Raw genomic sequence first — 138,487 nt, 5'->3', positions numbered from 1 at the left:
GGCACTGAGCGGTTACCTAGTGAGTAAATGTCAAGGCCAGAATTCAAACTTTGGCCTCCAGCCAGGACTCTTTGTCTTTGTCTCTCCCCATCCAGCCCATTTCTAACAGTCTAGCCATGCTCCTCTCCTGCTCTAGAACCTGCCAGGGCTCCCCAGTGCCCACACAGTCACATCCTGAGGTCTGACCCTCAAGGCCTAGATGTCCCCCACTGCTCACGTCTTTGCACACTTAGTGTCCCCCTCCATCTTTCCATCACTTAGAAGCCTGAGCTCAAGGCCCCTGTGGGACCTGCTGACTTGGCTGTTCACACAATGGGCACACCCAAGGGCTCTGCGGAGGCCGGCTTCCATGGCCACTATCCTTGTCCCAGCTCTTGTCTGACTGTACTGCCCATTTGATAGGTTTTGGGAAGGGAGGCTCAGCCAAGTTATCAGGCTTCAATAATTAGCCCAAAACAAACCAAACTGGCTGCCCTCGAGTTGACTCCAACCCCCGACACCCCATGTCTGTCACAGTAGAACTGTGTTCTGCAGGGTTGTCGGTGGCAGATTTTTCAGAAGTAGATTGCCAGGCCTTTCTTCCGAGGCATCTCTGGGTGGACCCGAGCCTCCAGTCTTTCAGTTAGCAGCTAAGCCTGCGAATTGTTTGCACCACCCAGGCAGGAATCATAACAACAATATAATAATAATAGTAATAATACCATCCTCACTACAGAGTTGCCATGATTAAGTCAGTTGTTCATTCATTCATTCATTCATCCCTCTGTGTCCAGGCCCCATTTTCGGTGATGCTAGAGCCTGGCCCTGGGGGACCGTGTTTTGACGTGACCCTGTGTCCAGCACAGGGCCCTGGTGATGCAGTGGTTAACCATTTGGCTGCTAACCAAAAGTTCGGCAGTTCAAATCCACCAGGTGCTCCTTGAAAAACCCTATGTGGCAGTTCTACTCTGTCCTATAGGGTCGCTGTGAGTCAGAATCGACTCAGCAACGGGTTTTGTGTGTATGTGTGTGTCCAGCACACAGTTGGAGCCTTGGGCTGGCCTGTGACATTGGCCCTACTGTGTGTTCAAGGGATGTGATGGGGACCGACTGACAGCTACCATCCCCACCAGGCTCAGCGTGATGTCACCTCTAAGTCTGAGGGCAAAGGCTGGTACACAGTAGGTGGTCATCAATGCTTGCCACCGAGGGGGTGGAGATGGAGCTGGACACACACTCCCAGCCCTGTAGAGTCAGGGTGGAATCAGAGCAAGAGACCCCGGGGGACAGGCTTGGAGGAGGGCCTGGAACGACAAGTAAGGAGGCGTTTCTAAGTGAAGAGGGGTCAGCAGGTCCAAAAGCCCGGAGGTGTGGAGGGATGTTGTTAATCCCACTCGCTGTGAGCCTGGCCAGTGTCTCAGGCCTATTAGAACCTGGGCTCAGTCTGGAGGGTATTGGGGAGCCATGGAGGGTCTCAAGCAGGGGAGAGCCTTGCCCTGATGTGCCCTCAAGAACTGTCACTCCACTTGAGGTGGGAGTAGGTATGGGGAGCACCATCAGGAATCTGTGACTTGGTGCGTTGATGAGCACCGACTGTATACAGTGACAGCACACTGAGCCTGGAGGTGATGATAGATGACATGGACACACAGTAGGGCCAGGTCACAGCATCACACAAGCCACACTGTGTGCCAGGCACAGCGTCCTCACAAAACAGGGACCCCTGTGTCCTGGAGTCCCTGAGTAGTGCAAAAGGTTAACACACCATCGAAAGGCTGGAGGTTCGAGTACACCCAGAGGTGCCTCAGACAAAAGGCCTGTCAATCTACTTCTGAAAAATCAGCCGCTGGAAACCCCATGGAGCACAGTTCTGCTCTGACAAACAGGGGGTCACCATGAGTCGGAGTCAACTCTTTGGCAACTGGTTTGGGTTTGGGCTTCCTTTTGGCATAAATGTAGACTGCCAAGGCTTGTGCGAGCCCGTCCTGGTGCCCAGAGGGTGTGAGACAGGCCAGACCCCGCACCGCCCGTCCCTGGGGGGCGTCCCCCATGTCTGCTGGGGTCTCCTTGGCAGCCACAGAACCTCCCAGCCGCTCTGACAGCACTTACAGCAGTGGTCAGGACATTAAAGCTAACTTCCTCTTAAACAGACTTAATTAGTGTTCTCCAGCCCCACATAAATTAATCGTGGCCAGCCACGGAAGCTGAGGCTGCAGCGGCCGATCAATGGGGCGGCTCAGCACAGGAACCCTCCAGCCCATCCGTCAGGAGCCCCACCTGCTGCTCACAGCTCACGGCTGAGCTACCTGGGCAGGGACAGCTGGAGAAAGTCGGCTGGAGGGGTCTGGGCGGGTGCCGGCCCCTCTCTGAGCCTCAGTTTCTGCATCTGTAAAATGGAGGGGGGAGGTCAGAAGAAACTGAGGTTGGTGGAGTGGGGAGAGAAATAGTTAATAATAGTCACATGACAACAACCACAGAGGAAGGTCATTGGATAAGGCTGTTAGGTACCATCAGTGGGTTCTGACTCATGGCCACCCGCATGTGTGCCGACCCCATGCGTGCCGACCCCACGCGTGCCGACCCCACGCATGACCACTAGAACTGCTCCACAGGGTTTTCAAGGGTGTGACCTTTCAGGAGCGGATCGCCACACCTGTCTTCTGAGGCGCCTCTGGGTGGGTTTGAACCGCCAACCTTTCGGTTAGGAGCCCAGTGCCACCACCACCCAGGGATTTCCTGTGATGAGGCTAAGTATCATTCAATTTACCTTGCAAACGGGGGCAGTGGTGGTCCAGCAGGAGAATTCTCTCCTGCGACAAGGGAATCTTGGGTTCCACTCCCTGCCAATACGGCTCATATGCAGCCACCGCCCCGCGTGCTCCTAGGATCCCACACAGCTTTCAGCAGAGCTTCCAGCCTAAAATGGACTAGGAAGAAAGGCCTGGCGATTGGCTTCAGAAAATCAGCCAATGAAAGCCCTATGGATCACAATGGTCCAAACCACAACCGATCACAGGGACAGGGCAGGACCAGGGAAGCGTTTCGTTTCGTTGTGTGTGGGTCGCCATGAGTGGGGGCTTACCCTTGAAAGAGGACCGCGGCTCCCTCGATGCCGTTCTTTCGTTCCTTCTCCAGACGTGTTGGCTGCAGCTTGAGTGACTTGCCCAAGGTCACCCAGAGGGTAAATGGCTGAGTCAGGATTTGAACCTCGTTGTTGAGTCCCAGAGGCACCCCAGCTCCAAGGGGCTGAGATTTTGTTTGGGTAAATGATTCCCTTCTTTGGCATCAGTTATGCACCTGTTGTATGCAGGAGGAGGCCAAGAGGTGCTGAGAATCCCCCAGTAGCTCCTGCACCCCAAACCTTGCTGAGAGAGGAGAGCACTCCAAGTCCACAGGAGTCCTTGGGTTTGAACACAGTCAGGGAGGCCTCGGGAAGCGAAGGCTGAGGCAGCTCACAGATTGACCCTGTGGACAAGCCCACCCTGACCACAGGCTTATCCTCCAAAGACCTATGGATGGGTGGGCAGGGGTCTCCTGGGGCCCTCTGAGTGGGGGCCGAGACTCAATACTCCTACATGTTTCTACAACAGTATTGAAGACCTTCTGGGCTGGTGCTGAGGGCACTGCGGTGACCACAAGGGGGGTGGTCTCTTTCCTGTTAAAGACAAACAAATGAATATCTAATTAGAAAACCGTAGAAGGGTCAGAGAGGGCTTCCTGGAGGTGGAAGCAATGGATTGAGACCTGGAGGGGGAAAGGTCGAGGATAGAAAGTCGGGGGGAGGCAGCAAAAAGGCTTCAGAAAAAATATGCCCAGAAAGATCCCCCCAGGCTGGACTGGGCGGTAGTGGAAGTGGAAGGAGTGACCTGAAGGCGAGCGTCCTTTCTGGGAGGCTCTGGGGAGAGGCGGCGGAGTCCTGGTTGGGGGTGAGGCTTTGGGGAGTGGTTTGTGCCAAGGGATGCGTTCAACAAGTACACTTTTGGGGCATGGTCATGGTGGGCGTGGTCTAGAAGGGGCTGGGCCGAGGTGGGCATGGGGGCGAGTATCTCTAGTGAACCAAGACCAACGCTCAGGTAGCAAACACCCACAGCCCAGGGAGCATTTGGAATGCTGAGACCCAGAGACCTCTTCCTTGAGACCCCCTAGGCTGGGGACAGACGGAGCTGGACACGGGACCCCTCTATCCATGTGGGGTCAGAATGGGGCCAGAGGGAAGGACCTAGGACTGGAAGAGGGGCTGAGGGGGAGACGGGGGGCAGGGAGGGCTCCCTGAGTAGGGAGTTTTGAAGGAGAAGGAAGTGGCCAGGTGACAAGAAGGCAGGGGGAAAGGCGCGTGCAAAGGCACGAACAGTCGGGAGGCCTGTCTGGCAGAGCAGAGTGAGGGTGGGGTGGGCGGAAGAGGGTCAGAGGACAGGCAGAAAAGAAGACAGGGGCCAAGATTTGGGTTTTGCTGAGAGCTGGGATGAGGGAGGGCTTCCAGCAGGTAGACAGGCAACAACAGGGCAGTTTTCCTTTGAAAAGCACCTTCTGGTTGCCACCTGGAAGACAGGCTGTCAAGGGGACGGGGGAGGCCGGAGGCAGGGGGAGGTAGGAGAGCAGGGTCCAGGTGGGAGATTAGAGGATGCCATTGACCTGGGGGGGGGGTACAGAGATGGGGAGACGTGGCTGGATCCAGGATAACATTTGAAGGGGGGCGGAAGAGTCAGGGAGACCCCCCCACCCTGCTGTGTCAGTGTACAGATGGTGGTCTGTGTGGCAGGGGCAGCCAAGCCCCCACACCTGGCTCTCCTGTGACCGCCTGAGCCCCGACAGGCGCGCATCGATCGCGGTGGCTCGGGCTGCCTGGAGTTATTATTCATAAACGTATTTCAAGCCGGCCGTGGTGCTGAGCCCCAGCCCTGGATGTCTGCCTGCTTGTCTGGCAACCCCGGGAACCCAGCTAGGATTGTTCACGGCCTAGGGGGGTTGGTGTCTGCCACGTCACATGGCCAGCCCTCCTGGCTGGCCTCAGTTTACCTGTTGGCAAAGTGGGGCTTTGTGTAGACCCCTCCAGAAAAGGGGCTGCTAACAGGGGTTCTGTGGACAGAGGTGCCTGGAGGGTGAACCTCCCTCCCTACCAGCTCTGCTCTTGGGGACATTCCAGGCTGGAATGGGGGTAACTCCACACAGACTCTCCAGCCTGACAGGCAGAGCTAGGGAGTGGAGAGGGTAAGGAGCTACAGGGGGCGGGAGTAGGAGTGCAGGAAGGCGTCTTAACTCAGGCTTGGGCAATTCCGTCTCCCTCTGGGCCTCGGTTTCCTCATCTGTAAAAGGGGATCCGTACCAGCTGAGGGGAGCTGCTTGGCCAACATCTGACCTCACAGGCCTCTCCGACTGGGTCTGGCTGAGCACCAGACAAAGAATTCGGTTTCTTTTCCCCCAAACAATAATAAGACCTGTCCTGGTAGGCTCAAAGGAGCCCTGGTGGCAGCATGGTTAAAGCGCTCGGCTACTAACCAAAAGGTCAGTGGTTGGAACCCACTGGCTGCTCCACTACAGAGAGATGCGGCTGTCTGCTTGTGTAAAGATTTCAGCTTTGGAGAGCCCATGGGGCAGTTCTACTCTGTCCTACGGGGTCGCTGTGGGTCAGGATCGACTTGACTGCAGTGGGTTTGGTTTTTTGGTTTTGGTAGACTCAGCAGAGGGTAGCCGAGAGGGGCTTCCAGACACTCCCAAGGCTTGAGTCAATTGATTTCTCTCCTAGGCTGTCGGCAATTGGAGAAAAATGATGTGTTTGTTTGGAAATTATAGGGTTGCTGCGAGTCAGAATTGACTCAAGAGCAACGAGTTTGGTTTGGTTTGGTTTGAGCGAGCCTGGGTCCTCTTTAGGCCAAATCTGAATTCATATCTCTTGTTCACCACTAACCAGTGGGGACCTCGGGCGAACCCAGGAACGGGGCTGGGAATTAAGTGATTACGCTCAGAGGTGCCACTGCCTGCACCCCCATTAACACCTCACCTGCTGCAGGCAGAGACGGGCCTGCCTTGCTGAGGGTGGGGTCTCCTTCACTAGGATGTGGAGTGAATGCATGAATGAATGAATTGCACAAATGCCCTCCTCCCTATAGGATACCCGGTGACCCTCTAAACTCACATGAATGGCCTGGACTAGGTCTCTGTCTCTGTGAGCCTTGACACCCCCAACTTTAAAATGGCCACAGTCCACAAGCATGCCCCGGTCTGAGCCGGGAACAGATCCTCACGCACTCCGAGGATGCCCTCCTCTCCAGCCACGCAGTCCTCTTCATGCCAGCTTGCATGCCCCAGGGGACAGGGAGCTCACCCCCTCCTAAGAGCCTGTGGGTGGAGGTTCTGGCAGCCGTGGTGGGCGGCGGCAGTTTGATGTGTGTCAGGCCTGGGAATGGGTCTGGGGGAGCCAGTTCTGAGAAGAGGTGGAGACAGTTCTCAGAAACCCTGAGACCCTGAGGGATTCCTTTGCTTTCTCAGAAACGCTCCCCCCACCAACCCGGGAAGAGGTCTGCACCAGAAATCCACGCAGGGGCTCAGACAGGTGAAGACACCTGCCCCAGCAGGGCCTCCCTGGGCTTCCCCAAATCCTGGTCCAGCAGTACCCCCGCCCCGAGCTAATGTCTCCCATTCTCCTATCTCTCCTAGGGGTCCCACCCTTCCCCGCCATGCCCAGACCCACCTGTTCCCTCCCCAGTGTCCAGGTGAGCCTCATTGTTCTACAAAAAACAACAAAAACAGTTGCCATGGAATCAATTCCGACTCGTGGCGACCCCATGTGTCAGAGTAGAACGGTACTCCATAGGGTTTTCAATGGCTGATTTTTTCAGAAGGTCGCCAGGCCTTTCTCCTGAGGTGCCTCTGGGTGGACTTGAACCTCCCACTTTCTAGTGAGCAGCTGAGCGCATGAAGTGTTTGCACCTCCCAGGGAGTCCCCTCGTTCTACACCTGAGCTAATGTTCTCCCACCGCTGCCCTGGTGGCGACAACCTCGCTGCCTCATCCCTCTCTGGGTAAACTCAGCCACTTTGGAGGGAGATACGGTGACTCAAGGGGCGGCACTTGCTCAGGGCACAGATGTGGGGCTGTTCTGGCTCTGCACCCCCCCATCCACAGCCCCTGCCCCACCTAGCCACACCCGCCCGCCACGGATTCCCTCCTATACTGGGTTGAACAGGGCACCCCCCAAATTCATGTCTCCCCAGAACCTGTGAATGTGGCCTTGTCTGTAAGTAGGGTCTTTGCAGATATAACCAGTCAACGCGAGGCCGCACTGGGTTGGGGTGACCCTAAACCCCATGAGTGGTGTTCTTACATGTTGCCGTTAGGTGCCGTCGAGTCCATTCTGACTCGTAGCGACCCGCTGTGACAGAGTAGAACTGCCCCCCAGGGCTTTCTTAGCTGTAATCTTTACCGAAGCAGGTCGCCAAGACTTTCTCCTGCAGAGCCAGCCGCTGGGTGGGTTTCAACCACCAACCTTTTGGTTAGCAACTGAGCACTTAACTGTTTGCACCACTGGTAGCCTTATAAGAAGAGGGAATTTGGATGCAGAGACACAGAGGGTGGACGGCCATGTGAAGACCGAGGCACAGGTCGGGCTGATGCAGCCACAAGCTCAGGAATGACTGGAGCCGCCAGAAGCTGAAGAGGCAAGGAAGGACCCTCTCCTAGAGCCTCTGGAGAGGGCGTGGCTCTGCGACACCCTGAATTCAGAGAATGAGTGTGTAAGCCTTCAGCGTGTGGTCATGTCACCATAGCCTATGACACCCATGTAGCCTCCGCAATGGGGTGTGTGACGTTGTGTTCCTGACCTGAAGCTGCTCATCCCTGACACTGCCTGTGGCCACAAGGGGGCATCTCCCAGGTCCCCTAGGAAATGGACCCAGCAGTCTCTGCCCAAGGAACCCCCAGGTGTCTTGGTTGGCAGCCTCAGGCCAGTGGGGTCACCTAGATGGTGAGTGACAATGATGGTCCACACTGGGAAAGGCCACCGCAGGCTCCAGGCTGACCGGCTGCTCTCAGCCACAGACCCCCAGGAGGAGGGAGGTTTATCCTGCTGGACTTGGGACTCACCTATGCCCCTTGTGGTGTCTGGGTCACCCATGTGCCCTCCAGAAGGAAGGCAGGGCTCTGCAGAGCTGGAGAGCAAAAACAGGGGGGCAGAGAGGCAGGGAAGCCCCTGCCCCAGTATTTAGGGGGCGCTGTGCATTTGAGGGAAAGTCACCTCCCTTCCCCCGAAATCCACACAGTTCCTCGGAGGGTCTGGGTCCTTCACATCTGAAGTCAGGATGGGGTTGCGGGAGGGTCGGATCCACAGCTCAGCAACCAGGTGTCCCCATGGTTACGGTGTCCCCACTCAGACGTCCTCTCTGCCCCACCCTTGGGGTCTCCCGTGGGGGTGACCTTCCACCATTAGTGCCCTGAGACCCTCTCTCCTTCCCAGATCAAGGTCTCAGTAGGGCTGTGCTCCCTCTGGAGGCTCACAGGAGGGTCCTTCCTCGTCTCTTCAGCTTCTGGTGGCTCCAGGCATTCCTGTGCTTGTGATGCATCGCTCCAACCTGGGCCTCCGACTTCACGTGGCCGTCTGCCCTCTGTATCTCTGCGTCCAAATTCCCTCTTCTTCTAAGGCCACCAGGGGCCCTGGGGGTGCAGATGTGAAGTGCTCGGGTGCTGACCAAAAGGTTGGTGGTTGAAACTCACCCAGCGGCTCTGCAGGAGAAAGACCTGCTGATCTGCTTCCCACAGTCCCCTCCCAGAATGGACAAAAAAAAAACAAAAAAAAAAACACCCCACCGCCTTCGACTCACTTCCGACTCATGGCGACCCTATAGGACAGAGTAGGACTGCCCCACAGAGTTTCCAAGGAGTCCCTCGTGGATTTGAACTGCCGACCTTCAGGTTAGCAGCTGAGCTTATAACCACTGCACCACCAGGGCTCCAGACTGTGGTCCCTAATTCCTGGACACGCCACTCTTCCCTGGGAAATAACAAATAGGTCATCCCTCATGGCTTGCAAAGTTCCCAGCCTCCAATTTCTGCCGTAAACATCCCAGGTTTCTCACCTGTTAGAACGGCCTGAAAACAACAACAGACAAGATTTGAAGCAACTGGAACGACTGAACAGCGCAGCCACTTCGGGAATCGTTTTGGAGGCTCTTCCTCCTCTCCCTCCTCCCCCTTCTTCTTTCTAAAAGAACTCTTTTTTTTTCTTTTTTATGGTAAAATATGCATAACTAGATCTGCCATTTTAACCGTTTTTAAGTGAAGGATCCGATAGTTTTAAGCACATTCTCAGTGTGGCATAGCCATCACCACTATCTACTTCTAGACTTTTCATCATCTCACACGGAAGCTCGGCACCCATTAAACCATAACTCCCCATCCCCATGTGCCCCCAGTCCCTGGTAACCACTCCTCGACTTTCCAGCTCTAAACCAAAACCAAAAACCAAACCCATTGCTTTTGAATCAATTCCGACTCACAGTGACCCCGTAGAACAGAGTAGAACTGCCCCATAGGGTTTCCAAGGAGCGGCTGGTGGATTCGAACTGCCGACCTCTTGGTTAGCAGCTGAGCTCTTAACCACTGCGCCACCAGGGCTCCATCTGTCTATTCAGGCCTCTACCCATTTGTCTATTCTGGATATTTCAGATGAGCAGGACCATATACTCTGGTCTTTCCTGTCGGGCTTCTCTCACTGAGCTTCATGTTGTCAAGGTTCTTCCACGTTGTAACATTGTATCTGGGCTTCATTTCCCTTCAGGGCTGAGTGATACTCCACTGTATGGCTGCACCACAGTGCTTATTTGTTCATACGTTGAACATTTGGGTTGTTTCCACCTTTTGGCTGCTCGGCAGGTAACGCCAATGATGGAGGGGAGGCAGGAAGGCCTGGGGGGGCAGTCCCCCAACGTTTCAACAAGTCCCGGCTCATAAATGTTGTTGCTGCATCCAAATTTACAGATGGACACAGGGTTGCCGTTCCTGGGTTTTTTCTTTTTTAATTAAAGTGAAATTCACATAACATACGATTAAATATATATTTTTTTAATTTATTGAGTTTACCTCTTTGACCATTTTTAAGTGTACAATTTGGTGACATTCATTACAGTCACCATTTTCTGCAGGCGTCACCACTGTCCCTTTCTTCACCACTCAAACAGAAGCCCGGGACCCAGGAAGCAATGAACCATGTTCAAGTGCAGAGTTCAGTGGTGTTTAGTCCCTTCACTGCGTTCCGCAACCACCACCTCGGCCTAGTTCCAAAACGTTCTCACCCCCAAAAAGGAGATCACCAGACCCTTCTTTTTTTAATAAATAAAGTTTTATCGGCACACAGTCACACCTATTCATGTATATATTATCTGTGGCTGCTTTCACGCTAATCCCTGGTTTAACAGGCTCAGCTGCTAACCAAAAGGTTGATGGTTCGAGTCCAACAAGAGGCACCTCAGAAGAAAGGTCTGGCAATCTACTTCCAAAAAAACCCACCACTGAAAACCCTTTGGAGCACAGTTCTGCTCTGACACACGTGGGGTTCCCACAGGTCACAGTCGACTCAGCGGCAGCTGGTATATTTTGAACTTCAGCGGTTGAGTCAAGTAGTCCCAGTAGAGGCTGTGTGGCCTGCAAAGCTGAGCATATTTAGTCTCTGGCCATTTACAGAAATGGTTTGCTAAGCCTGGTCTAGAAGGATGAGACCAGAGGTAGGGGGACACAGGGCCCTGGGGACAGAGCTGAGGGAGTACAGTATATTCCAGAAGGTTCAGGAGGCAAGACCTCAGGGGCGTTGGAAGGACTCACGGTGGGGCTGCGGGGGGAGGAAGGGCAGTGTCTCTAGCTCGGGGCTCAGTGGACACCAGGGTCATCGCTGAGGTGGAGGTTTGAGAGGGAAGTTCCTGAGGCCAGGTGAGGCTGGCCGAGCCAGGGTCTGGGATGTTGTCGAGGGGTTCTCGGGGAGGCCTGGGTGGACACACAGGCCTGGAATCTTCTGTGAGGCCTGGAGATCCTGCGGGTTGTGTTCAGAAAGGCCCCCACTTTGTCCAAGCTCGCCCCCCATCTGTTGGCTTTGCCTACAGCCTAGAGGGCCCTACGCCCTGGAGATCCCAAGGGGCCCTGTGTTTGGGGAAGGCAGGCAGGCACGGTGTTCAGGAAGGTAGACAGTCCCGGGAGTTCCACGGACTCAGAAAGGCCTGAGTTGGCAGAGAACGCTCCGTGTGAGGAACCCTGAGCCACATTGTTGCGTGGGAGCACTTGGAGTGGCTGTAAGTGACACAGCCCAGGTGTCCAGGCCGTGGGCACAAGGCTGGCATGGGGGTCTAGTCTAGCTCAGGCAGTGCTCCAGACCACCCCCCCCAGAGGAGCAAGGTCTCCATTCTGGAGATGACAGGAACCCTGGAGCTGGCACACAATGCCCCCATCCAGCCCCAATGATGCCTTTTAAAACCCTCTAGACCCCCAGTCTGAGCTTCAACCAGGCACCTCCCGTGGCCTCCACTGGCCCCATGCCCAAAAATGTGGCCTGAGACCCCACGACGCCCAGACCTTCATTTGTCCTTCCCTGGCACAGACTGCCTGTCTAAGGATACCCGGAAAGATGGGTTATGGGGCGGACAGTTGGATCAATGGCTCTGCCAGCCTCCACGGGGCGGGCGGAAGCGAGGCCCAGCCGGGCAGCCGGCTGTCCCCCACCCCACCCTCCAGGAAGGCGGATAAGACTCGGGGACCCTCTTGAGTGACTCCAGGCACCCGACTGCCACCGGGCGCCCCTATCTCCCGTGGAAGGGCCCAGTTCCTGAATTGCCCCGATGGGCCTCTCCGCAGGCCTCCAGCGAAGCTTTTAATAGCCTGGGTCTAATGTTTTATTGTTGGTTTTAAAAGTGTAATTAGTTCAAGTGTAAACAGAAAAAACCTGCTTAATTAAGAATTTTTAAACAGGGGCATAAAGCGGTAGCGGAAGCGTCGACGAGCCCCGAGCTGCCTTCATAAAATTGATCGGGGAAGAGGCTCGGCGTGGAGGGGCCGGGCAGGGCGGGGCGCAGGGGGGCTGCTATAGAGACACGTGGGATGGAGGCCTCTGGCCGGCCCTGGGCCCGGGGGACTGGCCAGCTCGTTTATGATGGGGTCTCGGGAACCATGCCTAATGATTTTTACGCATTAATGGAGATGACAGTTGGCCAAGGCAGACTGTCTAAGGAGGCTTTGTGGGTGGCTGGGAACCTGGCCCTGTGACCCCGAGCTGGCTGGGTAGTGGGAGACTGCAGTGCAAGCCCCTGGTCCTCCAGCCCCCTGGGAACGGTGGCTGGAACCCTCTTGGTGTGGTCCACGCCTACAGTGTCCCTCTGCCAGTCTCCGTGAGCAGCTGCCTCCTCTCCCGTGAGACCAGAACTGGATGGCACCCGGCTTCCATTACTGAATGGTTCAAAGATGCCATACAAGAATCTTGATCAAAAGGGGGAAAGTGGAACAGAATTTCAAATGCTCATGGAATCCGGACTCTCTGGATTCATTGAGGCTGGATGAACCCCCAAAACTATTGCCCTGAGATCATCTTTAAACCTTAAACCAAAGATATCCCCTGATGTCTTCTTTAAACCAAACATTGTTGTTGTATCCGTCAGGTTGATTCCAATTCACAGTGACCCTATAGGACAGAGTAGAACTGCCCCATAGGTTTCCAAGGACCAGATGGTGGATTCGAACTGGCAACCTTTTGGTTAGCAGCCAAGCTCTTGACCTCTTAGACCACCAGGGCTCCTTTACTGAACAATAGTATAATTATAAAGAATGTCTGCCTTGAGCATTGTGCTCTTTTAAAGAACTGTCTCTATGGGATCAAACTAACAATGGCAACTTGAAAGGTTAGATAGGAAGCTTGGGGGGCAGTGAGTTTATGTTAATGGTGGAGAAACAATTCAGGTGAAGATGGTTGAAGAATACCATCAATGTCACCGAAATGCCCACAGAGAAATTGTTGAATTAGTGTAAGTTCTGCTGTGCGTATATATATTCTCGACAAAACAACAACAGCAACGAAAAATAGATTATTAAAAAATTTTGTCAGCCTTGGTCATGTTGGGCAGATCTGGCCTGTCTTTTGCATGTGGGTAAAACCCTTGGTGTCAAAGACGTCAACACCCCACTCATGCAATCAGGGCCTCCCAGTGCCGGGGGCGAGGGTGGCATTCGTGGGGTGCTGCAGGCTAGGTGATGTACTCAGAGGCCTCGCTCTTGCAGTAATAAACAAGGCTGGACCTGGGTGCTCCAGGAGCAGGGCAGGGAGTCCTGAGATCCATCTCCAGAAGGCCACAGAGACCCCAGGTGGGCTGGACAAGCTCTCTGAGGCCGGGGCTTTGGCTGCTGCAGATGTCACGGTGCTTGAGATGGAAAAAGGGGAAAAATTTCAGAAGGGAAAGTGGGCAACGGGGCCCATGCCCACGCTGACCTGCTGTTGCAGGTGGAGGGTCTGTGGGTCAGCGGCCAGGCCAGGCAGGATGCAGAGCAGGGATTCCACCCCAGCCTTAGCACCTGACTCTAAAAGAGATCTGGTCACCCCGTGGGGCCTCCAGTGACCTCTTTTTTTTTTAATAATTTATTTTTTTGTGTTGTTGTTGAGAAGATACACAGCAGAGCTTACACCAATTCAACAGTTTCTACATGTGCGATTCAGTGACCTCGATGACACTCTTCAGGTTGTGCAACCATTCTCACCCCCTTTTCCGAATTGTTCCTCCCCCATTAACATAAACTCAATGTCCCCTGAGAGTCTCATCTAACCTTTCGAGTTGCTGTTGTCAATTTGATCCCTTAGAAATAATTCTTAAAAGAGCGCAATGCTCAAGGCAGACATTATCAGTTAAGCTAACCTGCTGTCTGGGTTGAGGGAGGCTCCAGGGGACGCCCACAGTGGTTTTCTGAGGACGGAGACCCATGATATTCCAGAAAGGATGGCACTCGGCAGTGTCTGGGGTCCCAGCTCAGAGCTTCACAAATTCAGAGGGGGTTGGGCGGTCTTGTTCACCTCATGCCTCCAGGACTCCCTTGTGTCCCTGATCCTGCTCCTCATATCTGAGATGAGACAGGAGCTGGCCTGGACGTGGTCTCACTGCCGGGACGCTTCCCCTGTGACAGACGTGGACACTGAGGATTGCCTAGGTCTTCTGGTGAGTCAGGTGTCCAATTGGCTCTGCCAGACCCCAAGGAATGAGCTCAGAACTGCCGACCCACCCGGAGACCACTGGGGAGGGCCCAGGGTTGAGGCCCCACGACAAGAGGTCCCTCTGTTAGTAGATCAAAGTGGTGCCTTAAGACCATCGTGCAGGGGGTCCCAGCACCCTCTCCCCGGTCTGGGGCTGGAAAATGCTCAGTGATCCCTTTCAGGTGAAGCTGAGAGGGCCCAGGCAGCCAAGCAAGTCAGGATAGGGGTCTGGGACCCATCTCACTTCCAAAGGGACAGAGGTGGGATTGGGTCCTGGTCAGCCCTGCCCACCTGCCCACCTGCCCACTGGGGCTGGGCGTCTCCAGGCTGGGCTCCGGCACAGTGGCAATAATAATACCAAAGGATAATAGCGATGACACCAGGAGGGAGGCTCGAGGCCTCGCAGCCCCAGCAGCTACAGCTGCAGCAACAGCGCAGATCAATAGCTGCCGAGGCAGGCGGGGTGGGTGGGAGCTCGCTCCTCTAATTGGGAGCAGACTGCTGGTGGAGCGGGGCTTGGGCTGGGCGCACTGGCAGCCGGGACTCTAGGGCCCCAGGTGTGGGTTCGCCAGGAGAGTCCCCCGCGGCCTCTGTCCACTCTGACACCCCCTTGTTCAGGTGTCTCTGTCTCTCTCGTCTCCCTCCTTCTCCCTCTCTCTCCCTCTGTCTCTGGATGTCCCTCTGTCTCTGAGTCTCCTTCTCTGTGTGTCTTTGTATCTCTTCATCCCTCCTTTCTCTGTTGTCTCTGTGCACGTCTTTGTGGGTTTGCATGTTTCCTGCTTAGCGTCCAGCTCTCTGTGTATACATGTGTTTACTTCTCTCTTTCTATCTGTAGCTCTGTCTTTCTATGTGTGTCCCTCTCTTTTTCTTTCTGTTTGTCTGTCTCTCTTTCTCTCTGTCTCACTCCCTCTGCCCCCTCTCTGTGTCTCTCTATCTCTTTCTCTGGCTCTCCCTCTCAGAATGCAAAGTAGGACTTAAAATCTCCCCCCACACACAAAGCACCCCCAGAAACGCCAAAGGGAAGCCCCCAGCCCAGCCCACAGCCCAGCCCCCCTCCCTGTGGCGCTGGCCCTTCACTGGCCCTTGTCAAGTCTCCTTTGACAATTCTGCAGTGCTGTCCAAGTTTGAACAAGTTCCCAACAAGTAAAAGCTGTGAGATTTTCATGGAAAATCCACCCTGGGCCACAGACCCGCCTGCCTTCCTCCTGGGCACAGTTCGTTAGACCCTAACCATCTGTGCGGTAGGGACTGAACTGACTCCTTCTCCTTTCCCCACCCCATGGTGGGAATCCAGGAGCACTGCACTGGGAGTCAAACCATCCACCCCGGGCTGAGTTATAAAGCCCCGGAGCCTCAGGGTTCTCATCTGCAAAGCAGGGGTTAGTTTTAGCAAGTGGCTTTAGCTCCTATACGAGTAAGTCTCCTATAGCAGACGAGATGCTTGTGGGTGGGAGAAAGAGGAAATCCAGTGAACAGAGGCAAAAGTCCAAGGCTAGGGCAGCTGCAGGTGCAGCTTGATCCAGCAGCACAGCCCTGCACCCAAGAGGGAGGCTAGCTGCCTCTTCCCTCCTGCTGATCCAATGAGAGAAAGAGAGAGAGAGAAACACAGAGACACAGAGAGACTCAGAAACAGAGAGAGACAAACACAGAAGGCACCTTTCTCTCATCTACTGTGTCCTGTAAGGTCACTGTGAGTCAGAATTGACTCCATGACAATGAGTTTTGGGTTTTTCTCATCTCCTTCTTGGCAGCCCAAGGCCTCAGGTTCACTCTGATTGGATCAGCCTGGGTCACCTGCCTGCCCGTGAGCCAATCCCTGCAGCCTGGGTTGGACTGCTGTCATTGGTTCTGTCCAGGGCATGTGATTTGCCCAGGGATAGAAATCAGGGAAGGAGGAAGGCTGAGGCCAAAACCTGTGCCCTGGAGTCCCTTCTTCCCAGGGGAGGAATGGGTGAGGCAAGGGAAAGGCAGCAGGCCTGCCCCTCCTCTAAAACTCACCCCTCTTCCTTCTCCTGCTCAGTTCCAAATTGTCTTTCCAAAGCCTCCTCTTCCAGGCAGCCCTCTCTGACCATCTCCACCCCATGCCCTCCAGATTGAGACCCTCCCTCCCTCTGACCTGGCCCTGGCTACATGTCTAGCTCCATCCCCAATCCCAAGCTGGGGGGCTCCTTGAGGCCTCTCTGGGGCCCCCACACACCCAGCACCTGGTATTCAAGTCCGGCCTCCTTCTGCTCCCAGCCTCAGTTTCCCTATCTGTTAAAACTTGTCTAGGGGACCCAGTTCATCAGGGGAGCATCTGGTGAGGTGCAACAGGGTGTTCTCAGTGGGCCTTGCCTCCGTGTCCCCACCCAGCACTGTGGCCAGACGCTGAGAAAGAAAGGGAGGGAGGGAGGAAAGGAGAAAGAATACAGGACCCACGTGGCCAGACAGAGTGAGAGAAGGAAAAACAAAAGCAAGACACCCAGTTGCATGTAACTTCAGAAAAACAGCAAGTAATTTTTTGGGGCAAATGTGCCATCTTTTAGCACCAGCATGTCCTGGGCCTGTGTCCCTGGGAGGGTGTGGCTCTTGGATGACTGCTTCAGCACCTTCAGATTCTCCCAATGCTGCGTGGGGGAGGGGCGGCCCACCAGAAGGATCTCGGGGTGGGGGGCCTGACTTTAGCAGGGAGGGGCCCCTGTGCCCAGCTCAGCCCAGCGCAGGGGACACACTTGTACTAGAGAGAATCTGTTGTGTGTCTGAAGTTCATGTCTAACTGGGCCTCCTGGAGATCCAGCTCCTGCCCCCCCTACCCAGGACAAGAGGCGTGATCCCAGCTCAGTCCTCGGCCCCCGCAGTGTCCTTGTCACTGCCCAGGGCCTGGCTGACGCTCCCAACGTCCCTCCCCTTCTAGCAAGCGTTTAATGACAAGACGGACCCCAGAGAGTGTGCTGGGACCCTGAAGGGGACGACGGAGGCCTGGCAGGCTGCTGCCCCAAGCACAGGGAGGCCCAGAGCTGGCCAGGAGCCTCCATGTTCCCAGCAGGTGAGGTGCCCCTGCAGAGGGCCCTGGAGGCTGCCCCTTCCTACTACGGTGTTCCCTCCTGCAGGTGGCTCCGGGCCTGGGCTTGGGCAGATCGATGGCTCCGCAGGCTTGCAGAGCCGCTGGCAGCCCAATCGAAGCAAAGCTGGGCCGGGGCTGGTGGAGTGCTGCCATCATGTGTGAGCTCGTGCGCCTGGGCAGACTTGTGCCTGCGCCCACGTGTGCGTGAGTGTGTGTGCACGTGTTCTCCCGTGTGGATGCCTGAGTATGTACTTGGTGTACCTGCATGGACACGTGTGTGTGGGCGTGTATGTGTGTACCTGGATGGACGTGTCTGAATGTGTGTCTGTGTGCACGTGTGTGATCCTTGCAGAAGGGTGTGTGTGCACATGTGCACTGTTTGGGTGTGTATACACCCACGTGGACATGTGTGCACGAATGTGTGTGTGCACCTGGGTGGACATGAGTGTGTGTGCATGCTTGCTCCTGGTGTGGACGAGTCTGAGTATGTCCGTATGTGCACACAGGTGGAGGTGTCTGAATGTGGATCTGTGTGCACATGCCCCCTGTGAGTACATGAGTGCGTCCATGCGTGCTCCTTGCAGAGGGGTGTGTGTGTGCCTGTGCATCCATGCGGAAGTGTGTGCACACATGTGGGCATGTGTGTGAATATGCGTGTGCACCTGTATGTGCGTGTGTGCATGTGTGCACACACAGGGACACATGTGTGCATAAATGTGCACATACGCACATGTGTGGACGTGAGTATCCACATACGTGTGCCTGCGCTGACATCCCTGTGTGTGTGTGTGTGTGCATACATACATTCACAGGGGCTGCCAACCCGTCTATGCAGACATAAGTCTGTGCCCGTGTGGCATTCTGGCTCGCGTGTGATCCGACATGGTGTCTGCATGTCCACACGCCCAGGTGTGCGTCCTTGTGGTGGATCCTCCAGGACCTGAGGCTTTGTCTTACACAGTCTGAAGCGTAACTGTGGCTCCAGCCTAAGTCTGTGACACAGGGGCCCCCTTGGGTCATTGGCTGGAGGGCGTCAGGACGACAGGGACCCTCAGCCTTCTGACCCTCAGGGAGACAGACTCAGGTGCCCATCCCACCTCAGTATGTCCCTACCCAACGGGGGGAGCCCCTCCTTGTGTCCCAGAAGGCACAGTTTCCAGCCACACCCTTCTCATCATAGCAGCCAGAGGAACTGAAACACCAGCTGGATCTTGCTGCTCTCCCGCTGAAACCCTCACTGGCTCCCTATTGTTCTTAAGATCGAATGCAAACTCATCACCGTGGCTGCGTTGGGTGGGTCCTGCAGCTACATGCATTTTAGAGAAATGAAAACTGAGGCTTGGAGCAAAAGAGATTTGGCCAAATGTGGAAAAGCAGGGCTTGGAGTTACGAGTTCTCCCACAGTTTGGGGAGTAACAGAAGTGGTGGGCAAGCCTGAAATGGTGTGGGAGGGAGGTCAGATGTGGCAGGTAGGAAAGGAGCTCGGGATGGAATGAGAGTCTTCGGGCCACAAAATGAATGCCCGATATCCCAGTATGAAAGCAAAGCCACGTTTATTCAAAGGGGAGCACCTTGCTCAGGTTCTGTCGACTCTTGGGCTACAAACAAATGTAACGTGGTTTAAGCTCTTGTCTCCAGGCTGCAGGTTAAAGAGGAGAGAGATCCGCACATACTGACAAGTTGGAGCCACAGACGAGGCAGTGACGATGAGGGAGGTGGCAAAGTCGACACAGGGACACACAATGCCCAGCAGTTGTTGTCAGTTGTCATCCATTTGGTTCCAACTCATAGCTACCCCATGGACAACAGAACGAAACTCTGCCTGGTCCTGCACCATCTCACAATCGTTGCCATGTTTGAGCCCATTTTTGTAGCCACTGTGCCAATCCATTTTGTTCAGGGTCCTCCTCTTTCCCGCTGACCCTTTACCAAGCATGATGTCCTTCACCAGGGATTGGTCCCTCCTGATAACATGTCCAAAGTATGTGAGATGAAGGCTCACCATCTTTGCTTCTAAGGAGCGTTCTGGCCATACTTCTTCCAAGACAGACTTGTTCCTTCTTCTAGCAGTCCATGGTATCTTCAGTATTCTTCACCAGCACCATAATTTGAATGCCTCAATTCTTCTTCTGTCATCCTTATTCTTTTTGAGGAGTAAGATGTGCCTGACCCAAGCCATGGTATTTTCAATCTCCTCATATGCATGCCCGACAGATGAGGGCTACTTACCACGGGGGCCAGGGCTCTGCAGAGCCCAGGCGTCGCTCTTTCCCGGCAAAACCAACCCAGTGTACACATCTGAGCCAATACACCCTGCAGCCTGTTTAAAAAAAAAAACAAAAAACGGGGGACTAAATCCATGATGTATCTTTAATGCACAACAAAATAATTTTCACTCACAAAAGAACAAACACTGTAGATCTCACTTGCGTGAAATAGGCAAGTATATAGAAACCGAAGATCCATAGTCGTTACCGGGAGTGGCGGGGAGAGGAAAGGGGAGGTTTTCTTCTGGGGGGGGGTGTGGGACAGTGAATTTATGTTCTTGGCGGTGGCAGGATTTGGAAAAGGGGGGCGAGAATCGGTTCACAACTTGAAGAACAGAATCAGTGCCACTGATTGTCCGAGGAGAAATCGCTGAGATGGTATACGGTTTGTTATGTATATTTTCACCACGATAAAATAAAACAGAAGCAAAAAGGTGAACTGTTCCCCAATACTAAGTAAGTCATTGTTTTCACTTTTTCCTCATTACGAAAGTACTATATTGACATTGTAGACATTTAGGAAACACTGATGAAAGTAAATTTTTTAAAAAATTGCCCTTTCCATCTGTAGGGAAGTGAATAACCAAACCAGTTGCTATCGGGCTGGAATTTCAGAAGTAGATAGCCAGGTTTTCTTCTGAGGTGCCTCTGAGTGGACTCAAACCACCAACCGTTCAGTAAGTAGCCAAGTGCCTAACCATTTGTGCCACACAGGGGTTCAGTGGTTGAACAGTGTCCCATCAAAACTCATGTCCCCCCAGAACCTCAGCATGGATCTTATTTAGAAATAGTGTCTTTGAAGATGTAATGAGCGAAGGGTTATAAGATGCCGTTATCCTGGATTTAGGAAGGGCCCTGAGTCCTACGATGGTGTCCTTGTACATACAGGCCCAGGGAAGACAGCCATGTGAAAATGGAGGCAGAGACAGGAGTGATGCCGCCACAAGCCAAGGATTGCCAGGAAGTACCACAAGCTAGAAGAGAGGTGAGGAACAGATTCTCCTCCAGAGCCTCCAGAAGGAATCTTATAAGCTGCCCAGTTTGTGATCCTTTGTTACAGCAGCTCCAGGACCCTCATATACCCCCACCCTCACCTTCACAAGAACTGCTCCTAAACTTACATGCGTTCCTGCTCGTGGGAACATTTCCTTAGAGACGTGGAATCATACTAGACCCCCTACACTCGTCACGATACAAGAATACATCGTGAGTAATCTTCCAAGTAATTAAATACTCTGCAGCATTACCTTAAATGCCGGGACATGGATATAGGTCATCATTTATTTAACAGGTTTCCTCCTGTTAGACACTTCGATTGCTCCCAATATGTTTCTATTGAAAAATAAGACAAAACTCAAGGCCTTGCACACACCCAGGAGTTTTTCTGCAGGACAAACTCATCGAAAACGAGCTGCTTACCAGAGACGGTGAAAAACATTAAGGCTTTGATTTATTTTACCAAGTTGCCTCCAAAACATCTTTACAAAATATATACCCTTCAGCTGTAGATCAGCAGGAGTTATTCTTTTTTAACATTTTAGAAATTCCATTGTTAAGTATGTACAGAAAAGAATTCAAAGCAGGGACTCATAGCAGTGTTCCTTGCGGCACGTAGACATGCAGAACACAGATGGACACGTTGTACACGTGAGCATGGCCAAGAACGCATAAACATGTCCCATCACACACATGTCTGGGCACGCGTACATACCTGAACACATAACCATGCCTAGACCTGTGAGTGTAGGCATATGGTCAGACACATACACGGGTGTTCCAAAGCACACATGGACTCGTGTGCACATGCAAACACACTCACTAAAACACATGTGATGGCATGTGAGCATGCATAGTCACGTGTGTGCACACATATACGGCCGCCCCAGAGTGTACATAGTCGCGCATACACGTGTAGGCATGACTGGGCTGCATGAGCATGCCTGAACACACATGGACATCATACATAGCACAGGCGACCGCATATGAGCACACGTTTGGACACGCCAGGACACACACAGGACACGTGTGGACACTGAGGACCCGCCCAAGCACACGTGCACACACATGAGCCCGCCGAGGCCCCTCCGTGAGCGGGCACACGCGTGTGCAGCCAAGCAGCCCTGGCCGAGCGGTGGGGCCGCGGGTTTCTGGGCATCGCGCGCCCCCTGGTGGACGCCGGCTGCAGGAACCGGCAGCTGAGGGGTTTTTTGCTGGAAGCGCCGGGAGGGTCTCGGGTCCCGGGGCTGGGGTCCGTGTGGGCATCACGTGGAGTCAGGTGAGGGTGGAACGAGGCAGTGCCGGGTCCAGGCGAGGGTCCAGAGGAGTCAAAGGGAGGTTGGGCTGGGCCAACGCGGGCTCAGGACAGGGCAGCTGAGGAAGACCCCATTTCCTGCCTCACCATCTAAGCCCCCAGGGGTCTGGGGGCGGCTGGCCTGGCTCCATGTCCCCCGACCCTGGGGCTTCCTGGGACTGGGCACGGGCCGAGGCTTTCCTGGGTTCCTCTCGCCTAGAGTGAGGTGCTCTCCGTGACGCGGGGGCCCACGGTCTTACCCCGAGGGGCCACCAGGTGGCAGCACCTCCCTCGTCCGCCTCCAGCCTGAACCCCAGGACCAGGGAGACCCCACATCCCAGCGCTCCTCAGCCCTTAGGAGAGGAGGGGCCTGGGCCTGGGGTAGACCCAATGTGAACCTGAGCGCCTCTCATCGTCTCTCCGTGGCTCAGTTTCCCCAGTTTCACAATGGGGATGGGGAGGTGACAGGACTGACCTGGCCCCGCTCGCCCCCCAGGCTGGGAGGAGAGACGGACAGTAACTAAATCAAGGCAGGTGCGTGAAGGAGACAGGGGTTCAAGGCCTCGCGAGAGCGGTTATGTTGATGTAGACGGAGCCGGCTGTTGGGAAGAGCCTGGCGGAGGGAATGGTATGTGCAAAGGCCTGGAGGTGACCCTGCTTTAGGAGCACGGCTGAAAGGCATCTAGGGGACTGTGCTGACTTGGGGGTGCGGGAGGGACCTCAGAGACTGAGCCAGGGGCTGGGGCTGCTGAGCGGTCCCAGGATTCTGGCCCCAAACAGGAGGTGGGGACCACAGCAGGGTTTGGGGTCTCCCATGTAGAATTCAAAGGTTTTCAGGCATATCCTGACCCTACTTTCCAAATATGGAATTCTCAAACTGGGGGCTGGGGCCGCCTGCAGAAAATTCCAGAATCCCATTTCCGGTGGCTAAAGCCAAGGTCGACACCCCAATTCCAAGGGCAGGGACCCAGGGTGGGGGCCCATGACCCCCAAAAGGCAGGGAACCTGGGTCCCTCAGGAGTGGAAACTCTGACCCCCAAAAGGCAGAAACCCTAGGAGCCCTGAGGGGTGGGGACTCCATGACCCTCAGAGGCAAGGACCCCATGACCCTTAGGAGCAGAGACCCTGGGACTTCAAAGAGCAGGGATCCCGTGACCCCTGAGGGACATAGGCCCCATGGCCCCATGGACAGGGCCTGGGACCCCCAGGAGCCTGTTCTGCCCAGCCTCTCCCCCAGGCCAGGTGAGGAAGGCTCAGGCCCCAGCCCCCCCCAGCAGCTCCAGCTCCTGCGCCTTTAAAATCATGCAGCAAAATTAGCAGCTCTTCCCTCATTAATATGCAAAAATGCAAATAAGGAGGTGATTAAACCGCAGCCCAGAGAGGATATTTCCACTGCGATGGCTTCTATTGTCAGCGGTGGGATGGATGTGGGGGGTGTAGGTGGGTGGGGGGGTACTGGGGTGCCAAGTCCCTGACCCTGCATGCCCCCTTGGTGCCCCCACAACCTGGGCGGGGGGCGCCCACCTACCACCTGTCTTCCCAGGACCGGTGTGGGGCTTTCATGGGGAGCAGTGTGCAGAAGCAGCCAGGTCTAGGCTGCTTATCACCCTGGGGCAGGGGCCTAGGGACTTGTTTGAGGGTGGCTCTGGGCCTCAGGGCCTTTGCACTGGCCGAGTCCCCAGCCAAGATCACTCCCAGCCTCTGCATCATTCCTTGGGCCCTCCTGTGTTCACCCAGCTCTAAGCCCCATAAGATGCTTCAAAGGCCTGTGTGGGATTCCTGGGTGGTTGTCACAGGCACCTGTGAGCCCCAAGGGCCAGGGACCTACCCATGCTCTACAGGGCTCCCACGCCCAGCTCGTCCTGGCCCAGTAAGGGCTCCCATAAACACCCTACAGATGGGGAAACAGGCGTGCAGGGCGTGACTGGCAGGCCCCACTTGGGGAGGTCAGGAGGCCATAATGGGGGACGCATAGGCAGAAACGGGCCTACTGGCTCAGGCCCTAGGCAGGCAGCAGCGGGTGGGACTGTAGCCGGCTGATGTGAGCCCAGCCCCCAGCCCCAGAGGAGGCCTGGTGAGGAAGAGGGTAGAGACAGAGAGAAGAGAGAAATAGAGACAGAGAGAAGAGAGAAATAGAGACAGAGAGACAGGGTGAGGGACAAAGAGAAAAACAGAGAGAGAGACAGAAACAGGGAGACAGAGAGGAGAGAAAGACAGAGAGGAAAGAGAAGAGAGGGAGACAGAGAGGAGAGAGATAGAGAGAGAGACACAGGAGAGAGACAGAAGAGAGAGCGACAGGGAGATAGAGAGGGGAGAGAGAGAGAGACAGAGACAGAGAGGAGAAAGATACAGATAGAGACAGAGAGAGAAAGAGAGACAGACGGAGAGACACAGAGACAGAGCGAGCTCCCGCCCCCAGCAGAGCCTTGCTGGCCCCGGGCCAGCTGCCAGCTGCCGCCTCCCTCCCGCCCTCCCTCCCTCCCCCTTCTTCCCTCCTTCCTCTTCCTCCCCCCCACGGGCTGGGGGCTGGGCTGGTGGAGCCCCAGCTGCTGCTGCCACACACTCAGGCAGGCGGGAGGGAGTGTGGCCATTGGGTGGCCCACCAGCAGCTGCCCCAGGACCCCGCAGCCCCCCACTGGGAGGGAACGGCTTTGCTAGGGCCAGGGTTTCAAGGTGCTTAGCATTGTGTGACTGAGGGGGGCCCTCAGAGCCTCAGTTTCTTCCCCTGTGAGATGGGGGTTATGCTCCTGGCCCTCTATATCCATTGAGCGCCTACTACATGCCAGGCCCAGGCTTGAGGCCCAGGACACAGTGAGGACCAGCCAGGCCCAGGCTTGAGGCCAGGGGCACCCTCACGGACCTGGGGGGAGGGACTGTGTGGTTCTGATACTGATAGGTGCAGGGAAAAAAATGCATAAACCAGCCTAACAGGCCAGAGAGTCAGAGCAAAGGAGGAGAGTCTTCCTGGCAGGGGGACCAGTTGTGCAAAAGCCTGACAGGTGAGGGGCTGGACCACAGGCAGGGCCTTGTGATGGGAACAAATCACGCCAGGGCCACACCGGCCGCAGACTAGAGGCCTGTACTCCCCAGCCTGCTGCTTTCTCGGGGTTCTCCCCTCTCCCTCTAGGCCCCCCAGCCAGAGCTCCCTGCGCCCCAGCATTGCCCCGGGTGGGATGGGCATTACAAGCTGTGTGGGTGACTCTCTGGGTCTTCTCTGTGCCCATTTTGCAGACCTTGTAAGTGAGACTGGGGCGGCCAGCTACCCAGCCACCTTCTGGGCCTGCCACCCGGCCAGTCGGGGTGGAAGGGAAGATAGCAGCAGTGGGGGACCAGACCCGCACCCAGACAGCCAGGGTGATGTTAGGGAGGCCAGGGCCGAGAAGCTAAGAGTTGGGTGGCCACAGAGGGGTAGGAGGAAGGGACTAGTGGGGTAACTGAGACCCGAGAGCCAGAGGCGAGGCTCCATGGGGTCTTCTGACCCAGTTCCTCCTTCTGAGGCCCCAGCTTGGGCCGTCCCTTCCCCCGGGAAGGGGCCTCCCCTCCTCTCTGCCGCAGCACCTGCCTGGGACCTGGAGTCCAATTTCTGCTCAAAGAACATCCTCCTTGCGGGCAGGGTGGCTCTGTGACACTGTGGCCTGCCTCCCACGTTCAAAAATCAGACAATGGGGCAGTATTCAGCCCTGAAGGGAGATGAAGCCCTGGTACGTGCTGCAACACGGATGAACCTTGAGAACACGCTACTCAGTGCGAGAAGCCACACACACAAGGACACATATTGTATGATCCCGCTGATAGGAAATGTCCGGGACAGGCGGGTGCGTAGAGACAGTTTACCAGTGGTTACCAGGAGCTGTGGGTGTGGGGAGGCTTGGCTTATGGGGTGTGGGGGTGCGGGGTTTCTCTTCGGGGGGATGAAAAACCTGGAAATGGGAGATGGCAGTGGTTGTACAACACAGCGAATGTAACTAACGTCGCCAAAGGACACACTTAAAGATGGTTAAAATAAGATAAATTAATATTTACGTTCTATATATTTGGGGGCCTGGTGGCACAGTGGTTAAGAGCTATGGCTGCTAACCCAAAAGTCGGCAGTTCAAATCCACCAGCCACTCCTTGGAAACCCTATGGGGCAGTTCTACTTTGTCCCGTAGGGTCGCTATGAGTTAGAATCAACTCAGCGGCGAGGGGTTTGGTATATTTTCCCAAATAAAATAAGACAGTATAAAAACAAAACAAATGTTATTTCATTACCGTGTTGGTGTAGAGACAAGTATAATTCAGGCTAAGATCGTTATTGTATTTCATTATTATTGGAAAGGGTCCTGGTGGAACGATGGCTAAGCACCAGGCTGCTATTAGAAAGAAAGGTTGGTGGTTCAAAGCCACCAGCAGCTCCACAGGAGAAAGACCTGTTCCCATAAAGATCTATCCCCATAAAGACTCCAGCCTAGGAAACCCTGTGAGGCAGCTCTACGCTGTCACGTGGGGTCACCACAAGTTGGAATCGACTCAAAGACAAGGGGATTATTACTAGGAGTCCCTGGGTGGGTGCAAACAGTTAACTTGCTCAGCTGCTAACTGAAAGGTTGGAGGTTCCAGTCCACCTGGAGGTGCCTCAGAAGAAAGGCTTGGGGATCTAATTCTGAAAACTCAGCACTGAAAACCCCATGGAGTGCGGTTCTACTCCGACACTCATGGGGTTGCTACTAGTAGAGTCAATTCAACAGCACACAGCTTGGTTTATTAGTATCACATTCAAGATTTTTTTCCTTCTGATTTTAAAAGAAACTGTAACATTTTTGTGGGCCCCTAAAAGTCTTGTGGGCTTGGACCTGCTATGCCCACTGGATATGTGGGCCTGGGCCAGAGCAGGTGGCTCCATCACTCATCCCTTTTAACAGATGATTTACTCAGGCTCTGAGAGGGGAAGGGACTCTCTCTCCAGTGCTCGCTCTCAGGCCACGTAGATCATCCCCACCCCAGGATCTCCCTGGCGGGGCCTCCCCAGGGCACCCGGGATTTCCCCCAGAGGACCCCAGGACATCTGAAGGCCTCCCCACCCGCAGGAAATGCCTGGGAAGCCTTCCCACTGATGAGGGGGTCTCCCCAGTGGAAACCTGCCCCCTCATCCTGTGGCCCTGAAATCCTGGTCACGCAGCTTCTGTGGCTGAGCTAAAAAACTGAACATTGTTTTAATTTAAAAAATACAGAAACAGAGAGAAAATAAAGTCCAACATCTCAGACAATTCCATCTCTAAAGTATAAATATAAAGTAAGAACTGAAAGTCCCCCCACCCCGGGGTAACCGCTGAGCCTTTGAGCGTTTCCTCCCGCACTTTTTCGATGCACGTTTTTTTTTTCCCTTACACACACTTTACCTCAAAACGGCATCTGGATCTCCCACTTGCCTTTCCCCTCCCCCCACGTCTGCCTTGAGCATCTTTCTTGCCCAGAACATACACACAAGCTTCATTCTCCGGACCAGAGTGGACAATCTTCCTCAAACGGCTGAGCCTGAATCTTCTTATCCATCCCCTTTTGTTGGACACTCAGGTTGTTCCCGATTATTTGCTGCCGCAAACCACATTGTGATGACTGTGCCTGCTTGTGGTATTATTTTTGTAAAACAGATTATTAGAACTGGTGGTGGCATGATCAAAGAGATGTTTGCCTCTCAGTTCGTGTTTCTTTCATAAGTGACTTTAACCTTCATTTTCTCTTTTCAGTAGCCATTTGCATCTATTCCTGTATGAATTGTTTGTTTCTTTGCCTGTGTTTCTGTTGGGTTGTTTTTCTGATTGATTTGTGGCAACTCTTTACATATGAGGGACACAAATCTTTTATCTGCTACAATGTTGTGAACATGTTCTCCCCAGCTGTCATACCTCATCTAACCTAGATTTTGGGCTTGTTACAATTCAGAAGTGTTTTATTTGTATGGAGTCAAATTGAAGTTTTTTTCCCCCATTTTATGGCCCTGCTTTTTGTGCTGTTTCCACTGCCAAAGAGGGCAAGGAGGTGGTGAAAGATCTGCCTAGGTAGCATTTCCTCCAACCTCAGGAATCCAGGGAGCTCAGCCTGACCCAGGTCCCTTCTGCCCACCCGCTCTTGTCTCAGATGCACTCACCCTTGGCATTTGAAAACTCAAGTCTACACAAGGGCAGGTAGGTGCCCAGACTGAGCCCAGAGGCCTGAGGACCCAGAGAGGCTGGCCCATCGCCTCTGAGCAGAGGAGCCAGGCCTGCCTTCCTCCCTAGCTTCCTGCCAACCTGTTTGTGCAACTTATTTATTTTCTCTACAAACATCCAGCCTGGCCACGTCAGGCCCCAGCCAGGAGGGAGCATGTGTGTCTGGTTCAGCCCCTGGGACCTCAGTTTCCCCCTCAGTGAAATGGGACCAACCACGGCCTCCACTCGATGGCCTGGAAGGAAATTATGGTCAATGGCGCTACAGCGCTGGGCTCACGTAGAGTGTACGGTTAACGCCTTTGTCTTGCCCCTTCTGCAAAATGGGTGTAAACACTCACCCACATCCAGCCCAAAGGTGGTCTTTGTGACCTTGGCTAAATGGCTGCCTCCTCTGCATCTCAGTTTTCCTGTCTGCAAAATAGGTGTCATAACAGTCTCCACCCCCCAGGACCAAAGTGAGATTGAGGGAGATGGTAGACCAAAAACCGACTCCATTGTTGAGTGGACTCCGATTCACGGCAACCCTGTTTCTTGTCTATAATCTTTACAGAAGGAATTCTGGTGGTACAATGGTTAAGCACTCGGTTGCTAACTGAAAGGTCAGCAATTCGAACCCACCCAGCCACACCAAGGGAGAAGAAACCTGGCGATCTGCTCCTGTGAAGATCACAGCCTTGGAAGCCCTACTGGGCAATTCTACTCAGTCACATGAGGGGGCTGTGAGTTGGAATCAACTGAACGGCAATGGGTTCGTTAATCTTTACAGGAGCAGATTGCCAGTCCTTCCTTCTTCGGCACCAAGGGGTGGGTTTGAACCTCCAACCTTTCAGTTAGTAGTCTCGCTAAAACCGTTTTCGCTACCTGGAATGCAGTGAGAGGACACACGCAGAGAAAGCATGGTGTGTCTCTGTTAACAGCTGGAAGACGACCAAGCCACACTCCCAATTTTCAGGAGGGGAAACTGAGGCCATAGACAGGCATTCCCTGCCCAGAGTCATACAGCCCAGAGGTGGTGGAGGCAGGATTCTCACCCAGATCCATTGGGCCTCAGGACCGCTTGAGGACACGCACCCCCACATTGATGGTGTCTCAAGGCACTGACACGCAGCCACAGCCAGGCCATCCTGAGTGTGGTGTCTCGGCCCCAGGGACCAGGCATGACCCTGTTGTTGGCTCAGGCCACAGTGCTGGGCAGAGGGCTCCCACTCTGTTCCCTCCCCTGCACAACCGCCTCTCAGGGCCCCCAAACCTGTCCCTGCTGTCCCCTTGCAGTCTTCAGTGTCCCCCTCCTTGGAATTCTAGAGCACATACCCTGCACCAAACCTCGGGAAACAGTGAACAAGACACCCCATCTGAGCCCTCAGGGGCCCTGAGTCGGGGCAGGTGATGGGGTTCCCCCCAAAGTAAAAAGATCCACATTGACAGGTGCTACAAGATGGGTGTGGGGCCTGGATGGTGTGGAGGCCAGGGGGGCTTCCTGGAGGAGGCGGCACCTAAACTGAAGAGGAGATGTCGTTGTTGGGTGCCTTCGATCTATTCTCAGCCACAGTGACCCCATGTGACAGGGTAGGACTGCTCCATAGGGTTTCCTAGGTTGCAATCGTTATGGAAGCAAATTGCCAGGTCTTTCTCTTGAGGAGATGCTGGGTGGGTTCAAACCGCAGACCTTTGAGTTAGCAGCTGAATGCTTAACCGTTGCGCCACCCAGTTTCCTGGAAGGAGACAGCTAGGTACAAAGAGAGGAAAGGTGATCCTGGAGGAGGACACAGCCAGGGCAGAGGCCAGAAACTTCCAGGCATTTGGGGAGCAGCAGTGGGTTGGGGTGAGGCTGGTGAGGTGGCCAGGGGCCTGAGCGCACAGCTGGACGTGACATCAACACAGAGCTGCCTCTGGCTATGTGTGGGGCTGAACTGGGGCAGGGGAGGAGCTTGGAGAGCTGGGAATGTGGTCTCGGCTGAGGTGGGGCCCCCCACCCTACCTCTGTGCCTTTGCCCCAGCCGTGCCCTCTGTGGGCCCCTTCCTCCCCTTCCCATCTGGGGTCATTCTCGCCGTACCCATTGTTGGGGCAAAAACCGTCCCTTTGCCCCACCGGGCTCCTCGGAGCCATGTCCCTCCCTCAGGTCCAGCCTTGACCCCATGGGTCTGGGGGCATCTGGGTCCAGCTCTGTCATCTTCATCGGCGGTATGCCCACAAGCCTGTTTTGCCATCCATTAAATGGGGGTCCCTCTCTGTCACTCCTCTTCCCCCTATTGTCTCCTTCTCAAAGCCAGGTCACAGCCATTGTCAGCTACCACTCTGGCCTTCCCACGTGGCCTCCCAGCAGTCCCTGTCCCACCTGCATTTCCATGGGATTCCATAGCACAACGGAGAAGGTCCCCATGGCTCCCCAGCACTCCTGGAATAAAATCCAAACTCCCCTTGGGCTCCTTCTGGCCTTCGCAATGGCCTAGCGGCAGGCGTGGGGTGTCCTTCCCCTATTTCTGCAAGGCACCAGGCTGCAGGTGAAGGAGCTCCTGAGGACAGGCATACCACGCCCCGTGGGAGCCGACCTCAGGCAAGGGGCCTTCCTGGCCTGAGCCTCAGTTTCCCCATCTGAGCAAGGAGACCACGTCAGCTGCCTCTTGGATGAAGCTTAAGAGAGCTGAAGCTCCTGGAGAGGAGCGGGTGCCCCCAGTGTGTCCAGGGTGGTCAGGAGCCCCCACTCTTCGGGCAGAGGTCGGCAGGGAGCCCTGTGGGTGAGTTGTGGGCATCAGAATCTGAGGCTCCTGGACCTACCTTCCCCCCATAACTGGGCTGGACAAAGCCCCATGGGGGCTGGTGAGGAGGCGCCCCATGTTTGCACAGGCCTCCCCGGAATGTGGCGGGACAGGCCCCAGGGCCCCTGAGTCAGGAGCTGTGGGCACCAAGCCAGGAGGGGCAGGCTGCCTTCACGTGGGGAGGGGGGAGGGGGAAGAGGGAGGAGGTGCACAGGGCCCTGGGGAGGGTCTGGGTAAGCACGCTCAGATGGAGGAGTCCTCGTGGGGTTGGGCTGCACCCGAGGTTGGGGGTCAGTCCAGGTTTGGAGCTCAACCCAGGGTCAGGGTTCATTCTGGGGTTGGAGCCTCAGTCCAGGGCCAGGAGCTCAGCTGGGGTTGGAGGCTCAGCCTGGGCTTGGGGTTCAGTCTAGGATAAGGGTTGAGTCTGAAGTTGAGGTTCAATTCAAGGTTAGGGGCTCAGCCTGGGGTCAGGGCTCATCCTGGGGTTGGAGCCTCGATCCGGGATCAGGGCTCAGCCCCAGATCTCATGCATTCGCTCACTCACTTGCTGCCCCCTCCCCATAGCCCTGCCCAGTTGCCCTGACTCTATCCCCTGGACCTTGTCCTTCCATTTTCTCCCCTTGCTCATCCCAAGCCATCCCTCCTTCTATTCTACCCTCACACCTAGCAGAGATAAACTGCTATCTCTTCATGCCCACCCCACGAGAGAGCGAGCCTTCAACTACCCTCAAGTCTACCCCAAATCCACCCCAGCCTCTTCGTCCCCACAGCTTGCTCTGGTGGAGGATCAGGGCCAACCATCACTGCACCGGCCTTATCCTGCTCTCGCTGCCCAGGTCCAGGTGAGTCATCAGGACTGTCGTTTGCAGCATGCTGCTTCTTCATTCATTTTACACCGGTGAGGCTGGTGGCTCCTCAAGGGAGGACAATGAGCCCCACCACCCCATGCCCCCCTGGGAGATTCCTGGAACCCACCTCCTTCCCAGAAGCTAGAGACAGTGAGTGAGCCAGTAAGCCCTGACCCTGGACAGAGCCCCAACCTTGAACTGAGCCCTGACCCTGGACAGAGCCCCAACCTCGAACTGAGCCCTGACCCTGGACAGAGCCCCAACCTCGAACTGAGCCCTTGACTCTATGCTAACCCCTGACCTTGGACTGAGCCCCACTCCCAGATTGAGCCCCGACTCCAGACTGAGCCCCACTCCCAGCTGAGCCCCAACCCCAGACCAAGCCCTTGACCCCGGCTGAGCACGGATCCCAGACTGAGCCGTTAACCCTGGCCGAGCCCTGAACCCAGACTGAGCCCCAACCCCAGACTAAGCCCTGGCCCGCACTGAGTCCCAACTCCAGATTGAGCCCCAAACCTAGATTGAACCCTGATCCCAGCTAAGCCCCAGTCCCAGCTGAGCAACCTGGCTTAACCCCAGTTCCAGACTGAGCCCCAATCCCAGCTGAGTCCCGACCCTGGCTAGCCCTGACCCTGGACTGAGCCTTGAGCCCAGACTGAGCCCCTAACCTCAGGCTGAGGCCCGACCCCAGGGTGAGCCCTGGCACTGGGCTGTGTCTCCATCAAGGCCAAACCCTACTCTAGGCTGAGTCCTGACGGCAGATGAGCAGAGGCCCAGCCACCGTGGGGGGTGGTCATGGTGAACATGGACATGGCAGGCCAGCCCCCCATGGAGGGCCTGAATCCACAGTGAAGCCCCCTCCAGAGGCTGTGTCCCCTGCAGCCTGTCTGGTGACCTTCTCGTGCTGGAAATATTGGGACCCCGATGCATGGGTCCTCGCTCGAGCAAATTCCCTCCTCCCCGTGGGCACCTTTGAAGAGGAGGGAGATGTTCACATCCAGGAAAAGTCAAAGGTACTCACTTTGACAGCAATTAGAAATGGATGTCGTTAGGGTGGACCCAAAGTCCAGTTCCATATCCTCCGTGGACTTCCTGGCCTGCACACCTACGATGTGTGTCTTCCAGAAGCTTCTATTACTATCCCCTCTTTGGCATTTGTGGTTTGTTGTTGTTGGGTGCCATTCAGTCCGTTTAGACTCATAGCGACCCCGAGTAGAACTGTTGCATAGGGTTCCCTAGGTTGTAATCTTCATGGGACCAGATGACCAGGGTTTTCTCCTGGGGAGCTGCTGGTGGGTTCCAACCATCAACCTTTCTTTCTGTTAGCAACCAGGTGCTCAGCCGTCGCTCCACCAGGGCTCCCTTTGTTCAGTCTTTACTGGTGGGAAGTGGGTTTCTGTCTCTCTCTGTTGGGTCCCTGGCCTGGGCCCTCAGTAGGGACGGCCTGAATGCAAGGATGGAGCAGCCTGGGGTGGCAGGTCTCAGCTCCAGCTCCAGGCCCCAGCGGGCACCCAGAAGAGAACAAAGGCCACATTCAGGCGGGTGGGGGTGGGCGGGCTATGGGCCGCCCTTGAGGGGCCCCTGGCACCAGCCGCTGGCGTCCTGTCCCCATGCCAGGGCCCTTGAGGGCACACCCAGGCCGCTGGGCCGGGCAGAGGTGGCGGCCGAGGGGGGGGGCCCCCACAGGGTGCACCGCCTGGTGACTCAGCCCCAAGCAGGGCCTCCCTGGGGAAGACAATGGTGGCTTGTGGGTGCTGGTAGAGCCCCGAGGCAGGTGTGAGTGCCAGGATGGGTCCCTCTGACCCTCAGTCTCCTCATCTGTACAATGGATTTAATCACTTGGGTGCAAGCATATGACAGCCAAGCTAGAGAGAACCACCCTGGGAAGTAAAGGGGGCCCTGATGGCCCACTATCTTCTGGATCCACTCTGTCACCACCGAGTCCCAGTGCCCAACACAGCCTAGCATACAGTTGGTGCTCAATCATTGTGTGGCTCGGGAATGGGTGGTTTCTCCTCATCAGCAGGTGTGCTGGGGGCCACTTTAGGAACACTGGGCATTGGAGCTCCCCAGGGCTTGGCCCACACAGGGTGAAGTTGGGATCCCTGGGAGGCCTCAGCCCCAGCCGGGCCTCTGAGAAATCCACAGGCTGGGGGGAGCCATGGAGGGCCACAGACACCCCAAGACTCGAGGGTCAGAGTGGGGCAACAGGAAAGGGCTGGGGACAGAGGGGCCCTGGGTGGTACTGGGGCTGCTTACTCCAGAGACCCAGGTCCCTCAGTTGGGGGAGACCAAGGGATCAGGGGTGAGGCATAGGCTTCTCTCTGTGCCCATCACTGGCCCTTCCATTTTCCTGATGGACAAACTGAGGCCCAGAGGTGGCAGGAATTTGCCCAAGGTCCCAGACCTGGAGACTCTCTGAGCCAGGAGGGGTCCAAGTGCGGGGCAGCCCAGCTCAGGCACAGTAGGAGGGGCTGGTGGCTTTCATAGGAACCCCCTCTGACCCAGCCTACCCTGGGATTTTCTCCACTGCTCCTCCACTGTTCTTTCTTCCTTTTTTCCTGGGAGTGGGCCCTTGGTGAGGCGTGATTCAGGGGGTCTGCGTCAGGCGGTGGGAAGAGTACTCCAGGAAGAAGAGTAGCAAGAGCAGAGGCCTGGAAGGTTTCGGAACATGGAGACCCGTGTGGCTAGAGTGGAGCGAGTGAGGCCACTTCCCGGCCTGGAAAGGAGTGTGGATTTTCTGCTGGGGTCGTGGGGAGCCACGCAAGGTTTGTGTTTTTCTCATTTGTTATTATCACGTTTCTGTAGGGTCTGTGGTCCTCAAGAGCTGAAAAGCCCCTTGCTGTAGGGGGAACTTTTTTTTTTGTAGGGGAAACTTTTGACACAGACAACTGAAATGCAGAAGGCCCGCCGCCCACCTGCTCAAGCCAAGCCGGTCCTGTTCGAATCTGGCTGAGTGACCTCAGGCCCCAAATTCCATTTTACAGAAGAGGAAACTGACGCTCCAGCAGGCAAAGACAACTAGCAAGTCAGAGGGGTACAGCCTGGGTTCACGTGAGGCTCTGCGGCCCCAAAGCAGGGCGAACCTCGGTTTTCCTCGCCCTTGAAATGGGTCTGATTCGCCCCCTCCGGGCCTGGGATGCACGCTCGCAACACTCAGTGCTCGGGGCCAGCCCTAGGACCTCAGATACGACCGAGGCAAACAGTACGCTCGGGCGGCCATGCAAACCTGAGAATAAAATCCCAAAGCCCAGCCCCTCCCACCGTTTCTCGCGGCCTGTCGCTCGGAGAGTCCCGCCTCTTTCGCCGCCGAGCCGCGCGGCGGGGGCGGGGCGGGGGCGCGGCCTCATCGCAAATGGCAGTTCGCCCCGCCCATCAGGCCGCCGCGCCCTCCCATTGGCCGCCGCCGCTCGGCCTTATCCTCGCATCTCACGGTCCTTCTTCGCTTTCGTCACGCGTGCCGCGCACAGCCTTGTGCGCCTCCGCGCAGAAACATAGTCCCCGCGGCCGCCCCATGCCGTCGGCCTCTGTGCCCCCGAGGGCGCCCCTGCGCGTCCCCGCTCTCGAGGAGGGCTGCGCGGTGCTCGTGCGGGCGCTCGGGGGTCGAGCGGCGGGCGCCGGGGCCGGGGCCCGCGCGGAGGGATCCGCGGCGGCGTCGGGCGGGGCGCGGGCGGGGCCGGCGGGGGGCGGGGCGCGGGCGGGGCCGGCGGCGGCGCGGGCGGGGGGCGGAACATGTCTCCCGCCGCAGGAAGATGAGGCAGCGGCGGCGGCCGCGGGCGTAGCGGGCCGGACCGACCGGACCCGACGCGGCGGCGGGCACTGCGGGCACCGCGCGCCGCTCCGCACGCCGCCGGCCGGCCGCCCCCGGGCCCCGCGCGGGGAGGGAGGCACCGGGACCGCCACCCACGCGCGAGCCCCGGGCCGCCGCGCGCCCCTTTGTCCGGGGGGGCCCTCCATGCCGCCGCGCCCCGCCCGCCTGCGCCCCGGCTCGCCGCGCAGGTAACCGGCCGGGCTGGGGGCGCCGGGCCCCGCCGTGCGCCGCGGGCTGCGCCGCCCTGGCCTGGGGCGGCGGGCGGGCGGGCGGGCGGCCGGGGTGCGGGCGCGGCCGGGCATTGTTCTCCAACTTTGCGCGCCCGTGGGGGGGCCGGGCGCGGAGGCCGGGCGGCTCGGGCGCCCCTGCGCGCCGCCGGCCACTTGGCCAAACTTTGCGGCGCCGGGGGGGCCCTGGCCAACTTCCGCGGACCCCCGGCGCCGGCCCGGGCTTCGGGCGCCCCCTCCCCGGGCGGCCCGGGCGGCGCGGAGTTGGCGGGGAGCGGGAGGAGGCCAGTCCTTTTGTCTGCGCGGGGCCCGGGCCGCGGCGCGCACCGCGGGCTCAGGCTGGGGGCCCGGGGGGGCCGGGGGAACATCTGCTCCGCGTTAATGCGGGGCGCCGCGGCCGGCCGGCGGGTCGGGCGCCCCGAGCTTCAAAGGGCCCCGGGCCGCGCCGCCCGCACCGGCTCCGGGGGGGCCTTGCTTCCCGGGCCTGCCCCCACCCCTCCCCCCTGAAACAGAGATGTTTCGCGGCCCCCCTTCGTCCAAAGTCGGTTTCAAGAATCCCTGAGCCGCTTTCAAACACCTCCAAAGTCCTTTTCAAATCCCCCAAAGTGCTTCTGACGCCCCAGGAGTCTTTCAGGGACCCCCTAAAAGCCTGGTTCAGCCGCCCCGCAAGTCTGTCTGAGTTCTCGTTAAAGTCAGTTTCCACTACTCCTCAAAAACGACCGGTTTCGGACCCCTCCAAAGTGTCAGTCTCACACACCCTCGAAAAAAGAAAAAACTTGGCGAAGGAGGGGGGTGCTCTGGGGCCTCCGTTTCACACCCCATCCCCAGTTAGCAAACAAAGAGGGGGGTTTCTTTACTTCTGAAGTTGGGTCTCCCCTGACTTCAGAACCCCCCCCGTGGTTCCTCCTTGGCCGCCCCCGCCCCCACTTGGGGAACCCTCGAGTGGAAAAAGTGGGAGCCGAAGGGGTTCTCCTTTCTTTGGGACTGAGGCCATTCTTGACCCTGTTTTCTGGACGTGGAAGCGGGCTGGCAGGTGGATCCCCCAGCCCCTGTTCTAGAGAGCAGCCCCCTGGGACCATGCGAGGCTGGAGCCTGGTTTCTGGGACCCTGTCCTTCGGGGACGGGAGGAGAGGATGTTGTCAAAGTTGCTTAAAAATAATAGCCGGATACATCGTGGCAATGAAACAACCTTGGGTTGTTTTTTTCTTAGTTCGGTTTTTTGGGGGGAGCCGGGGTGGGGTTCTGAAGGGCGGAGGAAAGCTTCGAGGGTCGGCCACTTTAAATCCCGTGCGGGGCCGTCCACCTTAAGTTGTGAAGTGAGGAGGGGGCTTCGCTTTCTTCTGTCTCGTGGATTATTTTCTCTTTGGATTTGGGGGTGACTGGGCCTCCAGCGTGCTGTGACAGCTGCTGGGAAGGGGGGGGTCACCAAATTTCCCCGGGGGCGGGGCCTGGGCCGCACCGCCCCCTGCCTTGGGGGAGGGGCGCGGGGAGGCCCGGGGGTGGTTGGAAACGGAGATGTGGCCAGGGAGAGGGGTGGTTCCGGCCGCGACAGGCCCAGGGACCGCTCCCGCCCTGGCCACCCGCCCCCCCGGTTTAAATTTTGAAATGTGATTCTCTGGTGGTCTCTGAGGGAGTTAAGGGAATTTGTATTCAAACGCCCCCCCCCCCCCTTGTTCAGACTCCCCGCTGGCTCTGTTCTCACCCCCAGAGTCAGAAAGGGACTCAGTTTAGGGAGGGAGACCCCTTCAGGGCCATTGCAGAGCCGCGATTCCCAGGACAACTTAAAGGGTCTCCTGTTTAATCAGCCCCCCACACCCCCACCCTTTCAGCCGCTGACCCCTCTTCTCTCCCGTTTCTGTGTGTCTGCCTGTCTCTGCTTCTCCCTGCCGCCCACCCCCACCCAGGGCTCTGTCTAGGCCCCAGGTGCCTGCCCTGGCCACCTCACCCGCAGTTGGAGAATGAACCAGCCGCCGAGGATGGCACCCGTGGGCACAGACAAGGAACTCAGCGACCTCCTGGACTTCAGCATGGTAAGGGGGCCCCCTCCCCCCAGGATCTGCAGGAAGGTTGTTAAGGGCAAGAAACATCTGCTAAAACTACTCCCAACAGTTGGTTCTCAAGCTTGTTGGGGTGAGAGTTCCCAGATGGGGCTGGGGTATGGGGTACCTTTGGAAGCAGGCTGGTGGTACCCCTGTGGTGGTGTGTGTGGAATCAGGGGACCCAGGCCTTGTGTAGAGGTACCTGTCATGAGGTGTTTGTCCAGTCACAGGCTGGGTTCAGTGCACCCCTTTTCCAGATGGGGAACCTGAGGCCTAGGGGGGCGTTGCCCATGGTCTCCGGCTCCTTTGTGGGGAGGCTGGACCTGGAGTGCTCAGTTCTGAGGCCACCACTTGGCCTTGACTTTTTTGTCTGTAAAGTGGGTGTTATCAGGGTCATATGGTGCATCATATGCTGTTATTACTGTCTTCGTTATTGTTGAGGTGTGACCCGCCCAAGGGTGGCCTGTTTTTGGGCTGGGCAGGGTGGCAGTCCAGTAAGGGTACAGGTTCTCGGAGGGTGCACAGCTCAGAGATCTGCGGCCCAGCAATCAGTGTGCTCCATGGTGCCAGGAGCTAGTGGGCTTCCCATAACTCTGGAAGCCCAGAGGCCTCGGTTTGCCCATCTGTGCAATGGGTTGCTTGTCTTGGGGCCGGGGGTGGTCAGCATTTTCTTGAAACGCTCAGGAGTTTTTTTTTCTCTTCCGGCCAATGTGTTGGCAGATTCCCCGAATTCTGTCTCCCCGCCCCCCCCCCCACCCCAAGCACCATTTGGGTATGAAACAGTGCAGAGAGATGAAGGTACTTTCAGTCTGAATTTAATCCTCCATTAGTGGGCATAAGGCCCAGGCCACTGAGGTCTGTCAAAAACAAAAGTCCCCAAACCGAAACGACACCAGTCACTCACACCCCCCTCCCAGTGAAAAACAACCTTCTGGATGGAGGGGCCACGGAGCCGGAAGGGCCACGCCGATATTTTTAAGCCCTGTCTTATTTTTGCCTCCCCGGCTGAGTAACCAGGGTGCAATGCAGTTGTTTTGTTAAACTGACGGGTCACGGACTGTTGGCCCGGAACAGACGGGCTGGGGGGGACACAGGTTTAACCTTGCGGGACCCGGCCTGTTCACCTCTATCCCCCATCCAAGAGCCCTGAGCCACTCGTTCACCTCCTCCTTCTGCCCAGAGGGTCCCAGTGTCTCCCTACTTCAGCTGGGAACCAGTGGCCTGTTTCGCAGACGAGGAAGCTGAGGTTCCCGCTTTTGTCCAAAGCTGGTTTTCACCCCTCTGTGGCCACAAGTGAGAGGCCCAGCCCTCTCTCCAAGACACCAAGAGCAGAGGCAGCCGCCCCCCATTACAGCTCACACCCCTTTTTCCATCCCTCTGTGGCCAGCCACCCTGCTCCACCTGCCCCCGGGACATTGGATTTTCTGCTGCTTTGAAAGAACCCACCGGTTAAACCTGAAACAAAAACATTTAAATGGGAAGTCTTTTTTTCTGGTGCTTTTATATAAAGTAGGAGAAGAGGTAACTATGAGAATGAATACAAAGAAGAAGCTAGAGTTGGGCACCTGAGATCCCACCTGAGGCTGCCTGGGCCCAAGGCTGCTCTGTGTAAACCGGAGACGGAAAGGCTTTAAGGACGTGGAGGCACGAGCTGAGAGCCGCTGCTTGGGTTGGGAGGGAAGGACGCTCTGTCCGTGGTGTTCCTGGCTGGTGTCTCACACGGTCCCAGGCCTGAGGGATGTGGCTTCTTGGACGAGGGACCACAGGGAGGAGCTGGCTGTGGGACCTTGGCCACCTATGCCCCTGAGCCGTGTACATGGACGAAGGTCCCTACTACAAATGGGAGCCCATGGCCAATTGGGTTTTACAAACTCCTTGTGGAGCTCAGAACCCTGGGTCGATCTCACAGCCAGGAAAACTGAGGCTTCGGGGGCTGCGGGGGCAGGTCTGGGCTGATCACGAGGCTGCGGAGCCCTCAGGACACGGCCCGGTACCCTTGTGGCAAATGCCACGTCAGCTTAGTCTCCAGGGGCTTGGAGGCCAAAACAGATCAAAATGGAATCTAGGCCCCCCCCACCCAGCTTGGTTGCTGACCCCAGGACCCCCTGGAGTGCGTTTGCTCCTTAACTTGGCTCAAGTTAGCCCTTCTCCCAACCTGGGCCTCAGTTTCCCCAGTGGGAGAGTGGCCCTTCTGGGAGAGTAGGGCCCTGGAGGTGGGGGCTGAGACGGTTTCCTTTGATACATCGGCCAACCTAGGCTCTCAGTTGAGTGGGCGTAGACCCCAATGAGAACCCACCCCCGCCTGGCTGCCATCTCTCCAGAGAGCCTCTCCATCTCAACTCCTGCAGGGCGAGATGGGAAGGCGGCCTCAGTTTCTCCTCCTGTAGAATGGGGGTGTGGGAATGGAGCCCCAGGGCCTGAGCTGCCGTGCCACGTGCTTTCACTTCCTTTCAGTCCTGGGCAAGTTTCAGGGGCTGTCAGCCACTCCCCAACAAGCCCGGGTTCCAGCCACATTTGTCACTGGGACCTCAAGCTGAATCTTTAAAAGCCAGACCCTTGGGGCAGGATAGGGGTGCGTTTTGTTTTTTCTGTGGCGAAAGGGTTTGTTGATGTTGGATTTTCCTGGTTGATGCTGCTAAGCTGTTCAATCTTCAAGGACTTAGCACGGTGGGTGAGCCAGGCGGGAGGGAGGGAGGGAGGGAGGGTGTTGGGCCCAGAGCCTAGGAGAGCCACCGAAGCAAGCTCCAGGGGGAAGCCCCTTTCCCAGTCACCCTAGCTTCTCACTGTCCCCCGGGCTCCATCCCAGCTCTGCTTCCACCAGCTGCCTCTGAGCCTCAGTTTTCCCTTATGACAGGCTGATGCTACCCCTCTGGGGTGCCGAGAGGGCCGTCGAGTAGCCACTAGGCCCAGAGCCTGGCCCATTACCCTCCCAGCCTTCCCATCGTGTGACGTGTCCCGTCCTGTCTCCCTGAAGCCTCTCCCAGTGGGGTCCCCAGCTTGTCAGGAAAGGAGCACAGTGGGATACCCCTTAGGGAACCTCTAGAAGGAGCTTGGGGCCTGACTTCCACCTGTATCCACCTGTTACCTGTCCCTGCAAAAGGCCTCACTATTCTTTTAAGCAGAAACTTAAATAAAACATTGTATTTCTCCCCAGAGTGGATTAAAAAACCGAACTTGTTGCCGTGGAAAGGATCCCAGCTCAGGCCCACTCTATAGAGTGGATAAATTGTATCAATAGACCTATTTAGGTCCCCCACCAAAATAAACAAAATTGAAATAGTGTGAAGCAGAGTTTAGAATTCTACTAGATACTGTTGCCCTCCCAGGGTGGCATGTGTGTGGGGCCCAAGGAGGTGGTGGTGTTGGCCCCTGGGGGAGCCTTTCTCCTGACACCAGCAGCTTTGAGCACATGATAAGTCAGTGAAATCATTGTCTTGCTGTTTCTTGCCCTGGACGGTCAGGGCAGCCCTGGTCTTCCTCTTTTTTTTCTGATAAAGATCGTATGTGAAGCAGCAGTGGTTCAGCCCTAGTAGAATTCTTGCCTTCCGTGTGGGAGACCCGGGTTCCGTTTCCCACCAGTGCACCTTCTGCACACCCACCGCCCGTCTCACAGGGGAGGCTTGCTTGTGGCCGTGATGCTGGACAGGTTTTGCTGTGACGTTTCAGCAGGGCTTCCAGGCTACGATAGTCTAGGAGGAAAGGGCTGGCGATTGACTTCCAATACTCGGACACTGAAAACACCACGGATCACAGGGGTCTGATAGGCCGCCGATCGTGGGGGTGGCGCAGGACCGGACATCATTTGGTCTCGTTGTACGTGGGGTCGCAGAAGTCAGAGGTGTCTCGATAGTAGCTGAGGACGACGTAGATACGTATAACAACATCTGCCTCTTTAACATTTTAGAGTGTACTGTTTGGTAACAGTAATTACATTCCCCGTGCTGTGCAACCGTCACCGCTGTCCGTTTCCAAATTTTTCCCTCGGTCCTCACGACTCAGTGCTCCCCAAGCAATGAGCCCCGTTTCCCCTTCTTCACACCCTGAGTCCCAGTCCCCTTGGCACCCACGGGTGCATCCCAGCTTTGGGGAGCGACTGTCCTGAGGTCCCTTCACACCCTGTGGGTCCTCGATGAGACTGAAAGTACCAAGACTGGGACAAAGCTGTGTCCTCAGTCCCCGAAAGTCTCCAAGCTCCATCCGTAACCTGAGCCGCCAGGAGTGCTGAGGCCACTGGAACTGTGGGGTTTTTTGTCACCTGCCCACACTCAACCATCTCCCTCTCTTCCCCACAGATGTTCCCGCTGCCCGTGGCCAATGGGAAGGGCCGGCCTGCCTCCCTGGCCAGCACCCAGTTCACAGGCTCAGGTAGGACCTGCACGTTGAGTGAAAAGACAGACGTGTCAAGGGTCGGGCGTGGACAGAGCCCGGGACGTGGGTAGGGGACAGAACCAAAGGGTCCCCCAGATGCCAAAGGAGGGAGGTTTTTGTGAGGGCCAGGCGGGGGGGGGGCTTGGGGCTCTGTGTCCAGATGTACACACTTGGGAATGGTGAGTGGCAAGCCTCAGAGGACCCCAAGATCAGCCATTCTCACTGTCACCACCGATGTGACAAGAGCCACTGCCCTTGGGACTGCAGAGGGAGCCCAGTGGTTGGCCCAGCCGATGGCATGGGTGTGGGACTTGAGGTGCTGATACCGGAACGTCTGGGCAAATCTAGACCAGGCGGTTACCCCAGCCAGCCCTGAGTGCTGACGTGGTGGCAGCGGGCAGGATGGACGAGGGGAGATAGCAGGGACGAGAACTGAAAAGTTACACAGAAACACAGGTGCTGCTTGGAGAAGCTCACAGTTGGGTCAGGGTGCTGGGCAGGGGAGGGCTGTGGCTAGCTGGGTGGTCAGGGAGACTTTGAGGAGAGGTTGCTTAAGTAGAGACCTGATGGAGGGGAGGGAGGGAGCCACGTGCGCGTGAGAATTGCTGGTGGTGGGAACAGCCTGTGCAAAGGCCCTGAGGCAGGACCAGGCCTGGTGAGTTGGGGGAGCAAGGAGGAGGCCCATTTGGCTGGAGCAGACAGAGTGAGGGTGAGAGGGGAGGAGGGAAGTCAGAGCGCTGTGGGCCGAGGCTGTAGGTCTGTCTCTTCCGAAAGTAGTGGGGAGCCATGGAAGATTGTAGGCAGAGACGGGATGAGGTCTGATGTGCTTATCGGGAAGCCTTTTGGCTACCAGCTGGTTCTGGGGGGAGCCATTGTGTCCCAGAGGCAGGGGTGGTCGGTGGTATAAGTCTCGCCTTCTGTGCGGGAGCCTGGGGTTTGATTCACAGCCGGCGTGCCTGTGCCTCGTGTGCAGCCCCCACCCGGCTTTCAGGGGAGGCCTGTGTGTTGCCAGGCGGTGTTGTTAGAATGGTGAACAGGTTTCAGTCGGGCTTCTGGACTCAGGCGGACGAGGAAAGGCCTGGCGATCTGCGCTCAAAAATCGGCCAGTGAAAACCCTGTGTATCACAGGACCTGATCCTAAGCGATAGTGGGGGTGGTGCGGGACTGCAGCTTTTTGTTTGCTGTGCACGGGGTCACTGTGAGGCAATAAGTGTCCCCAGGGAGCCCCTCGAGGGGCCCAGGCAGGTGTGTCCTGCCTTCTGGTTTAGAGTCTGGAGCTCCCTGGGCCTGTGGCGTGGGTCTCAGAACCTTTATGGGGCCTCAGAACCAGGCTTTTGGATGGTGTCCTGTGTTTCTGGGCTCTGGGATGGAGGTTCTGTTAAGCCGTCGTTTTCAGGATCCCCTGGGGTGCCCTCTGGGGTCTGGCAGGAGGAGGGGGGCTCACGGGGGAGAGAAGAGGGGGGTCATGCTCACGGTCATCACCCCTCCTGGCCTCTGTGTCCCTGAGGAAGTAGCCACAGGGTGGCCGTAGTCTCTTGCAGGGGTGGAAATCCCCAAGGGTACCCGCCATGCCCTCCCCATGCTGACACTTCCCTGCCCGGGGGAGGGAGGCAGGGGCCTTCCTGGAGGTGGACTCAGCTGCACCTGGCCCAGCTTGGGGGGTGGTCTTCCCTCACCAGCCGTCCACTTGCCCACCCAGCCTCTCCGCAGACGTGCTGCCAGGGGGCCAGCAGCCCTCAGCAGCTGTGGGTGTGTGGATCGCCCGCTCCCCGGAAAGTTTCCCCCAACACCTCTGCCTGGTCCTGCCTTTCCCTGGACATGAATTCTGGACCGTCTGTAAATGCCAGTTTCCTGGGGTTTCTGCAGCTCCACCACCTCTGACCGAAGGGTCTGCTCTACTTCAGCCCAACCCCTTGCATCGGGGCTCAGAATTCAGGGGATGCCAGTGAGGCTCGCCTGTTGAATTTCTTGCCCACAGCTCTGGGGGGGATGGTTGAGGCTGGCTTCGGCCTGGGCACCCCCCTCAGTTCAGTTTAGGCACATTTGGCTAAACCTGAGCCACCTGGGTGGGGAGCTACAGGGCCAGGGGAGGCCCAGGACCTGGGGCCCCCTTCCTTCTGGCTGTCATGTGGTCCCTGCAAACACAGACTCTTGTGCCGTTGTGCTTTGAGCCTCAGTTCCCTCCTCTGCAAAATGGGTGTCCACCCCCTGGGCGGAGGGCTTGGCAGACCAGGGGCTGAGAACCTTGTGAGCTGTGAAGTGTGGGGCACCTCTGTGCAGAGGCCCCCCGGCCTTCCCTTGAGCCCATGACTGTCCGTCTGGGGTGGGGTGTCCCAGCTTGGAGCTCCTGTCACCGCTCCGCAGCCTTCTTGGAGCGGGGACCCCAGGAGGGGGCAGAGTTTGATGTTCCATCAGCCGCACAGCCTGGGGTTCATCTTCTGACCTGCAGGAGTCAGAGCAGACCCAGAGCTGTGTGGCTCCAGGGGTCATCCCCTTCCTGCACCTCAGTTTCTTTTCAGTACAATGGGTGTAGCCTCATCTTCCAGACAGGTCTCGTCCAGAACCCCTTTCTTTCTGCCAGCCATGCCCTCTGCCTTGACCCTACCCCTGTCGTGGTTGCCGTGGAGTCAGCCCCAACTGAGGCACCCTCACGATTTAGAGTAGAACTGAGCTCCGTAGGGTTTTCAGTGGCTGACTTTTCGGAAGTAGGTTGCCAGGCCTTTCTTCCGAGGCATCTCCAGTTGGACTCAAACCTTTCACCTCTTAGCGAACTGTCAAGCACATTCATTGTTAGTGCCACCCAGGGACTCCGCGGCATCCTTCGTGTTCCTTTAAAACGACTCGATTCTCTTAAATGTATTTTGAAAGGAAAATTGATACAAGAAAACCAGCAGCCGGGACCAGAATGTAAGGTGTCCCCAAAAAGGAATAAAATAGAAGTGGCGTGGCATATTGAGGCTGATGTGACTGGTGGTGGCTGTACCTGGTCTCTGCCTGTTAAAAAGAAAAAAAAATTGGTGTTAAGAGAGGCATTAAAGAAAAATGGGAGACGGAGACTTTCTTCCTGTTATCTGGATTGGAAGATGTTACAAAGGGAATAATTTTCTCGCCACTCCCTTTTGGGAAGCTCTCAGGCACAGCTCTCATTGACAGCTCATCACTGCCAAAAAACAGCCGATCCCAGGCCACAGAAGGCATCAGGAAGTGCTTAATGACGGGCCGGAGGAAATTTCTTCCCTATTTTTAATCTCTCCCCAGCTTTCTGGGTTTGCGTAACTGGAAATGGAACCCACGCTCAGACGGAAAGTCACACACTTGGAAAGGTCCCTTCCATGGTCTGTGTTTATAAAGGACCTTGGAACGAACACACTCGCAAAGATTTCCTCAGGGCGAGTTTCTCCAAGTCCACTTGCTGAGTCTGTGGATGGATCTTCACGTTGAAAGTGCTGCTTGTGTTTCCTGAAAGCTCTCCAGAAGGGCAGGAACGTCGGATCCCCTCCAGCCGATGGTCTGGTGGTTCCCTGAACGTAGCCAGCATGGGGCCCTTTTTCTCTTTCTTCGATAGGTGACCAGTGATATGTTGGTTCTGTTTGCACGTTTATGATGAAGAGAAGGGCTTACCTTTTCAAAAGTTGTTTGGCCATATGCATTTTTTTTTCTCATCTGTTTTATTTTTGTTGTTGTTGAGAATATTTTCAGCAACACAGCAGAACACACACCAATTCAGCAGTGTCTCCATGCACAGTCCAGTGACGTTGATCACATTCTTCGAGTTGTGCAACCGTTCTCACCCTCCTTTTCCGAGTTGTCCCTCCCCCGTTAGCAGAAATTCACTCTTCCCTAAGCTTCGTATCTCATTTTTTTAGTTGCTCTTGTCAGTTTGATCCCATGTACACAGCTCTTAAATGAACACACCGCTCACTGCATGGATGTTCTTCTTTGATGAAATTCTCTTTACTTTGCTTGAGCCCTGTTTTGGGGGATCGGTCAACTTTTTATTTTAAAATAATTAGGAATTTCAGGAAGTTGCAGAGCAATGTCCATGGGGGTCCTGTGGACCTCTCACCCAGCTCCCCCCAGTGGTAACATCTTGTCTAATTGTTGGACAACATCACAACCAGGCAGCTGATGCCCGAACGATCCTCAGAAGTCCCTCAGTCTGCACCAGCTTCTGTACATACGCGCGTCGTCATTGTTGGGTGCCGTGGGGTCGATTCTGGCTCAGAGCGACCCCACGTGACGGGAGCAGGTCGCCAAGCCTTTCTCCTGAGGAGCCGCTGGGTGGGTTCGAACCGCCAACCTTTCGGTGGGCAGTTGAGTGCTTAACCTTTTGCACCACCGGGGTTCCTCGTGTGTGTAGATTTCAGTGCAGGTCTCACACATGTAGATTCACGGCACCACCATCAAAATCAAGACACGGGACTGTCCCACCACCCCAAAGCTCTCCCTGGTGCTTGATAATTTACACTTTATCGTTGAACTCCCCGTCACAAAGCCCTGACAACCCCAGTGCTGTCCTCCGTCTCTACGGTTTTGTTTCAGAAATGTCCTGTGTGTAAGTGGCAACACCCAGTGTGTAACCTTTTGAGATTGGCTTTTTTCAGTCAGCATAACTCCCTGGAGGTTTATCCAAGATGTTGAGTACATCAAGAGTTTGGTCCTTTTTCTGGCTGCCTGTGATCATCACTGTAACAGCAGCAGTAACGATGGCGATGACATTCGTCACCATTTCCTGAGCGTTCTTTGCCAGGCCGTTCATTATGAGTCCTCAGGCTTCACACGTCGTTGGAAGAGGTGCCGTTACTATCCCTGCTTCACTGATGGAGAGGCCGAGATGTGGAGAGCATACTAACTGTTACGGATTGTTATGTCCTCCCAAAATATGTGTGGTAAATCCTAACCTCTGTGCCTGTGGTCCACTTGGGAATGAGTTGTCTTTGTTATGTGAGAGAGGCAGGATTAGTGTAGGGGGTATCTTGAAATATAAAAGATTAGACAAGTGAGCAGAGATGGGGGAAGAGAGATGCCAAGCCCCATGAAGATCACCCAGGAATGGAAGCTCGGAAGAGACAAGGACATTCCTGCAGCGCCGACAGAGAGATAAAGCCTCCCCTCAGAGCCGGCGCCCTGAATTCAGCCTTCTAGCTTCCTAAACTGTGAGAAAATAAGTTTGTTAAAGCCACCCACTTGTGATACTTCTGTTATAGCAGCACTACGTAACAAAGTCGATAACCATCCCAATAAACCACTCAATATCGACCTTTTTAGCGGTAGATTGCCAGGCCTTTCTTCTGAGGCACCTCTGTGTGGACCCGACCCTCCAACCTTTCAGTGAGCAGCTGAGCGCGTTCACCAACCGCATCGCCCAGCGAGGATGATAGCGTGTCCTCTGGTAGCTGGTGGCTTCTATCTGCAGTGTTTCATTTTGCGATTTGCCTGTGTTGCTGAATGGCATTGGTCTGAGGCATCTTCGGGCCCTCTGCCGCGTTTCTGGACTGGAGCCAGGGGACTCCTTGCTTCCTAGACGGTCTTCAGCGGGTGGGAAGCATCTGGTCTCTCAGCTCACAAGGAACTGACGTGCAGCCCCATTTGAGTCTGATGCTTTCCCGCGATTACCCTTGGCTCTCCTGCGATTCTGACCTGTGAAGGTTTTGTCCACTCCTGTCAGTTTTAGGTTTTTCCTAGACAAAAGTCATCCACGTTTTAAAGTGGCTAATGGTGCATTCTTTTTGAATAATTTTATTTTTCAAATGAAAGTTTACTCAGAAAGTTAGATTCCCATTCAACAGTTTAGACACAGATTGCTCTGTGACACGGGTTACGATCCCCGTAATGTGTCAGCACTCCTTCCGTTTCCACCCCCGCCCCATTTCTGTCCATCCAGCCTCTCTGCCTGTCCTTGCCTTCTCATCTTTGCTTTTGTGTAAATGTTGACTATTTGGTCTCCTATAGCTGATTGTTTAAAGAAGCACATTCCTCACCGATCTTATTTTTATTTCATAGGTCAGTCTATTATTTGGTTGAAAGAGGACACTCCTGGGGTGGCTTCAGTTCCAAGTTTAAAGGGTATCTTAGGGTGATAGTCTCAGAGGTTCCTCCAGCCTATATCAGTCCAGTAAGCCTGGTCTGTTTTATGAATTAGAGTTTTGTTGTATATTTTTCTCCCATTCTAACCAGGACTCAATTGTGTACCAGTCAGAACAGTTGGTGGTGGTAGCCGGGCACCATCTAGTTCCTCTGGTCTCAGGCTAGAGAAGGCTGTGTGGTTCCCGTGGGCTTTTAGTCCTGTGGACTGATTTCTTCTGTGAGTCTTTGGTTTCCTTCACTCTCCTTTGCTCCAGAGGGGAGGAGATAAGTAGTTGTATCTTAGGTGGCCACTTGCGAGCTTTGAAGACCCCAGTTACTACTCACCAAACTTTATTTTTTTAAATACGTAATCATTTATTTTTGGTGATGATATGCACAGCAAAGCCTGCTCCTACTCCAGTTTCTAGGCATTCTCATCAGTGACATTGGTTCCATTCTTCACATGTGTGCATATTCTCATTATTTATCTTCTAGTTGTTTCACTCCCATTGTCTTAAACTTCTCCCAACCTTCTCGTCTGTGCTTTAGGGTAGCTGTTGTCCATTCAATCTTAGAATTTTTTAAAAGAATGCAATACTCAAGGGTGGCAATCTTTACTCTTCGGGCTAAGCTGGTAATTTGGAGGTGACGTCAGGGCAAGTCTCAGTTCAAGGTTTAAAGAGCAATTCAGGGCCATAGTCTTGGGGACTCCTCCAGCATGGATTTAAGAATTTGAAATTCTGTTCCACATTTTTCTCGTTTTCTATCGGAATCCATCTATTGTGTCCCTGATCAGAATGTTCAGTAGCAGTAGCCGGGCACCATCTAGTTCTTCTGGTCTCAGAGTAGAGAGAGGAGGCCAGGGTTCATGGAGGCAGTCCTGTATTCTCGTTCTTTGTCCGATTCTGGAAACCCTGCTGGCGTAGTGGTTAAGAGGTACGGCTGCTAACCAAAAGGCCAGCAGTTCAAATCCACCAGGCACTCCTTGGAGACCCTGTGGGGCAGTTCTACTCTGTCCTACAGGGTCACTATGAGTGGGAATTGACTTGATGGCAACAGGTCTTTTTATTTTTCGGTTTTCTCTCTTTCTCTTTTGTTCCAGATGAATAGAGACCAACAGTTGTATCTTAGATGGCCGCTCATAAGCTTTTAAGACCTCAGACACTTCTCCTTAATGGTACATTTAAAGGATTTAAGCATTTAAAGACAACTTTAAAGGATAAGTTCACCTCTTTGTTTAACCAGGAGATGTAGAGTCCATTTCTCAGTCCTCGATCTACTTTTCTTTTGTTTTCTTTTTGTTCTTTTGTCCTTGATTCTTCTGTCTGGTGCTTTATTTTATTGATCTGTTGTCCAAGAAATCTGCTTCATGGCTGAATCAATACTTACCAAGCGACTGCTTTTCTCTCTCTTACTTTTGTCTTAATTGTTCCCCTTTTTAAAGTTATTTTGATGGCTTTTGAATCGAAGACCTCATTTGTTTATCTCTATTTGCTCTTGTTTAGGAACCAGAGGACTGAAGATTATAAATTTTCCTCTCAAGACTGCTTTGGCCAGATCCCATCGGTTTCAATAGTGCCGAGTTTTCGTTATTTTAGAAACACTCGACAATACTTTTTAAGAGATGTTTCCTTCTGACTTGCGTTATTTCAGAGATTACGGATTTCCAAGTTGGGGGTGGAGTGTGCTTCTCAATCAGCTGATTTCTGGGTCACCAGTGTAAAAAATCAGTAGCAGCTTAGCCTATTGCTACTGATGGGAAGAGACAGAGCTTTTTTACTCTCGCTAAAATACAAACAGAGTCCCTGGGTGGGGCACACAACGAATGAGCTCAGCTGCTAACCGAAAGGTTGGGGCTTTGAGTCCGCCCAGAGGTGCCTCGGAAGAAAGGCCTAGTGGTCTGCTCCTGAAAAATTGGCCACCGAAAACCCGTTGGAGCACAGTTCCACCCGGACACACACAGGTCGCCAGGAGCTGGAGTCGACGCCACAGCGACTGGTTTTTAAAACGTGAACCACTTCTGTCGTTTTCCGTGAGCACTTTAGGGACAGTTTGACGGGGATCTGTGAGCTGATGAGATTGAAGCTATCGCGTCTGGCACTTTCTCTGAGCACGACCCACGGTTTCTGCTTATGTATTTGGATGCTGGGTTAAGGGGGCACGTAAAAGCCACGGGAGTCCTTAGGCAGCACAAAGGGCGAGCTTGCTCGGCGCTTGGTTGGAGGTTCAAGTCCACCCAGGGTTCCTCGGAAGAAAGGCCTGGCGATCACCTCTGAAAGATCAGCCACTGAGAACTCCGTGGAGCACAGCTCTACTCCGACACGCACGGAGTTGCCAGGAATCGGAATCGACTCCACGGCAACTGGGTTTTTAAAAGCTCGAGACAGCTGGGGCCTCACCGTGGATCAGCTCGTCATCAGTGCAGAAGAGCCCTCTCTGGTCTAGTGAGAGGGTTTCCCTTGAATTAAAAATATCATGTTAATGTTGTGACCCTTCTGTTTCGTTTGCGTTATCTTGACGTATCTCTGTGCATCCAGTCGTATTTAGCCTCCTGCAGTTGTTGGTTCTGGAACTGTCTGTCGTAGACGCCATGTTTCTGAACAAAGTGCATGTCTGTGTCTCAGCTGCTTTTCTTCTGTAGTATTCGCTTAAGGTTTCCTGACTTTGTACTTCCTCCTGCATGGTGTGCGTTTTCTCAGTTTGGTTTTGGGAGGCCTGTGCTAGTGTGCAGTTCTATCAGTGTTTTTTTCCCCGTAGTTTTAGTTGTTTTTGTTGTCAGGTGCCGCCAAGTTGGTTCCGACTCATAGCGACCCCGTATACAACAGAGTGAAAACACTGCCTGGTCCTGCGCCATCCTCACAGTCATCGTTATGCTCGAGCCCATTGTTGCAGCCACCGTCAGTTTATCTCGTTCAGGGTCTTCCTCTTTTTTGCTGACCCTGTGCTTCACCAAGCCTGATGTCCTTCTCCAGGGACATCACAATAATGTGTCCAAAGCATGTGAGACGAAGTCTCTGCATCCTCGCTTCTAAGGAGCACTCTGGCTGTCCTTCTTCCCGGACAGATTGGTTTGTTCTTCTAGCAGCCCACGGTATATTCAGTAGGCTTAAAGAACGTGCTTAAACCTCCATTTCATGCTTTTTCAACTCCAGACATGAAGCCGCATTTCCTTCTGCAGGCAGGTTGAGGAAGGAGCCTAGTATGGGAGTCTGCCCCTCGGCCTTTGGCATAAATACTGTGAGTTTCTTGAAAACATTGTTTCTCTTTACCCAAGAACTGTATGGAATTTGCAATCTGTTATCTCGACTCTGCCACTTACTGTGGGATCTTGAGCAAATGACTTTTTTTTTTTTTAACTGCCTCAGTCTTCCTATCTGTAAAATGGGGACCGTAGTCGCTATGCAAGGATTCAATGAGATAAAACATACAAAGCACCAACGGTGGTGCTTTTGTTACCGTCACTGGTGTGATGGAGTCCGTAGTTGACGGTTAAACGTGCTCACGGTCAGCCACGCCCATCACATGCTCCTGGTTTGCCCGTTTATACGTTGTGATCACCTTCCTAGTTTGTGGCGTGTTATTTTAGGGAATGTTTCTTCTGCAAGGGCACATGGGCGATGTATGTTCCTATCTTATACCTGTTGCCGTCGAGTCAGCCTTGACTCATGACAACCCTATAGGACAGAGTGGAACTGCCCCGTAGGGTTTCCAAGGAGTGGCTGGTGGAATTGAACTCCTGACCTTTTGGTTAGCAGCCGAGCTCTTAACCACTGCGCCACACCTGAAAAGATCTTGTTTCCTTTACATCTGAGGGACGTCTAGCTGGGAATAGAATTCTTTGGTCATACTCTTTCCCTGTTGAGACTCAAACTCCCGTAATATTTCTTCGTTTTCCTCCCGTGTAAAAAGTTTAGGTCTGGCCATGAAACCCAGTAAATGTGCATGTGTTTATCTCGGTCTTATTTGCTTTTTCATTATTTTGTCATTACTGTTTCTTTGGGTGCTCTGACCCTCGTGGTTGACCATTCAAAAGTGCTTGGTTCAGTTCTGACTTTGTGGTTGCTGGTGTGTTTTCTCCGTTCCCTTTAGGAATACCAGCGCTCTGGTTTTAAGCCTTGATTGTTCTTCGTGCTCGTCATCTCTCTGAGTCCCTTCCTTCTCTTTCTTCTTTTTTTTGGTTGTGTTTTCTATATTGTCAGTTCTGCTTTCACTGCCTCTCGTCGTCTTCTGTTTCCTGGGGTAAATCATCTCGTAAACCTGTGGACTTCTATCCTTTGCTTTTCATGTTTGTTTTCCTTTTGCGTTCATTTTTTGCGAAGAGGTTTGGTTGGCTTCTCAGCTCATATTTGGAGGAAGGCTGGCCTGTGGGGGACAGATTCTTTTGTCCCCAAACCTGGGTACCATGTGGATCCCCCCTTGAGACTGAAGTTGGAGGAGAGGATCTTTCTGCTACCACTTTAGTCACTTAATCTGAAATTCATGGGATGGAGGGAGCTGGGGCAGCCTCTGTTGCTGGGGGACCCTGTTTCTCTTAGGTTTCATTTACGTATTTGTTAGACCTTCACTCTGCAGACCAGCCCCACCCATAGTGAAGCCCCCCAGGAGCTGGGAGTTGCTCCAAGGGGTTCAGGAGAAGGTGGGTTGGAGAGAAGCCCCAGGTTTCTGGTGGACAAGGCTGCCTCCTTTGTCCATACGGCTTCACTAGTCGAGGGACTGTCCTGCCATATTGGGGACCACAAGGGGCCTCCCACTATTCAAAAGGGTGGGGGTAGCCTCACCTCCCTGTCCTTTCCCTTCAGCCTCCGATTAATTACCTTCCTCAGGGGGAGCCCGAGGGGACCCCGCTTTCCCGGCCCCTGCAGATTTTGGGGGCAGATACAGAAGGGGTTTTCTGGGACTCCCCGGCACTACCCCCCAATGAGGAAGGGGGTGTGAGCTGCTCTGGCGCCTTCGTTCAGCCTGCCTGGAGCCTGCCGCCTCTGGTAGCAATTCCTCCAAGTGTGTGGTGTGTGGTTGGTGCCTACCCTGTGCTGTCACCAAGGGCGTGTTCTTTCCTATGTCTCATTCTTCTCAGAAAGCAGGGGAGCATTAGCTGGAGCTGCCCTGCAGACCTTACTTTAAAGTTACAACCCTGGACACATACACACAAAGCGTTGTTGTTAGCTGCCGTCAGTGGGCCCCTGGCTCACGGCGACCCCATGCATGTGGAACAAAGGGCTGCCAATCCTGTGCCGTCCCCGCCGTCGCTTGTGATTGGACCATTGGAATCCATAGGCTTTCCCTGGCTGATTTTTGGAAGTCGATTGCCAGGCCTTTCTTCCTAGTCTTAGCCTGGAAGGTCCACTGAAACCTGTCCACCGTGGGTGACCCTGCTGGTATTTGAAATACAAATGGCAGAGCTTCCAGCATCACAGCTACACACAAGCGCCCCTAGTACGACAGACTGACGGGGGGGTGGTGGTGGTTTGTTACTTTAGTTCTTTTCCTTTGGAACCACACCATGTGGTATAGCAGCCACCAGCCACAGGGAGCTTTCTGAATTTGAACTAATTACTGAAATTAGTTATAGTTACATGAAATGGGAAAGTCTCCTTCCCGGTGGCACCAGCCACATTTGAAGGGATTGGTGGCTACATGTGGCTGGTGGCCACTTACTGGACAACATGGATGGTGAACGTATTGTCCACCACAGAAAGCCATTCTCTTGGGGACACAGACTCATTTATGAAATGAAAAAATGAAAAGCGTTCACGGTGGCTGTGCAGGGCCCAGCTCTGTGCCTGACAATGTTGGGGACAGAGAGAGGAGCCCCAAGCTGAGAGGGCAGACAGGGCTACTCCCCTGAAGGGGGAGTGGGTGCTAAGACCAGAAGAACAAGAGGCTGGGGGTGTGGGACCCTTGAGGCAAAGCTCCAGTAGAGGGCGGGGCCATCTCACATGTGGGTGGGGCTGCAAGGTGGGAGCTGGGGGAGGTGAAGGGAGATGAGAGCTCAGTGGAGTTTGGTTTTTACCCTACGAGTGGTGGGGAGCCATGTGGGTGTTAGGTGCCCTGGAGCAGGTTCCAACTCATAGTGACCCTGTGCACAACAGAACAATTCTGAGCATCTTCACTATTGTTGCGTGTTTGAGCCCATTGTTGCAGCCACTGTGTCAGTCCGTCTCGTTGAGGGCCTTTCTCTTTTTCACTGACCCTCTAGTTTACCAAGCATGATGTCCTTCTCCAGGGACTGATCCCTCCTGACAACATGTCCCAAGTATGTAAGATGCAGTCTCGCCGTCCTTGCTTCTAAGGAGCATTCTGGTTGTACTTCTTCCAAGACAGGTTTTGTTTGTTCTCTGGCAGTCCGTGGTGTATTTGGTAGTCTTCACCAACACTATATTTAAAGCTGTCAATTCTTTTTCGATCTTTCTTGTTCATCAGTTTTCACATGCGTATGAGATGACTGAAAACACTATGGCCTGGGTCATATACACTTTAGTTCTCGAGGTGACATCTTTGCTTTTCAATACTTTGAAGAGGTCTTTTGCGCCCATTTGACCAGTGTGATGCGTCTTTTGATTTTCTGACTGCCGCTTCCATGGTTATTGATGGGGAGCCATGGGAGGTGTTAAAGGGAGGGAGGAGATCCTGGTTTTGTTTCCAAAAGCTTTTTTTTATAAGGTGCGAGGCAGTGAGGTGGTACCTGGGAGGAAGCTACCACAGGAACCCAGAGCTGTGGCTGTGGGGATGGAGAGCCGGTGTAGACGCTGACTTGTCCTGAGGCCACGTGGGGCAGGCCGTGGGGCAGGAGGGAAGGGGGAAGAGGGTGAGTCCCAGGACTCTAGCCTGAGTGCTGGGGTGAGAGCGGCACATCACCGAGGTGGGGCTGCTAGAGCCAAACCCCCGGTGGGCGGTGCTGGGTACAGCTGTGTCCACGGCCCTGTGCCTACGGTGTGTTTTGCTGGCCCAGCACAGCAACCCCACTCCTGGTACCAGAATCTGTTGACAGGACTCTGCATGGGGGGAGCAGAAATGGGCCCTGGCTATCTTACAAATTGGGATCAGCTGACTTTTTCTGTAAAGGGCCAGAGAGTGAATATTTTCAGCTTTGCTGTGATGACTCAGTTCTGCCTTTGTAGTGAGTGTTGTCATAGATGATGTGTAAATACATGGACGTCACTGTGTGCCAATAAAACTTTATTTACAAAAACAAGTGGCGGACCAGATTCAAAATCCACCCTGGGATGTGGGTGTTCAGTCACAAGTATTTACTGAGCATCTGGTTTCAAATCCCACTCCCTGATTTGCAAACGGGGCGGGGGGCAAGGGCCAGCCCACAGTCACACGACAAGGGGGTGACCCGGGGGACCTGGCAGGTGAGTGGTCTTGTTGCCCCTGGGTGACTCTGATTGGAACCAAAGCTTCCAGGGATTGGGCAGCTTGCTTGGGGTCTTCAGATCCATGGGGCCCTGCATCCAAGGCCACCTACCCCGGCCCCTCTCCTTGGCCCAGGGAGGGTCTCCCCACCCCCAGCATGCCCACCCCTCCCTCTTTCTCTTCCAAGGAAGGCAGGGCTGGACCCTGGACCCTGCAGAGAGATGCGAAGCAGAGATGTTCTCTCCTGGGCACCCTAGATCAGAAATTCGCCTCCAGCGTTTAAAAGAAAAGAAAGAAATCATAAAAAAATTACACTCAAACAACAGCGTCTTATTCTGTTAGTATGTTTTAATTAGAACGTGAGCGGGGAATGCTCTGTGAATATTCATGGCAGGGTTATTAAAATGCATAATTAATCGGTGGGGGGGTTAATAACTATTAATGGGAGCGCTGGGGGAGGGGCCGGTCTCTATTTTTGTCTTTTCTGGAGGGAGGGAGGGAAGCTTCGGCCAGGGCCTTGCTGGGGCTGGTTTGGGGCATCGGGGCCCCAGGAGACCCCCCTGTTGTCGCCTTGCCAGCCGAAGGGTGGAGGGCTGTGGGCGTCGGGTTCGAGTGCTGCTCTGGCTCCAATGTGCCCTGGCCATGACCTTGGGAAATGACCTCCAATCTGTTTGATTGAGGATCCCGGTGCCTCCATGGGGGGCTTTGTAGATACCGTTGTGGAGTGAGGGAGACACCCAGAGGAGGGTAGCTGCATCTCGAGGGGGACCAGGGCTGGAGGTCAGGGGCCCACCTGGTGTACCAGGATAGTAGACAGGACCGGCCTGCGTAGGCAAGGAAGGAAACTGAGGCTCAGAGAGGGCTGGAGCTTTGCTCAAGGTCACCCAGCCAGCCCTCCTCTACCAGCCCCCCTCTCCCCAGGACACAAGTGGGGGTCTGGGACCTTGGAGTATAGACCCCCAATCCTAGTGGCAATGCTGGGGACCATCAGAGCGCCCCTACATGCCAGTGCAGCTTCCCAGCCCCCCACCTGCAATCACGTTGGAAATTTTTGATTAGAAAACAAAATCTAAATGAGACATGAATATTCATCAGGCTGGGAGATTAATATGCATAATTATGCAAATCAGACGGCAATTAAACACCAATTCTCTGGAGGGATGATTAACACAAAGGCACCGAAATAGAAGGATGCCGTTTGAAAGAAGTTTCTGGCAGCACGGGGCAGGAGGGCACCTGTGGGGCAGGTGGGGGTACAAGGCGGTCGTTCCCCCACACTGGCCAGCCTGGGGTCCAGGCAGGAGCCCAAGGTGGGGAGGGGGGTGCATGAGGTGCAGCCACAGCCTTCAGGCCTGGCGTGGACCCCCATCACTTTCCAGCCAGGCTCTCAGGATCCTCTGGACTCGGAGCTGGACACGGACACCCCCAGTTCCGCAGAATGGGGTCTGTTTATAACCTTGCTTTGCAGAGACAGAAACTGGGGTTGGCTCTGTTGCCTGGCTGGGGGTCCGGGGGCTGCCCCTCTTCTGCTTCCTAGGGGCCCGGTTAGGACCAGTGGAGGGGCCATAGCCCCCTCCCCCCAGGGACCCAGGCAGGATCTGTAGGGAGAGGGCCAGTGGCTGCAAGACCCTGAGATCCCCCAGCCTAGGGCAGTTGCCTGTTAGGGTGTGTGAGGAGATAAGGAGGCCGCCCTGCCCCACCCTGAGGGACCAAGGTCCTCACTCCCGCTCTGGTTAACTCCGCCGGCACCACAGGCCTCTCCGCTCCCTGGCCAGCCTCCTCCCCGGCCCCAGCCCAGGTACGGGGTAAGTCCCACCCTTGCCCCCTGCCTGGGGGTTAGTCAGTGGCAGCTGCTGCTAGGATTTCGGAGTCCTTGGGTGTTGCAACCCATTACGTGCTTGGCTGCTCACCGAAAGGTTGGCAGTTCAAGTCCACCCAGAGGTGCCTTGGAAGAAAGGCCTGGGGATCTACTTCTAAAAAATCAGCCATGGAAACCCCTGTGGAGCAGAGTTCTGCCCTGATGCACGTGGGGCACCGTGAGTCAGTCAGCTCCGTGGCAGCTGGGTAACGGAGCTGTGGTTTCAGCAAAGGGAGGGAATCACCAAAGGGGTGATGACGGGAGCGGGGGGATAGCCCCTTTTCCTGAGGGCGTGCGTCTTCGTCTGTCATCCAGTCACTGATGCCCCTGTGAACTTTTCTCACAGGGAAAGATCCTTACTTGGGACCCCCAGCTCCATGTGGTCAGGGCAAGACCAGAGGGAGGGACCTGGGGCTGCAGAGAGGTTGTTCTCTGTGGGCATAGTGGCTGGGGCTTTGCCAGATGGATAGGAGTTTGCCAGCAAAGTTAGCCGGTGGAAGAGTGTCCTGTGAAGACCTGGAAGTATGCAAAGCCCCAGGCTGTCTGGGGCTTTAGAGGTTGACAGGAGTGCGGGTGACCCTGACTCTCCCTCCCCTGTCCTCTGCAGGTCTCGAGGAACGGCCCTGCTCGGGCTCCTGGGGCACCAGTGACCAGAACAGTTCCTCCTTTGACCCCAACCGGGTGAGGAGCCCCTGGGAGGCCCTGGACCTGGAGTTCCCATTCCTGGGCATGGGCGGGGGCACACTTGAGTGAGGAAACTGAGGCTCAAAGGGGAAGTTGGAGCCCAACCTGCTCTCCAGGGGGCTTCAGGATCAGACATGGGTTCAAGTCTTGAATCTGACCTGCCTGTCTCCCTGAACCTCAGCTTCCCCAGCTGTAAAATTGTAGTGTGGCCGGGCCCCCCAGGGTCTCCAGCCGCCTTCAACCCCCCCTTCTCTCCATAGACCTACAGTGAAGGCGCCCACTTCAGTGAGTCTCATGGCAGCCTCTCTTCGTCCACATTCCTGGGACCCGGCCTCGGGGGTGAGTGTCCGGCAGGGGGCAGTCTCAGCCCCCTTTTCCCACACATGTGGGGTCCTCGGCATGCCCAGTGTACCTGGCTGCCCAGCCTACCCACAGCATCCACCCAGACAGTGTTGGCGGTGATGCCTCCATCCTTTGGAGCAGGATGTAGGTGAACACAGCCCAGGACACCTGTCATTGTGACCTGATGACCCACCCCATCCCATGTGACCTCATCTGAACTAACCAGGTCGGCAGAGACCCCCTTCTCCAGACAAGGTTGTGCCCATGGGTTCTGGCATTGGGACTTGAACAGATCTTTTTCGGGGACACGATTCAACCCATAGCTCCAGGACACCATCCTCTGGGCACCATCACGCTTCAGCCCCTCGCTGGGTGACCTCTATCAGGCCTCTCACCTGTCCTGCAGGAGCGTTGGGAACCCCAGCACCTGGGGGCTCAGGAGGCCTCAGGGTGATGGGTAGCAGGGGCCTCTGGGGATGGTTGGGGTTTCCGGCTGCTGAGGGTCAGCCCATTTTCCCTCGGAACCTTGGCTCCAAAATACCAGTAAAACCAGTTGCCACTGAGTCAACCCAACTCATGGTGACCCCACGTGTGTCGAAGCAGAACTGCTGCTTAGGGTTTTCGCTGGCTCATTGTTTGGGAGCAGATCACCAGGCCTTTGTTTTGAGGTGCTCTCTGGGTGACTGCAAACCTCCAACCTGTTAGTTAGCAACTGAGCGCATTAAAAATGGGGGTCTTAATTCCATCCCTCGATGATCCTCAGGGGACCCTGGGGTCTGAGTGGCAGGCCAGTTGATTGGCAGCATTTTTTGTTACCATTTATAAAATCGCGGCTTTAACAGTGGCCTCTCAGACGAAGTCGGAAGCTATCTGCCACGTTGCTGGGTTTAGACGCTCGGCACAGGGTAAGAATCGTAGGTACCTCAGGGCTATTGACTGAATGGGAAACTGAGGCCAGAGGGTTTGCAGGGCCCCCACCTTTACCCCTAGACCCCAAGGGAGCAACCCCTGGTTTGGACCCCACTGAGGTCACAGCACACAGTAGGAGCTCAGTAAGTGCTTGTGGCACGTGTGAGTGAATTGCATGGGGGGCGGTGTCTAGTACTCTCCACGTGCCTGAGGGTACTTCACACCCATTTCCTAGATGAGAAAGGTAAGGCCTGGCCCTGCATGTGGTCCGTGGTCCCCTCAGTGCGCTACACCTGCTGGCAGACCAGGTTCCCCTGTGCTCTTCCTTCCTCGTGGCCTCTTCCTGCTGCCAGCTGGCCCAAGGGCAGGCAGGGCTGACAGGGCAGTTCCCACGGCCACCCGGCTGAAGTACCAGAGCCCAGCTGTGCCTGGGCCCACTGTCCTGCAGCCAAGGAGCTCAGAGAGGGCGGTGTCAAGCCCACACACAGCAGAGCTCCAAGAGTCTCTTCGAACTTTTATCATAGAGAGATGGCCAGATTTTTTCCAGGTTTGAGGATAACTCATTAGTTGGCCAAGTGTTCTGATGCCTCACACATAGCACAGCTGTTGATGGTGTGTACTTAGTCGAGATCCCAGGTGAAGCCAAAAAGGGACTTAGTGAGCCTGCTTCAGGTGAGGCTTGATCCGGGAGTGAAGCAGCAGATGCCCCTCTGTGCAGGCATCCCTCTCAGGCAGGCTGACCCCTCATAGCACCAGGCCTCGCCTGCCTGCTCAGGGAATGAGACCCCTTCTCACTAAGTAGTGTGAAACGGTATCTGCTCCTTCGTAGATTCATCTCTGACTGGAAGGCTAGGCTGTCCTCATTGGCCTGGAGCTGGGGTGAGGATGGAACCTTAGGGGACTAAACCAGACAGATGCTACGTATACAGGACCACGGGCACCTGATGGGCTATCCAGCCAGGTGCTCCTGGGCCTGTCCCCTAGGGAGACAATATCTGGTGTGAGCCCAGCACTCCAGGAGTCAGCACCCTCCAGCCTCGAATGTAGGAAACCCAGGCTCGAAAGGGCAGGGGCTGGTCAGAGGGGGCTGTGGCCTGGCTGAGCCCAGGGCTGTCACACTTTGGGGCAAGGGATATGTCAGGGGCCCCGGTGGGCAGGGCGTTGGCTCACTCAGGTTTCCAGAATACGTCCCCCTGCTTGTGCCCAAGCCTATCCCTGTTGGCAGGAAGACAGGAGGCTGGCCTGGCAAAATGTTCCACTGCAGTTCTCTGAGCCGTGCATGCTTATTGAGTGCTGGCTGCCAGGTTGGCCCTGACAGCCCCTTAGGTGTGTTGTCCTGCAGGGCTGGCTCCGAGTAACCCACCGTCTCTCCTCCCTCCAGGCAAAGGCAGTGAGCGGGCTGCATACACGGCCTTTGGGAGAGATGCTAGTGTTGGCAGCTTGAGTCAGGTGAGTGCCTGTTTGCAGGGTGAACGGGGCTGGGCATAGGGACCCCATCAGGCTGCCAGGCTCAGCGCCTACCTGTCTGCAAACAGCCTGGGGCCACAAGGTGGGTGGGTCTGGGTGACACCCCGTTATTCAGATGGGGTGCAGGCAGTGGCCACCTGCCCAGGGTCACCTGGTGGGGCTGCTGCAGGGGGCAGCACCTCCCCTCCTGTCCTTTTCTCCTCTAGCATTTTCCTTCCGACGTGTTTTAATTTGAAACAAATCGGTTGGAGTTTCCTTCTGGTCTGCAGAAGCTTCCGTGGCTGGGCCGAGTGCTGTTTGCTGTCTGGCAGCGGCTGAAATAGAACCAGGCCCTGGGCCAGGCCAGGCTGGCAGGCAGGGGCGGAAAGTAGGAGGGAGGCCAGCTAGACTGCGGGAGACCATGGTCCCTGCCCCGTGGCTCCCCAGGATAGGCCTAGGCCTGGGGGGTGCTGGGCGCAGCTGGGGGCGCTCAGAGAGAGACAGGGAAACTGAGGCAGCCCTGAAGCCTCACCCCATGCCCTTCCCAGGCTAGCCCTGTGGTCCAGCCCTTCACCCTGTGTCTGCCCAGGGAAGCTCCTAGCCCAGGACAGACTCTTGCCTCCGCCGGTCCGGTCTGTGAGGCTGATGGAGGCCATGACCAGCCCCTGTGGTCCCCAGTGTGGCTTTTTGTGGCCTGGTCAACCCAGGGTCCCTGCCCCCACATCCGAGGGTTTCATTCCTGACCCCACCTGCGGCTCGGCTCCCAAATCTCGAGGTGCAGCCTGCTTCACACTGGGCTTGAGCCAGAGTGACAGCTCCTGCAGATATTAGGTGCCAGCTGCATACCAGAACTCCCATCACCCTCATTGGTCCCCACGATGCCTCCTGAGCCATGAGAGCGGCCAGCATGCCCATGTCACAGATGGGTAAGCTGGGGCATTGGGGTCCGTGCATGTGAGCTACAGAACTCGGCAGAAGCAGGCCTTGAACCCGGGTCTCCCCAGTGCGTGTCTCAGCCCAGGAGTCAAGAGCAGGGGCTGCCCCCAACTGTGTCTTCCCCACACGGGGGGCCATGAAGAACAGTGCGTGGCCGAGGCCTCAAAGCCAGAGTCCACATACAAGAGCCGGCTCGGTGAGGGAGATCTTGTTCAAACTAACGCAGACCCAATTCAACCCTTCCGTGAAAAAACAGACAAAAAATAAAGGCACAGAGAGCAAAACATCCATCCACTCGGAAGCACGCGATTTGCCCTTGTAGCTGCCCTAAATCCGGGAGGTGTCTTGTGCTCTGTCGGCAGCGGCTCGGTGTTTTAGTCTTTTTTTATGAGCATAACGGGGTGGCTTGTGGCCGATGGTGCCTTAGGTCGGGGAGACAGAACCAGTGTTTTGCTGCCTCAGGTGTTGGAAGGTCAAACTATATCAGCCGTGAGCGGGGCAGAAAGGAGTCACAGCCCTTCTGTGGTTGGGGCTGGGCCTGGCTGTCTGTAGGGTTGGTGGTTTTGTTTCAGTTTTTCGGGCATTGACTTGGGGGCTGGCAGGGGGCTGCCCCTCACGGCGATCTGTCCCTCTCCCCCAGGCTGGCTTCCTGCCAGGCGAGCTGGCCCTCAGCAGCCCTGGGCCGCTGTCCCCCTCAGGTGTCAAAGGCAGTGCCCAGTACTACCCTTCCTACCCCGGCAACCCCCGGCGGAGACCCGCGGATGGCAGCAGCCTGGGTGAGTCAGACCAGAGAGGGGAGTTCAGGGTCCAGGACAAAGCAGCCCTTTGTCTCCCATTGGCCATGGGGACAGAAAGGGACCAGCATTAGCTTTGGCCTACTGGGTGCCTTCCGGATCCTGGCTGGACGCTGGGGTCATGACAGGCACCAGTCCTTCCCTGGGGTTGGGCTGGTTGGATGGATAGACAGTGAACCAAGAAACTTGAAAATGAGATAGTTGGGGGTGGAGGGGAGGTGGCCTGGCAGTGGAGACCCAGGTCTGAAACCGCAGCCCCGCTCTGCGGACCACCCTTCACGGGTCCAGCAGTGTCTCCAACCCACAGTGGGTGGACCCAGGGTTCATTTGAATCATTGTTCTCAAGAGGGAAGTTCAAGGGCTCCTTCTCCTGGGTTCGACGGCCAGCAGTAAGAGCGTGTCCCTCTACCAGAACCCAGGGCCGCTGTGTCCTTTGTGTGTTCCAGACTGTTCTGGGCAGGGCGGACAGGACTGGGGTCAAGCCACTCACTCTTCTCCCTCCTGACAGATGCGCAGCCCAAGAAGGTCCGGAAGGTGCCGCCAGGGCTCCCGTCCTCGGTGAGTTGTGAGGCAGAGGGCGGGGCCCCACAGGCCGAGGCTGTCACCGCTACCCCCAGTCAGGTGACATGTTGGGGGCGCTGGCCTTTGTGTGACCACCTGCGAGTGGGAACCCTCATGAGTCTTGAGCCAAAGTGTCCTTGGGCTTGGCTGGACTTGACCCCCACCCCTGAGGGACAGTCAGGGAAGTTTTTCCTTATGCCTAGCCTCGATTCTTCTTGCTTTAAAGCAAAGTCACTTCCTACGGCCATAGTCTCCTAATAAAGGGTGGGAGGGGGGTCCTGTGAACAGGTACGGGGCGTACCCTGGGGTCCTGTCCAGTGGGACCCTGCCTTGGCGCCTGGCAGTTGGCGGGATGCTTTGGCATCACCATCTCAGCATGGTGCTGTGCTCGCCATGATTTAATCACATTGGAAGGAAAGGCAGTTTGCTAGGTTTCCTGGCTTGGCACGGCCACCGCTGTACCCCGTGGGCTCACTGCACTCACACTGGGCCCAGGACTCAGGATTAATGTCCAGTGTGGTCAGACCACTTACCCAGGGCTCTGGGGCCAGGAGGGCCCAAGCTGTCCAAAGTCTCAGCTGGTGATGCTACCGCTCAGCCCCCTGCCGCCCCCGAGCTTGGCATTTTCCTCCCCTGGGCCCTTGCCCCAAGTTCGTAGAACAAAGGAGCTGAGCACCCTGGGCCTGCCTCATCCCAGCTGACACTCACCACTCAGAACCTGGTTTTCCACTCCATTGTTGGGCAGCCAACGCCAGTTAATATTAGCATTTTCCCACTGGGCCCAGGCAATGCTGGCTGATCACTTGGTGGCAACCGTGGATTCCCTTGGCCGTTGCTGGTCTGGGGCAGCCACAGCCAAGCGTTAATCCAGGGCTTTGTGTCTGAGGCCCCAGGATGTTGTGTGCTCAGAGCTGGGGCTAAAGGAGGTTCCAGTGCAGGGAGAGCCCAGAGGGGAAGAAAACGGAGGGGCCAAGGGTACTGGACCTAGGGTTTTGATGCGTCAGTAGGGGTTTTCTGGATGCAGGTGAGAAAAGGCATTCCAGGTATAGGGCCCAGCGTACGAAGGCCTGATGCACGAGAGGTCAGGGCATTTTGGGTGCTGGGGGTCGGAGAAGGAGTAGTGAAGAGAGATCTTGATGGCATTGGAGCCTTGAACGCTGGGCCAAAGGGCTGGGCTTTATTTGAGGGGGACTTTTTAGAGCAGGACAGGGGGGTGAGGGTGGCATGGTAGGCAGCTGTCCAGGATGATCTCGTCTGGGGATGGGGCCAGTGTATGGTGGGGGGTCAAGTGGGCCTCCCATGGGCCCTCCACCTGACCACACTCACTCCCCTACAGGTGTACCCACCCAGCTCAGGTGATGACTATGGCAGAGACACCGCTGCCTACCCAGCTGCCAAGACCCCCAGCAGCGCCTACCCTGCCCCCTTCTACATGGCTGGTGTGTGGGGGGCCTCGGCTGGGATGGGGCAGGGAGCCGGGCCCAGGGTCTCCCACCCGCTGCTCACTGTCCCCCTCTCTGCAGACGGCAGCCTGCACCCCTCGGCTGAGCTGTGGGGCCCCCCAGGCCAGGCGGGCTTTGGGCCCATGCTGGGCGGGGGCTCCTCCCCACTGCCCCTCCCGCCTGGGGGTGGCAGTTCTGCAGGAAGCAGCGGGGGTGCGTTTGGCGGGCTGCACCAGCACGAGCGCATGGTAGGGCCCACAGTGGGGTATGGGGAGTGGGGTGGCTCACCCCTCTGGCCCCCTGCACCCCCTGACCCCTCCTTTCTTGCCCCCATGCAGGGTTACCCGCTGCATGGAGCCGAGGTGAATGGCGGACTACCTGCTGTGTCCAGCTTCTCCTCGGCCCCTGGAGCCACCTACAGCAGTGTCGCCGGCCACACACCCCCCGTCAGCGGAGCTGACAGCCTCCTGGGTAAGGGCTGCCCCCATCACGCCTCTCCCTGGGTAGGGTCTCTCCCCACAGGGGGACTCGCAGGGCAGAGCCTATGGGCTGTGGGGCTGAGGGTGGGTCCTCGACGAGTGCAGAAGTGTTTTTCTGCAGCCCTGGGAGCCAGGCTGGGATTGTCTTCGTTAGTGATGTCCAGCCCAGGGGTGTCTAGAAGAGGCTCTACAAGGAGTCAGCTTTACAGCCGGGGAAACTGAGGCTCGGAAAGGGGACTCGCTTGCCCAAGGGCCCACGGCCCACTGTCTGTGGAGGCAGGTGGCTAGATATCAGGCAGGTCTTTTCTTACCGTGAGTCAGAAATCGGCTGGACTCAGGGGCTGAGCCCCCTGTGAACTGGGGCATCCGAGCCAGGTGTGCAGCCCTGACGTCAGGCCTCACCTCTCTCCACCCACAGGCTCACGTGGGACCACGGCCGGCAGTTCCGGGGATGCTCTTGGGAAGGCACTGGCCTCGGTGAGGCGAGGGGCATGGGGTGACAGGACTGGTGGGTTGGGGACCCTGTGAGACCGGCCCCTGACTGCTCAGCGGCCCCACCTCTCTCTCCCTGTCCTCCCTGCAGATCTACTCCCCAGATCACTCAAGCAATAACTTCTCATCCAGCCCCTCAACCCCCGTAGGCTCCCCACAGGGCCTGGCAGGTTTGTGAGGGGATGGGGGCCGGCAGGGGGTGTCTGGTGCTGCAGCCTGGAATGGGGGCGAGGGTCAGGCTGCCCCTCTGGCTCCGGCCACATTGCGGGTCAGAGACGGGAGAACACCCTCCATGCCTTCCTGGAGCTCATGCTGCAGGAGGGCTCCTTGGAAGAGGTGGCCTCTGAGCCGACCTTGCATGCCATGGGTAGGCAGTGAGCGGGGCTAGGAAGCACACTCCAGTCACCTCACGGCACAGGCAGGGCCAGGAGAAGGACTCAGCTGCTCACACTGCACGAACTCCAGGGAGCATGTTGGGGGGGCCATTGGGGTGGGGGCTGGGGCTCCAGGACAGTGGGCGGGAGCAGCAGGGCCTGGAGGCCTGCTGAGGCTCTGGCCTGGACCCTAGCATGCCCAGCGCTCGTGTGCGTGCACACACGTAGTGTCACGTGTTCATGCTTTGGGCATTAATTACACACTAGCTGCAATGCCCTGTGCTCACCTCTGGCAAAGGGACCAGGCCACCTATTCCCCCTGCAGGGATGCCCCGGGGATCAGCTGGGAATGATGGGTAGTGAGACCTGGAAGTTTCTGGAAGCCCTAGGAGGTTAGGGTGAAAATACCTCCAGGTCCCCTCACCTCTGCCCTGGGGGGACATCAGGCTTCCCTGGAGCTAACCACTTTCCTGCCTGCTGCGGGAGACCAGAGCGGGTTACAGAACTGGACAGGAGGCCTACTCTAGAGTGCCTACTGTATGCGCTGAGCTGTCTGGCCCTCACCTGAAAGAGTTTGCAAATAGGGAAACTGAGGCTCGGAGATGTGAGCCTTCCCACTGGACCACCTCAGCACAATAAGAGGTGGAATTCGAACCCAGGGCTGAGCCTTCTGGGCCCCCAGTGCCCCTGCCCCATGGCCTCATGGCCCCAGAATAGCTTTGCAGGTGCCGGGTGCCCTCTTGTGGCCAGGCCAGGTACTACAGGCCCCTCAGGGACTCCCCACCCTACAGGCTCCAGGTTCCTTCCTCCCTGCCCCCTACCTTTTTTCCTGGGAGAGTGACCATGCTTCCCTGGCCCCCAGTGAGGGGCAGGATCTGCCCAGGAGGGACCATGGGGAGTTAGGGCCAGCCCCAGCCTGCCTGTGCCTCTCATTCCCCCATTTGTGTGTCCCCCACCCCCACAGGGAGTTCCCAGTGGCCCCGAGGAGGGGCCCCCGGTGCCTTATCACCCAGCTATGATGGGGGTCTCCATGGCCTGGTGAGTTCTCCTGCCCCCCACCGTGACCTTGGGCGGGGCGTGGGGGCCAGTTTCTGGTGGGTGTGTGCAGTTGGAGAGGTGCCCGTGTGGGGGGCCAAGAGTGTGGGGCGTGCTGTGCATGCAGACAGACACACGGACCAGATACCCAGTATAGACGCGGGACCCTGTGGGGGTGGCCATGTTTTCCTTGACTCTGAATTCTATGATTTTAAAAAAAACTGTCATGGAAAGCAGCCATTGGGTCTGACGTGACAATTTTGCAATAAGACAGATACCCTCTGCTTAGAAAAATCTTGGTTAAGAGCTTGTGGGCTGCCGGCACAGTGGCCCTGTGGCTGGGGAATGTCACAGTTTGAGCCAGACCACATCGTCAGAGCCGTAAATCGTGGCTGCCCACTGCTTTCTGGGTCCCGGGCCCTCACCACCCCTCACTGCAACAGAATAAGCTGGAGGACCACTTGGACGAGGCCATTCACGTGCTGCGCAGCCACGCCGTGGGCACGGCCAGCGACATCCACAGCCTGCTGCCTGGCCATGGTGCACTGGCCTCAGGCTTCACTGGTCCCGTCATGCCGCTGGGTGGCCGGCACACCAGCCTGGTGAGCACCGGGTGAGGGCAGTGGGGGGTGGGGGACCCACTCAGTGCTAACTTGCTGTGTCCACCGCCCACAGGTTGGAGGTGGCCCCACGGACGACAGCCTCTCAGGCAGTGCCAGCCTCCTACACAACCACGTGGCCCTTCCCAGCCAGCCCAGCGCCCTCCCTGACCTCTCGAGGCCACCTGCTGACTCCTACAGTGGTAAGTTCCATGGCAGGGGCTGGACAGGGGCGATCGGCTCTTGGGGGTCACTTCTTTTTTTGAGCCTCTCCCCTCCTCTGGAAAACGGGGGGCAACAGGGAGGTCCTCTTTGCCAAGGGACAAGGAACTGAGAGTCACCACTCTGGCCTGAGCGCTTGCTCTCGCCAGGTACAGGGTTACGGCTCAGCCCGTACTTACTGCCAGTCTTCACAGTAACCTGGGAGTTACAACTGGTCGGCCCTCATTCCCGGTAGAGGAAACTGAGGTATGGCAGGAATGGAGATGGGACACCCCTGCTCTTGTGCAGTTTTGAGGAGTGGTCAGGGAGGTGAAGAGCAGACGTTTGAGTCGACTCTGGGAGGAGGTGAAAGCAGGCAGCGGAAACAGCAGGTGCAAAGGTCCTGAGGCAAGACCCAGCCTGGTATGGTGGGCTGGAACGGGCGAGCCAAGGGGAGAGAGGAAGGGAGGGGGCAGGTCATGGAGGTGGGAGCCCTGGAGGGTGGTGGGGCAGAGAAGGGACAGGCAGACTTGGTGCTCACGGGCGCCCCCTGCAGATCAAAATCTCATGTGTCTCAAATGATTTGCAGATGGACGAGTCATGGGATGAGGGGGCAGGGAGCAGAAGGAAGGAGACAAGGATGACCCTGGGGCTTCTGGCCAGGGCAGCCACAGACAGGCAGGTTTGGGATGGTCGCATCTGAGATGCCCTCTAAGGGCAGGCCAGATGCGAGTCTGGTGTTCAGGGCGAGATGTCCTGGAGATGGACGTGCAGGTGCCGTCGGCATTTGGAGGGTGGTTTAGAGCTAGGAGCCCAGTCGAGGTCATGGGTGGGCGGGCTGTGAGTGTGGACAGAACAGAACCGCATGTGTCCCAGGGTGGGAGGGGACGTGGGTGAGTGTAGGGACCTGGGACCAGGGCAGACAGGGGTCCTCAGGATGCCGGGTAGATGTCAGATGCCACCGAGTTGGATGCCACTGAGTTGCAGACTGAGACTGAGCCAGCATGGGGTCCGATGACTCTGCGGAAAACCTCAGTGGTGGGTGGGTGGAAGTGTTCTGTCCAGGGGAGGGAGCTGGAAGGGAGCGAGCTCAAGAGGGTTCTTTCAGAGAGAGCGATGGCATTTCGGAAGTGGATGAGAGTGACCCTGAAGAGGGTTAGGGCTGGGATGGAGTTAGGGCTAGGGAGAGGGGTGGGGTTAGGGCTAGAGCTAGGGAAAGGGGTAGATTAGGGTTAGGGAGAGGAGCGGGTTAGGGCTAGGGAGAAGGATGGGATTAGCGCTAGGAGAGGGTTGAGGTTACAGCTACACCTAGATAAAGGGTCGGGGTTAGAGCTATGGCTAGGTTTAGATATGGGGTTAGTGTTCGGACTAGTGTTAGGAATGGTGAGGGTTAGGACTAAGGATAGGGTTAGGCATGGGATTAAGGTTAGGGCTAAATTTAGGGAAATGGCTAATGACAGGCTTAGTGTTAACAGCCAGCGTTATGCAGATGACACAACCTTGCTTGCTGAAAGTGAAGAGGACTTGAAGCACTTACTGATGAAGATCAAAGACCACAGCCTTCAGTATGGAGTGCACCTCAACATAAAGAAAACAAAAATCCTCACAACTTTACCGATAAGTCACATCACAATAAATGAAGATTGAAGTTGTCAAGGATTTCACTTTACTTGGATCCATAATCAACAGCCATGGAAGCAGCAGTCAAGAAATCAAAAGATGCACTGGATTGGGTAAATCTGCTGCAAAGGACCTCTTCAAAGTGTCGGAGAGCAAAGATGTCACCTTGAAGACTAAGGTGCGCCTGACCCAAGCCATGGTATGTTCAATTGCATCATATGCATGTGAAAGCTGGACAATGAATAAGGAAGACCGAAGAAGAATTGATGCCTTTGAATTGTGGTGTTGGCAAAGAATATTGAATATCCCATGGACTGCCAAAAGAACGAACAAATCTGTCTTAGAAGAAGTACAACCAGAATGCTCCTTAGAAGCAAGGATGGTGAGACTGCATCTTACATGCTTTGGACATGTTGTCAGGAGGGATCAGTCCCTGAAGAAGGACATCATGCTTGGCAGAGTACAGGGTCAGCGGAAAAGAGGAAGACCCTCAACGAGGTGGGTTGACACAGTGGCTGCAACAATGAGCTCAAGCATAAAAACGATTGTAAGGATGGCTCGGGACCAGGCAGTGTTTCATTCTGTTGTGCATAGGGTCGCTAAGAGTCAGAAATGACTCGATGGCACCTAACAACAATGACATTGAGTATACCATGGCCTGTCAAAAGAATGAACAAGTCTGTCTTGGAAGAAGTACAACCAGAATGCTCCTTAACAGCAAGGATGGCGAGACTGCATCTTACTTCGGACACGTCAGGAATGATCAGTCTCTACAGAAGGACATCATGCTTGGTAAAGTACAGGGCCAGCAAAAAAGAGGAAGACCCTCAATGAGATGGATTGACAAGGTGGCTGCAACGATGGGCTCAAACATCACGACGATTGTGAGGATGGGACAGGACTGGGCAGTGTTTCATTCTGTTGTACACAGGGTCACTGTGAGTCAGAACCAACTCGAAGGCACCTAACAACAACAGGGTTAGTGTTAGGACTAAACGTAGGGTTAGGGATAGAGTTGGGGTATAGCGAGTGATAGGGTTAGGGATGGGGTTAGGGTTAGGGCGATTGATAGGGTTGCGGTTAGGTTTAGGTTTAGGGCTATTGTTAGGGCTAGTGATACTGTTAGGGAGGGGTTAGTGTTAGGACTAGTGATAGGGTTAGGGTAAAACTAGGGTTAGGGTTAGGTCTAGGGATGGGATAAGGGCTTGGTTAGTGTTGGCATAAGGTTGCCATAGGTCCTCGAGTGAGACTTGTTGATTTTTTGGGGGATTCAGGATGTAGTTAGGCTTAGTGTCAGTCACGGGGTTAGGGTTAAGGATACTGATAGGGTTTGGGCTGGGGTTAGAGTTAGGTTAATGATGTTAGCTCATTGATGGGGTTAGGTTAGGGATAGGGTTAGATCTAGTTTAGGGTAAGAGTGCCATAGAGACTTGGCAGATAGCTCTTGCTGGTGGTAAGAGGCCGGGAAGTCTCTTTTGAAGCCATTACAGTTGCAGGGCAAGGGGCGTGGTGGCAGGGATGGGCTGTCCACTTGGCCAAGAAGGTCTGCGAAGACTGGGCACAGGGATAGGTACCTACCAGGGTCTGGATTCTGGCTCAGGGTAGGCTGGTCCCAGGAGTGGTCAACACCAGCCCTGTGCCAGGTGGGGAGACCAAGGCCTGAGGGGCCTCTTCCCCTCACTTCCCCCCATTCCAACTTTGTGAAGAGACTGTTACACGCAGAAGAGTAATGTCATGTGTGCGACGATACTGGGTGGTGGATGGAGCTTCCTGGGGACCCGCCATGACTCCAAATCAGGGCCAGGGCCTTCAAGCCTGCCTGGGCCCCCATCCATCCCACCCAACACAGTGACTACTGCCCTGGGATTTCTGTGTCTAGCTCACTTGCCTGAATCCCTTGACCCCTCTCTCATTTTTTATTATAGTGAAAAATACAGACACAAAAAGACACATAAACCAAACATACACCTCAATGAATTATTTCTAAGTCCAGTACCTTCATAACATCTGCCCAAGTCAAGCCATGCCAGCTGCCCTGGGAGCCCGGTCTGGGACCTGGTGCCCACATCCCAGTCACAGCCCTCACCTCCTCACCTCCCAACTTCCTGGCCTCTAAAACCCACCACCCTTACTCGTAACGTCTAATCTTTGGCTGAAGGGTGAACCTTGGGAGTGACTTCAGTACCGAGTTAAAAGGGTGTCCAGGGGCCGTAGTCTCTGTGAGACCAGTAAGTATGGTCCTTTTTGTGAGTTAGAATTTTGTTTGTATTTTTCTCCTGCTCTGTCCAGGATCCTCTATTGTGGTCCCTGTCAGAGCAGTCAGTGATGGTAGCCGGGTACCATTTAGTTGTGCTGGACTCAGTCTGGTAGAGGCCGTGGTAGTTGTGGTCCATTAGTCCTTTGGACTAAACTTTCCCTTGTGTCTTTGGTGTTCTTCATTCTCCCTTGCTCCAGACAGGGTAAAACCAGTGGAGTATCTTAGATGGCCGCTCACAGGCTTTTAAGACCCCAGACGCTACTCACCAAAGTAGAATGTAGAACGTGTTATTAGGCGGTAATCTTTCCAGGAGCAGATTGCCAGGTCTTTCTCCCGTGGAGCTGCTGGGTGGGTTTATACCACCAACCTTTCAGTTACAACCTGAGTTTGTAGCCATTGCCTGACCAGGGCTCCTGGTGTGATATTAGGTTGTGGAATTTCTGAGCATGCCCGTGTCTGCCTTTTGAAGATTAATGCCCAGTTGTTTTCCAAAGTGGTTGTACCAGTTGACCCTGGTACAGTGTTTGGAAGTGTCAGGCCTCTCAAATCTGCCTACCTAGAGGTATGAAATGGTAGCACATTGTGGTCCTCAGTGGTGTTTCTCGATTTCTGGATGTGATAAAGTGATTCCCATATGTTTCTGGCCACAGCCCTTTGTCTGTGAAATGCCCATTCAGATTTTTTGCTCATTTCTACACTGTGCTGTTCTCCCATTTCTTACTGATTTGTTGGTGCTCTTTGGATACCATCCCTTCGTTGGTTATATGCATTGCACGTACCTTCTCCTACTCTGTGGCTTATCTTTTTATTTTCTTTGTAAGTCACAGAGACACTTTCCTACAGCTTCTTCTAAGGCTTGTAAAGTCTTGCCTTTTCCGTTCCGGAACTGATGTCTGTGTGGCGTGAGGTATGGATCCAATTCCAGGGATGGCAGTGGTATTATTAATTTTATTGTAAAAAATATATAACAAAACATTTGCCATTTCAGCTAATTTTGTGTATACAACTCAGTGACGTCAATTATGTCCTCCATGTCGTACTACCATCACCACTGTTCGTGTCCAAATTTTGTTCATCACCCTAAACACAAACTGAGGGGTCAGCGGTAGTTCTGTGATAGAACTCTCCTCTCCCGTGAGGAGACCCGGGCTTGATTCCTGTCCAAAACACCTTACGCGTAGCCACCGCCCGTCTGTTGGTGGAGTCTTGTGTATTGGCTGTGATGATGAACGGGCTTCAGCAGAGCTTCCAGACTAAGACTAGGAAGAAAGGCCTGGCAATCAGTTTCTGAAAATGAACCAGTGAAAACCCTGTGGGTCATACTGGCTCTAGCTCATTGTTAACAGAGTCACCATGAGTTGAGGGCCAACTCAACGGCAGCTAACAACAAACAAGATGGAAACTCAGCACCCTGTGAGCAGTTGTTGTTGGGTGTCAGCTTGCTTCCGACTCATAGCAACCCCATGTGACAAAGTTAAACTGCCCTGTTGGGTCTCCTAGGCTGTAATCTTTACAGGAGCAGATAGCCAGGTCTTTTATCCTGCGAAACCACTTGGTGGGTTCAGACTGCCAACCTTTAGGTTGGCAGCTGAGTGCTTAATTGTTGCGCCACCTCGGGTCCTTCCTTAAGCATTAAACCAAAAAAAGAAACCAAAACTGTTACCGTCAATTCTGACTCTATAAGACAGTAGGGTTTCCAAGGAGTGGCTGGTGGATTTGAACTGCTGAGGTTTTGGTTAGCAATTAAGTTCTTAACCACTGCACGACCAGGGCTCCTGAATTGGTTTTTTAACAAACGAAAAGCCGGTTGTCCCAGGAGAGTTTATGCCCCTGGCGAGATGGACAGAGGGCTCCGCAAGGGCCCGTATGGAGTGGATTGCTGCCCTGACCCCCGGTCTGTTGTAGGACTCGGGCGGACGGGTGTGGCCTCAGGTGCCGGTGAGATCAAGCGGGAAGAGAAGGAGGACGAGGAGAACGCATCGGTGGCCGACAATTCCGAGGAGGAGAAGAAGGAGCTGAAGCCCCCCCGGACCCGGACCAGGTGCCAGGCCCCCGCGCACGCGGCCCCGCGCCCCAGCACACGCGCACACGGACGCGTGCGGGCGCACATACACACACACACAAACACACACCACCGAGACTGGGAGGTGGCCAGGGGCCCCTCGCCACGCCCCTCCACCTCACGCTGTCCTCTGGCCCCCCCGGCCCCCTCCCCCGTAGCCCAGAGGAGGACGAGGACGACCTTCTCCCCCCCGAGCAGAAGGCCGAGCGGGAGAAGGAGCGTCGCGTGGCCAATAACGCGCGAGAGCGGCTGCGGGTGCGCGACATCAATGAGGCCTTTAAGGAGCTGGGGCGCATGTGCCAGCTGCACCTCAACAGTGAGAAGCCCCAGACCAAACTGCTCATCCTGCACCAGGCGGTGTCGGTCATCCTCAACCTGGAGCAGCAAGTGCGAGGTCAGTGGGGGGCCGCCCGCCGCCCCCCGCCTCCCCAGCACCCCGCTGCCCCCCGCCTCCCCAGCACCCCGCTGCCCCCCGCCTCCCCAGCACCCCGCTGCCCCCCGCCTCCCCAGCACCCCGCCCCCCGCCACCCCCGCCTGCCCGGCACCTCACCACCTGCTGACCCCACCTCCCCTCTGCCCCCACTGCCACCGCCTCCCCACCACCTCCACTGCCCCCCCCACCCTTTCTCACCCCTCACTGCCCCCCACACCCCACCTCCCCACTGCCTGCAGCTCCTCGCCTCCCCACCCCCACCACCCCAACTGCCCGCCGCCCCCACCACTCGCCCTGCTTCCCCTCTGCACATGGGAGGCTGCTCTCTCCTGGTGCCTGGGCCCTTGACCCAGAATGCTTCCCCTAGACCCTGGTGGACCTCCGCTTGCCAGTCCTTCCTTCTCAGGAAGCCCAGAGCCTGGCTCATTCACAGGGGCCTGGAGGCGCCAGTGTATACTCCACGCTCGCCTTGCAGTCAAACAGACGACACGCGGGCGGTCCCCTCCCTCTGACTTAGTTTCCCCCCCTGCATGGAGGGTTAAAACAGTCATCTCCCTACGCACGGGATTTGACGCACAGCACAGGATTTGACGGATATAGAAATAACCCGCCCGCCACCAAACTAACCGCCCACCACCAAACGTGACTTGGCTCCTCCCCTCGCCCTGCTTGGCCTCCCCCCAGCCCCCGTTGGCAGCTGCTTCCTTAATGCCTTCACTCTTGCGTGGCCCGTTAACCCTTTCTCTCCTGCAGCGCTGTGCTTGGACCGGAGCTGGGGCCTTGGCTCCCCACTGCCCCCTCCTCTGCTCTGAGGTTTCGTGTCTCCACGGTGGGGGGGTCATGCTGTGTATCCCCCTCCCCCTGCCTCTCTGCTCTCTCTCGCGCTCCCCTCACCCCAGCCCCTCCCTACCTCGCACTTGCTGCCCCCACGAGGCTGTGAGGATCACCCCCACGAGGCTGTGGCCTTGGGCCTCCCCTCCCCCAAAGTCCCCCACTGGGACTTGGGGGATGGAAGGAGTGGGGGATGTGACCGTCTCGGTCTGCACCGGCAGTTTGGTCTGCGCGCTTGTCCAGCGGCTCCGGGGCTGCCGCAGCCGCCTGAGGGACCCGCTCTAGCCTGAGGGCAGGGGGCGGGCAGCGCACAGGGGGTTGGGTCCAGCATAGCTGACCCTTCTCCACGCCCAGCTCAGGCGAGCTTCACCCATGTGGGTTTAAATCAACCTAGTTCAAAGGGTGCTGAGCTTGCAGTCAGCTTCCTTCCAGCCAAGGGGGAAACCGAGGCACAGAGCCACACAGCTGGTAGGGCAAGACCGAGCTTGGGGCTCAGACGCCCACGCTGGCTGTGCTGTCCACAGCCTGAGGGGTGGTCTCAGCTCTGCACCCGCCGTGGGCTGGGTGCTCTGGGCTCAGAGCTGCTGCTGGGACTTCAGTGAGAGAGCCAAAACCCTGTAGGAGTCTTAGGCCTGGGGAAGGGTAGGCATTGCCTCATCCTGCCACCCGCTTGGAGGGCAGGTGGCCCCCCAGGTCCTACCCAGGCTGGGGCAGACACATTTCTGGGGATACTGGGGTCTCAGGGCTAGCTGGTTTGCTCCTTATTGTCTGATTTTGAGAGCCCTGGGCCTCCCACCCCAGGAGTCTCCCCAGGCAGGTCAGAAGCTAGGCTCAGCTCCCCTCACTCAGCAAGGGGCAGCTCTACTGGGAAAGGTCGTCCTTGGCTGGGGGGGAAGGGGTGGAGAGAGGGGCACTGGAAACCCTGGCCTGCCTGGTCCCATCCTGGAGCACGTGGCATGAGCCAGGCGCAAGGGAGGGCTAACTCCTCCTTAGGCTCCCCAGTGTGGAATTGAGGCCCACCTCCCTCCCCATCAGATCCTTTGGGAACAACCCATCCTTGGCCCTCCTTGGCGTGGCCGCATAGGCGGGGGCTGCACCACATTCCTGGGAGTGTGTGCTCCTGGGTACATGGCGATGAGCAAACACAAAGACAAGTGCTCATGGTGTGAGCACACACATTCACACGTGTCCCGTCACCATGTGGTCCACACTGTATGCCATTAGCACCAACAGTGCACACACAGCAACATCAACAGTGTACATACACCGGCACACACCAGCACCAACAGTGCGCCCACACTGGTACGCACACCAGTACCAGCAGTATACCCACATTGGCATGTACACCAACAGTGTGCCCTGCACTGGTATGCACACCAGCAGCCACAGTGTACCCACACTGGCACACGCCAGCACCAACAGTGTACCCACACTGGTATGCGCACCAGCACCAACAGTGTCCACACACTGCTACACACACCGGCACCGTGTCCCCATGCTGGCACACACCAGCGCTATGTCCCCACACTGGCACCCGCGCCGACACTCCGTGTCCCCACCCTGCACGCGCCCCGACTAACAGCCGGTGCTGTGCACCCAGCAGTGTGGAGGAGGTGCTGTCCCTGGAGGAGAAAGACCTGAGGGACCGGGAGAGGCGCATGGCCAATAACGCGCGGGAGCGGGTGCGTGTGCGGGACATTAACGAGGCCTTCCGGGAGCTGGGCCGCATGTGCCAGCTGCACCTCAAGTCGGACAAGGCGCAGACCAAGCTGCTGATCCTGCAGCAGGCCGTGCAGGTCATCCTGGGCCTGGAGCAGCAGGTGCGAGGTACGCTTCCGGCCCCGCCCGCCGTGTCTGCCAGCGCGGGGCACCCCCCAGGCATGCGCTCGGACGGACGCTCAGCGCTGCTCTCTGTCTTCTCTCGCTCGTGCAGGCCCCGGATGCTCCCTGTTTTTCTCCATGCCCCCCAGCCCCTTACACCCTGCTAACCCCCAACCTTCTCAAGGAGGCGACATGGTGGCGGCGAGCTGTATGGGAGCCCCCACCCTCCCCGACACCCCCTCCCAGTGCCACCCTGGACTCCCCCTCATGGGGACTCTCTCCCACCATGCTTTCCTCCTCCTCCCCAGAACGTAACCTGAACCCCAAAGCAGCCTGCTTGAAACGCCGAGAGGAAGAGAAGGTGTCCGGCGTGGTCGGGGACCCCCAGATGGTGCTGTCGGCTGCCCACCCGGGCCTGGGTGAAGCCCACAACCCCACTGGGCACATGTGAGGTACGCCTGGGTCGCTGTCCACGGAATGGGCTGTACGGTCCCTCCCGCACGCACACCTGCCCTTGGCACCGGCTTACCAGGTCCGGAGTGATGGGTCTGCACGGTGACCCCTGGTCCACGACCTTCACCAGCCTCCCCCACCCCCAGGTCCAGGCCACGATGCTCCGCGAGGCCCGATGACCCTGAACACACATCTCATCCCCCAGCCCCTCACCCGGGGCCGAAAAGGAGCATTTTGGGGGGGGGTGGGGGGGAATTAAATGGAAAAGTGCGCCAGAAAATACACACTCTGAGAAGAAAAAGAAAAAAATGCCTTAAGTATCCCACACGGAGAGTTGAAACATATCACGTCCTGGAGGGGAGACGCGGTGCGAACCTGGCTTGTTCTCCAAGAGCCACCAGCAAATTGTGCCTAAGCCTAATATTTTTTTTAAGGAAAATAAAAAAAGAACGTTAGTTATGAGATTTTTTTTTTTTTTTTTTTTAACGTAGAAGAAAAGTAGCGAGGATGTTGCCTTTGGTCTCTTTTAAAAAAATTTTTTTTTTGCATATGTTTTGTAAGCAACAAATGTTTTTGTATAAAAGTCTCGTGTCTCTTGCTATTTCTGCTGCTGTTTCTAGAGCCAGATGATTAAACGTTCAATGCAAATGCCGCGCCATAAACCTGAGCCCCCTCCCCACCCTGCCTCCACGCGGGGAGACGCTGGACGCGGAACAGGGCTGGGCGGCCGTTTGGGCTCCTGCTTTGTTTCGGAGGCGTCGGGGGCTTGCTTGGTGTGCTTGGGTGTCAAGGGGCGGACAGGGCGCTTCCCGTGGGTGTGGGCGGCCACCATCCTCGGAAGAAGCCTCCAGAGATGGCCTTGGAAGCTGCTTTGCTTAGGCTTCAAAGACTCACTTGCTCCCCTGTAGCCGGCCTGCTCACCGTGATGTCTCTCCATCCACAGACCCCCTCCCCCGCCCCCAGTCCAGCCTAGAACCCCATCAGTGCCCCCCCTTGGAGCTCACAGAACTTTCTAGAACTTGAGATCTTGTGGGTACTGACGCTTCCTGGCACGGGGTCCGGGCATGTCCCCAGACACCCATCCTTTGTCCCTTTGACCCCAGATGTTGCCCCCTCTGTGTGTCCCTGTAGGGCTCATGTCCATGCTGGGCAGATGGGCACTGCCTTCCCCACCCTGAGGGGTAGCCATAGGCCCAGGGCTCCACGCTGCCCCCATCACCTGGTCCAGGTGCAGCCAGAGGTGGGGATGTGAGACCTGAGCCTCTCGGCGGCGCCTACTAGCCTGCCTGACCCCATTAACCAAAACTAAAACCCTTGCCCATCAAGTCGGTTCTGACGCATGGGGACCCCATGTGTTACATAGCAGAACTGAGCTCCATAGGGTTTTCTTGGATATAACATTTATGGAGGAGTCCTTGTGGGGCACAAACTGTTGAAGCTGTCTTGTCCAAACACTCCCAGAGGTCCCTCGGAAGAAAGGCCAGGCACTCTGCTTCCGAAAGGTCACAGCCTTGAAGACCCTGCGGGGCAGTTCTGCTGTGACATACACATCGCCTTGGGTTGGAATTGACTCAATGGCAACTACCAACAATGGCCATGGCAGGTGAGTGCCAGGCCTTTCTTACTGTGGCACTGCTGAGTAGATTTAAACCATAAACCTTGAGGTTAGTAGCTGATTGCACACCGTTTCTGCTACCCAGGAACCCTGGCCCTGTTAACACCCACCTGGAAAACCAAGGGCCTGGGCCACCCTCGGAGCCCTGGTGGTGCAGTGGTTAAGAGCTTGGCTGCTGACCAAAAGGTCAGCAGTTCAAATCCACCAACCACTCCCTGGAAATTCTATGGGGCAGCTCTACTCTTGTCATGGGGTTGCTACGATTCCGATTCTGTGGCACCCACGGACAACAGAAAACTTCCACGATGTGGTCAGACGCACTTCTCACGTGATTTCTCTAGAGCTGTATTGGCAACTCCTGCCTATTTTTCTTCCAGATTTTTTAAATCTCCCCACCCCCAAATATCCTCGAGGTTTTTGTTGGCATTAACGTAATTTCACATATGGTATAAGGAGCATGGACGCGATTACTGCGTTGATCAGTGTGACAGGAATCAAGCAGGCCCCTTGCTGCCCAAGTCCTGGAGTGATTTAGGGCGGTGGTACAGCCCTGCCGAGCACCAGCCCTGCGCTCAGTGTCCCGTTCACTGAACTCATCCCCGTCCATCACAGTCAATTTTCACAACAACCTAGTGAGCAGTGGTGCAACCTGCCCAAGGCCGCACAGCGAATCGCTGGCAACTCCTGACTCTTCGGAAAGAGAAAAAAAAAGCCATTGCCGTCGAGTCGATTCCGACTCAGCGACTTTTCAAAAGGGGTTCAAATCCCAGCCCTTCCCCGCTGTGGCTTGGGGTAAGTCCCGCCCCCTTCTGGCCTCCGTTGCCGCAATCGTAAAGTAAGCGTAATAACGTCCTGACGAATAGTGGTTCCACAAAGTCACCAGTCAAACGGTCTAAGTGGTACCGACCAGGGCGCAACCCGGGGTCCGCTCTGACCGCCCGAGCGGGGAGGTAGGTCACGTGACTGGGAGGTCCCGCCCACGTCCACTACAGCTGATCCCACCCGGAAGTGGCCGCCAATGTCTTCCGGGTCTGCGCGCGCAGCGGACCCCGGGCGGGGCGGAGCCTTCCCGCGCGCCTGCGCACTGCGTCCAGGCCGTCCGGACCAGGGTGACCCTGAGCGGCGCCGAGTGCGTCGCGATGCTGAGCAGGTTCCTGGGGCCGCGCTACTGGCAGCTGGCGAGGAACTGGTGAGGGGCAGCCCCGCGAGTCCCACTCCTCACTCCCGCCCCCGGGACCCGCGTTCCCCTGCGATGGGGAAACTGAGGCCCAGAACTGCTGTGTGGCGGGTCCGAGGCCAACCATCGAACCTCCGCCCTCCCGCCCGCCGCGACCAGGTGCGGAGCAGCCCCTCGGAGCCTCAGTTTCCCCATCTCTACCTGGGGGTCGCCGTGGGCGCCCACCGAGTCCCTCGGCCACTCCATGTTCCGACACCCTCAGCCCAGACGTTTCGGCCTCCAAACCAAACCTGGACGTTTCTGGCCTTTTTATTGGTTTTGATGATTTCTAACAAGGAGCGTGTCCCTGGTGATCCCACGTGGTAGGCGGGGTGGGATTGGGGTGACTTCCCCCCATGACTCCACATGAGAGCCAGGACTAGGGTGACCCCGCGTGGCAGCCGGGATTGGGGCGCCCTTAGCAGGGGTTTGGCTGATGTCCATCGGGGCGGGGGCGGGGGGTGCCTAAGCCAGGACACACTTCCTGGCCCCAGATAGGGACAGAGAAGTTAAGGGTGGGGGCGTCTCTGGACAGCAGACCTGTCACGCCCTTTGAGATACGGACCCCGATGGTAGCATTTTGCAGCTGACGCCATCCCGGGGCAGGTGAAGCAGCCTCTCACCTGTGAGGTGGGCCTCCCAGGCGCCATCGGACCATTCCTGTGTGCCACCCCTTCACGCGTGCTTTTATTGCCCCTACAAGCATTGGGTGCCAGGCCCTGTGTTGCATGCTGGGGACACAGTAATGAGCAAGACACAAGACCCTGGCCGCCGCCTCACATCCTAGCGGAGGAGGGCAACCCACAAGCCAGCAGTGAGATCTATGGATCAGACAGACAGGAGGTAGTTGGGAGGGGGGAGGGCCCACACAGCTCTGTCCCTGCTCACAGCCGGGGACCCTGCAGGCCATCCCCCTCCCCAGGCCTGGTATCTTCTCTTGAGAAATGGAAGAAGAGATTGTCATCAGAGTGGTTTGAAAATGTGCACCATACGACACACTCGGGAACTGTCCATGCCATCATAAGCCCCCAGGGTCCCAAAGCAGGGTGACCAGGATGGTGGGTGAAGCAGAGGCTGGTCACCAAGCACATTCACCTGAGAGGGAAGGGTCCCCTGCTGACCTAATAACCCCCAGAGCTGTCAAGGGTAACCTGTGACTGGCCGGGTGGGGAGCCTGCGGACTCAGGATGTTGCTGGTGAGGTGGTGTCGAGCAGCTGCCAGCAGGCTGATGGTGTGAGTGGGACACGTACCAGTTTTGAATTCCAGTGTTGTCTGCCTCGCACCCAGCCTGCAGGGTTGGAGAACTGGGCGGGGCAGGCACCCAGATGTGGGGGGCCGGAAAGGCTTCTTGGAGGACTCATCCCAAATAGGGTCTGATGCCAGCTCTTCTCTTGCAGGCTACCCACGGTGGGCACGTGGAGTGCTGTGGGTTCCGTGGGTCTGGTGTGGGCCACTGACTGGCGGCTGATCCTGGACTGGGTGCCCTACATCAATGGTAAATTTAAGAAGGATTGATGAAGCCGCCCTCCCTCTGCAGTTTCCTTTGGTAAGTTACCTCCACCACGTGAAATTGCTGGGTCCAATGGGTGTTGGTGAGTGATACGTGGGACTCCCAGTGGTAGAGGTGTGGTTTCCCCAAAGCAGGGTTCTTGGCACTTTAAGAGCTGGGGGGCAGGGGACAGGAGTGCTCCACCTTGGAGCTGAATTCTGGGATGGGCTTTGCAGGCACCTCTCACCCCCGTTGCCACTGAGCCGCCCCTCTGCTGCCTTGGTCAGTGGGGTCAGCAAGTGGGTATTGCCTCTTGGTGCTGTCGCTGTGGCTCCTGTGCATCCATGGAGGCTGATCACGCACCCTGTCCTCTGCCTCCAGCCCTGGACGGAATGGAGAGTGGCCATTTTACAGATGAGGAAGGTTGAGGCTGAGCCCTGGCATGGGCTGCTGTGAGCAATAAGACCTTAGCCTGATTTTCTTCTGTGTGTGAAAATAATACACAGCAGAATACAAACCCATTCATCAGTTTCTGTGTGTACAATAACCAGGCCTTTGAACCAGTTCGTTCAGGTTTGAATCTGTGCTGAGAATTTGCTTTTCCACCCCATATATACTGAATCAGAATCTATAGTTTAACAAGACCACCAGGTGATTCTTATGTATAATAAATTCTTCTTAAAATTGGTCCCTAACCAGCAGCATTAGCGTCACCTGGGAACTTGTTAGAAATGCACACTCTCAGCATGGTTTCAAAACCCTGTCAGTGACATTGGTTACATTCTTCACTGGCTTTCTCTACCTGAATTGTTTCACCACCGTTGACGTAGACTCACTAAGCTTCTCATCTGTGCTTTAGAGTTACTGTTGAGAGTTTGAACTTATATAGCTAATCCTTTAAGAGAGCGCAATGCTCATGGTGAGCCCACCAAAAAAAAAAAAAAAAACCGTCGTACTCTTTGTTAATTTAGCTAAAGTGTTGTTTAGTTTAAAAATGACTTCAGGGAACAATTTTGGTTGATCGTTCGAAGATTTTCTTAGGGTGATAAATTTAGGAGTCTCTCCAGTCTCAATAGATTCAGTTAAGTCTGAATTTTGTAAGAATTTGAAATTCTTTTCCACATTTTTTTCCCTTTTGATCAGGATTCAGCTATTGATTGATTGAAACGTGCCAGGCGCCACCTGGTTCTTCTGGTCTCGTGGCTATGGAGGCAGTTGTTATGGGAGCAGGTGGGCGCCATCCAGTTTTTCCGGTCTCATGGCTATGGTGGCAGTAGTTATGGGAGCAGGTAGACCTACAGTTCAGCTCCTTCTCCAGTTCTCGTGGCTATGGAGGCAGTAGTTATGGGAGCAGGTGGGGCCCATCCAGTTCTTCTGGTCTCGTGGCTATGGAGGCAGTAGTTATGGGAGCAGGTAGACCTACAGTTCAGCTCCTTCTCCAGTTCTCGTGGCTATGGAGGCCGTAGTTATGGGAGCAGGTGGGGCCCATCCAGTTCTTCTGGTCTCGTGGCTATGGAGGCAGTAGTTATGGGAGCAGGTAGACCTACAGTTCAGCTCCTTCTCCAGTTCTCGTGGCTATGGAGGCCGTAGTTATGGGAGCAGGTGGGGCCCATCCAGTTCTTCTGGTCTCGTGGCTATGGAGGCAGTAGTTTTGGGAGCAGGTAGACCTACAGTTCAGCTCCTTCTCCAGTTCTCGTGGCTATGGAGGCAGTAGTTATGGGAGCAGGCGGGGCCCATCCAGTTCTTCTGGTCTCGTGGCTATGGAGGCAGTAGTTATGGGAGCAGGTGGGCGCCACCCAGTTCTTCTGGTCTCGTGGCTATGGAGGCAGTAGTTATGGGAGCAGGTAGACCTACGCTTCAGCTCCTTCTCCAGTTCTCATGGCTATGGAGGCAGTAGTTATGGGAGCAGGTGGGCGCCACCCAGTTCTTCTGGTCTCGTGGCTATGGAGGCAGTAGTTATGGGAGCAGGTGGGGGCCATCCAGTTCTTCTGGTCTTGTGGCTATGGAGGCAGTAGTTATGGGAGCAGGTGGGGGCCATCCAGTTCTTCTGGTCTTGTGGCTATGGAGGCAAGAGTTATGGGAGCAGGTGGGCGCCACCCAGTTCTTCTGGTCTCGTGGCTATGGAGGCAGTAGTTTTGGGAGCAGGTAGACCTACAGTTCAACTCCTTCTCCAGTTCTCGTGGCTATGGAGGCAGTAGTTATGGGAGCAGATGAGCGCCACCCAGTTCTTCTGGTCTCATGGCTATGGAGGCAGTAGTTATAGGAGCAGGTAGACCTACGGTTCAGCTCCTTCTCCAGTTCTTCTCGTCTCTTCATCTGGACTAATTGATTTGTCAAAGGCGCTGGTTGCTCTTCTAAGCACTTTGCCTATATCAGCTCATTGGCCTACATTTCAGGCTTGTGCGGGCAGGACTCTCCCATCCCCATTTTAAAGATGGGGTCTGAGACCCAAGGCTACACGGCTCCTGAGTGGCCGGCTTAGGTTTGAACCTGAGCCGTCTGGCTCCATGTCTGCGTTCCTCCTCCCCACCCTGTGCCTCCTTTCCTGTAAGAACTGTGAGCCTGGAGCCTTAATGCCATTTTACTGTGATGGGTGGAGTCCCCAAGCCACTCTGCACCCCAGCTGCACAGCCAGCTTCCTGTGGAAGGGACGTTTCCACTCACCTGGCCTTGTTCCTTCTCCCAGGTATCTGGTGGTACCGGCTTCTCCCATCTCAGCGCTTGCTGCAGCTGGAACGGCCAAAGCCCTCAGGATGGACATCGAGGAAACCCATGATGTGACTTAAAAACTTTTTGTTTCTGAAAACAGCTTTGATATATTAATGCACGTAGCATTAAACCACACTCTGAAACCTGCGCTCCGCCTGAGTGTTGATCATGCTGGTGACTATGAGTTGGGTGTCCTTTCAGCTCCAAAATTTTGTGAATCTAGGAGAGTTTCTCAATGACTTGTAGACATTTTTTAATTATTTATAACATATTTTCATTTATCTATTGCTGCGTTAACAACTTATCCCACTAGTTACTGGCTTACAACAACAAAATTTATCATTTCACAGTTTCAATGGGTCAGGAATCCGGCAGTGGCTGAGCTGGATGGTTTTGGCTCAGGGTCTCCAGTGAGGTTGCATTCAAGACGGCAGCCAGGGCAGTAGGATCTGAAGGCTTGACTGGAGCTGGAGAAGCTGTTTCCAAGGTGGTTTCCTCACATAGCTGTTGGTTGGAGGCCTCAGTTCTTCGCTGTGCGGACTGTCCCGTAGAGCTGCGAGAGTCTCCTCATAACATGGCGGCTGGCTTCCCCCAGATCTAGTGACCCAAGAGAGAGCAAGGTGGAAGCTTCAGTACCTTTTATGATCTGTCCTTAGAAGTCACACACCATCATTTCCTCCACATTCTATTCATTAAAAACAAGTCACTAAGTCCAGCCCCCTCTCAAAGGGAAGTGAATTAGGCTCCGCATTTTGAAGGGAGGAGTGTCAAAGGATTGTACGTTTTTTAAACACTCACATGAAACGAACAGGTGAAATGGGTGCTCCTGCCCAGTTCTCTCCAACTCTTGCCAAGTTTTTGAAAATTCTTTTAGAGACATTCTATGCATAATGAAGCATATTTATGAAAATTAACCAAAAAAAAAAAAAATCTATTGCCGTCCAGTCGAGTCCAACTCATAGCGACCCTATAGGACAGAGTAGAACTGCCCCATAGTTTCCAAGGAGCGCCTGGTGGATTCAAACTGCTGACCTTTTGGTTTGCAGCGGTAGCACTTAACCACTATGCTACCAGGGTTTCCAAAGACGTGTATTTGTTAACCCAGATGGTGGCATTTGCTACATCACGCTATGGTATACATCCCTTTTCCACTTAAGGCTGGTTTCTGGGGGTCACTGCACTGCGGTAAATACAGAGCTTCCTTATTTTGTAGATGGCTGCCTGGTATTCTGACCTGGGGCCAGACCAGCATTTATTAACTAGTCTGCTACTGAAAGAGACTTGGTTCCTGTCGTTTGCTATGACACCGATAACGTTGTAGTTAAATTATTTAACATGTAGACATGAGTGGAAACCCTGCTGGCGTTAGCAGTTAAGAGCTCAGCTGCTGACCAAAAGGTCGGCAGCTGGAATCCACCGGGTACCCTTTGGAAACCCTGTGGGGCAGTTCTGCTTTGTCCTATGGGTCGCTGTGAGTCGGAATCAACTTGACGACAATAGGTTATCTTTGGTTTTATATATACGAATATATGTTGGATAAATATGGATGAGTAGAATTGTGAAATAAAGGAATTTCTTGGAAATTTTTTAAAGAAAAGTTTCTAATACGCAGCAGTTGACAGTACTGCAGTCCCCCCGTGGACACGTCTCCCAGCTTTATGCTGTTAGCATTTGCCATTTTTTCTTCTGCCACACCCATGTCACCAACGCAGTGCCGAACCATGTCAGGGTCTGAAGCAAGAGGAGAAATGACCCCTGTGCACATATATGAAAGCCAGAAAAGGACAATTAGAATAAATTCACTTTTTGGTACAAAGAGAATATTCAAACCTAAAATAATGCGAGTTTTAATATACCTACTTTTCAATGTTTCAGTACTTTTTCAACGACTTTAATGTTCTGGGGGAAAAAGTTAGCCATTGAAAAAGAAAGTGCCTAAAAACACTTACATGAGGCACACAGTCTCCTTTGACCCTGGGCACCCGTGTGGCGCTGCTTGGCATGGCAGTTACTGACCCTGTTTTGATTTAAAACGTGGACATTTTGTTCATCTTGAGATTTTTTGTATTCTTTTGGTTTTTTTCAAATATTGCATACAATTTGGTTCATCTGGATTTGAGTTTGCCTCACCTTCCTCACCCTAGTCCTAGCCCTGCTGACTGCTGGGTGTTTTAAAGCAAACCCTCAACATCGTTTCATTCTGAAGTACTTCAGCACATGTCTCGGGAACAAGATTTTTTTTAACTGGTGAAAACATACATACCAACTTCTGCCACACAACTTCCACATTTACAACTGCACGACAATGGTTACACTTTCGTGTTGTGCCGCGATTACCACTATCCTCACCCAAAACGTTGCACCACCATTAACAGAGACTCAGTGCTGCTCCCAACCAAAGCCCCCCTTCTCTCCCTGCCAGCCTGGAAACCACTAATCACCTTTGCTAGGTGCCTGGCATCCGACCCAACCCACAGCGACCCTTTGTACAGCAGAAGGAAACGCTGCCTGGCCCTGTGCCAGCTGCCTGGCCCTGTGCCAGCCTCACGAGCCTTGGGCCGGAGCCCATCCTTGCAGCTGCTGGTTCAGTGCACCTCGTTGGACCAGAAATCATCTTCGGTTTCTGTGTTGTTGTCCCCAGGTGCCGTGCAGTTGGTTCCGACTCAGAGCGACCCTGTAGGTACAAACAGAACGGAACACTGCCTGGTTCTGCACCCTCCTCACAGTCGTTATGCTTGAGCCCACCGATGTAGCCACGGTGTCAACCCATCTCCTGGAGGGTCTTCCTCTTTTCTGCGGACCCTGTACTTTACCAAGCATGGTTTCCATACATTTCCTTATTTCATATTGAGAGCTTACAGTTATCTGTCCTTTTGTAACTCATTTTACTCAGCATGTTTTCAAGGTTTATCCCTGAGAAACAAGATTTTTCAGATAACCACGATGCCATTCTCCCACCAAACAAAACTAATAATTCCCTAATACCCACTCGCTATTCAAATTTCTCCAGCTGTCCGAGCACCGGTCCACGCTTGGCTTCTTCGAATCCATCCAGCTGGAGCTTTTGAGAGTCTTAAACTAGAGTTGAGGCCTCTAGAGTCTCTCTTCCTCCTCTGTGCCCCGTGCTACGGACTTGCCGAAGAAGCGGGGCCACGGCGTGCAGCGTCTCCCGCGCCCTGCGTCTGCCAGCGGCTCCGCCGCCTTGTCACTCAAGGCGTCCGGTTACCGCGGCCGCGGCACGTGAAGGCGCCCCGAGACGGCCGAGGGCGCAGGCGCGGGCGGGCGAGAGGCGGGGCGCCATGCTGCTGGAGGCCACGCCCCCGCCACGCGCGCGGATTTCTTGGCTCTAGCGGCTCAAGTCCGACACCGGGGGCGGATCCGGCAACCGGCGGCCACGCCCCTCCTGCGCACTGATTGGCCTTCTCACAGTGGCTAGCCCTCGGATTCCTAGGAGCGAGCCGAAAGCCACGCCCCCAAGCGCTGATTGGCTTGGCCACAGCGTGGCGGGGTCGGACACTAGGAGGCGGGCCAGCGGCCCAGGACCACGCCCCTCCCGCGCGCTGATTGGCGCAGGGGCCCCGGCGCGCGCACGGACGCCTGGGGGCTGACCCGGCAGCCCGATACAATGCCCATACCGCGCGCTGATTCACTTGGTCACAGCGGCGCGCGCTCGGATACCTGGAAGCGGGCCTCGCAGGCCAGGGCCACGCCCCTCCCGCGCGCTGATTGGCGCGTCCACCGCGGCGGGCTCTCGGGGGCGGGGCCTGGCGCCGCGGCTGCGCATCACGGGGCCCCGCGCGGGCGGGTGGGCGGAGCGGGCCCCCCGAGCGGGGGCTGCGAGCGCGGGGAGGGGGCCGAGAGGGCGGCAAAGCCGGCGCGCGCCCGGCTGGGGGCGGAGGGCGGGGGCCCAAGGGCCGGAACAGCCGCGGCGAGTGTCGGCGGCGGCGGCGGCGGCGGCGGCGGCGGCGGCGCCTGAGGAGGCGGCTGAGGCGCGGCGGCGAGGACCGGGGTCCAGGCGGCGGCGGGCGAGGAGTCGGGCGCGATGGAGCGGAAGAGGTGGGAGTGCCCGGCGCTCCCGCAGGGCTGGGAGAGGGAAGAAGTGCCCAGAAGGTCGGGGCTGTCGGCCGGCCACAGGGATGTCTTTTACTATAGGTGAATGAGCGCGCCGGCCGCGCCGCGGGCAGGGCCCCAACGGGCGCCTCCCAGCGGCCTCCGCGCGGCCTGGGGCGCCCCGACCCCGGGCCGCGGCCTGGCCCGGCGTGCGTGCGTGCGTGCGTGCGTGCGGCGTGCGTGCCTGCCTGGCCGGCGCGCGGTGGCCCCTCGGCCCAGTGCGCGTGCGTGCCCGGCGCGCCGCGGCCCAATGTGCGCGCGTGCTCCTCCCCGCGCGGGCGGCCGCATGGCCCTCGGGCCGGCCCGGGGTGGGCGGCTGCGGCCTTTGTTCAGGGAGCTGGGCCGCGGGGCGAGGGGCGCCCGGCGGCGGCGGAGGCTGCTGGGAGGCGGGGGTGGGGGCTGGACTCTCCCCTGGATTCCATTGGGACGCATGGGGGACCTTCGGGGCGTGTGGAGCCCGAGGCGGGGTTTTGGGGCGCAGGTCTCCTCTGGGGGGGTTGGAGAAGGAGTGCCCAAAGTGCAGTTCCCTAAACCCCCCTGCGCCCTGGAATGGGCATCCCCGGGTGTCAGGGCCCTAGTTGAGTTTTTTTTTTTAATGTCCCTCCTCCTGGCTCTGGGGCATGTTGGAAGATGACGCGTCTTGTGGGGCGGGGCCCCTCCGGGTCACAGAGCCTTTAGACGCATCTTTGCATTTATGTTGGGGGTCTGAGGCTCCTCTGCCCCAAACTGGAGGGTGGCACTGCTCTTGGCTTGTGGACTTTGGCAGAGGGCCCCCTCCTTGGAACAAAGGATTCGGTAGCCTGCTTGCAACCCAGCCCTAGCCGGCCGGCCACCTGCTGCGGGTCCTCTCTCCTGGGCTCTCAGCTGGTGGAAGACACCTTTGTTTGGTAGCCAACTTTTGTCACTCCCCTTTGCTTTTGTCCTCCGTGGCACCTCCAGAGCAGGGGGACAGGGAAGCGGAGCGCCTGCCGTTGGTTGAATGTCTGCGGGTGCTGTGCTGTGCCGCGCCGCTGGCCGCTCGCCATCCCTCCGCCCCCGCGCCCCGGCCCCCCCCCGCCCCAGACTGGCAGCTTGAGGGTGTTTGCAGGAACTGAGGGGGCGCAGAGCGGTTGGTCCCTCCGCGCAGCACTTCAGTCCCCTGCGGTGCTTTGTCTTCACCATTTTAGGAGAGCAAGAAAGGGGCCACTGGGTTTAGGTCGTGTCCAGGACGTGCTCAGCTTCTGATTTCCAAAAAGGGTAGAGAGAGACTGTTGGCCCCACATGTGGGCCTTGGTGAGCAGAGTCCTGCTTTCAGGTGTCTAAGCGGTGGGATTGTAGGCCATGGCTCTCTGGCTGCCTGTGGCCTCCCTTCTGCTGCCACCCTCTGTGGCATCAGTCCTTGGCTGAATCTTTATCAAAACCTAAAATCTGTGGTTGTGTTCTCCTGGGCCAGCGAAGGAGGCCCCAGGCTAAGAGCCGCCTACCAGGCTGTCTCACTCCTTGGGCACAGCTTAGTTTTCCTTTTCGATTTAAAGGCATCAGGCAGACAAGGCCTACCGGAGCCTTGATACCAAAAAAAAAAACAAATGGTTTGCCATTGAGTCGATTCCGACTCCTAGTGACCCTATAGAAGAGAGTAGAACTGGCCCATAGAGTTTCCAAGGAGCACCTTGTGGATTTGAGCTGCGGACCTTTTGGTTAGCAACTGTAGCACTTAATCATTGCACCACCAGGGTTTCCCGATCTTTAGTTAACAAACGCCCCTGCCCTTGCTGCAGCAGGCACTGCCGGGAGGAAGATGCGGTCTGCTCCTCCTGAGTGACAGCTGACTACCCAGTGGCCGCCCTGTTACACCTGTAGTTACAGGTGGTGAATGACGGGCTGAGGAGTGCAGGGGTATGTGAGGGCAGATAACTGGGGCCCCTCTGAGGAAGCGACCCCCGAACTGAGCCAGACACGTGAGCAGGGAGGAGGGGTCTGCACGGAGGCAACAGTTTGTGCAAAGACCCCGGAGGCTGAAGGTCAGGAGTGGATTCCAGGCCAGTGTGGCCGAAGTGCCCCAAGACTGACACACACCGTCTCTGCCTGGGAGCCCTGGTCTCTGACCCTGGCCCCAAGCGTGGCGTCTGCCAGGGAGAACCAAGGGAAAGCTTCAAACAGAGGAGGGGCCTGAGATGGAGAGAGGGTGGGCTAGCAATGTGGGGGGGCAGGGTTCCATCAATTCTCCTGGGTCTCTGGCCCTAGTGATTGGCCCAACAGGTTGGGGTCACCGTCCCCCCAAGTGTGGAGGAGTGGTGGGTCGGGGATGTGGTGACAGTGATACCCACAGTGTTTTCTGAGTCCCTGTCCCCCTCGCCACCCACTGGGGCCCATGTCAGGCAGCTGGGTGGGAGTGAGGGCACATGAGTGTCCTGGGTCTCTTCATTTAGGGAGAGGCCATCTCTAGTACTTTCCCAAGTCGTGCAGCCATCACCACTATCTAATTCCAGAATACTCTCATCCCCCAAAAGGAAACCTTGTACCTATTATCACTCACTTCCTTGCCTGCAGCCCCTGGTACCCACTAATCCATCTTATGCCTCGTTTCCATTTGAAAGGCAAAACAACAACGGAGGGGTGACGAGGTACAGGACAGCCTGTGGGTGCCCTTGGCCCCCTCCTGTTGCTGTGGCAATATCTGAAGCCTGAGTCAGGACCTCGGGCTTCCTCCCACCACCCTGGGCACATGGGCTCCAGTTTGACACTGGGTAGCACAGAGCACAAGTTGAGATGACCTCAAAGAGACGACCTCAGTGGTTTCAGCACCCAAATCCGTTGTGGACTGTCTGCCCTGAATCTCACTCCCCCCTGCCATGGTCTCCATGGTCACCATGCCTGGTCCATGAGCTCAGCTGGACGCCTGAGCAAGGGCGTGACCTTGCGGTCACAGAGCTCCTTCTGGGGTGACAGCTTCCATACTGTCCTTCCCCACCATCCCCGCATGGCTGTGGGCCGTGGTTCAGGATGTCTGGAAAGGGGCCAGTGGTGCTGCTCCGATTGGAGCCCAGCCCCCTGCGCTCTCAGACTGGTGTGGAGTTTGTGGAGACCTGTGCTTAGAAAGGCACCTGGCATGCGAGGACTGGGCACACACTGTGGTTCTCCAACAACTTCACTGTGCCATGATTCACACAGGTACGGCTTACCCTTTAGAGTGGTTTTTAGTCATTCACCAAGTTGTGAAAGTGATTAAGCAATCCTCACCACGGCCAATTTTAGAATGTTTTTGTCACCCCGGAGAGAAACCCGTATTCGTTAGCTGTCATCCCCATCCCCCCAACTCCCAGCCCTTGGTGTTGCTAGGTGCTGTCGAGTCGATTCTGATTCGTAGCAATCCTGCATACAACAGAACGAAACATGGCCTGGTCCTGCGCCATCCTCACGGTCATAGTTACGCTCGAGCCCATCGTTGCAGCCACTGTGTCGAACCATCTCATTGAGGGCCGTCTTCTTTTTCACTGACCCTCTACTTGACCAAGCATGATGTCCTTCTCCAGGGACTGGATCTTCCTGATAATATGTCCAAAGCTGTGAGACATAGCAGCTCCTGGCAACCGCTGATCCATTTCTTGTCTCTCTGGAATATAAGAGGTCATACAATACGTGGCCTTCCGTGTCTGGCTTCTGTCACTGAGCATCATGTGTCTGGGGTTCGTCCATGTTGTAGCATATATTAGAGCTTTGTTCTTTTTTACGGCTGATTAATATCCCATTTAATGGATGGACCACGTTGTGTTTATACATCAACTGTTGGTGGACACTTGGGTTGCTCCCACTATTTGGCTGTTGAGCGTAGAACGTTTATGTTTAGGTTTTTCTGTGGGCGTACACGTTCCTTTGTCTTGGGTGTACACCTGGGAATGGGATTGCTGCACCACTATGTTCTGCTATGGCTGTGGTTGTGGTGACGCTAGTATCTGTGCTGGGTAGTCGGCGTGACCTCATCTAATACGCACAGGCATCCCGCACGTTGGCGTTGCCATTTCCTAGTGAGGGCGTTGCCTTTGCTCGTCCCCGTGGTCAGCAGGAGCGGGGGCTTCAAGCCCAGGTTCTCACAATGCCCATTTCCGAGTTTCCCACCAGCTTGTGCTGGGCAGCTCTTTGGGGTCTGGGCTCCAAGTCTTAGCAGGAGGCCCTCCCGTGACGCTGTAACCACGAGGAAGAGACCACCCTTGGGTGACCCTCAGGTGCCCACTGTGCTTGGGGTCTTTTCTCAGGAACATGCCTGATTCCGTTTCCGGAATGTTCCGGAACAGCCAGGATGGAAGGACCAGGCCCATTCAGTAGGTAGACGCACTGATCCTTCACTCAGCATCTGTGTCCACCAGGTGCCTTACCCTGCCTGTCCCTGGATGTCTAGAGATGGGTGGCCGGAGGCTGGGAGCAGTCAGGGTCGTGAAAGCACCACCTGCTGGGAGAGGCTGGGGCCTGGGGAAGGCCTCCAGAAAGAGGGCGGCCGGAGCGAAGGGTGAGGACAGCAGTGCCGGCCAAGCGCTGACCCTCCGGCCTCCCTGTCCGCAGCCCCAGCGGGAAGAAGTTCCGGAGTAAGCCCCAGCTGGCACGCTACCTGGGTGGCTCCATGGACCTGAGCACCTTCGACTTCCGGACGGGCAGGATGCTGATGAGCAAGGTGAACAAGAGCCGGCAGCGGATGCGCTATGACTCCTCCACCCAGGTCAAGGTGAGCCTTCCTGCTGTCGGACCCTGACGCTCACGGGCAATGTGGGTGCTGCAGAAGGGCAGCCAGGAGATGCGGGCCGGTGTGGCTCTTTCTTGGTCTGTTTCTGTGCAGCTGCTGTGCCTTTGGGTTTGTGCGTATATGACAGTGGCGTCCTACAAGCCACAGGAAGTGCAAATGCGTTTTCAGCAGCTGCGTGACAGTCCTCAGTGGGGTGTACGGTCCTCTTCGTAACGACTTCCTGCTGGGGCTTCAGGGTGTTGTCCCAGTGAAGCTGCTGCCCTGCGGGCTTCAGTGGGCGCCGGCTGGGCTGGGCGGTGAGGGGTGGATAACGGCGTGGGGTGCATTCTCAGCCTCAGAGGTGGGGCATCTGCTGCCCCCGTTAGAGGAGGAAACAGCTCAAATGGCCGGCCGCCTACAAGGAGGAGGCAGGTGTGCATTGGAGCCGAGACTCGAGGAGCAGCGACTGGAGGGGCAGGGAGAGGGCAAGGGCCCCACACCTGCTGTTCCCCAGGTGTTGGCCTGCAGAATCGTGGGTGCCTCAGGGTGTGTTGTTGACAGAACATTAGCCCTGCAGTGGGGGTGATGGTCCCTTGGCTGACTGAGGGCTGCAGAGGTGGGCCAGGCCTTGGGCACTGTCGGCAGGAGGGTCACCACATGGTCCGTGATTAGAAGTGAGCAGATGGGATTGGGCAAAGGGAAGCGCCCAGGCCGGTGGGGGCCCTGTGGGACTGGGTGGAGGGGAGGCAAGGGGAGGTGGGTCACACAGGGTGGAGTTGGTCACACAGGGTGGAGTTGGTGCTTGTTGGCTTGGGCCCAGGACGTGGGGGTCTCTGTTTTGCCAGGAGAGGGTGGGGGCAGCCACGACGCTGGCTGTCAGGGGAGTGGCAGGGCAGAGCACCCTCAGGGCCGGCGAACCAGCGTGCTGTCTCCGCAGGGCAAGCCCGACCTGAACACAGCGCTCCCCGTGCGGCAGACTGCCTCCATCTTCAAGCAGCCCGTGACCAAGATCACCAACCACCCCAGCAACAAGGTGAAAAGTGACCCCCAGAAGGCTGTGGACCAGCCCCGCCAGGTGAGCCACCACCAGCCCTGTGTTGTAGTCGTGTGAGGATTTCACCAAGAACGCGCTTTGTAGACACTGGTGACAGTGGCTGAGAGCTTGGAGTGCCCCTCGTGTCATGTCATGGTTTATGTCACGCTTTCCTTAACTGCGTGTCCCGGCCAGAGGCGTTTGTTTTAGAATGAAGCTCAACAAAAAGGGATGGTGCAGGTGCGTGGGGCAGCCGTGGCGCCCAGCTGCCCGCTACCAAGGTGGCATCTGTGGACACCATGGCTCTCTGCCCCAAACCAACAAAACCCACTGTCACCGAGTTAACTCCGTCTCATAGCGACCCTACAGGATAGAGTAGAACTGCCCCGTCGGGTTTCCAAGGAGCAGCTGCTGACCTCTTGGTTAGCAACGGAAATCTTTAACCACTGCACCACACGGGCCCTTATTTCCTTGGGCAGATTTTTCAGTTCTCCGGGGAGATGTTTTGAATAAGCTCTGTGATCTGCTTTTTGAAAGTTGAGAACTGTTTGGGGTTTGTACGTTTGTTTATGAGCTTTGTGGTGGAGGCCGTTGTGGATAGAGACAGGCAGCTCTCTTCAGCCACAGTGACCACTGGGCCGGAAGCTGGAGAGACCCCGCCTGTGATCATAGGAGCGTGTCGGCTGGAGGTGACTGGGTGTTGGGGTGCCAAAGCCTAACCCAGAAGCTCCACTTGCAGGAATTTGGCCATTAGGGATTGAATGTGTCCCTCCAAAATACATTCTGTAAATCCTAGTCCCTGTACCTGTGGTGGTGCAGTGGTTAAGAGCTTGGCTGCTAACCAGGAGGTTGGCAGTTGAAATCCTCCACCCACTCCTTGAAAGCCCTATGGGGCAGTTCAACTCTGTATTCTAGGGTCACTGTGAGTCAGAATCGACTCAACAGCAACGGGTTTCATGTGGTATCTGTGGGTGTGATCCCATTTGGGAATAGGGTTTTTTGTAATGTTAACGAGACTATCGGTATAGGCTGGGTCCTAAACCTAATCAATTCTGAGATAAAAGGAGCTAGTTAGGCACAGCGAGAAACAGGCACAAGTGGCGGGGTGATAAATGCCACGGGGAGCACTCCAGGGAACCAAGGAACACCAGCTAGAGAAGCTGAGGGAGGGATTTTCCCAAGCAGACAAAGGGGGCCATCCCTAGAGCTGGTACCCTAAATTCAGACTTCTGGCCTCCAGAACTCTGAGAGAATAATGTTCTGTTGTTTTAAACCACCAACGTGCAGCCCCAGGACCCTCGGCCACAGATTGTAACTGGAGGTGTGGGTTGACACCTACTGGCTATGCTCATCCACCCTGTGGCCCTGCGGCCCTGTGCCCCGGCCCTGCCAGTCCCCCTTGCTTTGCTCTCAGTGGAGACTGCCTGTGACCAAGAGTCTCATAAAAAAGAGGCTGCTAATCGGGAAGCTGGAAGGTCCTCATCTGTGGGCTGGCGCACTTGTCCTTTTGTGCCATCTCTGCTGAGAGAGAGCTCATGTCAACATTGGGCTCGTGTGGAGTGGGGCGGGCTCACACAGCCGAGCTTTGGATTCACTGCAGCTGTGCACAGCACTTGCCAGAATCCTGGCCTGCCCAACAGCGGTTCATAGCCCTGTCAGACCTCAGGCCCGTTTTGTAGCAAGAAGTGGAGCTCAGAGGTCATGTCAGCTGCCTCTATGTGTGTCTGAGTGTCCTGGGGCCATTGTAGCCCCACCACGCAGCTTGAAACAACACTTAACCTTCTGTTCTGTAGGCTGGGAGTCTGAATTCAGGGTGTGGGCAGCGCCGCTCTCTCTCTAGAGGCACTAGGGGAGGGCCCTTCCTTGTCTCCTCCAGCCCTGGTGGAGCTGGGCGTTCCTGGGCTTCTGGCCGCGTACTCTCCTCTCTGGATCCATCGCCACATGGTGTCCTCTCTTTGTGTGTCGTCCCTGTCTCTTATAAGGATGCCCGTCACTGGATTAGGGCCCAGCCCGTTCTAGCATGACCCCACTCTAGATAATTACAGTTACAAAAACGCTGTTCCAGATAAGATCATGTCTGTAGGTCCCAGGGCTTAGGATGTGAACAGATCTTTTTGGGGGATAGAGTTCAGCCCACAACAAGGTGTGATTTGAGAAGCCAGTACGGCCTCCTGTGCACAGCCTAGGAGGGGCAGCAGGGGTCTTCAGAAGCAGATACGGCTTTTGGGAGCCAGCTCACAGCGCCGCTCAGGGACAGAAGTCCAAGTGTGACAGCCAGGCTTCCCCTAATGAAACAGGAATGCCACGTCTTCGTGTGTGGCATGGAGGGCAGGTTCTCGGGGGTGCTGAGGAGACGTACAGGCACTGGACGATTTTAGGTGCAGTGCCCTATGGGACTCCCACCGTCTCAGTTTCTGCCCGGGGCACTCCTCGTGAGGGCCCACGGGCCGGTGGCGTGGGCAGGCAGGGCCTGGAACTGTGCACTCCCGGAGCCTGACCCACCCGTACCCTCGTGGCAGCTGTGATAGCTGTGGAGGGCCATCTCGCATGTGAACATGTGGGTGTCTAGGCGGAGCGGGGGCTGGAGGTGAGCCCGGGGGGGCTGGGCTCATCCATGCTTACCGCTGTCTCGTTTGGCGGCAGCTTTTCTGGGAAAAGAAGCTGAGCGGCCTGAATGCATTTGACATTGCTGAGGAACTTGTGAAGACCATGGACCTCCCCAAGGGCCTGCAAGGTAACTGGCCGCCCTATGGGGCCACGGAGGCTCGGCTGGGGCCCTCTGACAGGGTCAGTGCCTGGCGTCAGCGCGGTGGTGCATGCTTGAGCCCTTGAAGCTGGATACCGCCCCTGAGCCCTCCTGCAGGCAGGCCAGGCCCTGTCAGCCCTGTAGTCCTCACTTCAGCCCTGTGAGGTGGGGAAACCAAGGCACGTGGCAAGGCCCTGTAGCTGGTGTGCAGGCAGCATGGGGGGCAGGGAGCAGCAGTCTGCCTCCAGAGCACACACCTGAGGCCCAAGTCCTCCCATGGTGGGGGTCTGCGCCCACACATGACTTGCTTGAGGGGGTCTCAGCCAAGAACAGTGCCCTAAAAAGACCGTTGGGGGTGTTTGGTTTTGCCCCACCGCCACCGTGAATGCAGGACCTGTATTTTGTTCTGTTATAAAAGTGAGTCCCTGTGCACGTGAGAACATTGGGACGTGAAGCCTGAGATTCAGGGAAACTGGAAAAGCGCCCCTTCCCGGCTCGTCTGCCTGCCTCCCCTGCCTGCCCGCATCCCCTCGGGGGGCTTGTGCTGAGCACTCCGTGACGCCCGCCTGGGCTGTTTGCTCCGGCAGGCGTGGGGCCCGGCTGCACCGACGAGACCCTGCTGTCAGCCATCGCCAGCGCCCTACACACCAGCACGATGCCTATCACAGGGCAGCTCTCAGCTGCTGTGGAGAAGAACCCGGGCGTGTGGCTCAACACCACCCAGCCCCTCTGCAAGGCCTTCATGGTGACCGACGAGGACATCAGGTAGTGTGCAGACCACCCTCCCAGGGTTGGCAGCAGGTGTGTCCCTGTGCACGTGCGGATTTTCCCGTTGCCCCAAGTTTTCCTCTTTACACTGATGCTGCCGGGGTTTCGAAGCACGCACGCCAGTGCTGCAGGTCTGGATAGCTGGAAGAGCCAGCACAGCACTGCTGTCCCCAGCCGCGCTCTCCGTGCAGGCCTCGGGGAGGGCCAGGGTGGGACGCCCTTCATTCTCGGTGCTGTAGCCACACAGGCGTCTGCTGAGGGAAGTGCCAGGTATCCTCGCTCTTTAGGGACGTACTTGAAGGGGCCATGGTTACAGTTACAGATTGTCTTGGGAGACTGTCCTGCGCCCCACCCCTGTTGGTCAGAGCAGGCAGAGACATCGCGGGTCTCTGTCTCTGTGGCCCACCCTTTCACTGGGGATGGAACCTCTGGGAGCCGACACAGGCGATGTGAGTAACACGAGCAGCCTAAGGAGAAATCCAGAAGAGAGACCGGCCGAGTGTTTCCCTCTCGGGTTTGCGTCGTGGTGAAAACACAAACCAGCAAAGACGAGGAGAAGATCCGAAAAGCAACCAGAGAGGGAGGGCAGATTGTCTCCCCAGAACGGGCCACGTGGACACCCACTTCCTTTAACAGCAGTGGAAGCCGAGTGACAGTGGGCAGAAAACGAGTTGTTGGCCAACGTACAATTCTCTGCCTGCCCAACTCAGCAGGTGGCCTGGTCCCGCGTGACCCTGGGATCTTCTCCGCCCCCACACAGTCAGCCCAGTCCATGTCACATCCCAGCGGTGGTTCCCAACTGCCCCTTCACAGTTGGTTCTGTTCTTTGCCATGACTCCGTCTGTAAACCCAGTACTCTCCTCCCCACCTCCCCTCGTCTCCGTGACTGAGACTTGGTGCAGAGCTGGGTCTGATGTTCCAGGTGCCCACATTCTGGGTTTGTCAGTGGCTTGTTGTTTATATCCTGGCACCTCCAGGAGACCCTTGCTGTCCTCCTCTGTCCAGTGGGAGGGGGGCCCGTGCCCACAGGTGCGTCCATGTACCCCCAGGAAGCAGGAGGAGCTGGTGCAGCAGGTGCGTAAGCGGCTGGAGGAGGCGCTGATGGCTGACATGCTGGCCCACGTGGAGGAGCTGGCACGCGATGGCGAGGCGCCCCTGGACAAGGCCGGTGTGGATGAGGATGAAGATGAGGACGAGGACGAGGATGAGGAGGAACCCGAACCAGACCAGGAGCTGGAGCACGCCTAGAGCCGGTGCCAAGCAGGCCCAGGGCTGTGGGGCGGGGCTGGGGTGCTGCACCCTGGGGCGGGTGGGCAGCCTCCAGGAGCCCCCAGCCCTGAGCTGTGCGACTGGAGTGGACGGAGGACCTGGGGCACCCTGAACCCATTCCCCACTCGCTTCCTCACTGCGCCACTCCTGTTTTCAGGGGCCCTGCCTGAGAGCGCCCCACACCCCAGGCGCTGCCTGCACAGGGCTCAGCCCTTGGCCACCGTGACCAGGCCCAGGAGGGCAGCCCCCGCCCCAGGTTGCGTGGGCATGGTCCAGACAGACACCTGCTCACTGCTTCTCTCAGGCCTGGGATCAGTTCGCGCCTTCACTCACAGGCCATGGCTTCCGCTGACCCTGGACTCAGGCTGAGCGCATAGCAGCATCCGCGAGGCCACTGCCTCCAGAACCAGCTGGGGCCACTCCAGAGGGGCCATTCACAGCGTCTGTCTCCCCACAACACCTGGACTCCCTGTGGCCGCCATCCCGGCTTCCCACAAAGAGAGAGCTGCTGTTGGGGTACCAGAACCAGGGCATCTCCACGGGCTAGAGAGGTGTTTGCGCCCAGCCCCGCCTCCCATCTGTACTGTGTGTGGATGCTGTTCTCATGCTGTGTTACCCCTTCCGGAAGGGGTGGAGGAGCTGCCCACTGGAGGGCCGTCAGAGCTGCAATCAGTCCTGACACCGAGGACAGGACTGGAAAGGCGCCTCTGTCAATAAACCAGTGACTGGCACGAGGCTGGTGCCCGTCACCACGTGGCTGCATCACCTCTGTGCTGCTGCCAAGGCTTCCGGACACAGACCGGCCCACTGCTGCCTCACCTGGAGGCTGGGCCCTGGCGGCAGGGCTTCGCGGCCCCTCCCTGTAGACATGGCCAGGGGCACAGGACCCGCACCAGGCCTGGCAGGGGTACACAATGGAGAGCGAGTTTGAGGGGCCCTGCTGGCTCAGCTGTGGCCTTGGATGTGGCCTGCCTCTGCGCCTCAGTTTTCTCCTGTGACGGAGATAGTAGTGTCCACTTTGAGGGTCAAGGGCTGGGCTCTGTCGGTCACCAGCGAGGCCCAGGCAAACGTGGCCACAGCCCCCGAGTGCCGACCAGGTGTGTCTGCCAGTTGAGCTGAGCTCCAGGCATCAACGCCGTCAAGCACCAGCACCACCTCCACGTGCCCGATGTTGTCCTGCCAGCACTGGACAGACTAAAGCAGCAGTAGGAGTGGTGCCCGGCATGGTGCATCCCGAGGCAGAAGCCACCTGCCTGGGCAGAGACTGAGGCCAGGGCCGTCCCTCTGTGCTGGGACGCCCAGCCCCCTGCCTGCCGGGCCTGCCGCCCATAGACACCCAGCCCCTCTAGGGGATGGAACCAAGGGCCAGCCGGCCATCCCTGGCCCAGCCCCACACCTCGTCGAGTCTGCCTCTGTCCCCACAAGGACATCTGGGGGCCAGGATGGCCTGTGCATGGGGCCTCAACTTCCCAGGTAGTCCCCGTGACCACCTCACTGTCCAACAGGCAGAGCCCACTGGCCTGTTCTCCCCCTGGCCGCCAGAGGTGTGATCAGTGTCCCTGGGGAGCAGGTAGGACTGTGTATGGCCTGGTGGAAGCCCCCGTGGCAGCTTGTCAGGCTCGCCGCCCTGCTGACCACCATTCTTTCTAAAGCCAGTCAGAGCACTGCCGGGGGGTGGGGGTGATCCAGCGCCCTTACCGTGATCGTTGACTTGCTGAGGACCTGAGTGCCCGAGTCCTTCCCTCAGACCAGCTGTGGCCTCTCTCCCATGGAGGACGGGCCACAGGTGATGGGACAGCTGTGTCCACAGCCAGCTAGGGAATAAAGCCATCTGGGGCAGTGTGACTGGAGCCTGGTTTTAATTTCTAAGGTGTCTCCTTTGGGAGCAGGACACAGAGGGCAGGGGGTGGGCTGGACAGCACTCCTGGCTCCTCCTTATATGGGGTCTCAGTGTGTCTCTCTGTATTTCTGTGTCTCTGTCCAAGCCCTGCCAAGCCCTTGGGGACTCCCATGGAGAAAGGCCGGCCCAGTTAGGTCCTCTCCTTTAGCCAGGCCCTGGGCCCTGTGCTGGGCCCTGACTCACACCCACCCTAGGCCCCCTCCTTAGCCTTACCCACTCCAGTCTGGAGTGGCCGGGGCTGCCCTTGGACAGGTGGTGGGGTCTTGAGGGGGACCGGGCCAAGCCCCCATGCCCAGGCTCTTCGGGTATAAAATTAAAAAAAAATCTTTTTAATTTTTTACATAAAGACCCCAAATTGTGACCAGCCCTGTGCAGCATGGTACCAGGCTAGACCCGGACTCCCTCCTTGAGGAGACCCTTACCCAACACCTTCAGCCCCTTAGGACCCTGTAGCACTTACAGAATCAGCAAGGATTACACATTTCTGTCTGTTGTCACACTGTCGCCCCCCGCCACACGTGCCCGTAAGGGCAGCCACAGCCCTGTCCCAACAGCCCCACACCCATCAGTGGGGAGGGACCAAGGCCACCTTAGGTGGTGGGTGTCACCCATGGGCCTCCCCCACCCACGAGCCCACCTGGCCCTAGGCACCTCCCCAAGAGTGACGGTGAAGACCTGCTGGGAAGGAACCCAATACCCTAGCAGTGAGAGCTGAGGGGGCGGGGACAGCAACATCCCCTCCCAAAGTCACAGGTTGGGCAGCATCCAAGAGATGTCCAGCGGCCCCCACCCCGCGTCTCCCTGTAGCGGACTGGTGTGAGCTGCCTTCATTGCTGCATTTTTGTGCTCTGTTCCAGTTGCCCCCCTAGAGTTCTTCCTAAATAATTCATACAGAGTTAAAAGCAAGTAAAAGTATCTGTATCATCCTCAGGATGGATATCAACAGGCCTGGCCCCACACCCACCCAGGTCCTGCTCCCCAGAGGGGACCGCTTCTCCATCGTCTCTGGTATCGTCCTCCACGTTTGAAGGGCGTGTAAGCTGCTTTTTCTTGAGTTACCAACTTTCCAGCCCTTTCCAGGACTTCCTGCCTGTGAGAATCAGCATTTTGACTCTTCAACCTCATTCCCACCAGGGTCCCTGGTGGCGCAGTTTGCACTTGACTGCTTGGTGCCATTGATGAAAGGCCTGGCGACTTGTAAAAGATCACAGTCAAGAAAACCCTGTGGAGCACAGATCTACTTGGCCATACAAGGGGCCGCCATGCGTCAGAATCCACTCAACAGCACTGGGTTTGGCTGGGTTTGCCCTTCCAACCCGCCCCCAGGGGTCAGGTCCCCTCAGCTGGGGGTCCTGTTCCAGACACTTAGGTTTTTTCTTGCATTAATCTCCTCACTTAGATTTCAAATACATACAGAAGTAAGTAAAGTGAGTGAAGAGAAGCTACAGCAGACCCCCAGGTGCCTGGCCCGGCCACCCCCCTCACCACCTCCATGCCCACCCATTCCGGCCTGCGATTACTTTGAAGCTAATTTCATCCACAGACGTCTCCAAATTAATCTCTCAAAGGTCTTTTTTTTTTTTTTTTTAACTCAAAACGACTTTATTATGGAAGGTTTTGAACATCCACCAAACAGATGTAACGAAGCCCAATGCACCAGCCTTGAGTTTCACCTGGAGCCATCAGGACCATCCTGCCTTCCCTTCTAGGTTACCACACATTTCCAGACAAAGTGGAGCTGACCGCACATTTACTCACTACCCAGACCTGTGCTTCTCAGCGGGGGAGACGTTTTTGGTTTTCAGAACTACAGGGAGGGGAGGCTGTGTTGTGGGTGCTGGAGGCCTGACCCCTGGCACCTTACTTGGAAACAGGGTCTTTGCAGATTTAATCAAGTTGAGGTCACACTGGAGTAGTTGTTGGGTGCTGTCGAGTTGATTCCGACTCACGGCAACCCCGTGTGACACTGGAGAACTGCCCCATAGGGTTTTCTAGGTTGTCATCTACAAAAGCAGATCACAAGGTCTTTTTCCCCTGGAGCTGCTGGGTGGATTTGAACCGCCAACCTTTCGGTTAGCAGCCAGGTACTTAACCGTTGTGCCAGCAGGGCTCCTTATTTCTGGAGTAGGGTGGGCACTAAATCCAAGAGCTGGTGCCCTTATAAGAGGGAAACCTGGACAGTCACAAGGGACAGCGGCCATGTGACGACAGAGGCAGAGATTAAAGTGATGTGTCTACAAGCCAAGGCCTGCCAGCCACCACTGGAAGCTAAGAGGTTCCAGAGAGAACCAGCCCTGCCAACACCTAGACTTTGGACTTCTGGCCTCCACAAAAGTAAGTAGATTCTTGCTGTTTTAAGTCACCTGGTTTGTGTAGTTTGTTAACAGCATTTTACAGAGCCAACAGGGGAAAATGATACTGCCATTGAGTAGGTGGAGGCCAGGGATGCTGCTCAACACCCTACAGTGCACAGGATGGCCCCACCTGAGAAGGGTCTGGCCCCAAAGGACAACAGTGTGAGGTGGAAAAACCCTGTTCTAGTGTCAGCCATTAGCAGTTTATTCTACTTGTTGCGTCATCCATGTCCGTTCACCCCTCCCTCCATCTTACTCTGGTGTGTTTGAAAACACATGGCAGACACAGTCTTCTGCCTCCTAAATGCTTCAGTGTGCATATCACTTACAAGAGGTCAGGGTTATAAAGTCAAGTCCCAGGCAGTGCAAACAGTGAACATGCTCGGCTGCTACCTGAAAGCCTGGTGTTTTGAGTCCACCCAGAGGCATCTCGGAAGAAAGGCCTGGCAATCTACTTTCAAAACACTGACCATTGAGAACCCTGTGGAGCCCAGTTCTACTGTGACATACGTGGGGCCGCCATGAGTCGGAGTCGACTCTGTAACAAGTGGTGGTGGTGGTGGAGGCAGTGGCTCTAAAATGACTCGGAATACGTCATCGCAGTGCCGTTACTGACAAATCTTTGCAATTATCAAATGTCTGGTTAGTGGTCACATGCCTCCCATTGTTACTTGAAAGCAGGATTCTGGGTGCCCTCTCACCTTTTTACTTTCCACCTGTAAACCATCTGTTGCAGAACAGCCTCCTTGTTTATCAGTCCCTGCTCCTGAAGCCAATTCTCCCCACATTTCGAACAGCGCTTTAACTCTCCCAAACAGCCAAACTCCTTTGGTAGCCCCCCAGCCCCACTTTCCAGAGCCCCCACCTCCATTGCTCAGCCGCCAACCTTGAGCTTCTCTTCCCCCACTTTCCCACAGCAACTCCTTTTTTTTCTTTTTCCTTCATTTACTTACTCCCTTGTTTTGCTGGAGCACATCCTCAAGTGTGCTAAGACCTTATAGGTATGAAACATCTTGATTTTTTCTCCCACTTGATGAGAATTTAGGATAGACATCACTTTCCCCAGGAACTGTAAAAAATTTGTCCAGTCTTTGGATTCCTCCAGCACAACCAGAGTGTTCTCACTCCTGACCCTTTGAATGTGACCTGGAAGCATTTCGAGGTGCCGGGACCCAGAGTCCCAGCACATTCTCTCTGTTTCCTCTGTTCTCTCTGGAGCTCAGGAGTCATTCCTCTATTATTTCTTTCTTCTTCCAGTTCCCATCTCTCGTCTTTCTGGTCCACATTCTGGGAGATTTCCCAGGCTTGAATCTTACAATCTCCTGAATTTTTTCTTTCAGCAACCGTGTTGTTAACTTCCACGCCCCCTCTTGTTCCCTCTCATCCTTCTTCAGCCTCCCGTGGGAGAAGCAGCTAGATCTTTTGGGATGTGGAACGGTGTCCCCCCAGGCCACCTGTACTCCCTCTGCCTGCACCCATCAGATGCTGCCTACCCCCATGCCAGAAACCACCCCCCCAGAGAGAAAGAACTGTGAGCAGGTCCTGGGACAAGAAACTGGGCAGGCAGAGAGGAAGGCGGGGAAGGGAAGACACTCTGGGTGGACGAGAGAGGCTGGACCCAGGATTCTGTCCCACAGGCACAGGTGCCTCGGAAGACACTCCACAGGACTGATGGGGTCAGGGCAGTTTAAGGAATGCATGTGTGAATGAACACAGGACCCCACCCAAAGGTGCGTCCAAAGGCAGGTCACCCACTATGCCTCAGTTCCCCCTACCACCAAAGGCCTGGATGTGATTCTCTTTGCCACCTCAAACATCCATCCTATGGGTAAAGCAGTCCTGACCTCCCCCACCCCAGCCCCCCTGCTCGCCCCCTTTTTCAGCCTCTCCCCCTCTTCAATCTGTTCATGTTTCTGGTCCCCCACATGTCACAGGGCAGGATTCCACCTGACTTCGGAGGGGGGTTGGAGGGAGAGGAGTCAGCATGTGGTCCAGCATGATGGGTGCTCCTGGGGACATTCTGGGAGGGGGTTGTCTGGGGGTCCTTGGGCTGGTCAGGCCAGGCTTCCAATACCAGCTATGGCCACTGGAAGTCTCTGAGGAGATGGGATACCCTTGCTGGACCACAGACATGTTGTGGGGGTGGTTAGGAGGGGTGCCAGTCAATCAAACACTGAGTGCTTCCTGGGGGTGGGACATAGGCCCCCGAGAGCCTCTCCTGGGGAGGGGGCTACACACAGAAACTATGAAGCAATTAATTCCAAGCTTTTGAGTGCTAAAGAAGGCCGGGCCCCAAGAGAGGGACTGGACTGGATGTGGCCTGGCATGAGGGAAAAGCACACAGTGCAGAGTCCCAGGGACTCATCTGGGTTCTGACCAGTGCCCCCGTGGAAGACAAAAAAAAAAAAAAAAAGTGTGTGCAAAGTAGGGGCCAAAGTGACCTCCAATTCAGAGGGGATAGCTGGGTAAGGGGCTAGGTGGGGACACCGTCCCAGGTGGAGAAGGCTGCACTGGACAAAGGAGGAGGGTGTGGAGGGAGCAGGTCTGCCCACCCCCAGGGAACCCATGTGTCTGCCCAGGCGGGGTCCATCCTGCCCCCAGCCTAAGTATCCGCAGAAACCTCACAACCACACGAGGCCACCACAGGCTCCTTTGATGGAAAGGCAGCTGGGTGGCAGGGCCCCTGGACAGGGTGGCTGTGGAGGTGCACGCTGGGCTGCTCCACAAAGGAGGGGACCAGCAGGTGGGCGCCTGGCACCCTTGAGGCGGATGGGTCATAAGGTCTGAAGGCTCTGCCTCGGGGCTCGCTCACCTGCCCCACCAGGCTGAGGGTGGCTGAGCGTCCCTAACCACAGAGGGCCCAAGACCCTGCCTGGTCTTGCGGGGATGAAGCCTCCATGCCTCGGCCCAGCGCGGGGGACCCCGGCGGGGGACCCCGGGAAGGTCGCCGCCACAAGGAGCGCGCGGTGTGGACGGGGGGACGAGAGGAAAAGAGGGATCCGCAGCACAGGGAGGGCGCGGCAGGGACGGGAGACAAGGGGGCTCCCCGGCACAGTGAGGGCGCGGCAGGGACGGGGGACAAGGGGACAAGGGGCTCCCCGGCACAGGAAGCGCGCGGCGGGGACGGGGGACAAGGGGACAGGGGGGCTCCCCGGCACAGGGAGCGCGCGGCGGGGACGGGGGACAAGGGGACGGGGGGGGCTCCCCGGCACGGGGAGCGCGCGGCGAGGACGGGGGACAAGGGGACAAGGGGCTCCCCGGCACAGGAAGCGCGCGGCGGGGACGGGGGACAAGGGCACAGGGGGGCTCCCCGGCACAGGGAGCGCGCGGCGGGGACGGGGGGCTCCCCGGCACGGGGAGCGCGCGGCGAGGACGGGGGACAAGGGGACAAGGGGCTCCCCGGCACAGGGAGCGCGCGGCGGGGACGGGGGGGCTCCCCGGCACAGGGAGCGCGCGGCGGGGACGGGGGACGAGGGGACGGGGGGGCTCCCCGGCACAGGGAGCGCGCGGCGGGGACGGGGGACAAGGGGACGGGGGGCTCCCCGGCACAGGGAGCGCGCGGCGGGCACCTACCTGCCGGCCGGGCGGCGGCCCCCTGGCCACGTGCGGGCGCGCGCTGCTCGGTCCCCACCCTGGGCCGCGGGGGGGCGGGGCCGGACCTGGCCACGTGACGGCCGCCCGGCGCCCCGCCCCCGGCGCGTGCGCGCTCGGGGGCCCCATTGTTGGGCCGCGGCGTGACGTCACGCGGGGCGGGGCCGGGGCGGGCCGGGGCGGGGCCGAGGGAGGCGGGCGGGCGGGAGGAGGGAACGAGCTCCCGCCGCCGCCGCGCCCGGGCCCGGCCCGCAGCCGCCGCCGCCTCCAGGAGCAGAGAGTCGCCGCGCAGACCCGCCCCCGGCCGCCGCCCGCGCCCCCCGCTGGATGCCGGCGGCCGGCGGGCGCGCTCGCAGAGGCGGAGGGCGGCCGGGGCGCGGGCGGCGGGGCCCGGGGCGGCCGGAGCGGCAGCAGCGCGCGCCCTAGCGCCAGCCGGCCATGCCCGGCTCCGTCCACCAGCCCGACGGCGGCGAGGGCGCGGGCGGCGCGGCGGGGCCCGGGGCGGCGGCCGGCGACGACCCCAGCCCGGGCCCCGAGGAGGCCGCGCCCCGGCCGCCGCCTGAGCCCGACGACGCGGCCGCCGCGCTGCGCCTGGCGCTCGGCCAGCTGTCCCTGCTGGGGCTGGGGGCCGCCGGCGACGAGGACGACGAGGGCGGGGGCGGCGGCGCGGACGGCGGGGCGGCCCTGGAGCCGGCGCCCCCCGACGGGCCCGAGCCCGGCGCGCCCCTGGCTGCGGTGGCGCCGGTGGCCGCGGTGGCCCCGGTGGCGCCCGGGCCGCTGCCGCTGCTGGAGCCCGACGTGAGCCCCCCGCCGCCGCCGCCCCGGCCCTCGCCGCCCGACGTGTTCGCGGGCTTCGCGCCCCACCCGGCCGCGCTGGGCCCCGCGCCGCTGCTGGCAGAGCAGATGAGCGTGATCGGCAGCCGCAAGAAGAGCGTGAACATGACCGAGTGCGTCCCCGTGCCCAGCTCGGAGCACGTCGCCGAGATCGTGGGCCGCCAGGGTGAGTAGCCGCCGTCGGGGCCCCCGCGCCCAGTGTCCCGGAGAGGGCGCCCAGCGCAGCCCGCGGCCGCGCGCGCCACCGGCCCCGGACACGCCCCGGGCGGCCCGGCGTGGTGGCCGCCTTTGCGCCTTTGTCCTGCGGCCGGCCGGCGGCCCGCGCTCCTCCCTCGGTCCCTCCCCTCGGCGCCCCGGCCCCGCCGCTGCCTTTGTCTCCGCCGCGTCGGCCCGGTAGGCAGCGCTTCAGCCCAGGCCAGCCTCCAGCGGTGATTCCCCCGCAACAGGGGTGCGGGAACAGGGCTTGGGCCGGGCGATGGGAGCACCACGCCCAAAGCAGGTGTGGGCCGGCCCGCTCGGGTTTGGGGATCGGGGTGGGGGGGCGTCTGGGTGCACAAAGAGGGTTCATGCCTGGGAGCTGTGCTGGGGGCGGGGCAGGACAGGATGGGACCCTCCTGTGAGCCTGGAGTGGGGGGTCAGGGATTTGGGGGCACGTGGATGGGCTGGCTGCAGAAGCCGGGGTATAGCCCTCCCCTGGAAGGCTGGTGGACAGCAGCCCAGGGCACGGGGTCCTAGCAGCAACGTTGTCAGGGTGTCCCTGTGGCCACCCCATTGTTCCCTTTGTTAGCACGGTGGGCTGAGGTTTGCAGGGTGACATCAAGCCGGCTGTTGCTCATTGGCCCTGGAGGGGCAGGGCGGTACAGGCGGTACGGGTGGTGGGTAGTGCCCGGCCCAGCACACACCCACCAACCCACCGCCCTTTAGCCTCAACTTTGTCCGGTGTTTCTCTAGCCTGCCACCTATCCCAGTCCTGACCCTCTCCTGCCTGTCCCTGGTTCTAGAACTTGGGGTGGGGCCTGGGCGGGGCTCGGGTGAGGCTGCAGGACACTGAGGTGGGTGGGGGGCAGAGAAAGGTCAGGAGGCTTGAATGGAAAGGTCACCTGTCACCCTCGCTGTGGGCAGGCAAACACCGGGATGCCCGTACAGCCCTTTCCTTGTTCTAGGTGGGCGGGGCAGCTTTGCTAGCCAGCTTCCGTCTTCAGGGATGCAGGTGGGTCCATCCTCACCACCTGTGGGCGCATGAGGGCCGGGTGTTGTGCTGGGCTCGTGACGCCTACAGGAGTGGGAGCTGGCATGGGAACAGGCTATTCCCTGAGCCCTGCTGGCTGCCCACAGGGACAGCACGACTCTGGGTGGACAGCCCCTTCCACCACCTTGTGGCCACCTTTCCATTTAGGGCTCCTGTCTCTTGTAATTCCTATCAGGACACATAATGAGAAAGCTGCCTTGTCTTGAGTGTCTGTGAGCCCTGGGAGGGCAGATGTGGAAACCGAGGCCGTAGGACTGTTTGCCCAAAGTCATGGCTGGGTGAGGGTAGTGCTCTGTGAGTGTGTGTGACCCAGCATCTGAGGGTCCCTTGAGGAGGTTGCAATTGCACAGGGCAGCCTCGACCCCTGACCTCGGGCCAGACACTCTAGGGCAGCTTGGTGGGGCCAACAAGGGGGCGCCAGGCTCAGCCTCGTTGATTAGGTACCAGGCTGGGCGGCAGCCGGCGGCAGAGGGCCAGGCAGGCTCTGGTGGGTACCTCAGACCTGGAGAGCTCACTCTGTAGGCCTGGGTGACCCTATGACCCCCAGTGAATGAGATACAGGGGCAGCACCTCCCTTGGGATTTTCGTGAGGTTTTTTTGGGCAAGTCATGGGTCTCATCTCAGCTCCGGGCCAGCAGCTGCTACCTGTCTCATAAGCAGGGTTCGCGGTGCCAGGAAGGGAAGGCCAGATGCCAAAACAGGGTGGCATCCCCAGCAACCCTTGTGCTTCCTCAGCTCTAGAACCATCTGTAGCTACCAGCTTCCCCATTCAGTCCTCAAGTACACTCTTCAAAGCCCCTTGTGCTCCAGCTTGGCCCCCTCCTTCTGGTCACCACCCCATACCCCATTCTGGGGTCCCTGACCTGAAGCCCGTTCTCCCCTCCCTGATGTTCTCAGGCACTCTCTGGGCAGCAGGCAGAGCCTGCACTGAACACCAAATCCTTTTTGTCAAACCCCAGGTGAGGGCCACCCTCCCTGCAGAGGGCAAGAGGGGTACACCCGCCTGGCCTCTCTTGCCAGACCAGGCTCACTCTCTGAGTCTCGGTTTCCTCAGTCCTAGAGTTGGGGCCAAGAGTCTTCTGGGCACACAGTAGACCTTTATCTCACAAATCTCCTTTTCTCCCAAGGGCTAAGGAGCCCATGAGACACCCTGGCTGGGAAGTGTTCCTCTGTTACAGGCTCACACTCACTCGTGTGCTAAATCTTGATTGAAGACCCACTGTGTGCTGGGTCCTGGGGTGGCCTCGGCCTTGCTGATTCCCCCAACATGCTCCCAACAAGATCCTCCTGCATCTGTGTCCCAAATGGGGAAGAAAGGCAGGGTGGCAGGCTGGGGTGCACAGCCGGGTTTCTCTGGCTTCACCCATGCTGCTGGGGCAGGGGGTGAGTCAGGAAAGAACTTTCTATCTTCCAAAGGTGGAGCCCAGCTGCAGCCAGTTCAGGACTGGGGAAGTGGCTCCATTTCACAGACAAGCAAGATGGGTGGGGGCACCTCCCTACAGCCAGTCCAAGGTCATCGGGGAGGCAGGCACCTGATCAGCTGCCAACCAGCTGCCAACCGGCTGTGGGTGTGACCCTGGCCCCGGGCTCTCCTCTCTTATCCAGCACATCAAGTCCACTGGCTGCCTCCCGGGGGCAGGGTCCAGGGCTGGCGCTGGCTGCTTGACTTTGGTTGGGTCTGCAGGGCCTTGCACAGGTTTTTAGTAAGGAATGAGTGAATGAGTGATGCTGAAGAGAGGATTGGACTGAAAGCCACCTCGGGTTTCCTCCATCACTGCTGTCGTCACAGGCTGGGGGGTGGTCTTCCACACACACTGTCCTTCACTCCGACCCCTCGCTGTCCACGCCGCTGCAGGCCTGGGGCTGGGGACTGCGCTGGGGTGTTGGCAGTTTTCCGGTGTACGTTATACTCAGCAGGTAGAGGCAGGGTTCCCTGGGCACCCGCCGCACAGCAGGCCCCAAGTTGGGGGCTTGCAGGTTAGAAGTACAGATGTTCCCTCCACACCCTGTGAATGAATGATGAGCAAACAGGGTCCCCCCCCACCCTGAGCACCCTCCTGCAATGGAGCCTCTGCCCTGTGCCAGCTGCCTGGTGGGGGTGGCGGGAGCTGCACTGACTTACAGTTCTAGGGACTTGCCCAGTCCTGCCCTGCTTCCGGAACTGTGTTCACTGGTCCCTCAGCTGAGAGTAGGACATGCCTCCTCCCCAGCGTACCCATCCAGTGTGGGGCGGCCCCCACCTCCCCTGGATAGCCTTGTGGTCTTATGGGTAGCTGTGTCCTAGAGTCACCTGTGTGAGCAATCAAGCTTCTCAGGGCTGCCCCCTCCCCCCACCTGGGGTCCGCATGGGCCTACATCCTTTGAGGGAAGGGTCCAGCCATGCAGGGGTGCTGGGACCTGGGGCCAGTCACCCAGATTACCAGGCGGGTTAGGGCCCTGGGGCAGGATCCAGGAACCTGCATTCCAACCTGTGCCACAGAGCGTGGGGACCCCCCAGAAGCCCTCTGATCCAGGGGCTTGGCCCCCGCCACCCTCACCTTTGCCTAGCTGTGTCATCCCTGCAGGGCAGGGGTTCAGCCGGGTCCCTTGGGCACCCCTCTCGCCTCCTCCAGTGAGCCCGCCTGACTGTGCCTGCACACACACTTTGCAGAGTCTCTCATTCCAATCTTGATTTTCTGAGCTCCCCAAAGCCAGGAGGCCTTGCTGAGGGCGAGCGCTCCAGACTACCCTGGGCACGTCAGGGACCTCAGTCTCTCCTCCTGTAAAATGGGGCTAGAAATAGATGTGGTCTCACAGGTTCGGGGCAGGGCCGAGTGGGCTCTGGGCCAGGTGGTAGACCCCCCGGTGGGTTCTTGGGCCCCCTTGGTCCTCAAGAGCAGCTGACAGGAGGGGTGCCTCAGCACAGCCTGGAATGTTCACTTGGCTGGTCCGCTTTGTTGTTGTTTTAGGTGCCTTCGAGTCGATTCTGACTCAGTGACCCCATGTGATAGAATAGAACTGCGCTATAGGATTTTCTGGGCTGTAATCTTTATAGGGGAAATTTTGGTGATGTAGTGGTTAAAAGCTACACATGCTAACCAAAACGTCAGCAGTTCAAGTCCACCAGGTGCTCCTTGGAAGTCCTCTGGGGCAGTTCTACTCTGTCCTGTAGGGTTGCTGTGGGTCGGAATCAACTCGATAGCAACAGGTTTGGCTGATTTTTATAGGAGCAGATCACCAGGCCTTTCTGTGACAGAGCAGCTAGTGGGTTCAAACCACAGACTTTTTGGTGAACAGTTTGTAACTGTTTTAGAGGGAGAAAAGCAAGGCATGAAGAGAGGGCGGGGTTCCGCCTGAGGCCACGCTGTGGAGACAGAACCCTGGATGGGAAAAGGGAGCCTCTGGGGATGGTTGCTGACACAGGGTCCTCCCACCCCACCATCTGCAGCACCTGCCCCTCAATGCATTTCTCTACCCAGGGACAGACAGCCAAGGTCAAGGGGGTGGGGGCGGGGGTGCCCCAAGGTGGCCCAGTTCAGCCCCCGCCATGTGGGTCACGTGAGGTGGCAAGAGTGTGGGGGAGGGACCTTAAGGATGGTGATGGGGGCTGCAGGTGGTAAAGATAGGGACCTGGCAGCTCCCTGGTGTTCCCCATCCTGCCCCCATCCCAGACAGTGGTCACAGTGGCCACGAGGCCTCTAGGGACAGAACCAGAGCCCAGCACCCTGGCCTCGCTTCTGAGACCCATGGCCCCCATCCCCACCCTGCCTGGGTCCTGCGGGGCAAGGGGCCTGTGATTGAGTGCAGACGAAGGGTGAGGACTCGGGGGTAGGGGCAGCGTGACACAACAGGCCTGAGATTTAAAAGCCCCCTTCCCTCCTCTGCCGAGTGGGGAGAGGCTTATGGAGGCCGGGCCAGTGAAGGCGGCCAGGGGGAGGGGTGGAGCCAGAGGGACATACAACTAGGTTGGGGGGGCAGGCCCAAGGCCAGAGGTGGGCCGGGACCATGCTGGGTTTGGGGTGCCAGTAAGGTGGCGGGGCTGGCGACGGGAACAGCCTGGCCCCAGGACCCAGGAGGCCCTGCTGGGGAGGTGGGAGGGGAGCTGCCCCCCCACCTCCCTGGGGGTTTTCCTATCTCCTGAGGGAGCCTCCCCGGCCACACGTTTCTAGTCAGCCCATGAACCAGCCTTGGGTTACCAAAAGCTGCTTTGTTGCTAACTTTGTGTCTTGTACCAGAAGCCAAGGAGTTAGCTACATTGTCAGCACCCTCAGTGAGCACTGTGTGTACCGAGCAGTACGCATACCTAGGTGCTCTTGTCTCCTGGGAGCTGGGGGCGGGGGGGGGGTCTCCTCCCACTCCTGGGCCTGTACTCAAGATCCCCGGACAGGGGGCAGGGACCTGGGGAGTCCACATTGGGCCCTGGGGGCAGCTCCTGTTTCCGGAGACCCCAGCTACACTCCTCTCCACACGCACTGGGAATGGGGACTTGCCTCACCAAAGATGCTTCACGACTGACCCTGTGGCCCCCACACTTCTCCCCACCGGTGGCATCAGGAGCAAGGAGGGAGGGACCCTGAGTGGCTGCAGCCCAGGCACAGTGGACGCAGCTACAGGGCAGTGTCCCAGACAATGATCCTTGAAGCTAGGGACCCAGCCAGGGCCTCCTGAGGTCCCTGGAGTCAGGGCGAGACCTGGGACCCCGGCAGCCTGGGGGTTTCACTTGTTCGGAAGAAGATCACAGGCCATTTCCACAGACTGAGCCTCCGTTTCCCCATACATCAGGTGGAGGGTTGGTCTCAAAGGGGCCTTCCTGTCTTCTTTTTAAAGTTATATTGTGGTAAATATACCTAGAAGCCCTGGGGACACAATGGTTAAGCGCTTGGCTATTAACCAAAAGGTCAGCTGCACGGGAGGAAGACCTGGTAATCTTCTCGTGTAAAGCTGCAGCCTAGAAAACCCTACGGGGCAGTTCTGATCAGTGACGTGGGGTTGCTGTGAGTCAGAAATCGACTGGATGACGCTTAACAATGACAACAAAAACATACGTAGCGAAAAAACTTGCCACATTAGCCATTTTTTGGATGTACAATTTCGTGGTATCAGTGACATTCACAGTGTTGTGCAGCTATGACCAGTCGTGCCAGATGTTTCCATCACTGTTGACAGTATCTGTCAGGCAGCCACTCCGCGCCCCCTGCCCCAGCCGCTGGTAGTCTCTAACCCACTTCCTGTCTCATGGATTTGCCTCTTCTGGACATTTCTTGTCAGTGGGGTCAGACACCACGGGGCCTTTTGTGTCTGGCTTCTCTCACAGGGCATCACGTGTTCAAGGTTCATCCATGTTGTCGCGTGTACCAGGGCTTCATTCCTTTTTATGGCTGAATTCTGGGGTGGTACAAACGGTTAAGAGCTTGACTGCTAATCAAAAGGCTGGAGGTTCGAGTCTGCCCAGGGGTACCTTGGAAGAAAGTCCTGGCAATCTGCTTCCTAAAACTCGTTGAACACCCTGGGGAGCACAGTTCTGCTCTGCACACAGGGAGTCCCCTCAGCCGCAGCTGGTTTGTGTTATTTCTGGTTTTCGTGTTCCCCTGTGTGGATGGACCACGTTGTGTTTCTCCGTCACATGTGGGTGGAGGGAGCCTTCTTGCCTTGTTGTTTTTGTCGGACGTGTACGTGGCAGAACATACGTCGTTTCAGCTGTTTGTACGTTTACAACTCAGTGACGCTGATTGCATTCCTCAGGGTGTCAGCCCATCCCACCCTCCTTTTCTGAGTTGTTCCTCCCCAGTGATGGGGACTCACTGCCCCCTAAGCTCCGTCTGAACTTTGCAGTTGCAGTTGTCACCTTCATGCTTTTTTGCTCACTGCAATGCCTCTGGGGCCCAGGACTAGAGGGGAAACTGAGGCTCGGTGGGAGAATAAAGCCCATGGGGAAACAGGGAACAGGGCGGCTCGGGAGGACTGTGGGGGCTCCAGCCCGCTCACCGAGTCTCCCTGCCCCCACAGGCTGCAAGATCAAGGCCCTGCGCGCCAAGACGAACACTTACATCAAGACGCCGGTGCGCGGCGAGGACCCCGTGTTCATTGTCACGGGCCGCAAGGAGGACGTGGAGCTGGCCAAGCGTGAGATCCTGTCAGCCGCCGAGCACTTCTCCATGATCCGCGCCACGCGCAGCAAGGCCACCGGGCTGCCCGGCGCGGCACAGGGGCCCCCCAACCTGCCGGGCCAGACCACCATCCAGGTGCGGGTGCCCTACCGCGTGGTGGGGCTGGTGGTGGGCCCCAAGGGCGCCACCATCAAGCGCATCCAGCAGCGGACACACACCTACATTGTCACACCTGGCCGTGACAAGGAGCCCGTGTTCGCCGTCACCGGCATGCCGGAGAACGTGGACCGTGCCCGCGAGGAGATCGAGGCCCACATCACGCTGCGCACTGGCGCCTTCACCGACGCCGGCCCCGACAGCGACTTTCACACCAACGGCACTGACGTGTGCCTCGACCTGCTGGGCGCTGCCGCCGGCCTCTGGGCCAAGGCCCCCAACCCAGGCCGGCGGCCCTCTGCGGCCACCGCCGGCCTGCGTGGGGACGGGGCCCTAGGCGCCCCTGGGGGCCCCGAGGCCTTCTATGCAGGCAGCCGCGGGGGACCCCCGGTGCCTGACACGGGCCCTCCCAGCCCCTACAGCAGCCCGGGCAACGGCGGCTTCACCTTCGGTGGGGACGGCCCCGGGGCCCCTGTGGCAGGGCCCGCTGCCCCTGAGGACTGTGACTTTGGCTTCGACTTCCTGGCGCTGGACCTGACCGTGCCCGCTGCGGCCACCATCTGGGCCCCTTTCGAGCGGGCCGCACCCCTGCCGGCCTTCAGTGCCTGCTCATCCGTCAACGGGGTGCCGTCCGCTGCAGCTGCCCGTCGCCCCAGCGGGACTGGCACCCCCCGCCACTCGCCCACACTTCCCGAGCCCGGCAGCCTGGGCCTGGAGCTGCCGCTGGCCCGCCGCGCCCCCGACCCGGTGGGCGCCCTGCCCTGGCTGCCCCCATCCCCACAGGGGTCGCTCTCGTCCTTCTCCACCAGCTCCGGCTTCTCGGCTGCCGCCGCCTCGCTGCCCAGCAGCACCTCGGCCCCCTCCAGCTCCCCCCTGGACTCGAGCACCTCCGAAAGCAGCCGCAAGCCAGCGGCCACCGTGTCCTCGGCCACAGTGACCGCAGCGGCCCCAGCCCCGGCACGAGAGTGTGTGGTGTGTGCTGAAGGCCAGGTGATGGCTGCACTGGTGCCCTGCGGCCACAACCTGTTCTGCATGGACTGCGCCCTCCGCATCTGTGGCAAGAGCGAGCCCCAGTGCCCGGCCTGCCACACGCCCGCCACCCAGGCCATTCATATCTTTTCCTAGCAGGGGACCTTGGGGCGACCAGCCCTCTGTGGGGGGGGGGGCGGGAGAGGAGGAGGGAGGGGGCAGTGGGACCTCGGGACAGGGGACAGCGTTGGCCTGTGTTTACAAACGAGCTTTAACTCCATCCCAGGCGTGGAGACGGCGGACCGGCAGGCCAGCAGTGCTACGGTTCTTAACAAATAGCAGTGTTGAGTTGATAGGTTAAAATAAACAAGAAAGAAAAGGTCCTCTGGCACTTTTTATTTAAGACACCCTCCCCCTCATGGTGATCTTTTAAAAGAAAACACGATTTTTTACCACTTTCGGTTGTCATTCTTTTTGTACGTGGCAGTTTTCTGGTTCGACGGTGTTTGTTTCTGCAAAGCCGACAGCGGCAACGTTTTTACGCCTTTTTGGGGCCGACCCATCACCGTTTTGTACATTAGCCGTGCGGGGCGGTACGGGGAGGGCGGGTCTGGGGAGCACTCCACCCAGAGATTTCTACCTTTTCGAATTATGAATCCCCTCTGTGGTTTCTGTTGTTGGTTTTTACAGTTTTTTTAAAGTTATTTTTGGTTTTTATGTTTTGTTTTACTTTTTACCTCTTGTGTATATGTAGGGAATTTATAGGGAAATATGTACTTTATGGAATAAATTTTAAGAACTAAAATATATTTTATTTTAAATAAAATAACGGACCTTTGATCTTACAGCTAAATCATTGATTATATATTTGCTGAGCCGACCTAAGGGTGAAGAAAATTGTATCAAGAGTTTTATTTTTTGACTTCAAAGCCTTCTTAATAAAGTCTTTTTACTACATGTGAGCTCCGGCCTTGGCGTGGCATGGTGTGTGCGGGGGGTGCAGGTCGGGGCACAGGATGCGGGGAACCTGGATCAGGGACACTCAGGGCTGGGACAGGAGGTGCTCGGAGCTGGGCAGGGGGACCTTTGGAGCCAGAATAGGGGGACATGTGGGTTTGGGATGGGGGGATACTCAGAGCTGGGGTGGGCAGCCCTCAGGGCAGGAATTGGGAATGTGTGGGGCTGGGAGCCAGGATTAGAACGCTCAGGTCCAGGATGGGGGACACAGGAGGTCTGGATCGGGGAGACGCTCAGGGCCAGGATGGGGGACACTTGGAAATAGAATTAGCATAATGCTTGAAGGGAGAATCAGAGACGCTCAAAGCTGGATTGGGAACCCTGGGAGCCGGGTCCTGCCGCCCTGTTTTCCAGGCAAAGGAATCGGGGCTTGGGGCCTTGATTCTTCCCCAGCCTCTGGCCAAGCTGGCATAGCCTTGCTCCCAGTGAGGTTTTGGGCCCAGCTGGCCCTTCCTGAGGATCAGGCCCCACATGCCAGCAGGTGGCCCTTGCTGGGGACAGCCATGCAGAGCAGAGCCAGGCCTTCCTCCCAGGGTGTTTGCCCAGTGCCGTGGAGTGGGAAGCCCCCACCCAGCAGGACAGGCCCGCCAGCCACGGCACAGACAGAGCCTGAGGCCTGGAAATCTTCCTCACAATCAGCCCCAGTGCCTTCCCTTCCTCAAGGGAGACTGAATAGGGCCGCAGGCTTTGTCCCCATGCTGGGCCTGGTCAGGGGACAAGGGCCCTATGGGCCACCACACAGTTCCTGGGGGCTGCAGCCAGGCCCAGGGGCAAGGGCAGAGGGGCCGCAGCCAGGCGGCTGGTGGTCGGTAGGCAGAGGGGCCGCAGCCACGTGGCTGGTGGTCCGCAGGCAGAAGTCCCAGGCAGAGGGAGATGTCCTGGAGCATGGGGTGTGGTGACAGAGGGGCAGCTGTTCCCGGGACAAGGCAGAGGGCTGGGCAGAGGAGCCGGTGTGGGGAGGGCCTGGGAGGCAGACTCTGATACAAAGGTGTCTCAGTTTTCTAGAGAAATGGGACCAGATAGACAACTAGATAGATGAGGTCTCCAGGCGGCACAAAGCGTGAACACCGTTGGCTGTTACCCCGAAGGCTGGTGGCTGGAGTTCCCCAGAGGCGCCTCAGAAGACAGCCCTGGCAGTCTGCTTCCAAAGAATCAGCCTTTGAAAACCCCGTAAAGCGCAGTTCTACTCTGATACATGGGGTCACGGTGAGTCAGATAGCAACAGTTTGTTTGTTTGTTTTGTAATATTTCAGGTGTAATGTTTAAGATTTCCTTAAGACCGGTTTCTGTGACTGTTGGACACAAAGCGGACCAAGAGCCGGCTTGGGAGGGGAGGCTGACACAGCAGTGTGCCCAGAAACTGGGAGGAGAGAGTGACCAACAGAGCCCTGCACAGGGTGGCCCAAACACACGGGAAGAGGCAAAGGCCACGGAGAAGAGGGGAACACGTAGGCTGTGTGGGCAGCAGGATAGTGCCCCCTGGGGGTTCCTGTGCCAGTTCCCAGGACCTGTGGGCATGGTGCCTGATGTGGTAAAGGGACCCTGCAGATGGATGACGTGAAGGGTCTTGAGACGGGAGTGATCCTGGATCACCCAGGGGGCCCCTGTGCTCACAGGGTCCTCATCAGAGGGAAGCAGGAGGGTCAGAGTCAGAGGAGGAGATGTGAGGACGGAAGCAGAGAGAGAGAGACTGGAAGATGCTCGCTGCTGGCTCTGAAGATGCAGGAAGGGGCCAAGGGCCAAGGAACAAGGGGCCTGTAGAAGCTGGAAAAGGCCAGAGACAATTCTCCCCTGGAGCCTCCGGAAGAAGCTAGGCCTGCTGACGCCTTGACTTCAGGATTTCTTACTCCCACAACTGGAAGATGATGAATTTGTGTTGTTTAAACCAAAAAACGTGTGGTAATCTGTTGCAATGGTGGAGGGAAACGAGTAAACTGTGTAAAAAGGTGTTCCAGCTCCTTGGAGGGACGGCTGATTCTGGGGCCTGGGAATGGAAACGACAAGGTGAGCCTGGAGCATCCTGGAACATCAGAGAGTTAAAGACGTGCTAAAAAAAATACCCCAGGATGATAGGGCTATGTCAAAGCGACCCAGGAGCCAACCCAAAGAGCTCCCAATGCCCAAAGCTGGAACAATTTGTCCTGGAAAACACAGCCCGCCCAGTGACATTTGACCATCAGATAAACAGCAAACCATAATTTAGAGTAAGTATGTCCATTACGTACATCCCACCTGAATTTGGAGACCATCTCGAGAATAGATTTGAAGGATTGAACACTAATGACCGACCAAACGACTTGTGGAACGACATCAAAGACTCACACATGAAGAAAGCAAAAGGTCATTAAAAAGACAGGAAAGAAGGAAAAGACCAAAATGGATGTCAGAAGAGACTCTGAAACTTGCTCTTGAACATCGAGCAGCTAAAGCAAACAGAAGAAATGATGAAGTAAAAGAACTGAACAGAGGGTTTCAAAGGGCGGCTGGAGAAGACACAGTAAGGTATTATAATGACCTGGAGATAGAAAACCAAAAGGGAAGAACACACTCAGTATTTCTCAAGCTGAAAGAACTGAAGAAAAAATTAAAGCCTTGAGTTGCAATATTGAAGGATTCTATGGGCAAAACACTGAATGATGCAGGAAGCATAAAAAGTAGATGGAAGGGACACACGGAGTCACTGTACCAAAAAGAACTGGTCGATGTTCAACCGTTTCAAGAGGTGGCATATGATCAGGAACCGATGGTACTGAAGGAAGAAGTCCAAGCTGCTCTGAAGGCGTTGGTGAAAAACAAGGCTCCAGGAATTGACGGGATATCAATTGAGATGTTTCAACAAACAGATGCAGCGCTGGAGGTGCTCACTCCTCTATGCCAAGAAATATGGAAGACAGCTTCCTGGCCAACTGACTGGAAGAGATCCATATTTATGCCTATTCCCAGGAAAGGTGATCCAACCAAATGTGGAAATTATTGAACAATATCATTAATATCACACGCAAGCAAAATTTTGCTGAAGATCATTAAAAAACGGCTGCAGCGGTATATCGACAGGGAACTGCCAGAAATTCAGGCCGGTTTCAGAAGAGGACGTGGAACCAGGGATATCATTGCTGATGTCAGATGGATCCTGGCTGAAAGCAGAGAATACCAGGAGGATGTTTACCTGTGTTTTATTGACTATGCAAAGGCATTCGACTGTGTGGATCATAACAAATTATGGGTAACACTGTGAAGAATGGGAATTCCAGAACACTTCATTGTGCTCATGAGGAGCCTGTAAGTAGACCAAGAAGGAGTCTTTTGAATAGAACAAGGGGATACTGTGTGGTTTAAAATCTGGAAGGGTGTGCATCAGAGCTGTATCCTTTCAGGTCTGTATCTGTATAATCCGAGAAGCTGAACTATAGGAAGTAGAATGAGACACCAGGATTGGAGGAAGACTCGTTAACAATCTACATTATGCAGATGACACAACCTTGTTTGCTGAAAGTGAAGAGGACTTGAAGCATTTACTGATGAAGGTCAAAGACCACAGCCTTCAGTATGGATTATACCCCAACATAAAGAAAACAAAAATCCTTACAACTGAACCAATAAGCAACATCATGATAAACAGAGAAAAGACTGAAGTTGTCAAGGATTTCATTTTACTTGGATCCACAATCAACACCCATGGAAACGGCAGTCAAGAAATCAAAAGATTCATTGCACTGGGCAAATCTGCCACAAAAGACCTCTCTAAAGTGATGAAAAGCAAAGATGTCTTACGAGGGAGGGGAGGGGTGAGGAGGGAAAAACACTAACTAGACAATAGATAAGTGGTAACTTCCGTGAAGGGTAAGACAGTACACGATACTGGGCAAGCCAGCACACCTTGTCCAAGGCAAGATCATGGAAGCCCCACAGACACATCCAAACTCCCTGAGGGACCAAATTACTGGGCTGAGGGCTGTAGGGACCATGGTCTTGGGGAACATCTAGCTCAACTGACATAACACAGTTTATAAAGAAAATGTTCTACATTCTACTTTGGTGAGTAGCGTCTGGGGTCTTAAAAGCTTGTGAGCGGCCATCTAAGATACTCCACTGGTCTCACCCCATCGGGAGCAAGGGAGAATGAAGAAAATCAAAGACACAAGGGAAAGATTAGTCCAAAGGACGAATGGACCACAACTACCACAGCCGCCACCAGACTGAGTCCAGCACAACTAGATGGTGCCCGGCTACCAACACCGACTGCTCTTTCCGGGATCACAATAGAGGGTCCTGGACAGAGCTGGAGAAGAATGTAGAACAAAATTCTAACTCACAAAAAAGACCAAACTTACTGGCCTGACAGAGACTGGAGAAACACCAAGAGTATGGCCCCCTAGACGCCCTTTCAGCTCAGTAATGAAGTCACTTATGAGGTTCACCCCTCAGCCAAAGATTGAACAGGCCCATGAAAGAAAACGAGACTAAAGGGGCGTGCTAGCCCAGGGGGAGAGACGAGAAGGCAGTGGGGGACAGGAAAGCTGGTAATAGGGAACCCGAGGTCGAGAAGGGAGAGTGTTGACACATCATGGGGTTGACAACCAATGTCATAAAATATGTGTACTGTTTAATGAAATGCTGATTTGTTTTGTAAACCTTCATTTAAAGTACAATAAAAAAAAGAAAAGCGAAGATGTCAATTTGAGGTCTCAGATGCGCCTGACCCAAGCCATACTTTTAATCACTTTGTGTGCATGTGCGAGCTGGACAATGAACAAGGAAGAGCAAAAAAGAACTGACGCCTTTGAATTATGCTGTTGGCGAAGAATATTGAATATTCCACGGAGTGCCAGAAGTCTGTCTTGGAAGAAGTGCAGCCAGAATGCTCCTTAGAAGCGAGGACGGCAAGACTTCGCCTCACGTACTTTGGACATGTTATCAGGAGGGATCAGTCCTGGAGAAGGACATCATGCTTGGTGAACCAGCGGGTCAGTGAAAAAGAGGAAGGCCCTCGATGAGATGGACTGACACCGTGGCTGCAACGAGGGGCCCAAACTTAAGGATTGTGAGGACGGCACAGGACCAGGCAGTGTTTCGTTCCGCTGCACACAGGGTCAATATGAGTCGGAACCGACTCCACGGCACCTACCAACAACCACAACATGCCCACGCAATATTTGGGACACACTTATACTAAAAATTGGGTTGCTTCTATCTGAAATTCAAATTTAGCTGGACGTCCAGTATTTTAATTTGCAAACCTGGCAGCTGGACGAGGAATGGAGGAGGAATGGAGGAGGAAGTCGTTTTGGGTGTTTTCTGCTTTGCTTCCAAGTCCTAGTGATCCCACGTGACAGAGCAGAGCTGCCCCATCGGGTTTTCTTGGCTGCAGGGCCCCCAGGGAAGAGGAGGTGGAAGAGGCCCTGAGAATTAAAAGCTAGAGAGCTAAGTTTACCTCGTAGGTAAATGTGGCAGCAAGAAGGGAGTTTGGTGAACGCAGACCGGAATTAATTCCACAGATACTGATCGCGCACCATGATTCTTGCCAAAACCAGGAGTGCGTTTGCTCTGGGTCAGGAGCTTGCAGAAGCCGAAATTCCCCAAAACTTTTGTCCCCAGTCCCCGCCTCCACCTTCACCAGACTGAAACAGAACCACCGTCCTCTATCGCCACCGTGTGGCCAGAGCCGCACATGACCCCTGCCCCGCACCCTGCATCCGCGTCCAGGTTGGGCCAGAAAGAGCGTCCTCTGTCGCCACCGTGTGGCCACGGATGCACATGACACCCTGCCCCACACACCATCAAACCCAGTTACCTGGGAAAACGACCATTTGTGCGAGGTGGGGATTAATGGCCCCTCGCCCCCAGGCTGTGAGCTCCTTCAGGGCATTAAACGGGACCTCTTTTTTCGCCTTTCACCGCTGCCTACCCCTAGCCCAGCAGCTCAGCGCTGGCACACAGTGGGCATTCTGTGTCTGTTGACTGAACCTACAAAGGAGCTGCTCTCCTTTCCCTGAGAGCTTGTCCCTTAACCTGGGCAGATCCAGCTTTGTCCAGGTCTAGGGGTGGGTGACACAGAGCAGCCGAAACACCCTCCCTGCCCTCCGCCCCTGTATTAATGATCTGGGGAGGCCGTAACAAAGTACCGCAAACAATAGCTCACAACAGTGGAAATGTACTCTCTCACGGTTCTGGAGGGCAGAAGTCTGACTTCAGAGTGTCAGCAGGGCCTTGTTCTCTCTCTGAAGGGTCGCGGGGGGTAGGGGGGGACCCTTCCTTGTCTCTTCCAGCTCCTGGTCTCCTGGTGGCTCTGGGCATTCCCTGGCTTGTGATGGCATCATTCCAGTCTCCGCCTCTGTCTTCACATGGAGTCTGCCCTGTGTCTTTATCTGTCTCTTCGCTTTTATAAGGACATTTGTCATTGGATTAGGGCCCACCCCACTCCGGGAAGGCCTCCTCTTAACTGGTAAAGTAGGCAAAGACCCTGTTTCCAGAGTCGTGTTCACAGGCACTGGGAGTTACAGTTGCTGGGTCAGTTCCTACTGACAGCAAACCCATGTGACAGAGCAGAACTTCCCCGTAGGATCTCCTAGGCTGTCATCTTTACAGAAAGCAGATTACCAGGTCTTTCTCCCCAGAAGCTGCTGTGTGGGTTCAAACAGCCTACCTTTTGGTGAGCAGCTGAGCACTTAACCGTTGTGCCACCAGGGCTCCTTGGCAGGGGACACGACTCGGTCCTTAACAGCCTCAGTGGCAGCAGAGACTCCAGCTTGTTGGCTTTCTTCGATTAAATGGCATTTTTTTTCCAAGTGGCCATGGGCATCTTGAATATCTTGGAGGATAAATTGAGGGAGACAGGTCAGCTAGGGGCTCCAACAGGCCATTCAATAAGGGTGGGGCAGGATGGGGTCCCCACACTGAGGGACGAGAGAGGCCAGGTTCCCGCTCCAGACAACAGGTGTTTGGCTATGGAAACTCGTTCGGTCGTTTTCCGCTTGTGACAGCTCCCCCATCCCGCCCTGGGTTTCCTGTGTCCATCCTGCCTTCTCATCCTGCCTCCGGACAGGAGCCGCCCATTTGGTCTCGTGTATTCGCTTGAACTAAGAAGCACACTCTTCACGAGTATTATTTCACGTTTTACAGTCCAGTCTAATCTTTATCTGAAGACTGGGCTTCGGTAATGGTTTCAGATCTGAGTTAACAGTGTCAGGGATTTCCTCGGAGCCCGTTTTTCAATGACTCTCAGGCAAAGCAGGGAAGGCTGGGACCAGCCTGGGACGAGGTGCTGGCAACTCTACTCTTATTGAAGTTGGTTGCACCAGCTGGCAGGCCAAGGCTGTGGAGAAAGCAGTGTCTCTTGTTATTTAAAAAAAAAAAAATACTGAACAAAAGCCACTGTGCATAGCCTTGAAATGGGCTGGTACTCGTGGCTAGTTCCTGATTAAACAAAGAAACCCAGGACCCCCTGGGGAGAAGACCCTGGACTGGATCTCCACCTCCACCCCAGCAGCCAGCAACCGCTGATCGGCTTCCTGTCTCTATGGACATTTCACCCAAGTGGAACCCTACAATATGTGGCTTTTTGTGTCTGGTGCCTTTGACTGAGCGTGCTTTTCTCAAGGTTCATCCATGTCATAGCATGGATCAGTGCTTCATCACTTTTAATTGCAGAATAATATTTTATTGGGATTTTCAATCACTTCACATGCGTGTGAAGACTGGACAATGAGACATGAAGACCAGATAAGAACTGACGCCTCTGAATTGTGGTGTTGGCGAAGAATATTGGATATACCATGGACTGCCAGAACGAACAAATCTGCCCTGGAAGAAGTACAACCAGAATGCTCCTTAGAAGCAAGGATGGCAAGGCTGTGTCTCACATACTTTGGACATGTTGTCAGGAGGGATCAGCCCCTGGAGAAGGACATCATGCTTGGCAGAGTACAGGGTCAGCGGAAAAGAGGAAGACCCTCAACGAGGTGGATTGACACAGTGGCTGCAACAATGAGCTCAAGTATAACAACTGTGGGGATGACACAGGACCAGGCAGTGTTTCGTTCTGTCGAACACGGGGTTGCTAAGAGTCGGAAGTGACTCAACAGTACCTTAAAACAACAATAAATATAATTTATATATGTGTGTATACATGTATGTACATACATATAAAAATATGTATCAGCACTAACTGATGAAGATCAAAGACCACAGCCTTCAATACGGATTACACCTCAACATAAAGAAAACAAAATCCTCACGACTGGACCAATAAGCAACGTCATGACAGAGAAAATGTTGAAGTTGTCAAGGATTTCATTTTACTTGGATCCACAATCAATGCCCATGGAAGCAGCAGGCAAGAAATCAAATGACACATTGCATTGGGTAACCTGCTGCAAAGGACTTCTTCAGAGTGTTAAAAAGGAAAGATGTCACTTTGAGGACTGAGGTGTACCTGACGCAAGCCACGGTGCGTTCAGTCACCTCACGTGCATGTGAAAGCTGGACAATGAGTAAGGAAGACAGGAGAATTGTTGTCTTCAAATTGTGGTGTTGGCAAAGAATACTGAATGTACCATGGACTGCCAGAAGAATGAATAAATCTGTTTCGGAAGAAGTACAGCCAAAATGCTCCTTAGAAGTGAGGAGGAGAGACTCTGTCTCACACACCTTGGACATGGTGTCAGGAGGGATCAGTCCTTGGAGAAGGACATCGTCTTAGTCATCTAGTGCTGCTGTAACAGAAATACCACAAGTGAGTGGCTTTAACAAACAGAAATTTACTTTCTCACATTGTAGGAGGCTAGAAGTCCAAATTCAGGGTGCTGGCTCTGGGGGAAGCCTCCTCTCTCTGGGAGCTCTGGAGGAAGGTCCTTGTCTCTGTGAGCTTCTGCTCCTGGGCGATCTTCATGTGGGTTGGCATCTCTCTTCCCCCTTCTCTGCTTTTCTTCCTTGCTTGTTTAATCTCTTTTATATCTCAAAAGAGAACTCAAGACACACCCTTCACTGATCCAGCCTTATTAACATAACAAAGACATCCCATTCCCAAATGAGATTATAACCACAGGCATAGAGGTTAGGATTTATAACACATGTTTGTGGGGTTTATAATTCAATCCATAACAGACATCATGCTTGGTAAAGTAGAGGGTCAGTGAAAAAGAGGAAGAGCCTCAAGGAGATGGATGGACACAGTGACTGCAACGATGGGCTCAAACATAGCAACGATTGTGAGGCTGGCGCAGGACCGGGCAGTGTTTCGTTCTTTTGAACGTAGGGTTACTATGAGTCAGAACCGAGTCCATGGCACGTAACGAAAACAAATATTCCCTTGTGTGGCTGGACCACATTTTGTTTATCTGTTCATCCGCTGATAGACACGCAGATTGCTTCCATCTTTGCCTACTGTGACTCACGCTGCTGTGAACATTTGTTTACAGGTTTTTGTTTGAACACCTGTTTTCAATCTTTTTGTGTATACACAAAGAACTGAGATTGCTGGGCTGTGTGGTAATTCTATGTCCAACGATTTGAGGAACCATCAAACAGGACTTTTTTTAATTGAAATTTTTATTGAGATCATTGCAGATTCATAGTGTTGTGGGAAAAATACAGAAAGATTCCCTGTGCACGTTGCCCAATGTGCTCCGGGGGAAGGTTGTACAAAACTATTGACGCTGTTGTTAGGTGCCGTCAGGTCAATTCTGACTCCTAGCGACCCTGTGCACGACAGAACGAAGCACTGCCTGGTCCTTCGCCATCCTCACAATCGTCGTTACGCTTGAGCCCCTTGTTGCAGCCACTGTGTCAATCCACCTCGTTGAGGGTCTTCCTCTTTTCCGCTGACCCTGTACTTTACCAAGCATGATGTCCTTCTCCAGGGACTGATCCCTCCTGACAATATGTCACTGACATTGGTACAACTCACCAATCCTTCTCAGATTGCCCCAACATTGTCAGTTGTACTCATCTGTGCTTGTGTGTGAGTGTGTGTACATCTACACAATTTTATCACTTGTGTAGATCCAAGTATCTACCATCACGGTCAAGATACCGAACACTTCCATCACCACAAAGCTCCTCATGCCGTTTTATGAAAACCACACTCAGCTCCCTCCTGCCCGCCACCATCCATCCCTCACCCCTCTCAACCACTAATCTGCCCTTCGTTTTTAAAAGGCTATCATTTCAAAAATGTTCTCTAAATGGAATCATTTATATAATGGGGTAGGCTTTTTTGCTCAGCCTAATTCCCCCACACATCTGTCAGTTTGCATGTTTCTGTGATGCTGGAAGCTATGCCACTGGTCTTCAAGCACCAGCAGGGTCTCCCATGGAGGACAGGTTTCAGCTGAGCTTCCAGACTCAGACAGACTAGGAAGAAGGACCCGGAAGTCTACTTCTGAAAAGCATTAGCCAGTGAAAACCTTATGAATAGCAGCGGAACATTGTCTGAAATAGTGCTGGAAGATGAGCCCCCCAGGTTGGAAGGCACTGAAAAGATGACTGGGGAAGAGCTGTCTCCTCAAAGTAGAGTCAACCTTAATGACATGGATGGAGTAAAGCTTTCGGGACCTTCATTTGCTGATGTGGCACGACTCAAAATGAGAAGAAACAGCTGCAAACATCCATTAATAGTCAGAACCTGGAATGTACAAAGTATGACTCTAGGAAAATTGGAAATTGTCAAAAATGAAATGGAGCAGATAAACATCGATATCCTAGGCATTAGTGAGCTGAAATGGACTGGTATTGGCCATTTTGAATCGGACAATCATATAGTCTAATATGCTGGGAATGACAACTCGAAGAGGAATGGTGTTGCATTCTTCGTCAGAAAGGACATTTCAAGATCCACCCAGAAGTGCGATGCTGTCAGTGATAGGATAATATCCATACCCATACAAGGAAGACCAGTTAATACAACTGTTGTTCAAATTTACACACCAACCACTAGGTCCAAAGATGAAGAAACCAAAGATTTTTACCAACTTCTACAGTCTGAAATGCAATCAAGATAAAAAAAAACCTAAAAGATGGAAACCGTGGTGGTGTAGTGGTTAAGAGCTATGGCTGCTAACCAAGAGGTTGGCAGTTCGACTCCGCCTAGGCGCTCCTTGGAAACTCTACGGGGCAGCTCTACTCTGTCCTATAGGGTTCCTCTGAGTCGGAATTGACTCGACGGCAGTGGGTTTGGTTTTGCTTTGCAATCAAGATGTATTGATAATTATTGGTGATTAGAATGGGAAAGTTGAAAACAAAGAAGAAAAATTGGTAATTGGAAAATACAGCCTTGGTGATAGAAACAACGCCAGAGATCACATGGTAGAATTTTGCAAGACTAACAACTTCTTTATTGCAAATACCTTTTTTCAACAACATAAATGGCGACTATACCCATGGACCTCACCACATGGAATACACAGGAATTAAATCAACTGCATCTGTGGGAAGAGATGATAAAAAAGCTCAATATCGTCAGTCAGAACAAGGCCAGGAGCCGACTGTGGAACAGACCATCAATTGCTCATATGCAAGTTCAAGTTGAAGCTGACGAAAATTAGAACAAGTCCCCAGGAGCCAAAGTACGAGAATCTTGAGTATACCCCACCCGAATTTAGAGACCATCTCAAGAATAGATTTGATGCATTGAACACTAGTGACCAAAGACCAGATGAGTTGTGGAATGACGTCAAGGACATCATACATGAAGAAAACAAGAGGTCATTAAAAAGACAGGAAAGAAAGGAAAGACCAAATGGTTGTCAGAAGAGACACTGAAGCTTGCTCTTGAACTTAGAGCAGCTACAGCAAAAGGAAGAGATGATGAAGTAAAAGAACTGAAGATTTCAAAGGGCAGCTCGAGAAGACAAAGTAAAGTATAATGACGTGCAAAGAGCTGGAGTTAGAAATCCAAAGGGGAAGAATACTCTTGGCATTTCTGAAGCTGAAAGAACTGCAGGAAAAAATTAAGCCTCAAGTTGCAATAGTGAAGGATTCTAAGAGGAAAATATTAAACAACGCAGGAAGCATCAAAAGAAGACGTAGGGAATACACAGAGTCTCTGTACCAAAAAGAACTGGCCGATGTCCAACCATTTCAGGAGGCAGCATATGATCAGGAACCAATGGTACTGAAGGAAGAAGTCCAAGCTGCACTGAAGGCACTGGCGAAAAACAAGGCTCCGGGAATTGATGGAATATCAACTGAGATGTTTCAACAAACAGATGCAGCGCTGGAAGCGCTTACTCGTCTGTGCCAAAAAACTTGGAAGACAACTACCTGGCCAACCAACTGGAAGAGATCCATATTTGTGCCCATTCCAAAGAGAGGTGATCCAACAGAATGAGGAAATTATCGAACAATATCATTGATATCACATGTAAGTAAAATTTTGCTGAAGATCATTCAAAAACGTTTATAGCAGTACATCAACAGGGAAATGCCAGAAATTCAAACTGGATTCAGAAGAGGACATGGAACGAGGGATATCATTGTTGATGTCAGGTGGATCTTGGCTGAAAGCAAAGAATACCAGAAAGATGTTTACCTGTGTTTTATTGACTATGCAAAGGCATTTAACTGTGTGGATCATGACAAGTTACAGACTACATTGCAAAGAATGGGAATTCCAGAACAATTAACTGTGCTCATGAGGAACCTGTACATAGATCAAGAGGCAGTCATTCAAACAGAACAAGGATACTTCATGGTTTAAAATCAGGACAGGTGTGTGTCAGGGTTGTATCATTTCACCATACTTATTCAATCAGTATGCTGAGCAAATTATTCGAGAAGCTGGACTGTATGAAGAAGAACATGGCATCAGGGTTGGAATAAGACCCATTAGCAACCTGCATTAAGCAGATGACACAGCCTTGTTTGTTGCTTATTGGTCTAGTTGTGAGGATTTTTGTTTTCTTCATGTTGAGGTGCAATCCATACTGAAGGCTGTGGTCCTTGATCATCAGTAAGTGCTTCAAGTCCTCCTCACTTTTAGCAAGCAAGGTTGTGTCATCTGCATAACGCAGGTTGTTAATGAGTCTTCCTCCAATCCTGATGCCCCGTTCTTCTTCATATAGGCCAGCGACATCATGATGAACAGAGAAAAGATTGAAGTTGTCAAGGGTTTCATTTTACTTGGATCCACAATTAATGCCCATGGGAGCAGCAGTCAAGAAATCAAACGACTCATTGCACTGGGTAAATCTACTGCAAAAGATCTAAAAAGCAAAGATATCAATTCGAGGACTAAGATACGCCTGACCCAAGCCATGGTGTTTCAGTCGCCTCATATGCATGTGAGCCAGACAACGAATAAGGAAGACCAAAGAAGAATTGATGCTTTTGAATTGTGGTGTTGGAGAAGAACACTGAATATACCATGGACTGCCAAAAGAATGAACAAATCTGTCTTGGACGAAGTACAACCAGAATGCTCCTTAGAAGCAAGGATGGTGAGGCTGCGTCTCACATACTTTGGACATGTTGTCAGGAGGGATCAGTCCCTGGAGAAGGACGTCATGCTTGGCAGAGTACAGGGTCAGTGGAAAAGAGGAAGACCCTCAACGAGATGGATTGGCACACTGGCTGCAACAATGGGCTAAAGCATAACAGTGATTCTGAGGATGGCCCAGGACTGGGAAGTGTCTCGTTCTGTTGTACATGGGGTTGCTATGAGTCGGAACCAACTGGACTGCACGTAACAACAACAACAATTCCCTGGAGGCACTAAGATTTTTAAAACTCCGAAGTAAGTCCTAATGTGCAGCCAGGGTTGACCTACCAACAACCTCTCTTTTTATTACGGTAGCTTGTTTGTGGAGGAAATCCACAAGCCTCAGTTTCCTCATCTGTAAAATGGGGAGAGGAAGAGCCCTGGGTTAGAAGCCTGTATTTAGCCAGGGCCTGGACTCTGTAGAGCTTTGTGACTTAGCAAACGGTTGCCATGGCAGCAACCAATCACACCTGACTTCAGTGCTACCTCCTTGGCCCCGCCTTACTTGCTTATGATTGGAGGAGGTGTTGAGTCACATGCTTTAACTGACCAATGAGGACATAGTCCACAGGATCCAGCTGTGTTTCCGGTTAGGGCAAAGCATAAATGGACCCAAGAAAACTCTGGAGAGAGGCCAAGTTTTCCCTCATTCAACAGAGTTTAAAATGTTAGTGGTTTGTTCAAAAAAAGAAAGAAAGGAACACATTAAGGAATGTTCTGGCCAGGACTGGGGTGGATTCATTGCCATATCTTGAAGCTCCAATAATTTTGTTTCTGGATGCACACAGTTAACCCCTCTGAAGAAGATTCCAGAAACTTTCAGTGCGAGGGCGGTGTGGGCGCCTTGCCATCTCTTTAAGCTCTTATGCTTAGAAAGAAGAATCGGCCTGGAAGGTTGCAAAATTAATGCATTCTGTAGTTGGTTTATTTTTAATGAGCCACCATTGTGGGTCCAGGGTGTGGGAGATTCTCACAGATTGTTGTTGTCCCAACGCCCACAAACAGATGGAAATAAACATTCTAGGTAGGTCATTTTGTAAGATACACAGTGAAGCGTGCTGGAGATGTTTGGTCTTCCCCTCCCCCTCATCCCCAAATGATACCTGGGTAGAAATGAAGCTGAGTCATGTACTTGTTTGGGCATTTATATTAGTTATTTATTGCCGTATCACATGTCACCCTTAAACTTAGTGTCTTCAAGCAACAACACGCACTTATTTCTTATAGTTCCTAAGGGTCAAGAATTAGGCAGAGGCTGAGCTGGGTGGTCTTGTCTTAGAGTCTCTCATGAGGCGGCAATCAAGATGGCGACCAGGGCAGCATCATCTGAAGGCTTGACTGGGGCTGGAGCAGCCGCTTCCAAGGTGACTTCCCCACGTGGTTGTTGGCTGGAGGCCTCAGTTTCTCTCCATGTGGATAGCTCCATGGAGTTGCTTGAGTCTCTTCACAATATGGCAGCTGGCTTCCCCCAGAGTGTGTGATCCAAGAGAGAGCAAGGCGGAAGGCCCGGTACCTTTTACGACCTGGCCTCAGAGATCACACACCATCACTTCCGACATCCTATTGTTCAAAGGAGAGAAGACTTTCTGTCATTCGTAACCAAAAGATCATGATGCCTTCGACTGACGGATAAACATGCTTTGGTCCGTGCATACAATGGAATATTGTTGTTGTTGTTAAGTGCTGTTGAGTTGGTTCCAACTCATAGCAACCCCACGTACAGCAAAACACAACACTGCCGGTCCTGCACCATGCTCACAGCTGTTGCTCTGTTTGAGCCCACTGCTCCAGCCACAGCGTCTCGTCTGTCAGTCTGTCATACTGTAGGGGCTGGGTGTTGCTGTCATGCTGAAAGCTGTGTCATCGGTTTTCCAAATACCAGCAGGGCGCCCATATTGGACAGGCTTTCAGTGGCTCTTTCAGACTAAGACAGACTAGGAAGAAGGACCTGGCGGCCTACTTCTGAAAAAATTCGCCAGTGAGAGTGGAATGTTACTCACCCATAGAAAGGAATGAAACACTGATAGACGTACATCATGGACAAACCTGGAAAACACTATGCTCAGTGAAGAAGCCAAACATAAAAAGGCCACACAGCATCTGATTCCACTGATATGAAATGTCTAGAATAGGGAAATCCGTAGAGACAGGAAGTGGATTAGTGGTTGCCTAGGGTAGTGCAGTGGTTAAGAGCTCGGCTACTAACCAGAAGGTCAGCAGTTCGAAACCACCAGCCGCTCCTTGGAAACCCTATGGGGCAGTTCTAGTCTGTCCTATAGGGCCACTATGAGTCGGGATCCACTCGACCACAATGGGTTTTTTTGTTTTTGTTCTTTGGTTTAGGGGATGTGCTAGGAAGGAATGACTGCTTAAGGGGTATGCGGTGTCCTTCTGGGGTGACGGAATGTTCTGGAACCAGACGAGGCGGTGGTCACACAGTGTTAGTGCACTAACTGCTGCTGGATCGCACACTTTAAAATGGTTGCTTTACATGAGGTAAATGTCACCCCAGTAATTTTTAAAAAATGAGCCCTGGTACAGGGGTTTGGGGACCACGATTTCAGGGGACGTCTAAGTCAATTGGCATATTAAAATCTATTAAGAAAACACACTGCATCCCACCTTGGAGAGCGGCGTCTGGGGTCTTAAACGCTAGCAAGCGGCCATCTAAGATGCTGATTGGTCTCAACCCACCTGGATCAAAGCAGAATGAAGAACACCAAGGACACAAGGTAATTATGAGCCCCCAAATCAGAAAGGGCCACATAAACCAGAGACTACATCAGCCTGAGACCAGAAGAACTAGATGGTGCCCGGCTACAACCGATGACTGCCCTGACAGGGAACACAACAGAGAACCCCTGAGGGAGCAGGAGAGCAGTGGGATGCAGACCCCAAATTCTCGTAAAAAGACCAGACTTAATGGTCTGACTGAGACTGGAAGGACCCCGGTGGTCATGGTCCCCAGAACTTCTGTTGGTCCAGGACAGGAACCATTCCCAAAGCCAACTCTTCAGACAGGGATTGGACTGGACAGTGGGTTGGAGAGGGATGCTGGTGAGGAGTGAGCTTCTTGGATCAGGTGGACACTTGAGACTATGTTGGCATCTCCTGCTTGGAGGGGAGCCGAGAGGGTGGAGGGGGTTAGAAGCTAGTGAAATGGACATGAAAAGGGAGAGTGGAGGGAGGGAGCAGACTGTCTCATTAGGGGGAGAGCAATTGGGAGTATGTAGCAAGGTGTATATAAGTTTTTGTGTGAGAGACTGACTTGATTTGTAAACTTTCGCTTAAATCACAATAAAAATTTTTTTTAAATGAGCCGCAGTGGCACAGTGGTTAAGCGCTTGGTTGCTAACTGAGTGGTTGGTGGTTCCAACCCACCAGCAGCTTCATGGGAGAAAGATGTGGCAATTCGCTTCCGTAAAGACTGAAACCAAAAAAACCCACTGCTGTCAAGTCGATTCTGACTGAAGCGACCCTGTAGGACAGAGTAGAACTGCCCCATAGGGTTTCCAAGGAGCGCCTGGCGGATTCAAACTGCCAACATTTTGGTCAGCAGCCAAGCTCTTAACCACTGCGCCACCAAGGCTCCTGTGTAAAGATTATAGCCTAGAAAATCCTACGGGGTGGTTCTGCTCTTTCCTGTAAGGGTCACAATGAGTGGGAATTGACTCGACAGCAACGGGTTAATTTAAAAAATGTTCTTGTCACTCCTGTGAGTATTTATATTCCTCTCCCACCCGCACCCCCTTCCTCCCAACTTCCCCGGGGGATCTTCAAGCCCCTCATTTCACACAGAACAGCGGCTCCTCTGCTCCCACGCCGGCCACACCAAGGCTCGCAACCTCTGACCCATCGGCTCCACCGGCCCTGCGTCCACCGCTTCCACATCTGCTCTTTTCTCCACATCGGACACTGACCACCTTGTCGCTTCAGACCTCCCTTCCCTGGGGCTCCTAAGTGTCGGCTTCTCTTCGTCCTGTTGCTTCGTAGAAGAAAGGCTGTGGGGCGTGTACACGGAGGCGGAAATACTTCCGGACGACAGGGAAACCTTTGGGTGTGATCCCTGCCCACAGCGTACACCAGAATAAATTCCCGGTGGGTCAGGTGGTGTAAACCAGGGGGACCCCTACAGCTCCTGTGGCTTCTGTCCTCTCTCCTCCCCACTCAGTGTGTGGATTCAAATGTGGGAGGGCCACAGCCAGATGGCCTTGTACCTGCCCCAGAAAGGGAGGGCACCAGGGACTTCAGGTTTACGCCTTAGGTTGCAATTTCCCACAAGGAAACTGAGTCCATATTTCACTTCCAGAATAGATAGTAAACAGCACAACAGCAAAAAAGAGAAAGACCCTCAACCAGATGGATTGACACAGTGGCTACAACAATGAGCTTTAGCATAACAACGATTGTGAGGATGGCGCAGGACCGAGCAGTGTTTCCTTCTGTTGTGCACAGGGTCACTATGAGTCGCAACCGACTCGACGGCACCTAACAACAACAACGGCACAACACAGAAAGGGCTGCTGGCAGGGTGTGTCCCCGGTGGGGGCTCTCAGGCAAGACCCCCCACTCTGAGCTGAGCCAGTGCCCCCCTGCTGGTGGGTGTCCCAGGACACGGGATCCTTGGCGGAGCTGGGAAGGGTTACCTGAGTGAGCACCTGTCCCAGCCCCACTGGAGGCAGCGCTGACCTCGGATAAGGGACATTATCAACCAAGGGACACGTGCAGGACCCAGCCTGGGCGCTGGGCCCTTTGCTTCTCACAGGGCAGGCGTTTTTCAGGTGACAGTGGAAATATGGTACATGAAATTAAGCATTACACTTGTAAGGATTTCAGTTGACATTTCTAAAGCAGGGTCTCTCCCCGCAACCCCGGCACTGCTGACCTGGGGGCTGGACCGTTTCCTGGGGTGGGCTGTCCTGTGCACTGTAGGGTGTTGAGCACGTCTTAGTCAGCTAGTGCTGCCATAACGGAAATACCACAAGTGGATGGCTTTAACAAAGAGAAATTAATTTTCTCACAGTCTAGTAGGTTACAAGTCCAAATTCAGGGCCTCGGCTCCAGGGGAAGGGTTTTTCTCTCTGTCAGGCTTCTCATCAATGTTCCCATGGATGAGGAGCTGCTTTACGCAGGGACCCCGGGTCCAAAGGATGCACTCTGCTCCTGGTGCTGCTTTCTTGGTGGTATGAGGTCCCCCTGTCTGCTCACTTCCCTTTCCTTTTTATCTCTTGAGAGATAAAAGTTGGTGCAGGCCACAACCCAGGGAAACTCTCTTTACCTTGGATCAGGGACGTGATCTGAGTAAGGGTGGTGTTACAATCCCACCCTAATCCTCTCAACATAAAAGTACAATCACAAAATGGAGGATAACCACACAATACTGGGAATCATGGCCTACCCAAGTTGCTACACACATTTTTTGGGGGCATAATTCACTCCACGAAAAGCAGCATCCCTGGCCTCCACCCACTCGATGCCAGTAACATTCCCTACCCCAGCGGTGACAACCACAGATGTCGCCAGACATCACCAAGTGTTCTCTGGGGGCAGAATCTCACTGGGTTAGGGGATCCCACTGACCCCCCACCCCCACGCATCTGTCAGTTTGTCTCACTGTGGGGGCTTGTGTGTTGCTGTGATGCTGGAAGCTATGCCACTGATCTTCAAGCACCAGCAGGGTCACCCATGGAGGACAGGTTTCAGCCGAGCTTCCAGACTAAGACAGACTAGGAAGAAGGACCTGGCAGTCTACTTCTGAAAAGCATTAGCCAGTGAAAACCTTATGAATAGCAGCAGAACATTGTCTGATATAGTGCTGGAAGATGAGCCCCCCAGGTTGGAAGGCACTCAAAAGACGACTAGGGAAGAGCTGCCTCCTCAAAGTCGAGTCGACCTTAATGACGTGGATGGAGTAAAGCTTTCGGGACCTTCATTTGCTGCTGTGGCATGACTCAAAATGAGAAGAAACAGCTGCAAACATCCATTAATCATTGGAACCTGGAATGTATGAAGTATGAATATAGGAAAATTGGAAATCGTCAAAAATGAAATGGAACGCATAAACATCGATATCCTAGCATTAGTGAGGTGAAATGGACTGGTATTGGCCGTTTTGAATTGGACAATCATATAGTCTACTATGCTGGGAATGACAACTCGAAGAGGAATGGTGTTGCAGCCATTGTCAAAAAGAACGTTTCAAGATCTATCCTGAAGTACAACGCTGTCGGTGATAGGATAATATCCATATGCCTACAAGGATAATAATATGAATAATAATATGATTATTATTCAAATTTACACACCAACCACTAAAGCCAAAGATGAAGAAATTGAAGATTTTTATCAGCTGCTGCAGTCTGAAATTGATCGAACATGCAATCAAGATGCATTGATAATTACTGGTGATTGGAATGTGATCATTGGAAACAAAGAAGAAGGATCAGTAGTTGGAAGATAAGGCCTTGGTGATAGAAAAAATGCTGGAGATCACATGATACGATTTTGCAAGACCAATGACTTCTTCTCTGCAAATACCTTTTTTCACCAACATAAACAGTGACTATGCACGTAAACCTCACCAGGTGGAATACACAGGAATCAAATCCACTGTATCTGTGGAAAGAGATGATGGAAAAGCTCAATATCATCAGTCAGAACAAGGCCAGGGGCCAACTGTGGAACAGACCATCAATTGCTCGTATGCAAGTTCAAGTTGAAACTGAAGAAAATTAGAACAGTTCCACAAGAGCCAAAGTACTACCTTGAGTATATCCCACCTGAATTTAGAGACCATCTCAAAAATAGATTTGACGTGTTAAACACTAGTGACCAAAGACCAGATGAGTTGTGGAATGGCGTCAAGGACATCACACGTGAAGAAAACAAGAGGTCATTAAAGAGACAGGAAAGAAAGAAAAGAGCTAAATGGATGTCAAAAGAGACTCTGAAACTTGCTCTTGAACATCATGCAGCTAAAGCGAAAGGAAGAAATGATGACAGGAAAGGACTGAACAGAAGATCTCAAACGCGGCTCGAAAAGACAAAGTATTATAATGACATGTGCGAAGACCTGGAAGTAGAAACCCAAAAGAAAAGAACATACTTGGCATTTCTCAAGCTGAAAGAACTGAAGAAAAAATTCAAGCCTCGAGTTGCAATATTGAAGGGTTCTATGGAGGAAAATATTAAATGACAAATGAAGTATCAAAAGAAGATGGAAGTCCCACCTTGAAGAGAGGCGTCTGGGGTCTTAAACACTAGCAAGCGGCCATTTAAAATGTATCAATTGGTCTCAACGCACCTGGATAAAAGGAGAATGAAGAACACCAAGGACACAAGGTAATTATGAGCCCCCAAATCAGAAAGGGCCACATAAACCAGAGACTACATCAGCCTGAGACCTGAAGAACTAGATGCTGCCCAGCTGCAACCAGTGACTGCCCTGACAGGGAACACAACAGAGAACCCCTGAGGGAAAATGAGAGCAGTGGGATGCAGACCCCAAATTCTTGTAAAAAGACCAGACTTAATGGTCTGACTGAGACTAGAAGGACCCCGGTGGTCATGGCCCCCAGACCTTCTGTTGGCCCAAGACAGGAACCATTCCCAAAGACAACTCTTCAGACAGGGATTGGACCGGACAATGGGTTGGAGAGGGATGCTGGTGAGGAGTGAGCATCTTGGATCAAGTGGACACTTGAGACTATGTTGGCATCTCCTGCCTGGAGGGGAGATGAGAGGGTAGAGGGGGTTAGAAGCTGGTGAAATGGACACGAAAAGAGAAAGTGGAGGGAGGGAGCGGGTTGTCTCATTAGGGGGAGAGCAATTGGGAGTATGTAGCAAGGTGTATATAAGTTTTTGTGTGAGAGACTGACTTGATTTGTAAACTTTCAGTTAAAGCACAATAAAAAATAAAAAAAAAAAAAAGAAGAAGAAGATGGAAGGAATACACAGAGTCATTATACCAAAAAGAATTGGTCCATGTTCAACCATTTCAAGAGGTAGGATAAGATCAGGAACCGATGGTACTGAAGGAAGAAGTCCAAGCTGCTCTGAAGGCATTGGTGAAAAACAAGGCTCCAGGAATTGACGAATATCAATTGAGATGTTTCAACAAACAGATGCAGCGCTGGAGG

The 138,487-nt window shown here is 55.4% G+C and overlaps 4 protein-coding genes and 2 long non-coding RNA genes across 14 annotated transcripts; 4 read left to right on the top strand and 2 right to left on the bottom strand.

Moving 5' to 3' along the window:
* Nucleotides 1-25,860: 25,860 nt before the first annotated feature.
* LOC126071850 (uncharacterized) lies at nucleotides 25,861-33,063 on the bottom strand. Its single transcript, XR_007516389.1, has 3 exons — nucleotides 32,596-33,063; nucleotides 30,306-30,699; nucleotides 25,861-29,695 (listed from the first exon to the last, which is right to left on the bottom strand). It is a non-coding gene; the product is annotated as an uncharacterized LOC126071850 (long non-coding RNA).
* A 2,412-nt stretch (nucleotides 33,064-35,475) lies between these two features.
* Nucleotides 35,476-77,641, top strand: TCF3 (transcription factor 3). 6 transcript variants are annotated; one of them, XM_049876191.1, is made up of 20 exons: nucleotides 35,476-35,573; nucleotides 37,517-37,642; nucleotides 41,944-42,016; nucleotides 57,907-57,980; nucleotides 58,244-58,322; nucleotides 60,616-60,683; nucleotides 62,257-62,392; nucleotides 62,919-62,968; nucleotides 64,308-64,326; nucleotides 64,495-64,661; nucleotides 64,752-64,884; nucleotides 65,311-65,369; nucleotides 65,476-65,554; nucleotides 66,723-66,796; nucleotides 67,237-67,395; nucleotides 67,469-67,595; nucleotides 73,376-73,511; nucleotides 73,691-73,926; nucleotides 76,926-77,069; nucleotides 77,217-77,641. In XM_049876191.1, exons 2-19 carry the CDS (start codon nucleotides 37,571-37,573, stop codon nucleotides 77,066-77,068), a joined length of 1,884 nt encoding a protein of 627 aa, XP_049732148.1. In that variant the 5' UTR covers nucleotides 35,476-35,573; nucleotides 37,517-37,570; the 3' UTR covers nucleotide 77,069; nucleotides 77,217-77,641. The 6 variants fall into 6 exon arrangements, with proteins under 6 accessions (XP_049732148.1, XP_049732149.1, XP_049732147.1 ...); XM_049876190.1 differs by lacking the exon at nucleotides 73,691-73,926 and adding an exon at nucleotides 76,400-76,623 and having other exon boundaries at nucleotides 35,477-35,573; nucleotides 64,308-64,410; nucleotides 77,217-77,640; XM_049876189.1 differs by lacking the exon at nucleotides 73,691-73,926 and adding an exon at nucleotides 76,397-76,623 and having other exon boundaries at nucleotides 35,477-35,573; nucleotides 64,308-64,410; nucleotides 77,217-77,640.
* A 2,122-nt stretch (nucleotides 77,642-79,763) lies between these two features.
* On the top strand, nucleotides 79,764-84,247 carry LOC126071847 (cytochrome b-c1 complex subunit 10). Its single transcript, XM_049876186.1, has 3 exons — nucleotides 79,764-79,874; nucleotides 81,300-81,448; nucleotides 84,078-84,247. Exons 1-2 carry the CDS (start codon nucleotides 79,825-79,827, stop codon nucleotides 81,415-81,417), a joined length of 168 nt encoding a protein of 55 aa, XP_049732143.1. The 5' UTR covers nucleotides 79,764-79,824; the 3' UTR covers nucleotides 81,418-81,448; nucleotides 84,078-84,247.
* Nucleotides 84,248-84,336: 89 nt separating this feature from the next.
* On the bottom strand, nucleotides 84,337-87,726 carry LOC126071848 (uncharacterized). Its single transcript, XR_007516388.1, has 3 exons — nucleotides 87,090-87,726; nucleotides 86,542-86,774; nucleotides 84,337-84,697 (listed from the first exon to the last, which is right to left on the bottom strand). It is a non-coding gene; the product is annotated as an uncharacterized LOC126071848 (long non-coding RNA).
* Nucleotides 87,727-88,057: 331 nt separating this feature from the next.
* On the top strand, nucleotides 88,058-103,268 carry MBD3 (methyl-CpG binding domain protein 3). Of its 4 annotated transcripts, XM_049876183.1 has the most exons (7): nucleotides 88,061-88,252; nucleotides 92,747-92,906; nucleotides 93,841-93,978; nucleotides 96,580-96,670; nucleotides 97,270-97,447; nucleotides 98,500-98,703; nucleotides 98,877-103,268. In XM_049876183.1, the coding sequence occupies exons 1-6, from the start codon at nucleotides 88,143-88,145 to the stop codon at nucleotides 98,696-98,698; spliced, it is 876 nt and encodes a 291-aa protein (XP_049732140.1). In that variant the 5' UTR covers nucleotides 88,061-88,142; the 3' UTR covers nucleotides 98,699-98,703; nucleotides 98,877-103,268. The 4 variants fall into 4 exon arrangements, with proteins under 4 accessions (XP_049732142.1, XP_049732140.1, XP_049732139.1 ...); XM_049876185.1 differs by having other exon boundaries at nucleotides 88,058-88,156; nucleotides 98,500-103,267; XM_049876182.1 differs by having other exon boundaries at nucleotides 98,500-103,268.
* A 3,734-nt stretch (nucleotides 103,269-107,002) lies between these two features.
* Nucleotides 107,003-116,025, top strand: MEX3D (mex-3 RNA binding family member D). The gene is made up of 2 exons (XM_049876181.1): nucleotides 107,003-107,564; nucleotides 114,633-116,025. The coding sequence occupies exons 1-2, from the start codon at nucleotides 107,003-107,005 to the stop codon at nucleotides 116,012-116,014; spliced, it is 1,944 nt and encodes a 647-aa protein (XP_049732138.1). The 3' UTR covers nucleotides 116,015-116,025.
* Nucleotides 116,026-138,487: the final 22,462 nt, after the last annotated feature.

The sequence above is a fragment of the Elephas maximus genome, chromosome 3 (assembly GCF_024166365.1).
Source record: "Elephas maximus indicus isolate mEleMax1 chromosome 3, mEleMax1 primary haplotype, whole genome shotgun sequence".
Lineage (NCBI taxonomy): Eukaryota > Metazoa > Chordata > Mammalia > Proboscidea > Elephantidae > Elephas > Elephas maximus.
The sequence above is the reverse complement of the archived record's forward strand: the minus strand, read 5'-3'. Positions and strand labels throughout refer to the sequence as shown.

What these genes read in the sequence shown, in the direction of transcription:
- TCF3 (XM_049876187.1), top strand. Translation starts at nt 37,571, where the DNA reads ATGAACCAGCCGCCGAGGATGGCACCCGTGGGCACAGACAAGGAACTC. An exon ending in GTGTTGGCAGCTTGAGTCAG is followed by an intron (nt 60,684 to 62,256) that starts GTGAGTGCCTGT and finishes CCTCTCCCCCAG; the next exon opens with GCTGGCTTCCTGCCAGGCGA. An exon ending in ACCTGCTGACTCCTACAGTG is followed by an intron (nt 67,596 to 73,375) that starts GTAAGTTCCATG and finishes GGTCTGTTGTAG; the next exon opens with GACTCGGGCGGACGGGTGTG.
- LOC126071847 (XM_049876186.1), top strand. Translation starts at nt 79,825, where the DNA reads ATGCTGAGCAGGTTCCTGGGGCCGCGCTACTGGCAGCTGGCGAGGAAC. An exon ending in TGGCAGCTGGCGAGGAACTG is followed by an intron (nt 79,875 to 81,299) that starts GTGAGGGGCAGC and finishes CTTCTCTTGCAG; the next exon opens with GCTACCCACGGTGGGCACGT.
- MBD3 (XM_049876183.1), top strand. Translation starts at nt 88,143, where the DNA reads ATGGAGCGGAAGAGGTGGGAGTGCCCGGCGCTCCCGCAGGGCTGGGAG. An exon ending in ACTCCTCCACCCAGGTCAAG is followed by an intron (nt 92,907 to 93,840) that starts GTGAGCCTTCCT and finishes CTGTCTCCGCAG; the next exon opens with GGCAAGCCCGACCTGAACAC. An exon ending in CCTCCCCAAGGGCCTGCAAG is followed by an intron (nt 96,671 to 97,269) that starts GTAACTGGCCGC and finishes TTGCTCCGGCAG; the next exon opens with GCGTGGGGCCCGGCTGCACC.
- MEX3D (XM_049876181.1), top strand. Translation starts at nt 107,003, where the DNA reads ATGCCCGGCTCCGTCCACCAGCCCGACGGCGGCGAGGGCGCGGGCGGC. An exon ending in CGAGATCGTGGGCCGCCAGG is followed by an intron (nt 107,565 to 114,632) that starts GTGAGTAGCCGC and finishes CTGCCCCCACAG; the next exon opens with GCTGCAAGATCAAGGCCCTG.